General features: G+C 42.7%; 2 protein-coding genes across 4 annotated transcripts; one reads left to right on the forward strand and one right to left on the reverse strand.

Moving 5' to 3' along the window:
• Positions 1-1,596: 1,596 nt before the first annotated feature.
• EIF2AK3 (eukaryotic translation initiation factor 2 alpha kinase 3) lies at positions 1,597-70,395 on the forward strand. Of its 3 annotated transcripts, XM_028122368.2 has the most exons (18): positions 1,597-2,165; positions 14,543-14,672; positions 35,851-36,045; positions 39,588-39,718; positions 41,324-41,558; positions 42,964-43,126; positions 44,113-44,253; positions 45,029-45,151; positions 47,145-47,365; positions 47,709-47,821; positions 51,424-51,546; positions 53,765-53,914; positions 54,943-55,720; positions 59,585-59,752; positions 64,282-64,383; positions 67,440-67,502; positions 67,595-67,664; positions 69,194-69,278. In XM_028122368.2, the coding sequence occupies exons 1-17, from the start codon at positions 1,855-1,857 to the stop codon at positions 67,613-67,615; spliced, it is 3,168 nt and encodes a 1,055-aa protein (XP_027978169.1). In that variant the 5' UTR covers positions 1,597-1,854; the 3' UTR covers positions 67,616-67,664; positions 69,194-69,278. The 3 variants fall into 3 exon arrangements, with proteins under 3 accessions (XP_027978169.1, XP_027978167.1, XP_027978170.1); XM_028122366.2 differs by lacking the exon at positions 67,595-67,664 and having other exon boundaries at positions 1,598-2,165; positions 69,194-70,395; XM_028122369.2 differs by lacking the exons at positions 1,597-2,165; positions 67,595-67,664 and adding an exon at positions 2,373-2,430 and having other exon boundaries at positions 69,194-70,395.
• A 20,941-nt stretch (positions 70,396-91,336) lies between these two features.
• SPMIP9 (sperm microtubule inner protein 9) lies at positions 91,337-94,729 on the reverse strand. Its single transcript, XM_028122348.1, has 3 exons — positions 94,703-94,729; positions 93,868-93,960; positions 91,337-91,765 (listed from the first exon to the last, which is right to left on the reverse strand). The coding sequence occupies exons 1-3, from the start codon at positions 94,727-94,729 to the stop codon at positions 91,337-91,339; spliced, it is 549 nt and encodes a 182-aa protein (XP_027978149.1).
• Positions 94,730-144,179: the final 49,450 nt, after the last annotated feature.

Genomic DNA, 144,179 nt, shown 5'->3' on the forward strand with positions numbered 1-144,179 from the left:
GGAGGAGTTTAGGAAGTGATCTGTGGGAGATGTTTCAATTTTAAAAAGGGGGTCAGGAGAGGCTTCACTGGGAAGGTAACAGAGCCTTGAAAGAAGTGAAGATATCTGGATGTTAGGGGCTGAATTGTGTACCCTCCCCCATTTCCAAATTCCTATGAAGTCCTTACCCCCTGAGTACCTCTGAATGTAACTGTATTTGGAGATAAGGCCTTTAAGGTGATTCAGTTAAAATGATGCCCAATGAGGGTTATGACCTGGCCTATGGGGCAGGAAAACCAGTGAAAAGTATTTTGGCAGGGAAGACTGAGTTACTGGGTTAAATATAGCTGATAAGATGAAGACACAATTGTCTTTTTAGCAACAGTGGCCTCAGTGAGAGCAGTTTTGGTGGAACAGTGAGCTTGAAAGCCCGACTGTAGTGTGTTTGAGAGGGAGAGAAGAGGAATTGAAGACAAGGAGTTTAGAACACTGGAGAGTTTTGCTGTACTGAAGAGCAGGAAAATGTGGTCAGCAGGTGGAGGAAGAAGTGGGGCTTTTTGTTTGTTTTGCTTTTGGAGGGAAATTAGAAAAAAATCTTCAGTTTTGATGAGGCAATAGCCTCCCAGCTAGCTTCCTCATCTCTGGTGTTATTCTTTTGAATACACTGCCGATGGACGCATTTTACCATTTCATTCATCTGCTCAAAAATTTTCAGGGTCTCTTTAACTGTTGTATGAAAAGTTCATTTAGTTGAACATTCAAATTTTCTGCAGTTTGGCCTTTTGCAGTTTTATCTTTTTTTCATCATAGCCCTATAGTGAGGTACAAAGCATGCCAGACCACGGTCGGAAGGCTTGGATAATGTCAGGGAGCCGTAAGGGCTAGGTGTGTGACTTTAGATGACTTTAGACAAGTGAGGGCAATGCACTGGGCCTGGGCTCCTTCTCCTTTATAACGAGGAAGGGGGCGTGTCAGGTAGACTGGATCCTCTGGAGGTCACCGGCATCTCTAGCGGCTGTAATTTCAGCACCAGCGTGGCCACAAGCAGGATACTCTCCTGAGCCCGCCCTGTCCCTTCCACTTCGGGGGACCACACCTCCTGTACCGTCACTTATTTTTCCTGCTTCGCTTTTGCCTTTCCAAAGACAGCAGGCTTTAGAAGAACCACAGTGGCAGCTCCTTTAAGGTCGGCCGCCTCCCCGCCACCAGGGACTCGCCTCGCACTCTTGCTTTCACTTGGGACCTTCCACTTCCACAGTCAGAATCGGCCACGTATTAAGTGCCGCTTCCAACCAATCAAGAAGAAGTTACCTCAGACCTTTGGAGGGGCATCCACTTCTACCAATGATCTTCCAACTCTTCTCTAGCGCCTCATTTTTTTTTTTGAGGGGCGAGGGCAATCGCAGCGATGGCCAATCTGCTCCGGGAAAATGTATTCCGGTACTGCGGCGCCTACCAATCAGGTGAGAGGATTGCGGGGAGAAGCGATTTTCATTGGTAACCGCGTCCGGAAGAGGGCCGGGCCTCGGGAGAGGGCACTATGATTTGATTGGCAGGCGTGATGTTGACATCCGAAAGCCCACCTTCTCCAAGAGGACCAGCCTGGGTCTCCTGAGTGACGGTGGCGCAGCCAATCAGGGGGGAGACGCGCGGAAAGTTTGTTCAATGGGCGATGACTGAGGGAGGCTGTCACTGAGGTGGCGGTGGCGGAGGCCGGGCTAAGACGTGGCCGGTGGTGCTCCGCTCGGCTGTCCAGACCGTCGGGGCGGCGGCTGGGTGCCTAGCGCGTCCTCGTCCTGGTCGGGCGCTTCCAGCAGCGGGAGAGGCAGGCGTCGGCGTCTACACCTCCATGCCCGCACGCGGGGCAGGACGCTGATGGAGCGCGCCACCCGCCCGGGGCGGCTCGCACGGGCGCTGCTGCTGCTGCTGCTGCTGCTGCTGGGACTGGCTCCGGGCACGGTGGCCGCGGGGCGCGCCCCGGACCTCCCCGCGCCGAAGGCGGAGGCGGCGTTCGGCCTGGGCGCAGCGGCCGCTCCCACTTCTGCAGCGCGGGTGCCGGCGGCAGGGGCCGTGGTTACGGCCGAAGTGACGGTGGAGGACGCCGAAGCTGTGCCGGCGGCCGCTACGGAGCAGGAGCCGCGGGACCCGGAACCCGACGACGAGGCCGAACTACGGCCGCGCGGCAGGTGAGGGGCGCAGGCTGAGCGCCGGGGCGGGCGACCCCGGAGGCCACTTGTTTACGGCACGTGTGCCGCGGACGATCGGGGGTCCGGGGTTCCCCCTCGGCTGTGGTCTCTCTCAGAGGATGGACAACTGGTGACCCGGGAGCGAGCGCGGGGCCGTGCTCCCCTCCCCCGGGCCAGCGACGGGCCTTTTCTCCGGTCCTTGCTCGCAGGCAAAAGCAGCATCTTCGAAGGTGTCGGGGGGATGCTCAGAGAATGGAGCGCAAAGGTGGGAAAGAAACGTCACTTTCCCTCTTTTTTTGTTTTCGAACTTTATTCGCGCTGCAAGGACTCCCTCCCCTTTTTCTTCCATGAGTCATCCCGTATCCCTGCTGGGTTGACAGCTGTTTGGGAAAAGAACTTTACAATGACATTTCTACATTTCCCTTTCAACACAACCCTGCAGTGGCCCCTGCACCAGAGGTGAGGTCAATATTTCTCGAACTGAGATCTGCAGAACATCTGCATCAGAATCACCTGGGGATGCTGGTTAACTGTACAGTTTTTAGGCCCTACCCCAGTTGTACTGAATCAGACTTTCTTGGGGCAAGAACCTGGAATCTGCAAGTTTAACAAGCACTCCAGGCAGGTCTTGAACACACTAAAGTTTAAGAGCTGTGGGTAGGTCTTGCATTTTGGCAGTTCTTTGATATTTAGAGGGCTTAAGATAGGTAAACATTTAAAATAGGGTTGTCTTGGTTGATTTGCTTAGCCTCCTTAAAAATGTTACTGCAAGGTACAGGTTTTTAAACACTTTTCAAAACCCGGACACAAATGTAAGGTATTTTAGTGGTAAAGTATTTTGCAGGCAGCTGATCTCAGCACAACTGGGGAGAAAGTAATGTCCTGAGCATTAGGCAAATTAAACCAGAGAGGGCTAGAATCTGGATTAGAAAGTATTGTAAGTTTATAATGTAGCAATTACTAGATCCTAACTAGTTAGATTTAATTTTCAGTTAAATATCAGAACCTTGATCTATATACTTGCAGACTACTAAAACTGGATAAGTACTAAAATTTTCTAGGCACTGTATGAATGTTTATATATAGATTTTTTTCCCTTTAGCACATGTTTGACAATATTTTCATAGATTTTGCTGATGGATTAATTTTCCTGGAAGAGTGTTTTTGCTTATCTTAAGTTTCTGAAGCACCTGCTCAAAGTGTTACTTGAAGTAAAGTGAGATGTTTCATTTTTCTTAGAGTACAGATCCACCACCGCAGGTATTTATTGGCACTTACAACCCACAGGATGCCCTGGGGTTAACAAAGGTTAGGCAGCTAGTCCCTGTCTTCCAGGAGGAGGGTGTTGCCTAGCAGTGAGGATTGAATGAAGAGACCCATAATGACATTACAGAGAAGCAGTGCACATGAAGTGCCCTGACTGTCCCAAGGTTTTTATGGTGTTCAGTGGTTGGGGGTATGGGGGTGAAGTCGGTAAAAAGATAAGAGAAGGCTGTGGCCGAATGAGTTGGTTTGTGAAATGTGAGTAGGATCATGATGAGCAGACACTGGACTGGAGAAAACAGCAAGAGGCACAGAAGCTGGAAAGTATGTTTAGGGAACATTTTTGTTTGTATACCTGTGTGTGTGTGTCTGTCTGTCTGTGTGTATGAGGGAGATGCAGACATGCACATGTGTGCTGGGCAGGGAGTTGTGGAAGATGAGGCTAGAACGATAGGTTGGGACCAGATTGTATATGTTGAGTCTAACACTAGTACCATCGTCATCATCTGGGACATGTTAGAAATCAGAATCTGGCACCACCCAGATCCACTGAAGGAGTATATGCATTTTTTTTTAAAGACTTTATTTATTTATTTGACAGAGAGCAAGAGCAGGAACACAAGCAGGGGGGAGTGTGAGAGGGAGAAGCAGGCTTCCCGTGGAGCAGGGCGCCCGATGTGGGGCTTGATCCCAGGACCCTGGGATCATGACCTGAGCCAAAGGCAGACGCTTAACGACTGAGCCACCCAGGCGCCCCAGAGTATATGCATTTTGACAGGATTACCAGATGATTCCTGTGCATGTGACAGTTTGAGAGTTATTGTTTGAGAAGTGTTGTATAGGGTATCTTGAATGCCAGGTCTGATTACAGTTTGTTGTTAAGTGGGTATAGAACAGAGGGAAGAGATTTGAGAGCTTTGAGGCAGAATCTTGGTTCCTGGCAAATGAACTGATTCCTCCTCCTCTGGTACCCCTGTCCACAGATTGAGATGGGATGGTCAGAAGATGGAAACACACATGGGAAAGTGGGGAAATTGAGGAGAGCAGGGAAGAAAAGGTAAAGGGCTTGTTGTTGGACATGGTGACTTGGAGGTGCAGCCAGGCCATCCAGAGGGAGAGATTTCGGAGGCAGGTAGAAATGATTGTAGTTGGAGTGAGTTCAGGATAAAGAGGTGAAGGTGTGAGAAAGAGGAGGCTCAGAAGAAGACCTCAACAAATGCCTTATATTTTAGAGAAGATGAGCCAGCATAGGAGACAGAAATCCAGCTGTCTGGGATGGAGGTGTAGGGTGAGGGCTGAGAACAATGAGGAGGGATTTGTTGGTGAGCACACGTAAAGAATTTAAGTCAAGCAGCAGAGAGTGCTCAGATTGCAAGATGGTAAGGATTCATCCTTTTAAAGCCCCACTCCCTCCTTCCGGCACTGTTTGGCCTGACTGACACCTGACAGCAGGCAAGTTTATACATTCAGAGGAAGGAGCCTGTATAAACAGGTTGAAAAATAAAGGAATAGAGGAGGGAGTGGAGGTAGTTGGAGAGGATCTCCTTGGCAAACAGAAGGACCACTTCCTTCTCAGAAACAAGGAGAGTGAAAATAGAAGAGTTGGGCCTGGCAGAGAGTAAGTGATCTTTGGCTAACAGAATTCTCTAGGAAGAGATAGACCCGTGTTTAGGGGTGTGCCTGGTAGCTTGAGATAGTGTGGAAAGTTTGAGAAGCCTTGGATAAGTAAATTGATTGAGTCAACAGAAGATCAATATGCAAAGTTTATAAAACTTCTTCCTAAGTGCTCTTTAAAAAAGTGAAAAACCAGAGAATATCAGTGTTCCATAATAACAGACCAATATCCTGTTTGTTTAAAGGAGATTAGGGGAACAGATTTGAATTAACCAAGCGTTTATCACAAACAGCTATGAAGAGCTATGGTACTTGCACAACTGTGTTAAAAAAGAGGGAGATGGGAAATTAAGGTCGCTATTTTTGCATGTTGTCTTTTGATGCCCAGGAAGCAATATGAGACTCTGGTTCATTTTTCTTCCCTTGATGGAGTTTTCATTGGTTTTATCCTAACTGCTTACTCTACATCTCAAAAACACGTGAATGAGTGAATAAACGTTTTTTCTTTAAAAAGTAGCTGAAATAAACTTGTTTTTCTGATAGCAGCCTTGTTAGTGCTTCTGTTAAACATTACATTTAGTTGAAATTTAAATGGGATGCTCGCTAAGGAAAGCTGGGAAGAGAGTTGCAATCTCGCCTCACTGCTAGATTTTGTGCACATTGGCATAGTTATGAGTTTCCAGTTTCCTGACTCCCAACGCAAACGGGCAAATTGCTAAGTGTTACTTGGGATTTTGGGGATGGGATGGGCATCTTCATAGTGACAGCCTCTAATGACCTCAAGAGTTGTAAAGAACTAATTTTATCTTAACTGTCACACTAATTTGTAGCATATTTCTGCCTTCCTCCCCTGCCTCTGATTCCCCGCTAACAACAGTATTACTAAATTTGATGTTAATCTGTGGTGCTTCTTTAATTTGTCATCTGTAAACTGAATTCTTTGTATTTAATGAGATAACATGAAAATATTTTGGAAATGTGAGATGATTTCATTTTTTATTTCTCTCTCCTGTCTATCCTTTCACAGACTGATTGGATGTGGATCGTGGTACAGAATCTGGTCATCCTCAGATTTTCAGATTCATAATTAAGCTTTTTTTTTCCCGTTAATATACCTATTGAATAATAGAATCTCCACATACAGTGTTGAAAGGGAACTCAGTCATCTGGTCCCAACACTGCTCACTTTTCTGACACCAGACTTTTAAAGTTAACTAGAAATCATATTTAAAGAAGAATTTATGCATAACTTTCAAGGCAAGTTGTAAGCCAAAATAAACATACTTTAAGCAAGTAATGAATTATCCTTCCTGTCTACGATTGTCTTTTTTAGTTTAATTGACACCTGGGCTCTAGATATGATATGTGAGAGAATTGAGGAAACTGTTCTTTATTTGAACTCCGAAGCCTTTACACACCTAGGCATTTTGCAGAAAGGGACTGGGTCTTCATCAGCTGCTGTGAGCTGTAGCTCCAACATGCCTCCTCATTTCCTAAATACTGCCTGAGAACTCCATCTGATTTTTTCCTCTGTTTGTAAGAGAAGTTCCTGAACATTTTTACTACAAAATATTTTAAAATACAAAGAGGAGAATTTGTAAGTTACAGAACTAAATGTGAGGGGGGAAATTAATTTTATTTTTTATTTTTTCACCCTGTTCTGTTTGTAAATGACCATTTTGATTAAAAATGTTTCCTAGAACAAAGTAGAAAAAGTGTGTCCAAAAATGTTTTAATCTGATAAAGGATATATGTCACTTATGTCTATAACATTGAAAACGTAAATGGTATTTCTTTAAGGTGTAGCTGATATGTCAAAGTTATAAAATATAATTGGTAATTTTTGACATGTTTGTTTTGATTTGGGGCAGGGCTAGTCTTGTGATGTGTTTAAATAAAGGAAGTTTGATTTGAAGATTTACTTAGTAGGTGAGGACTAAGAAGTATAGTCCAATTAGTACTAGTTTGTTTTTTAACAAGAACATATGCTTTCTTGAATAAGAGCATGTGTTTGAGGATTCTTGGCTACATCAAAAAGCAGATTTAAGGGGCGCCTGGGTGGCTCAGTCATTAGGCGTCTGCCTTCAGCTCAGGTCATGATCCCAGGGTTCTGGGATCGAGCCCCGCATCCGGGCTCCCTGCTCGGCAGGAAGCCTGCTTCTCCCTCTCCCACTCCCCCCTGCTTGTGTTCCCTCTCTCGCTGTGTCTCTCTCTGTCAAATAAATAAATAAATAATCTTAAAAAAAAAAAAAGGCGGATTTAACCAAATCACATTTTTAATTTTGTAGTTTTTTCCTCTCCCCCCTTCCCCCAAAGAAAGAAAATGTGCAATTTAAAAATAAGCAGTTGTTAATGTAGAAACTATTTACTCAATACAGTGTTCCCTGTCACCTGCTTCTCTTTCACATCGGAAATTTCTACAAGTAGTAAGCCTCCTTTAGAATTATTGTATGAAAAAAGACTACATACTGCATTACTCCATTCATATAAAGGTCTAGAAAGTGAAAGCTAATCAAGCCACAGAAGGTCATGGAGTAACTTAAATTCACACTGCCAAGTAAAAAAAGCCAGTCTACAGAATGTATGATGCCAACTCTATGACAAACACAAAAAAGGCAAAACTGTAGAGAGAACAGTAAAAAGATCAGTAGTTGCCAAACACTGGGGAGAGGAAGGGAGGGATGAATAGGTAGAGAACAGAGGATTCTTAGGGCAGTGAAACCATTCTGTATGATACTGTAATGGTAGATGACGTTACACATTTGTCAAAACCAAGAGAACTACACAACACAAAGAATGAACCCTAATGTAAACTAGGGTTTTAGTTAATAATAATGTTATCAATATCAGTTCATCAGTTGTAACAAATGTGCTACACTAATGTAAAATGTTAATAATAGGGGAGAATGGGGGTGTGGAGTAGAAGAGGTAGATGGAAACTGAATTTTCTGCACAATTTTTGTGTATAAAACTGCTCTAAAAATAAAGTTTATTAATTTACTTAAAAAGAGAAAAAGTTCAAGCGAATCTATAGTGACAGAAAGCATAGCAGTGGTTGCTAGGGGCAGGAGGGCCAGGGTAGGTAGGAGTGATTACAAAGGGGTATAGGGAAATTTTTGTGGTGATGGGTATACTGATTGTGGTGATGGTTTCATTGGCATACATATATATGTCAAAACGTATCAAATTGTGCACTCTAAATATGTGCAGTTTATTAAATATCAATTAGATATCAATAAAACTCTTGTAAAATAAAAAAAAGAATTATTGTATGAAAGAATTCAGCATCTACTTCTCAGACTCTGATAAACTTAATTGTAAATAGGCAGGTATTCTGGGTGACTTAAGTGAGAGCAAACAGTTTTTTAAAATAGGATCTTCATTGGCATAAGGTTATTTCTGCTCAGTTGAGGGCAAATCAGAGCAGTAACAGGATAAATGGCATCTTGATGAGATTTCTGGAATGAATAAAAGCTGCATATTGTAGTAATATAGTAGTTGCTACTTAATGAAAACGTACCGTTAACAGAATGATTGAGTTTAAAAACCTAAATTCATGCTTCTGTCCAAAACCTCTTACTTAGTGCATGACTGAGGCAAGTCACATATTTTCACATCTTTCTCAGCTTCTGTCTTGTTTTTGTTTTATATGTACCATAGTGTCTGCCCTACTAAGGTGTTTCATTCAACAAACATTTATTGCATTTCACGAGTAGATAAATGGGCAGCTGAGCTAGCCCTTGAGCCCCAAGTCTGACAGGGAGATCATTGTGTTAAAGAATTAACTACACTAGAATGGATAGTGAGTGACATAGGAGTAGTTTGAGAGTAAAGACAATGGAAGTATCAAGTGAGTGAGTCCTTGAATGTCAAGTGTCAAGGCGGGTCTAGGCTGCAGAGCCCAGAGCAGTGATTCCCAAGCCAGGGCTCCTGGACATCTATGGATCTGCAAAGGTAAAAATGGGGATCCATGAGATTGTCAGTATTTTTAAAGAACTGAATGGAATTGGATATCCAGTGAGGAGAAGGCTAATTAAACAGTCAAGTTTCCTGACTTTGAACTAGAATTGTATCAAACTTAATATAGTAATCTTAGCTATGTCTTTTCAGAAATCTTCAGTATTTTGATTGGTATGAAATATTTCCTCTAAAAATGGGGGAGTTCATTAGAAATAATGTTTATGGGGCAAATGAAATAATTTAAGATGTGAGATAAAGAATAAATTAAATGGAACTTTGTTGAAAAGTTAAGAAACGTGTGTGTGTGTATGTGTGTTTGTGTGGCAGTGGGGTGGGGGATTATGCCTGATTATGAAAGGCTCTGTGTGCTATACGAAGCAGTGTAGCCTTTATTCTGTGAGCACAGGAAGCTTCAGAAGTTTATCACATCTCTATTATAGAAACAAAACTGTTGGAACTGCAGAGGGGACAGAGACCTGAGGCAGGAAAATATGTCAGAAAGGCTTTTGAAGGTGTTCTGATGAGAAGTGAGAATTGGTTCTAGGACAAGGGCAGTGGTAATGAAGAAGAAGGAAAAGATTCAAATCTTCGGAAATAGAATCAGTAGTAGCTGACTGTTGTCTAAATGTAGAGCGTGAAGGAGAAGATAGACTTGTCTGATGCAAATGTTAAGTGACAGGGTAGATGGAAAAGGATGTGGGAGAGGAGATTTATCTTAACACACTGTGGGGGTAACAAGTGTGCCCTGCTGAAAATGTAGAACTAGAGCGAGACGAGAGACAGTGGACTGTAAACACCGATTAGGTTTGGGAGCTGTCATGTTACAGGTAAAGTCAAAGCTGTGGGCATTGGCTGAAGCCAGAACTCCATGGCCTGCTTCCTGGAGATTGAGAGCACGAGGAATTATGGGGTGAAGGGAAATGGCCCTGTAGAGGCTGGGGAAAGGAGAAGGTCCAGAATAAGGAGCCGGCCACTTTTTCAGCGCTGCTGCAGGACAGACTTGATGACAATAGATCTGGCAGGAGGAGATTGTTGAAAACCTTCTTGAGAATAGCTTCGAAGAATTGGGTCATGGGTAAGAGAACAGCGCTTGCTGTTGAATCATCCAAACAAATGCCTTTGTAAACTAGAGCAAGGTGTAAGTGAGAGATAGAAGTTTCCAAAGAATTTATTGGCCGAGTTGGCCAATAGGCCTTCTTCGTCCAGGTAATGGATTATTTTTTTACTCTAAGGAAACAGCCCTTTGAACTAAGTCAGTATTTCCCAAGCTGGTCTTATTGCAAGACTCAACTGGGGTATTGTCAAGCTCTAGCTCCCAAGCCCCGTCTGGGGATGGGACCCATGAATGTTTACTGGCTTTTAACAAGCACCCCAGATCATTTTTATGATCAGACAAGTTTGAGTTATGCTGACCCAGGGAAGTAGTCATGTCTTACCTGTGAGAAAGCAAGTGGAATGAAGCTGTGAGCAGAACAAGTGCAGAGTCATGGGGATGTGAACATAGATCTGACTTCAGAGCTCCAGTTCTTAAAAAGAAAAAAAAAATGCTCCAGTTCTTTCCACTGGAAATGCTGCCTCTGCAGTCCCTTCAATTCTTGAATAAGTAAAGGGCTTTTCATCTTGTTCATAGAAACCTGAAAATAGAGCGAATGGATTGTGGGGAGATAAAATGGCCTTATATTCTCCCTATTTGGGGAGGGGGGATTCATTTTTCATCTCTGATTGGTGTTTGTTCTAAACACTTATTGCTGTCCTCTGTTTATCCCTGCATTTAGCATTATCTATCTGCTTGATGCTTTTCTCAATCAATAGTATGTCCATGAGCATCTCTCTCTTAGAATGTGATTAGACATAATAGTCTAAATTGTAGCATCTCTTTTATGCCCTGTAGTGCTGCTCAATTTCAGCCACAGCAGAAGGGGTACTTCCTTTCAGAAACATGCTTGGGAAGGAGCCCACAGTGAATATTATGGCTAGCTTGTAGCAGATGAGAAAGTGAAGGGTTGTTTTGTTTTGTTTTGTTTTGTTTTTTTAAATGCCTGACAGAGTTGTAGGGGATTTACTGTTATTCCCATTAAGAGGGTTAAAATAATTAAGGGTACCCCATTCAAATCTAAGAACCAGATTACATTAAGTATCAAAAGCAGTTAAGAGAATAATATACTTAATTGTCCCTGCCCACATCTTTGTATTTCTTTTAATTATTACTCAAATTTACACTTACTCGCTAGATATCGTACAAAATCTGAAACTATCGTGTTTAAAAAAATGGAATCCTTGACTCAGTTAAATGCACCCTATATGATAAATTGTCAGTGAAAGAATAGTTAAACATTAAACTCCAAGTGACTTATTAAAATGTGTTTTTATATACACATAAGACACATATGCATGTTTTATTGTTGGGTTTTTCTTTGTTTTGAAGATGAGACCTAGAGTTTTACCATTCTCTGCATACCTCTAGCCCAAATACCTACATACTCAAAAAATTACAGGTTGTTTTTTTTTATAAGTGGAACATCTAGGGTGAAAAACAACGTTCATTCTGAATTAAAAACAGAAAATAGTATCTCAAGTGTTGCAGGGGTCTACTTGATTTTTCATGGGTTAACACTGCTTGCTTATACTAAGTTTTGTTCCAATTAGAGTAATTTTCATTTAGCCATTTATTTGTGGTTAATGATTACCGAACAGAATAATTAGACATTTCTATAATGGTACTAGGAAAGAGTTAACTTGGCTCTGAACCTTCAATCATTAACTTAATTAGATTCTGTTGCTTTTATTTGTAAATTGGCACATTTAAGGTATGAATTTTTTATACCTTCATTATAAAATAACTTTCTTCCTCACAGTATCTGTCTTCTCCCCTAATTCCTGATACATCTCTTTAGAAAGCAGGGTAATGTGTGGGGAGGGGAATTGAGTTGTGCCTTTCCTTTTGGTTAGTTATCTAAAATTACTAGAGTTTGTTATGTGTCAAAAATCTTTATTTTCACAAATTAGACTAAGAGTTACCATTTGAAAAATTCAAAATCAGAATTAGTGTATAGTTCGGGAACTAAATTAACAATTGTATTTATTCACTTGATAAATTTATTCATTTGATAAACAATTAAGTTCTTTGAAAGGTTTCAAATGAATTTATTGAACTGCTTTGTCTTGGTCAACTTACAGCTTCACTTTGAAGTGTACTTCAAAGTGAAATTGCCTTGTACTTCAAATGAAATTGAAAGATAAAAGTTGTATTTTATAATCTCAAAGTGGAACATAAATATGTGTACTTGGAATTTGCATGGTCTTTGAAGCAGACAAATATACCTAACAAATTCACAGAACAACTGTATAACACATTCTTTCATTTAAGAAATATTTATTGAGGGCCTGTTACATATTTGGGAGGATATGTTCCAGGCAGAAGGAACAGTAGTTGCAAAAGCCCTGAGGGAAAATCATGATGTGTTTGAGGAATTGGAGAAATCATTCTACCATATAAGTCTAGTAGGCAGTTAGGTATATAAGTCCAGGGTTCAGGGAGAGATACAAATTTGAGAGTTGCCAGCATATAGATGGTATTTTAAGCTATGAGACTGGATGAGACCATCAAAAAAAAGTATATGTAGATAGAGAACACTTTGAGAGATAGAAGAGATGAGGAAGAACCAGAAAATGAAACTGAGAAACAGTAGCCTACAACTAAGGAAAAAAAAAATCAGGATAGTACAGTGTCCTGGAAGCCACATGAAGAGTGTGTCTCATGAAGGGCAGGAGATGTCACTGGTCAGGTGCTGCTAGAAGATCAAGTGAACTGGGACCTGACCATAGGATATTTCAATATGAAGGTCATCGATGACCCCAACAAGAACCTTTCAAGTGAAGTGGCAGAGGCAACATCTTGATTAGAAATAGTTCAAGACAGAAGAAGGGGAAAGGATTTGGAGACAGAATGTATAAGAACTCTTTCAAGGAGTTTTGTTCCAGAGGCAGGCACAGAGTGGATTGGAAGCTTAGAGAGGGGAGAATGGCTCATTTTGTGTCACTGGTTTGGTTTTTAGGTTGGGGGAAATAATAGGTGTGAACGGTGAGAGGAATGCTCTGGTAGAGGGGGAATAATTGATGTGAGAGCAAGAGGAGAAATGTGAGGACTGGCAGAGAGGGATCTGTTGTCTAAGCAGAAGTGTTGGTAGTGCATGGGACCATGAACAATTCACCTGCAGTAATAGGAAGGAAGGTAGAATTCACAGGTCCAGGTGGTGATAAAGAGAGACGTGGTGGTGGGATTTCTTTTGATTATCCCCAAGATGAATGAGCTTGGAGGAGCTTGTGCTGGAAGTTGAGGAGAAAGAAGAAATAACATAGTTTAACCTAGACCAGTGAGTGAGTAGATAGACCAGGGAAGTATGCCGTGATGGTGGAGCATCATTAATAGCCCTTTTCACATTGGTGGTCATGATTAAAGTGAGTCCAGTCAGCATGATTATGTTTTTCTTTGGCCACATTCAACGGCACAGAAGTGAGAGTGAGAAAATGCAGAGCATTGGATTTAACCAGGGTTGGAGTTCTGCTAGGCACGTGTGATGTGTGAGGGGCCAGGAAGTACTCCAAATGAAGGATTATGGGATTTAAACTCAGTAAGAAAAAAGTGAGGGCCTAATGTTGGTGAAGCTTAGGGTAAAAGTGACAGGACCAATGGCTTGTATGCGCAGGTGGGGTCATAGATTAGTGGGAGTGAGGGAAGGAGAGGAAATGAGCCGGAAAGGGGTTGGTGGCAGGGGCTCGAATGCTTGAAATTTCAGTGGGGCGGGGGAGTTGTGGTGATTGGTAATGCCAAGGGCTAGGATCTCACCATGGCAGTGGATGAGGCAGGGTAAACAGATAATGAACACCCAGAGAATGTGTTAATAGTGACAGTTAAACCAGGAGCTGAAATCCTCAAGCAGTGAGGCTAGTGACCCCAGGGTCAGTAGACAATTACTAGGAGGGGTAGTGGGCGGAGCAATCTGATCCTGAGGATTTTTAAAGAGGAGAGAAAGAAAGTAGTCGGGAAACGGCAATGAGGTGCAAGGAGCACCCCCACCCTGTTACGGGGCCCAGTGGTTAAGGGTTTTGGAGCAAAGAATTCTCTTTGCTTCAGAAGAGATGGTCTCAGGAAGAGCCAGGCTTCTACTCAAGCAAGAAGGCAAGTAGACATTCAGGGAAAACTGTTCCAGGGTTAGGGCTTTCAGGGATTTGGGAAGGGAAGAAGGGGACAGCACTGGGAATGTTGAATTCCACGTGGGGATTACAGTGTGAGAATGGGGGGTGACCTAGGAGTCTGGGCCTTTTCGTAAGTGATGTAAACAGATAAAAGGCAAATTGCAATGGTCTTGGTGGGCTTTAGACAGAGATAGCAAGACTGCAAGTCTTGTGAGGAGGTTGGCCCCCCTCCCCCAGCAGACAGAGGTCTGGGGATGGCCTGATTTTCCTTCCATTGTATGCAGTAAGTGCCCGATATCGTAAATACTTCTTTAACTTTGTCTTATTAATTTTTAAATTTATAGATCATTAGTGATTATCAGCACTTTAGATGGGCGAATTGCTGCCTTGGATCCTGAGAATCATGGTAAAAAACAGTGGGATTTGGACGTGGGATCCGGTTCCTTGGTTTCATCCAGCCTCAGCAAACCAGAGGTAAGAATTTTCTATTAAATGTTGATTAGAAACAGCTATAATGAGCAATTGCTGATACTAGTAGTATGTGTTTGCTTATAGTGCTGGGGCTCAGGGCCCAATGGCCTGGGTGTGAGGCCTGTCTGCCTTTTTTTTTTTAATGTTTTATTTATTTATTCATGAGAGTCAGAGAGAGAGAGGCAGAGGCAGAGGGAGAAGCAGGCTCCCCACCTAGCAGGGAGCCCGATGCGGGACTCGATCCCAGAACCCTGGGATCATGACCTGAGCCGAAGGCAGATGCTTCACCATCTGAGCCACCCAGGCGCCCGGCCTGTCTGCCTTTTACGAACTATGTCCCCTTCCAGCAACTGCTTAACTTTTCTGTTCCTCAGTTCCCCTCCTTTAAAACAAGTGGCTAATGACACCTACTTCTTAGGATTGTTTTGAACATTAAATGAGTTCATCATATACATGAGTAACTGAGAATACTATCTGCTGTATCAATGCAATATAGCTCATTATCTGAGCTATAATATGATCATCATTTCTTCTCCCTTATTATTATCACAAGGTGCCTAGGAATAAAAAAACAAACATAAGTAACTTAATAGTTTGAAATATATACTGCAAAATCCCATAAATTATTCCCTGCATTTTCCCTCAAGCATACATCCTAATTGTAAGCATGAAATTTTCTTAGAGTGTAATTTTAGACAAATTTGATAATTTGCAAAAACAAAAAGAGAGATGGTACTTCTAAAAACTCCTGTGACACATGACTCCAAGACTTGGGCAGCAACTTAGCTCCTCAGAGCTTTAGTGTCCTCATCAATAAGTAAGGACACTGCCTACTTTGCTGAGGTTGGGGGCAGGTTAAATGAGAGAAGTTCATTTTTCTCGCCTTTTGTCTTGACCCTGATGGATGAAGTTTCTGTCCTATTCTAGAGCTTTATTCTCTAGTTTAAGTCATTTAAAGTAAGGCCCTCTTTTGAGTTTGACTGCTGACATGGAAGCTGTCACCTCTGTTTTCCAGAATACCCTCAGCCTTCTATCTAACCAGTCTGTTCCTCTGGGACAATCCCTCCGGGTGCTCTTTTTTTTTTTTTTTTTTTGCTCATCATCAATTGTTCCCTTTCAGAAAGCTTTCTAGGGGCGCCTGGGTGGCTCAATCAGTCAAGTGTCCCAACTCTTGATCTCAGCTCAGATCTTAATCGCAGGATCATGAGTTCAAGCCCCATGCTAGGTGTAGAGCCTACTTAAAAACAAAATAAAACAAAAAGCTTTCCAACTGGTATCAAATTTGAAAAAGACAAAACCTAACATGAGGGGCTTAAGAATGACCTGATTTGTGGTGATGGAATTTTCTGATGGGGATAATGCAACCAGCACCCTATCTGCTCTTCTATAAACCCAGCCTGGATGCTTTCCTGAAGCACCCAGGCCGGTGCTTAGGGAAACAGCACTGTCCAGTCTCCACATTTGTGTGGGCTAAGCCCTGACTAAGCTTTCACAGTGCATACTATTTATCAAAGGGTACAGTTTGCTGATATATCTGTCAAGAATTCTGAACTTCTGTTGTTTTGGAATTATTAATATAAATAGCAATTTTATTGTAAATTACATTAATAAATTTGAATCAGGTATAATATTCAAATGAATTACTACTCAAGCTAAACATTCATTGATTTGTGTTCTGCTGAGATTATGCTTGGGTATGCATGTTTTGCTTTATTTTTTTAAACTAGACATAAAAAGATGATCAGCAAAATCAGAAGATTGTGAGCTGTTTACATCTGAGGTAATAATATGTTGTGTCGTGGTGGTACAAAGCCTGTGTGTTTGCAAACTAAAATAGACACATGAACAAAAGATAAATTGCATGTTATGACAAAGTAGATGCAAATAGTTGTAATATCCCGAGTGCTATTGAGTGTGTTTAAATTATGTTAGCTGTTTTTTTTTTTTTTTAAAGATTTTACTTATTTATTTGAGGGAGAGAGCACATGAGAGGGGGGAGGGTCAGAGAGAGAAGCAGACTCCCCGCCGAGCAGGGAGCCCGATGCGGGACTCGATCCAGGGACTCCAGGATCATGACCTGAGCCGAAGGCAGTCGCTTAACCAACTGAGCCACCCAGGTGCCCTGTTAGCCGTTTTTTTAAGTACAGTTCAACTTTCTCATTGTCCCTAGTCCATACCATTTTCTGTGGTTTATTAGGGCTCTCTTGTTTTAAGTGCCCTCCTTCCCACCCACTGCAAACTCTAGATCCTTTGGATAGAATACTTGTGAAATGTTGAATCTCAAGGATATTCGCAAAGTTTCATTGTGTCACCCTTACACAATAAATGACAAGCTCACTGGCCACCTTCCATTGCAGGAGAAGAATCTGAGGCCTCTTTGCATTATCTAGATTTTCATTTTCTATTTTATGGGAAAAAATAGAAAATGTAAAGATATTGACCATCTGAGATAACATGACAGATTTCCTAGACTTTACTGCTGCCCCAGGTTCTTGAGACCATTTCTTGAAACAACACTGTTTCCGGGGTTGTAATACACACCTTATGTACTTTACACACAGTGTAAGCCTCATAAAGATCTTCCTGAGGTTGATGTGTTGGTGTCATTTTATAGAAGAGAAAACTGAAGCTCTGAGAAGTTATCTGCTTGAAATTATAGACCAGCTAGATGATAAAGCTGGGATTGAACCCAGGCTTGTCTGACTGTACTCCATTCTGCCTGCTCTGGGGCCAACTTCCCATCGTGGGTACACCTCCCCATTACAAACTCAGACTGCTCATCTACTATAGCAGGTCTCAAACTGTATTGTCCCATGACCCTTTATATTCTTAAAAATTGTGGAGAGTTCCAAAGAACTTTTTCCATGGGTTGTGTCTATCTAGACTTAAACCCTGTTAGAAATTAAAAAGGAAATGTTAAAGACTTGTTATTAAATCATTTAAAAAATGAACCCATTGATGATAGCATAAAAACATATTTTTATGAAGAATATTTTCTAGTTTAAAAATATTTTAGTGAACAGAGTGGTGGCATTGTTTTGTATTTTTATAAATCTCTTTAATTTATGGTTTAATAGAAGAAAACAGTTTTCATATCTGCTTCTGCATTCGATGAGTTGCATTGTTGTTTTGGTTGAGCTATATGAAGAAGAAAATCCAGACACATACATATATGTAGTTAGAAAAGGGAGATGTATTTTAGAAGCCTTTTCAGATGATTGGGTCATTCTTTTTTGATACTATACCAAAACAAGTGGAAGTTTCTTAAAGGTTAGTTGCACTGTAGAATCTGAAACTATATCAGTGAACATTTTGTACTCTGTTACGTCAACATCCATATGTCTGTCTTGCCTTTTACTAATGCATGATGTTCTCATATCATTTGACAAATGTTGATTCAATGAGTTATACAGATCTTCCAGATGTTGACCTGTTTCTTGATAGAATATTTTAAACAAATTTGCTATTATCGCCACTGATCTCATCAGAAAAGTCTTTTAAGTATTGGGAAACTGTTGAGCTCACATTGGTAGAGAGAGATTTTGCAAAATCTGATTTTCACTTGAAAACTTGAATTTCACCACAAATATGATTAGTTGTTTTCTTTGAGGTGAGAGGTTCACTTTGTGTATTTTTGAGAAAATGTCTGACAGATACCCAAGTCTCATAAGCATCTTTTTCTCCTCAGTTTTTTAAGTAGAAACAGAGCTCTATGAACAGACAGTTCACAACTCAATCACAAGTGCTTTTCTTCAAGCTGTGTTTCATTCAGTATGTGGCAGAGGTGCTGGTACATACTTCCTCCACAGTTATGCTAGAAGAATAAAAAGATGTGTACTCAGGTCCCAAAAAGAATGAAATTAATGCTTTCTATTGCTTCGTCAGAACATTCTTGAGTGGAACTTTTCCCTTTTCCTCTTATTCTTTTCTTTTTTTCTTTTTCTTCTTGCTGCAAGTGTGTGCCAGTGAAGAATACAATGACTGCTAGTTTGGTGCTTGATTCTCTTAATTTTTGTGCTAAGGCACTAGCAGTTTTAGTCACCATTGCTTTTTCTTTTCTTTTCTTTTCTTTTTTTTTTAAGTAGAGTGTGGAGCCCAGTTCCCGGGCTTGAACTCAAGACCTGAGATCAAGAACTGAACTGAAGTCAGGAGTCAGATGCTTAACCACCTGAGCCACCCAGGTGCCCCTAGTCACCATTGCTTTTATACCCTCTGCAAATATCACCACAGTAAGAAAGCAAATAACACCTTAGTAGCAAAACTTTTTGACTCTCTGCACCTCTGAAAGCATCTACAGACCACAGTTTGAGAATTGCTGAGCTAGTATGTGATAGAAAGATAAGAATATTTGTAAGATAAAAAGGAATGTATTGTGAACTTGAGTCATCTGTTCCTCCGCAAGGTGTGCATTGCTCAACATCTATAAATTGTGTTCAGAAGTTGGACAAAATGCCACAGAAAGGACACGTGGGTGGCTCAGTTGGTTGAGTGTCTGCCTTTGGCTCAGGTCATGATCCCAGGGTGCTAGGATCGAGCCCTGCATTGGGGTCCCTGCTCAGCAGGGAGTCTGCTTCTCTCTCTCCCTCTGTGCCTCCTCCCTGCTCATTCTCTCTCTCTCAAATAAATAAATAAAATCTTAAAAAAAAAACCACAGAAAGAGGATCAAAAACTGCTATTTGAAATGCCCTGAATATGATGCATAGACTTATAATACCTTTTTAAATGCATCTGATACAGTATTTTATGAAGGTACCTAACTTTTTGTGAGAAATAGTTAATTTTCTCTGCCTGAAGCCCAGCGTTTGGTACGGAGTAAAGCCGAAGCCACCCAGTGACGGTAGGTAGATCCATGGGTCTCTGTGGGGATCCTGTATTAGAACGTTGCTTTCTCCACACTTTCATCAGGAGTGGTATGAGGATGAAACAGATAAAACCTAGAAGGCTAGGGAAGATGTATTTCCTGTGGAGCAATTAGTAAAGCTACTTATTAATCTAATGAAGAGGGTTTGATAGACTGTAATAATTTTTTTAAACCTTTATTTATTAAGTAATCTCTACCCCCCAAGGGGGCTTGAACTCATGACCTGGATATCGAGAGTTGCGTACTCTACCGACTGATCCAGCCAGGCACCCTGACTGTATAAAATTTTTTAAGTTACTGGAACGCCTGGGTGGCTCAGTCGACCAGGCGTCTGCCTTTGGCTCAGGTCATGATCTCTGGGTCCTGGGATCCAGTCCCGGGTTCAGCAGGGAGCCTGCTTCTCCCTCTCCCTCTCCCCCACCCCTGCTTGTGCTCTCTTGCTATCTCTCTCTTTCTCTCTCAAATAAATAAAATCTTAAAAAAAAATTTTAAGTTATTAATGGTAGAGCAATTGGTGACGAATCACATGTACTTTTGCTGGAATAATAAAGTAAAGCCACACAGGAACTTCTTACAATGTGTGGGATTGTGGAGGAGGGGCTGGGATTCAGGGACTTGAGTTCTAGTCAGGATTCTTCTATTAACTGACTAGATGGCCTGGCTAAATTCTTCAGTTCAGTAGAGCTTTAATTTCCTTCTCTGTAAAATTATGGGATTGCACTAAATCTTAAAGATTGTTGTAACTTCAGGAATCAGGTACCGTCAGACACATGAAAAACATAAATGAATTATCTAGAGGGAGTTTGCAATTCCCCCCCATTTTTTAAAATTACATTTAAAGATTCTTTAAAAAATAAAGCACAAATTCATTAGAAATTACTATTAGGTGCATATGTTATTGCCTCCTGGCCTGCTCTGATATTGTCCTTAACCTTCTCTGACCAAAAGGCATATAAAATAGTATATTATGTTGCTTTAGTGGTGTCTTGATTATGTCAATGAAAAAATAAACTCCTAGAGGATAAGAGAGATTAATGGTTCCATTAAACAAGCGTTTTGCATTACATTTACACTGGTATGCTGTAGGAAGGTTGAGGTGTCTTGGGACACAGATCTGATTTGCCACTCTTTCCTCTTGACTAGGTAGTTACAAACTTCCTCAAAAGAATAGTGATAAACCAAGCTAAAACCGTGTGTGTGTGTGTGTGTGTGTGTGTGTGTAAGTTCACCCCATTAGCTGTTACAGATGTGCCCTAGGTTCTAAGCCTAATACTTACATAGTAGTAGTTAAGAATTTTGTTTTTAATTTTCAAAAAGACCACCTGAGGTGAAATCTGATTTGCTTTCCTCTGGTAATTTATATGCAGATTAAATCTTGGAAAAGCGCTGAGGAGATTTGGCTGTGATTCTTCATTGGTTGTCTTATTCTTTTTTTAAAGATTTTACTTATTTATTTGAGAGAGAGAGCTAGAGTGCACGCACCAACAGGAGGAGGGGCAGAGGGAAAAGCAGACTCCCCACTGAGCAAGGAGCCTGACTTTGGGCTCACGAGGACCCCAGAATCATGACCTGAGCCAAAGGCAGACGTTTAACCGAATGAGCCACCCAGGCATCTCTCATTAGTTGTCTTAAAATTTTGTTTTGTAACATATTAGCATTGTTTTTCTTTGGGGTCTCTGGGTGACATTTGGATCCCTTCAAATCTAAGTAGAAATAATATCCTTGAACTATCTACCTTTTTGTGTTTTGGAGCACATTTATAAACACAGAGACCTTCCTTATCTTTATTTAGAATGCATGTTATAATTGTATACATATAACTAGTTTGTCCTTAGATAATACCTGTACCTTTTCTTTATTTAGAGATACCATATCTGTTTTTTGTTTCAGTTTTCTGTTAAAATGCCTTTTTCTCCCCCCTCTTAAAAAGAACAAACAACTCTATTGTAAGACTATAGTTAGAGTTTGGGGTTTTGTTTTATTTTCGGCATGTTTCTCCCCAAGGGACACCGCCTTTCTGTTTCAGACAGGTGCAGAAACAGACAACTATGATGCTAGAGCTTTCCAGCCTCCTCCTCACCCCTCATCAGACTCCATTCATTAAGAAGGGCCTTCATAGGTGGGGGGATCCTTTGAAAAGGGTATACTCTTAATGGTTAACATGATTTGTTCACAAAGAGTTCATCAGTAGACCCTCAGAGTTGTGCTTTTATTAAGAGAAGATCCATAATCTCTCTTAAAGATTCTGTAATTTACACTGAAAGATGTCTGGTCATTTTGCATTTTTTCATTTGTACATAAACCAGCACATTTTGAGCCTGGATCTGTCATTGAATATTGCGATTTATTTGGAAAAGTCACTGTCATTTGAGTCACGTAGCAAGGCAATATGTAAATAATTGCTTAGGTTAATTGCTTTTCTTTTAATTATAAGAAATGAAACAGTGCTTTGATTTAATTTTGTTTTATTAATCCCTTAGCATGGCTGAAAGCGTTGCTGTGAACTAAAACGGTTTACTCTAGCATTCATGTTGCCAAGTGAGAAATTGATTTGACCTTATTTTTTAGGAAATTGACTTTGCATGCATATTATCTACTTCATGAATGTATAATGATCTAAATGAAGGGAGAAATAGTTACTAAAATCTATGTTTTCATCATGAATGTGAAAAGTGCGCTTAAAAGTTAGTCTGATAGTTTTCCTTGAGGTATTTTGTTCTATAGGTTGATTATAGGTTGAGGAAAGAAAGAATGAAATAGTTATTATCTCCTTAGCATCTCACTGCTCTCGGGTGTTAATTCACAATCTTTGATGACAATAAATAACCAAATTGCTTCAGGATTTGTTTTTTCTTCAGCATTTCCTTTATAAAAAATTAGAAACTAAAAAAAGTCTACATTTCCTGTTAAGCAGGTCACATGGGATGCCTTCTCTAATACCCAGATCTACTGAAAGATCTCATAATCCCTCATGTTAGATCATCTAAGGAGTTGTTAACCAGGCCCCCTTCCTTAGTCTGTGAGGTATGATTCCCAGGAACACTTTATTTTCAGCAAAAAGCTTTCTTTATTCTCCCCATCATGGTAATTTCAAGGTTTTCAGGGAAATAAAAAAAGTTTTTCCTTAGCACAGTGCTGGAACATTTTTTTTCTCTTAACATCACAAATAGTCAATTCTGGCATCTTATCATCTAGTCACTGGTTTTTGTTTAAGTTACCATTTTATGTCCCATACACAGTGTATCATTTTTAAAGAAATAAAATATACAAAACTATGCCTGTTAACTTTAGTATTGTTCATCTTTGTGATCAATAAAGTATAGAACTTCTATATGATAAAGGAGAATTTTAGGGTTGGTAGAGATTTCTGGTAAATCAAGACTGGTAACAGTTTGATGTATTTAATTCTTACACTGAATTCATCTTTATTTGGCTTTGAGGCTTTGTTTTTAAATGGGTGTTATAAATCCAGGTTGGGAAAGAAATAATTGATATGGCATAGTTCAGCTTTCTGCTTTCTCCTTGAATTTACTTTTGGAGAAGCTATTTAAATTCTAAAAGCTTTTTTGCAATTTTTGAAATTTGGTGTTCATGAACCATAGTTACTTTCTGAAGTTACCTTATAGAGATTAAAGGAAGGTTCATAATGAATTTATAACTACTCAGATGAAGAGTTTATATTTTTCTTTTAAACATTTTTCTTTAATAAGCATATATATTCATACACACATGAATTACATTAGAGGTTCAAAGTAGCATTACATATACATAACAACGTTTGTTTGATTAGTACTTTAGAGTGTGTAAAGTGATACCAAACCCATTCTTATTTAATCCTTACATAACCTTGTAAAATATTCTTTTTAAATGTTTTAATGTTTTTTGTTTGTTTTAGAGAGAGAGTGCACATGAATGGGGGGGTGGGGATCCTAAGCAAGTTCCACTCCCAGCATGGAGCCCAACTCAAGGCTTGATCCAAGACTCTGAAATCCTGACCTGAGCCGAAATCAAGTCAGACACTTAACCTACTGAGCCACCCAGGTGCCCCGTAAACTAAATATTCTTATTAGCCCCTGTTTTTCAGATGACAAAATTGGGGCTCAAAATGTGTCAGAGATCTGTCTGATGTAATAAAGCCAAGACTCAACCCTAGATCTTTGGACTTAGCCCTTGCCCTCTTTCTGATGCTTCATGCTTTTTTTGTTGTTGTTTTGTTTTTGCATAGTCTTAAAAAACTCCCATCATCTAAATATTTATTCATTACAAGGGAAAAATAGTTATTGTACAGTGGGGAAACTTGGCAGACCCCAGACATCTCCTTAACCAAGTGATCAAGGTTAACATTAACAAAAATAAGACTTATCAGATATAATGCACTGAGAAGAGCACAACATCATTCCTGTGGTTTTCTTGCCAAAAATGTATAACCTCAATCTAATCACGAAAAACCACTGGGCAAAATCACATTTAGGGACATTCTACAAAATACCTGACTAGTGCTCTTCAAAAGCCTTAAGGTCTAAGGCTTTGAACAACAAAGCAAGACTGAGGAACTGTCACAGATTGAAGGAAACAGAAAAATTGGATAATACAATATGTAACCCTAGACTGGATCCTGGACCAGAAAAAGGACATTAATGAGAATACTTGTGAAATTTGAATACAGTCTATAATTTAGTTAATGGCATTCTTCCAATTTCTAAATTTCAAGATGGTAACATTAGGGGAAGCTAGATGAAAGGTTTATAGAAACTATTTGCACTATTTTTGCAACTTTTCGGTCAGCCTAAAATTATTTCGAATTACAATTTTAAAAAAATCCATACATTGGGGGAAAATTCCCAAGAGTTCCTTTTCCAACAGTCTTTTGTAAAGAAAGAATCTGAAATACAAAAGATGTGCATCATAGTGTTATTCATAATTTTAAAATTTAGAAACAACCTTTATGTTCCTAAAAAGGATGCTGGTTAATAAATTATGATCTCTGGGCTCTTGGATTTAAACCGAACCTGTGCACTGTTGACACCCCAAATATACGTCTGTGCTAGTAGAGCTGAAGGCTGGCTTCACATCTATACAAAGAGGAAGGTCTAAAAGTCACATCAAATTAGTATCTGCCACCTCAACCTCAGTCTTCCCTGTGGCTTAGCTGAAACCTACAAGTCATCCTTGAGTTCCTTTCATATCCTTGTCTTCCAGGCTGCTCCATTAACAAGTCCCTTTGGATCCATTTACTCTCTCCAGCACCATTGCTCCTCGTGATGCAAGCCCCTACCACCTCCCTTGGACCACTGCACAGGCCTCCCGATTGCTCCCCTGTTTCCTCTGTTGTCTGCGGTCATCACTGTCCATGCTGCCATCTGAGTGATGTTAAAAGAATACATCAACCTGTTCCTCCTCTGCCTAAAGCCCTCCAATGGTTCCCTATTACATGTAAAATAAGGTTCAACTTGCTTACCATTCCCTGCTGGATCCTACAAGAGCTAGCCAGGCTTTGAGCTCTGGGCCTGTCCCTCATCCTCTCTCCTCCTCTCTCCTGTGTTCTGGCCAGAGTGGCTTCACTTCAGTATCTTAAACAACAGTGCTTCATGCTTTTTGAAATACGTCAGTACTTACCCATGTATTTGTGTTTTCTATAATAATAATTATAATTCTTAATGTGCTTTATCCAGAATAATTGCTGAAAGACATGTATAGAGCAGACTTAGCTTGCTGCTCAGCATATTGTGAGCATTTAATGCCTCTTAAACATCCCTAGTGGGAGAGTCAGAGGTATCTGAACTTAACACATCCCAAACGGAACTCCTCTTTAGTGGGGTGGGAGTCTGGCAGGACTGTGCACTGGGGTACAGCAGTGCCCAAGACACATGAGATCCTTGCCCTGGTGGAACTCATGTGGCATCATGTGGAGCCAGCTGGGGACACAGATAGAGAATAATTACAGTGTAAATAATGTAGTTGAGCTGTGGAAACGGCCACATGGAAGGGTTGAACTAAGAGATTTAGCAAGGAGGTCTGACCTACCTAGATAGGAGGCCAGAGAAGCCTTCTCAGAAGAGACGATGTTTACAACTGAGATCCCATGAGGAGAAGGAGCTGCCCAGGCAAGAGATGGGCAGAGTGGCAGGGAAAGGCTGCTGTGGGAGAGGCGATGGTCTTGTGGAGGCCTTGCAGTGGGAACTATCAGAGGATGGCACTAAGAGTGAGGGCTGGGAGATGGCAAGAGAGACGAGCCTACGGAGGGAGGCTGGGGCCAGCTGATACAGGGCCTAGTAAGCTGTGTTGAGCATTTTGGATTTTATCCTGAGCCATTGGAAACCAATGAAGGATTTTTAAGTGGGAGAGATTCCTCCACAGTCAAAATGGAAAGGATTTCTTGACATTCTTTTTTGCTTTGAGACTTTCCATGAGACTCTGATAAAGCAAATGGTTGTCTCAGTGAGGCATTTGTATTACAAGCCAGTTATCGCTAACTGTGGAAGTATTTATATATATAAACACCAACTAGCAGTTGGGGAAACCCGGAAGAAAATAGAAAAATTCCTAAAATTCTACTAAAAACAATCTGTTGAAGCACTTTTTTCTCTGACTTATCAACTCTCCTGGAATTTTTAAATGTTAGAGTTCTAGAAGTTTGGGTGTAGGTCGCCTTCTCACCCTATTCTCTTTCAAGGGGATTGTGTCTCTGTTCCTATGACAGCAGCAATTCTAATTTTTCTCTTCAGCCCAGACCTCTCCTCTGAGCAGCAGACCTGTACAGGCAAATGCCTCCTTAACATCTCTGCCTGGAGAGCTCCCAGTCCCTCGGAACTCATCATATGTAAACACACTCCTGTTCTTCCTTTCTGTACCTGTTCCTAAGTCACTCCTAAATCCTCCTTTGGTCTTAATTTAATTCCAGAGAATGTCAAAATCCCTTTCTGTTTTGACTGTGGAGGAGTTGGGGCAATAGGTATAGGAGTGGAGAAAAGCAGGAGGCCTATGGATCCCCAGAGTGGTAGAAACATCAGTAGTCTGGGAACCAAAAGACACACCTTTTAAAATAGCTGTGGAAGGACACCTGGGTGGCTCAGTCAGTTAGGTGTCTGACTTTGGCTCAGGTCCTGATCTCACGGTCCTGGGATTGAGCCCCATGTTGGGCTCCAGACTCAGCGGGGAGTCTGCTTCTCCCTCTCCCTCTGCCCCTTCTCTCCACTTGTGCTAGCTCTCTTTCCGTCTCTCTCAAATAAATAAATAAAATCTTTAAAAAAAAATAGCCATGGAGACTCAATTTGAGGATCAAGTACAGTAAGTTAATGTGGGGAGTTTTGTAAAACGCTGTAATGTTAGTTTTTGTCCAAGGTCACATAGCAAGTGGCATGCAGAGTCAGGGACCCAGGAATGAGACAGGATGAGGTGCGCTCATCTCCCTGTGCACACGGCTCCATTTCATACATTGGATGCCTGCTGTGTCCCCATGTTAGCAAAACAGCTAGCATGGCCAGGAAAGTAATTGTTCAGGGAAAAGGGGATTTCCACATAATAAAAAAGCCAACACTTCCAACGGAATGTTTTTCTTGTATTTTACATCTTCCCAGGCTTCGTGAATTTTATCTTTTTATTCCTTGAGGTCATCGTTGGAAGCATCAACTATTGTGTTATTCTAGAAATGCTTGGAGTTCTTGAGGTGAGACAGAGATTGTGTGCCCCTTTAGTGAATATTCTAGAATAGCTTTTTCTGTCCTTTCCTTTACAGTCTGTGTTCATTTTTCCTTATCTGTACTCTTGACAAGTCTGAGTCTTACCACACGCTTTTTATAACTCCCTTCCCTGCCCTCCTTTTAACTTTATTGCTTCTTAGCTTGTACTTGGGACTTGGCTTTTGTAGCTCTCAGGGCCAGCGTGTTCTTTTTCCCTCTTTCTTGGTTAGGGAAAACACTGGATGCAACTCTTTGGATTTGAAAGGGTTTAATGTCTTAAGTCACTACTTGAGAAAATAACAGTGTATGCAGATCTAGCTTCCAAAGCTACAGGAGGGAAAGTTCTTGTTTATAGAAAAACTCTCACTAATAAATGCAGGAAGAATATAGAATTAGAGTCATTGTTTTATTCCCTTTATTGAAATAATAGGTCATCAGTTGTGAAAAATTGATGGAACACTTTAAAATGGAAAGATCAGGCTGACTCCCCCAAATCTACTAATTAATAGTAACAAATATGACATAACACAGGGGTTGGCAAACTTTTTCTGTAAAGGGCTAGACAGTAAATATCTTGGGCTTTGTGGGCCAGATGGTCTATGTAGTTGTGGGGAAAAGCAGTCATAGACAATACATAAATAAGTGGGTGTGACTGTGGCCCTAGAAGGCTTTACGTGTAAAAACAGGCAATGGGTACAGGTCTGCGATTCAATAGTCTCGAAAAAAAAAAAAAAACAGGCAGTGGGTCAGGTTTGGCTTGTAAACTGTAGCTTACTGGCCTTCAATGTAAAAGGACATATGTAGCGCCACCTATGAAGTAGTCTTATAAGAAAACCAAACCTGCATCAGATCAAAGCTCCAGGTTTAATCACACACTTTTCAGAAAACACAGGGGATAAAGGAACAAGTTAAATGACATGCAAAGCCAGACTGTGGGACATTCTATAGGATAAATAATAATCTGGTTTCTCAAGCAAATCAGGCCATGAAAAAGGGGCTCCTATGGGGGAAAAAAGAATCAAATGTAATATGTGGAGTTTGAATTCCTTGTTGGAACAAACCAATTGTATATCTTTGAGACAATCAGGGAAGTTTATTTTATTTTTTTTTAAAGATTTTATTTATTTATTTAATTGACAGAGAGAGAGAGAGAGAGAGAGACAGCGTGAGAGGGAACACAAGCAGGGGGAGTGGGAGAGGGAGAAGCAGGCTTCCGGCCGAGCAGGGAGCCTGATGCGGGGCTCCATCCCAGGACCCTGGGATCATGACCTGAGCTGAAGGCAGTCGCTTAACCAACTGAGCCACCCAGGCGCCCCAGGGAGGTTTAAATATTAGATGATTTTAAGGAATTACTCTCAATTCTGTTAGATGATATTAGCATGGTAGTTACTTTTCAGCAACGAATACTGAAGTATTTATAGGTGAAATGGCATGGTGTCTGGGATTTACTTTAAAACATTCTAGTAAACAAATATATGTCGTGGGTGGATGGAGGACAGATGAAACAATTGGCAAAATTTAATAATTGTTGAAACTGAATGATAGATTCATGAGGTTTTCTTAGTCTCTTTATACATTATATGTTTCAAAATGTTCAGAATAAGTTAAAATAAAGTTGAATATACCCCAAAAAGTGTAAGTGTCAATGGTGGGGGTGGGGGTACATAGAAAAAAAAGGAAGAACCAAATTTAAAAAATGTATTTTATACAGTTAGAAGAATTTTTGTTTTTATTGCTGGTTATATTCATTTTAGTAGTAGCACATCCTTCATTTTCTCAGTTGAAGTTCCTTCTGTCACTTGGCAATAGAATTCTTATTTTCACATTCTAATTTCAAATAGCCCTCCCTGATTACATGTGCCACTGGTATTCATTATGCCATTTAGGTTTCGTTCAGAAATAGAAATTGAATTATTTTACCAGACTGCTTTGTGATTGCATGGATAAAGATCTTGATTGGCTCTTTGGCCCTGAGTTTGCCAACCAATGTGAAAACCTTTTATTTTAAAATTATGAACAGGAAAAAACAAATGGAGGAGAAAAAAACGCATAAAATAACAACAATTTATATTTTTAAAAAAATGACTGATAGAGGAAGCAAGTCACGCAGTCTGAGAGTCAGAGCAGCAAATCAGAACAAACAGCTGCTCACAGAGACGAATCAGTGGAATGTGGAAGTGCATCGCATCACCGTAACCTACATTTTTTCTACCAAGAGATTTGCAGCTGACTCCCTGAGTGACTCATTCCTGTGCTGGGAGGGTGAGGTAATGCTCTGGTGAGGGCTGATGTCATCTCACTACCTGAACTGCATGCATATAGCATTTCTTGTGGTTCTCAAGGAAAAGCACCATCTGCTTTCACATACACTGCCTGAAAGACTTCACAAAGATTGGTGCAAGGTTAGCAGTCGTGGGGATGACTCATAAGCAGCCAATTAGCGAAGAGCAGCTATTTCAAAGTGAGCTTTTAAAATGAGAATGTAGAAATACAACATGATGATTAAGTATTGAATCATAATGCTTTTTTGTTGTTTTGGGTTTTGCACTTTTCTCACTGAGTTCATGCTGTTGAAGATTTCATTTTTAAAACAAGGCAGCTTTTCTCAATATGGTCCATCATGTCAAATCTTCTTGGTTGTTTAAACCACATATATGTATGTATGTACGTGTATAATTTTTTTTTTTTTAGTATTTGTGCTGCTGAAGCGAGCACTAAAGCTTATTTTTATTGTAGAAAAGTTTGTTTTCTTTTACATTTGGAGGCAGATAGATTAATCTTAAAGCAGAGATGAATTTTAGTCCATATTAGTTTGACAGTATTTTGTTTTTTAGTTTTGGGGGGTTTTTGCAGCACTTAGGAGTCATTGTGTTTCTTAAGGATCTGTTACTACTTTAGGAGAAAAGAGGTGGTTAATGGAAGAGGAAACAAGTCAAAATAAATGTTATCTGTTTACTACAGACCTTCTGACCCCTCTTCCTCTTTCTTTTAGTGAGGCACACCTGCTTTCCTTGTTTGTACTTAACTAGTACTACTGTTGATATGACCAGACGGCTGAAATACGTGTTTTTTTAACTCTATCATAATTTGAATTTACAGTTTTAGTGAATAAAATAAAGAATACCTAACATAATATGAAAGGTAGAAAGCAGTAAATACTTGATTTTCTAACTGATATGTAACTCAATATGGGAGATCATATTGGCTACATACTGTTTTCGTAGGGTATGTTTACCAATGACCTAACTCTGTTCTTAATGACAGCTTCAAGTTGGACATTCTACAAAAGATAAAAAGAAAAGTTTTAATTTAAAAAAATAAAATAAGAAAGCAAAGAATAAGATAGTGATGTGAAAACTCTAAGGTAAATAAGAGGCGGTATACTGATGCCATTTGAGAGTTTATTAAAAACCCCCAAATGTTTTTTCAATAAAGAATAATAGTGATCTTTAAATAGCCAGAATTAGAAAAAGTCAATTATCATATGGTTTCACTTATCTGTGGAACATAAGGAACAGCATGGAGGACCACAGGGGAAGGGAGGGGAAAATGAAGGGGGGGACATCGGAGGGGGAGATGAACCATGAGAGACTATGGACTCCGGGAAACAGAGGGTTTTAGAGGGGAGGGGGGTGAGGGGATGGGTTAGCCTGGTGATGGGTATTAAGGAGGGCACGTACTGCATGGAACACTGGGTGTTAATACACAAACAATGAATCATGGAACACTATATCAAAAACTAATGATGTACTGTGTGGTGACTAACATAATAAACAAATAAATAAATAAATTCCCAGAATTATGACAAACTTTTGTTTTAGTGCTATGGCCTTCTGAGTTTAATTACAGAGCTCCTGTAAGGCCTTTTTCTTTTCTTTTCAACCTCTTACTTGGAAATAATTTCAAACTACAAAAAGTTGCACAAATAAAATGATACACCCCCCCAAAAAAAGACCAATCTTTATATACCAAGATTAACCTACCCCAAACCTTGTTTGCTTTATCATTTGAGTTGTCTCTCTTCCTTTTTCTTTCCCCCAACCTCTCCTACACATTTTTTTTTTCCTAAAACACTTGGAGATAAATCAGCTATCCATCCATCATGGCCCTGTACTCCAGATGCTTCAGTGTGTATTCCTAATAGAGATAGTCTCTTACATAATCACTACATAGTTATCAACTTTATAAATTTATATTGATACTTTAATCTGCCATCCATATTACAGTTTTATCAGTTGATCTCGTACAGGCATATCTCATTTTACTATGTTTTGCAGATACTGCATTTTTTTAGAAATTGAGGGTTTGTGGCAACCCTGCATCGAGCAAGTCTGTTGGCACCATTTTTCCAACAGCATTTGCTCATTTCACGTCTCTGTCTCACCACTGGTAATTCTCACAATATTTCATACTTTTTCATTGTATTTGTTAAGGTGATCTGTGATCACTGATTGTGACTAGCTGAAAGTTCAGATGATGGTTAGCATTTTTTTAGCAATAAAATATTTTTTAATTCAGGTATGTACATTATTTTGTAGACAGAATGCTACAAATACAAATAGAATGTAGACAAGTGCTAGTGCACATTTGACAGACTACAATATAGCATAAACGTAACTTTTACAGGCACTGAGAAACCAAAAATTCATTTGCCTTGTTTTATTGAGGTGGTCTGGAACCAAACCCACAATATCCACAAAGGATGCCGTGATATCTTTTATAGTGTCCTTTACCTCCAGTACACCCTCTGGTTTAGGGTCAGGTAGTACATTTATTTGTCTTGTTAGACTCTTTTAATCTAGATTTTCCCACAGACTATGTCTTTTATGATATCAACATTCTGAAGAATATGGTCTCTGCCCTTTTATTTAATGATATAGAAATTTCTTCATTTCAGGGAACCTGGGTGACTCAGTGGGATAAGTGTCCAACTCTTACTTTCAGCTCAGGTCGTGATATCAGGGTCGTGAGTTTGAGTCCTGCAACAAGCTCAGTGCTGGGTGTGGAGTCTGCTTAAGATTCTCTCTCTCCCTCTCCCTCTGCCCATTCCCCTCCCCACCCCCCACGTGTGCGCACACATTCCCGTGTGCACCTGCTCTCTCTCAAAAAAAAGAAAAAGAAAAAGAAAAAAGAAGTTTCACTGTGCGCTTGTCTAGTGTTTCCTGGTGATTAGATCTAGGTTGTTCATTCTTGGCTTAGAATCCTGCACAGGCGAAGTGCCCTCTCTCAGGGTGTCACATCTGTCCGTCACTGGTGATGTTAATTTTGATCATCCTGTCAAGGTATTATCTAAATTCTCCACTATGTAATTACTGGGTTTTTTTGTTTGTTTCTGTTTTTAGTTTCTTGTAACTAATCAGCAGTCCATGGGTAGACCCTTTAAGACCGTGCAAATACCCTATTCCTTGTCAAAATTTCCACCTTCCTCGATTTAACACCATTGCTGATTTTTGCTTGATATAGTCTTTACTATGATGGTTGCAAAATTTTAATTTTTCCAACCTCACCCCTCCCTTCGTATTTACTAGTAGACACTTGGCATTTTATTGCAATAAGAGCCTTCCCTTCTCCCCCATGTATTATTTATCTATATATTATCAGTATGGACTCATGAATTATTTTTTCCCCCTTCAGTACTTAATTATTTTGGTACTTAAGTTGTTCCAGATTTGCTCAGTGGTGTACTTCTATCTTTTCTGTGCACATCCTTACTGTCTAGAATAATAAGATGTTAAAGTCTCATCCTGTCCCTCCCCTGCTCCAGCTCTGGAATTAGACATTTCTCTGAGAAGCCTTGATTCCTTCAGTGGGCAGTAGAATTGGAAAACAAAAGCTGGGCACTAGGTTTGGGTGCATTGCTTTTACAGCCACTGTATAAACATTGTAGAAACAGAAGTGTAGAAACATTAGTGTATGTGGTAAATATTTCTTACAGGTACAGTAAACAGTTTTTGAGAATGTAATGCTATCTCAGTTTATAGTTACAGCAAAAGGTAAAGTACAGTGTTGAGAAACGGGAAGATCTTTGTCAGCAATCTTACACTGCTAAAATTTTCTTGGACTTCAAAGCAAAAGCATAAGTGAGGCCAACTTGAAGGCCAGATGGGATTTCAGTGGGCAGTGTTGGTACTGGAGGATGTTTCAGGGAGAAGAAGTGACATTGACAATGACATCACTGAACAATAATAGTAACGCATAAGTGGTGATGCCCGATTTCTACCCAAAAGTGGAAGACAAAGAAGAAAAGGTTGTTTGAGGTCATGTTTAGAGGACTTTGAATGTCAGATTTAGGATTTGGGGTCTTTAATAAGAAGATAATCGAGAACTGTTGAAGATTTTTGAATAATGTCATAACAAGCTTAACTCTGACTCAGAGATTAATCTAGAAGATACGTAGAGTTTAGATTGAGGAAATTGCCAGTTTAGAACTATAAAGAGGCTGTTATAATAGTTCAGGCAGGAGATATAGGGATTTGAACTAGAACATGAAAGAAGTGGATGAGAAGAATGGTTTTCTACCAGCCCTTGAGAATTCCAAGGTATGGGGCCAAGCTAGAGGGAAGGGAGGATTGTGTGAGCACTTGTAGTGACTATATGGGCGTTTTCAGGTAAATATCCCTTTAAAGATAGGATTCTACTTGAGGAACAAAGACGTACATAGAGAAATTTTGCTATAAAAAAAGTTAAGATCGGGGCGCGTGGGTGGCTCAGTCATTGAGCATCTGCCTTTGGTTCAGGTCATGATCCCAAGGTCCTGGGATCGAGCCCCACATCGGGCTCCCTGCTCCATGGGAAGCCAGCTTCTCCCTCTCCCGCTCCCCCTGCTTGTGTTCCCCCTCTCGCTGTGTCTCTCTCTGTCAAATAAATAAATAAAATCTTTAAAAAAAAAAAGTTAAGATCATTTGTTTGGACTTTTTTTTTTTAAGATTTATTTATTTATTTTGATAGGGGTGGGAAGGGGGCAGAGGGTGAGGGAGAGAATCTCAAGCAGACTCCCTGCTGAGCCCGGAGCCAGAGCCAGACATGGGGCTCAATCTCACAACTCTGAGATCATGACCTGAGCCAAAATCAAGAGTCAGACGTTTGACTGAGCCACCCAGGCACCCCTTTTTTTGTTGTTTATTAGACTCATACTTCTTTATATTACCTTTTTCCAAAGTTTTGAGCCTGGTCAGGAAAATAGTTGTGTCATTAGCTGAAGTAAGTCGAGATGTATATATTTTTAAATACCAAAAGGTCAATGTCACAAAGCTATGCACTAATAACTCTTCCTCAAGAAACAAGATGTTCGTGGCCAAAAACTTTAGAGTTACCCTGAACTCTTTTCTTTTGCTTATACTATACAGGGAGTCCTCCATGAAATCCTGTTGGCTTTGCCTTCCTGTTATATCCCAAATCTGATTGCCTACAACACTTCCAGTGCTGTCAACCTAATTGGAGCCATCATCATCTCTTGCATGGAGAATGCCTCCACCCTTGCCTCTTATAGCTTGTTCGTGTTCCTTGTGCTTCCTCCAACGTGAAGGGCATTCTTGCACCTTAAGGTCTTTGCAAAGGCTGTTCCCCAGATATCAGCATGGTTAACTCCCCCAAGTTCAGGTTTTGCTCAGATGTTACTTTCTCAGTAGGGCCTACCCTGAGCTCCCTGTTGGCAGTCCCCTCCCCTCCCATACACACGTTTTCTCGTCCCACTTTATCGTGTTCCTTTTTTCCCTGTGGTAATTTATCACTTCACATACTCTGTGATTATTCATTATGTTGTTTGTCTCCCGACACCAGAGTTTGAACTCCACAGGGCAGTTATTTTGGTTTGGTTTGGTTTGGTTTTGCTCTGCTCTCTGGTCTCTCCCAAGCAGCATACTCATGCCCACACGCAGTAGGCCCTCAATACACATTGATAAAAGAAGGAAGGACAACTTTGAGCCTAAAATCAGTAAACTTTGTTCCCAGGCTTGTGGCGCATAGCAGATTTGAGAAAGTAAGTAAAGGATGGGATACCGCTTGAATCAACCTGTCTTCCATGGATCTGAGCCTGTGACAGTAATTGCCCTGGATAAAATAGGTCTGGGAGATACTGCGTATACTATCCCTTTACTAGAAAATCATATTGCACATTAGCATTTTTTTTAATAGAGCACGGGGGAGGTTGGGAGGGGAGGGGCAGAAGGAGAGGGAGGGAGAGAATCTTCAGCGGAATCCATGCCCAGAGCAGAGCCTAATGTGAGGCTTCATCTTGTGAGATGACCTGAGATTATGATCATGAGATCATGACCTGAGCTGAAATCAAGAGTCAGACACTTAACCAACTGAGCCACCCACGTGCCCCTGTACATTAGCATAGTAACTGCTATAAGAACTCCTGTAATAACCTCTTCTTGAACTCACTTGATCACAAAACTTTCTTTTGGCAGCTCACTTATCATTATGGGACACCCATAGCAAACAGTGTTTCAGAAAAACCATACTAGAATATTATATGTAGGCCCCAGGAGAGACTGTCAGTTGTTTTAAATTGTTTTTTGGTTGATGAACTGCACCATTTCACATCCTGTTCAGAAGGAGGCTGGAGAATGTCAGGCTCAAGACTCCAGCTCTTAGATACTAAAGTGATTCTCCCTTTAAAAGTTAGCTTTTGTTTTAGGTATTTGGGAATAAGATGATCATCCCTTCTCTGGATGGAGACCTCTTCCAGTGGGACCGGGACCGTGAGAGCATGGAAACAGTTCCTTTTACAGTTGAATCACTTCTTGAATCTTCTTATAAATTTGGAGATGATGTTGTTTTGGTTGGAGGAAAGTCTCTCACGACATATGGACTCAGTGCATACAGTGGAAAGGTGAGTGAAAATGTTGAATTATTTGGGGAGAAGTCAGAATAAATAGGGATGGAAGAAATAATTTATTAAGTTATACTATTACTGGTTGAGGTTTATTATTATTTGTCCCTCAAGGATATCATTTGTTTTAATAAAAGAATTATGAAGTAGAAAGGGCAAAATATTATTAAGAAAACTAAATGTATCCAAGACAACAGAAGGAACAGCAGAGCCAGGAATAGCAGGAGGAAGAGAATTAATAAATAAGGTCTAGTGTGTGTCAGTTGCATTTTACATACATTATTTTGAAATTGTCACAGTATTCCTAAAGATCACACATTTTTGTTTCCATTCGGACAGATGAGGACTCCTCCAAATATTAATAATAATCCCGATAAGAATACTTGCTACTAATTTATTTATCTAGTTTGATCCTGTAATCCAAGAGGAAAGTTGTACTCATTTTACAGATGAGAAAACTGAGACTCTAAAAAAGTTCAGAAACGTCTGAGGTTAGATTTGACTTAGGTCTGTCTGATGGTAAAGTTATACTATTAAGACCTAGATTTTCTGTAATGTTAGTTTTTAGGATATAACTGTAATGTGCTCCTAAGATTGGGTCTTATACTATAAATCTCTTATTAGGAATAATTAATTAAAAACATCCTTTGTAGAAAGGTAAAAATCTTTTATTTTATCCATTCATCTGGTGATGGACATAGTGGCTCTTTCCATAGTTTGGCTATTGTGGACATTGCTGCTATAAACGTTGGGGTGCACATACCCCTTTGGATCACTACATTTGTATCTTTGGGGTAAATACCCAGTAGTGCAATACCCAGTAATTGCTGGGTTGGTATGGTAGCTCTATTTTCAACTTTTTGAGGAACCTTCATACTGTTTTCCAGAGTGGTTGCACCAGCTGCATTCCCACCAACAGTGTAGGAAGGTTCCCCTTTCTCTGCATCCTCGCCAACATCTGTCATTTCCTGACTTGTTAATTTTAGCCATTCTGACGGGTGTGAGGTGGTATCTCTTTGAGGTTTTGATTTGGATTTCCCTGCCAAGCAATGTCGAGCACTTTTTTGTGTGTCTGTTGGCCATTTGGATGTCTTCTTTGGAAAAATGTTTGTTCATGTCTTCTGCCCATCTCTTGATTGGATTATTTGTTCTTTGGGTGTTGAGTTTGATAAGTTCTTTATAGCCATCAAAAAAACCGAATCTTGTCATTTGCAACTAGAGGGTATTATGCTAAGTGAAATGAGGAAAACATGTATCATATGATCTCACTGATATGAGGAATTCTTTTTTTTTTAAAGATTTTATTTACTTATTTGACAGAGAGAGAGCGACAGCAGGAACACAAGTGGGGGGAGTGGGAGAGGGAGAAGCAGGCTTCCTGCCGAGCAGGGAGCCCAATGCAGGTCTCAATCCCAGGACCCTGGGACCATGACCTGAGCTGAAGGCAGATGCTTAATGACTGAGCCACCCAGATGCCCCTGATATGAGGAATTCTTTTTTTTTTTTAAAGATTTTATTTATTTATTTGACAGAGAGACAGAGTGAGAGAGGGAACACAAGCAGAGGGTGTGGGAGAGAGAGAAGCAGGCTTCCCGCTGAGCAGGGAGCCCGATGCGGGGCTTGATCCCAGGACCCTGGGATCATGACCTGAGCCGAAGGCAGACACTTCGTGACTGAGCCCCCCAGGTGCCCCGATATGAGGAATTCTTAATCTCAGGAAACAAACTGAGGGTTGCTGGAGTGGTGGGGGGTGGGAGGGATGGGGTGGCTGGGTGATGGACGTTGGGGAGAGTATGTGCTATGGTGAGCGCTGTGAATTGTGTAAGACTGTTGAATCACAGACCTGTACCTCTAAAACAAATAATACATTATATGTTAAAAAAAAAAAAAGAAGATAGTAGGAAGGGAAAAATGAAGGGGGGGAAATCAGAGAGGGAGACGAACCATGAGAGACTATGGACTCTGAGAAACAAACTGAGGATTCTAGAGGGGAGGCGGGTGGGGGGATGGGTTAGCCTGGTGATGGGTATTAAAGAGGGCAATAAAATAAAATAAAATTTTTTTAAAAATCTTTTATTTTAATCCCTTAACCTTTATATGTGAATATTTTATATAGAGAGTTAAGAATAAAACAAGGAAGAGTAGAAAAATGATCTTTTGACTCTTGGGTTTTTCAAACGTTAATGATTCCTTATCTGAATGTTAGGCCAGTAGCCCCCTCTTGCTCTTGCGGGTGCTTCTCTGCCTTCCCCACTGCCCGCATCCACATTGTACTGAGGAGGCAGGGAGATCCTCCGTTGCCTTCAGTATTCTCATCTGTAAAACAGTGAGATTGAACCCAATCGTCCGGTTCTCTGATTTGATGTGCTGCTACAAAATTCTGGTATTCTAGCAGGTGCGCTACTCTCTGTGAGGATTTTAGTTCAGACCATGCTAAGAGTCCTCCTTTTTCTTTCTAATGAAGATTTGAAGGAGGCACTTTTTTTTAAATTTTATTTTATTATGTTATGTTAGTCACCATACATTACATCATTAGTTTTTGATGTAGTGTTCCATGATTCATTGTTTGGGTATAACACCCAGTGCTCCATTCAGTATGTGCCCTCCTTAATACCCATCACCGGGCTAACCCATCCCCCCAACCCCCTCCCCTCTAGAATCCTCAGTTTGTTTCTCAGAGTCCATAGTCTCTCATGGTTTGTCTCCCCCTCTGATTTCCCCCCCTTCATTTTTCCTTCCTACTATCTTCCTTTTTTTTTTTTAACATATAATGTATTATTTGTTTCAGAGGTACAGGTCTGTGATTCATCAGTCTTACACAATTCACAGCGCTCACCATGGCACATACCCTCCCCAGTGTCTATCACCCAGCCACCCCATCCCTCCCACCCCCCCCACCACTCCAGCAACCCTCAGTTTGTTTCCTGAGATTAAGAATTCCTCATATCAGTGAGATCATATGATACATGTCTTTCTCTGGTTGACTTATTTCGCTCAGCATGATACCCTCTAGTGCCATCCATGTTGCTGCAAGTGGCAAGATTTCATTTTTGATGGCTGCATAATATTCCATTGTATATATATACCACATCTTCTTTATCCATTCATCTGTTGATGGACATCTTGGCTCTTTGAAGGAGGCACTTTTAAATACTATAGCTATTAGGAAAAGTTTAAGTCTTTAAAAACCTAATACTTCCATCAAATGGAAACTCTGAGGCTAATTTTTTTTTAATTCACCTGGAATTTTATTAATGATATTATTGCTAGGAGATCACAACTGGTTATCTGTTTCTTTTCATGTATTCCATGGAAACCCCCCAAATAAAACTAAAATTTTCTAAATCCTTAAATTCATTCCCTGAACGAAATACTTATTGTTTTCTTTATGGTTCTAAGTAACTCATTTTAGGAGTTGATAGTTTAACCGATGCTTCTTAATACTTAGAAATCTCAATTTTGTATAAATTATATTGATTCTTTTAATGTCTCTGATCTCCTATAACTTGTATTCTTCACAAAATTTCTGTCTGTCTTTTCAGGTGAGGTACATCTGTTCAGCTTTGGGTTGTCGCCAATGGGATAATGATGATATGGAACAAGAAGACATCCTGCTTTTGCAACGCTCCCAGAAAACAGTTAGGGCTGTCGGACCTCGCAGTGGCAATGAGAAGTATGTATTCAGAGAATGCTGCTGTTGATAATTACAAGTTCAGCAAAACCCAAATTTATCAGATTTTTCTTTATGGAGATTTCCTGAACTATTTTCTTGTCCTAAAAACATACAACTCTTTTAAGAGAAACTTAGGCCCTAAATTAAAAATGGTCTCATGATTATCAAAAAAGTCCAAATTGAAAACTCCCACCATAAGCTCTGGAGTTGGTAACCGGGAGAAGGCCCATACAGTGACTATAGCAAACCTCACTGATCGAATTTCTTTGAATGCAGAGCACTCTTAAGACAAAGTTAATGTGCTTTAATTCAACTTGCATCTCTGACTCTGTAGTTCTCTCTAGTAAGTAATTTCACAGTGTGTTTGACAACCCCAATTTTAAAATATGTTTAAATTAGTCTATTTTCTTAAAGTGTTAAAGTATAATTTATTTGGTCAAACGCCTTGTTTCCCTTTTCAAATAAAGAATTATGTAATTTTAACATTTAAATATGTGATTAAAAAGTAAGATGATTAGATGACATGTGCTGATCCTAAATCACATGCTTGATTTTTTTTTAAAACCTTTCTTAAATTTTAACTTGTCTGTAGTAAAAATCATTGGAGATCTCATCTTTATCTTTTAAAAATGAACCAGACTTTCAGATTTTGTCTAATCTGATGCAATATCATTCAGTTTCCTTCCTGTTTTCTCAAACTCAGTTAAGAAAATATTTCTGTGTTCACCGAACTATGAATAGGGCTTTGCATCTGCTGGCAACCTGACCTTCTTTATCCTGATGGGATTTTGTCTCAAGTATTTGAGTGCCTGCTGGGTGTCCAGCCACCAATAGGAACAGATGTCCAACTTAATAGAATTTTGAGTTACCAGAATAGGAAGAGTCTGGGGTCTAAGATCCATGTTCCTTAAGTATATTTTTTTAATAGACATCAGAATTATTAAGCCATTTTATATCTAAGTAACAAGTCATTATACTGTCAATAGCTAAGTGATTTTTCTATGTATTGATTATAGAGGAAACATTATTATTGCCACTTTATGGGTGAGGACACTGAAACTCAGGAAAGGTTCAATGACTTGCCAGATCTCAGGAGAGATCTCAGATTGGAACTGAGGTGGTATGACCTTCAGCCTTGGTACCCTGGGTCACATTGCCTTTCAGGGCTATGTTTTCATATAAATATAAAATTGATGCATTCAACTTGCTGTGTACCATTGATTTACTGGGATGTATTAATTTCTCTGCACTTGAATGAAATGTGCCCAGACTTTAATAAAGCAGACTGCTGCATTTTAAGGTAACTTTGATGTGTCTGGAGAAAATCGTTCTGATTTGGAAATGTGAACATTTGTTAATTTTTGAGGGAAAATCTGTCCCATAGCCATTGTTGTTTTACAACGTAGAACCATTGTTTCTAAAGGCCCAGAACAAAGTGATGCCCTCTTGTGGCATAAACCAGCAGAGCACTTCCAGAAAATTATGTTGAGTTCTTTTTCTCATCACAAAATTTTAGTGTTTGCTTCTTGAATCTAGAATCGTTCTTTATTATTTGGTCCCTTTACTTAAGTGTAAATTTCTAAAACAAACCTTTGTAAATTTAAGGTGGAATTTCAGTGTTGGCCACTTTGAACTTCGGTATATTCCAGACATGGAAACTAGAGCCGGATTTATTGAAAGCACCTTAAAGCCCAGTGGGAGCAAAGAAGGGTCTAAAATTATTTCAGATGTGGAAGAACAGGAAGCCACCATGATGGACACAGTGATAAAGGTCTCAGTTGCTGACTGGAAGGTTATGGCGTTTAGCAAGAAGGGAGGACATCTGGAATGGGAATACCAGGTACCTGAAACCACTGAGCATTTATAAATACATTTTTTCCTTTCCTAGTTTGACCAGACTTATTGGGTTGAGGGAAATAACTGTCATTTTGGATTCTCAGCCTGTTCTCTATGCTTTAAGATATGTGTAGCTCCACACCTGCTAGAGTGGCTCTTCTGAAAAAGACCACAGAAAACAAGTGCTGGTGAGGATGTTTGTTATCTTTGTGCCCTGCTGGTGGGGATGTGAAGTGGTGCAGCCACTGTGGAAAACAGTATGGAGGTGCTTTCAAAAATTAAAAAGAGAACTACCCTATGATCCAGCCATCCTGTTTCTGGGAAGATAGTCAAAGGAAGTGAAATCAGTATCTCAAGGAGATATCTGCACTGCCATGTTCAGTGCATCATTATTCACAGTAGTCAAGATATAGAAGGAGCCTAAGTGTCCATCAGTAAATGAATGGATAAAGAAAATGGGGTGTGTATATGTACACAGTGGAATATTATCCAGCCTTAATGAGGGAAATGCTGTCATTTGCTAAAACATGGATGAACCTAGAGGACATTATGCTAAATGAAATAAACCAGGCACAGAAAGAAAAAGTGTATGGTCTTACTTACATGTGGAATTTTAAAAAAGTTGAACTCACAGAACAGAGAGTGGAATGGTTGTTGCCAGGGGCTGGGGGATAGGAGAAATGGAGAAATGTTGGTCAAAGGGTACAAGATTTCAGTTATGCAGGGTGAATAAGTTCTGGAGATGTAATATACAGTGTGGTGACTATAGTTAAGAATACTATATTGTATACTTGAAATTTGATGAGAGTAGATCTCAATGCAGGGCTTGAACTCACAACCCTGAGATCAAGACCTAAGCTGAGATCAAGAGTCAGATGGATGCTTAACCAACTGAGCCACCTAGGTGCCCCAAGGGTAGATCTTTAAAAAAATTTTTTTTTCTTGTCTGTTGAGGTATAATTGGTAAACAAAAACTATATATATTTGAGGTGTACAGCATGATAATTGATATGCATACACATTGTGAAAGGAGGGTAGATCTTTTTTTTTAAGATTTTATTTATTTAGTCGACAGAGAGAGAGCAAGGGAGCACAAGCAGGGGGAGGGCTCCTACTGAGCAGGGAGCTTGATGCGGGGCTCGATCCCAGCACCCTAGGATCATGACCCGAGCCAAAGGCAGACGCCTAACTGACTGAGCCACCCAGGTGCTTGATTGTGCTAATCATTTCATAATGTATATATGTGTCAAAATATGGCATTGTATACTGTAAATATATACATTTTTATTTGTCAATTATACTTGTAACGCTGGAAAAATTTTTTTGTGATTTTTAAATGTCATTTTAGGAGTTGATTTACATAAATACTGCTTGAAATTATGTAAAATTTCTTTTCTATTTTTGTTTAGTTTTGTACCCCCATTGCATCTGCTTGGTTGGTTAAGGATGGAAAAGTCATTCCCATCAGTCTTTTCGATGATACAAGTTATGCATCTAACAATGAAGTGTTAGAAGATGAAGAAGACATTGTAGAAGCTGCTCGAGGAGCCACAGAAAACAGCGTTTACCTGGGTGAGTAGTTGTCTCATATCTAGCGATAGGACATATTGACATTTAAGTTTTATTCCTACGTTGTTCCTTTCTACCTCCGGTATGCCTATAGCAGTTTTAATTCCTCAAAACATTCCCTGGCTTAGATTGCCCTTAAGATTTATACTTTGGTTTCCATTCCTGCTGTTTTTTTCCATTTATCCAGTTCTGAAACTTTCAATTACTACGGCATATTCTTTTCCTCTGAGACCCTATTAGAAAGGCTTAGAAATGTTGCCATCATACAGCATTCTGTAAATTATCCTCAGATTCTAAAACTTTCTACATTTGTATTTGCATCTATGTCAATTTGCCCGCCTCTTAAAGTTATGTTTATTTTTTTCTATGTATCTTTACAACTTATCTGAAAAATAGTAACCAAATTCTTGTGTGCTTCTGGGCAATTGGAGGCCTTTACAAAATAAAATTTGCAGACTTTTGAGTCTCATTATTTGCACTAGTGTTGGTGGTCAAATACTCAAAATTCTTTAAGCTCTATCAATGTGCCACCCACCCCTCAATCTCAATGAAATGCAAGAATTTGGAAGAATAACATGTCACACATGTATTATGATAGTATTTAACTGGCGTGTTAGCAGTATCTGTGGAATTACAGGCGTTTTGTTTTCCTTAAAAAGGAAGTTACTTCATCTAAACTGTCAGTTTTATAAGTGTGCAGTGATTTCTTTTCTTTGAACTTTCCTACTGGAAGTGTTCCAGTAATTACTGACAATTATTGTTCAGTGAGAAGCAGCATAACTCATGTATAACTTTCCTTTCCATTTCTTGTGAAATAACCTTTAGGTTGCATTCAAGCACTTCAGGCTTGATTCTTCTTTGGAAAGAGTTACATAGCACGTGAAGAAATAACAAATTAATCTAATTGTATTAAATCAAAATGAACCTTTTTGAAAAAAATCATTGGTACTTGATTCTAAACCTAATTGACAGTGTCCTCCTTGACTCAGGAATGTACAGAGGTCAGCTGTATCTGCAGTCATCAGTCAGAATTTCAGAAAAGTTTCCTACAAGTCCCAAGGCCTTGGAATCTGTCAATAATGAGTATGCAATTATGCCTTTGCCAACAATCAAATGGAAACCCTTAATTCGTAAGTGAATCATGAACTTTTGTAATATTATTGAGGTGTAATATTATTGAGGAAAAATATAATTATCTTTTACAGCATGATTTCATTGAAACAGCAGCTGCTCCTAAAGAAATCAGTGTTAATAAAATATTTCTCTAGACAGCACAGATACACTCTTTACCATTCACTGACTGTACCTAAGTATCATTTAACTCTTAACATATTAAGAATATTTATGAAACAGGGGCACCTGTGTGGCTCAATTGATTGAAAGGCCAACTCTTGATTTCGGCTTGGGTCATGATCTCAGGGTCGTGGGATCAAGCCCCACCTTGGGCTCTTTGCTGGACATGGAGCCTGCCTGAGATTCTCTCTCTCCCTCTCCCTCTGCCCATCCCCCTGTGCTTGCTCATGTGCTCTCTCTCTCTCTCTCTCTCCCTTTATTATTCTCTAATAAAAAACATTTTTTAAGAATATTTATGAAACATCTGGTTATTACATCATATTCTTTGAGACATTTAAATGAGTTGAATTCAAGTAGTAGGCCACCTACTTCCTTCAGTTATCTTTCCATGGCTTGTATGTGTTTTTTATCACATATGTCACATCCTATTTTAATTACTTGTTTAAACGACTCATCTTCTTTACAAGACTGCTTTTCAAGGGGGAAGAACCGTAAGCCATTTACTTAACATATTTAAACAGAACTGTGGTTGAATATCTATTTTTTGAATTAATGAGGTACATGCATTGTCACTGAAGTCTCAACAGTTAAGATTTTACCATTTGCTTTTAGATTCTCCTTCCAGAACTCCTGTCTTGGTAGGGTCTGATGAATTTGACAAATGTCTTAGTAACGATAAATTTTCTCATGAAGAGTACAGTAATGGCGCCCTTTCCATCTTGCAATACCCATATGGTAAGTGTGATGAAGCTTGTATTGAAAATGCTGTTTTATTTTTCCTTTTAGTTTATTTATTAATTTGAAATTAATTAGTAGAATTCAAATGAAAGGTAGTTTTTGGAAGGTAGAAAATATCTTCGGAGGAATAGTATGAATGGTGGCCAAAGGTGCAAGTTCCAAAGTTAGATTGCCAGAGTTCAAATCTCAGTTTTGCCACATACTAGGTTGGGCACACCTAATTTCACTGCGTCTTGGTTCCTTCATCTGTAAAGCAAGGATGGTAATCCTGATATTTATTTATTGGGTTGTTATGAGGTCTAAATGAGATAATGCACATACAGTGTTAACTAGCACTGTGTCTGGCAAATAGTAAGTGTTCAGTAAGCATTAATTCTTGTAATTAGCTTTCATTTAGTTATCAGCCTATTTAATATAATCTGTATAATATCAGCCTATATAATGAAGAAAATAGGTTATGAAAATGCTATAGAATGAGGGGATTTTAATTTTGTCCTCCAACAAGGGAAATTAGTGCAAAAGTCAAGAGTAGGTAAAATTTGACAGGAAATACATTCCTGGGTATGTATGTATTTATTTATTTATTTTTAAAGATTTTATTTATTTACTTGAGAGAGAGAGAGCACATGAGAGAGGGGAGGGTCAGAGGGAGAAACAGACTCCCCGCCAAGCAGGGAGCCCAATGCGGGACTCGATCCTGGGACTCCAGGATCATGACCTGAGCTGAAGGCAGTCGCCTAACCAACTGAGCCACCCAGGCGCCCCATTCCTGGGTATTTAAAGTTAGGATGTATTCAGATATGAAAGGACTTTGAATAGTTAGATATAAAAAAAATTGTCAAATCTGCATTAGACAAAAACAGACTCCTCACCATTCACCCTAGATGCTAGCACTGGGAAGTTATTGTAAAATTTAAATTGAAAAAAACAGAGGGCTCTGACCTAGAAGCAACAGTCTTTATCTGATTCCAATCAAAATACAAGGTAAGAGAGAATTGTATAGTCGGTCCACATGGTACAAAATAGAAGCCAAACAGGCAGGCTGCTTTCAGGACAACCTCATTTTGACAGCTTGAAATGAACCAAGGAGACTGTTGGAGATGTTTTCTTCTGAGTTTGCCAAGAATAATTTATGGTAAAATTTGTATTTTATTTATGCCAAATGAGAGTAAAGCTTAAAAACCTTGAAGGAAGATTGAGTACTGTCTAATTCTTTCTTGCATTTAAAGAATTGGATTATTAAAGAGGTAATAAGGGGTGCCTGGGTGGCTTAGTCATTAAGCGTCTGCCTTCGGCTCAGGTCATGATCCCAGGGTCCTGGGATCGAGCCCCACATCGGGCTCCCTGCTCCACGGGAAGCCTGCTTCTCCCTCTCCCACTCTCGCTGCTTGTGTTCCTGCTCTCGCTGTGTCTCTTTCTGTCAAATAAATAAATAAAATCTTTAAAAAAAATAAAGAGGTAATAAATAGGGTGGCCCTATTTATTACCTTAAAACCTTAAAAACCTTAAAACCTTAAAAAAACCTTAAGGTTTTTTTCTAGTCTTATTATTCAGTAAAAAGAAAATCTGTGATGCTTATGGAATAAAGGAAAATATGTTTGTGTAGGAAAAAAGAAAAAAATAGGATAATGAGGCTATTGAAAAGTGTTAAAGAAGGGGCGCCTGGGTGGCTCAGTCGTTAAGCGTCTGCATTTGGCTCAGGTCATGACCCCAGGGTCCTGGGATCGAGCCCCACATCGGGCTCCCTGCTCTGCAGGAGGCCTGCTTCTCCCTCTCCCACTCCCCCTGCTTGTGTTCCCTCTCTCGCTGTGTCTCTCTGTCAAATAAATAAATAAAATCTTAAAAAAAAAAGAAAAGTGTTAGAGATGAAACTTTAATAAAAGGAATTAGTAATAGAAGTGATAGGAAAATAGATAATTTTTAACAATTAAAAGTGGACCTGTATTGGTTTATCTTTAAAAAAAAAATCTTTTAATGTCTGTTTTTGAAGATAATGGTTATTATCTACCTTACTACAAGAGGGAGAGGAGCAAACGGAGCACACAGATCTCAGTCCGATTTCTCGAGAACCCAAGTTACAACAAGAACATTCGCAAAAAGGATCCTGTTCTCCTCTTACACTGGTGGAAAGAAATAGTTGGAACTATTCTGTTTTGTATCATAGCAACAACTTTTATTGTGCGTAGACTTTTCCATCCCCATCCTCACAGAGTAAGACATTTTTTAGAATCTAATGTATTTCAGAGTGTTGGGAGAAAGTGTGTATGTGGTGGGGGCTGAGGGGACATTTACTTAAGTTTCACCATGAAGTCATTGTCGCCCATCCTCTCATCTCTCCTGACTTACCAGCCCTTCACTCCTCAACTTGTTCCCATCTGGCCTTCACCCATCCCATCTCACTTCCCATGGACAAGGGAAATGCTGTATTCTGTGTTCTTAGAATACTTTTCTTTTTATCCATATTACTTACTTTTTAAATGTTATTTTATAGCTTAAGATTGTTGGCTAACTTCAATTCAGCTTTGACAGTGATTTTTTTCCCCCACCTTATCAGCAAAGGAAGGAATCTGAAACTCAGTGTCAAACTGAAAGTAAATATGACTCTGTCAGTGGAGAAGCTAAGGACAGTAGCTGGAATGACATTAAAAATTCTGGATATGTATCACGGTAAGAGTCTTTTCATATATAAAGTATATATGTGTGTGCTGCAGCTTCTGGTGGCAACTGTTTGAATCAAGGAAGAAATGACCTCTAAACTAAGATCTTGTTTAACTTTTTCTTTAATGTGTCAATATCCAGGGAAATAAAATATAGACTTAACCCTCAAGTAACTTAAATTTATTCAAAGTGGTATGTGCCCTAAGAAGGATAAAAATAGTGTTACAGAAGTTCAAAATTAAGTTCTTATTCAGGGGCGCCTGGGTGGCTCAGTCAATCCCAGTGTCCTGGGATCGAGTCCGCATCGGGCTTCCTGCTCAGCAGGAAGCCTGCTTCTCCCTCTTCCACTTCCTTTACCTGTGTTCCCTCTCTCCCTGTGTCTCTCTCTGTCAAAAAAATAAAATCTTTAAAAAAAAAGTTCTTATTCAGACAACTTTGTTATCGAGGGTCTGCTGTGTACTGGGCTTGGCATTACCAGTACCGAATTATTATTGTGTTGTTAGAGTATGATATTAATCTCTATATGTTAACTTAATCTTCAATTATTTATTTCGTCTTTATTCTGTCTGGAACAAGAAGTAGAAAAATGAGGGGAAATATACCAGTAGGTAATTTTAAAAGTAGAAGAGGGAAGTGAGTCACCTAAAAAGTAGGCAATTCAAATAATTTGAAGGTAAAATAAAAGTAGAGAATCTGTTAACATCTGTCAGGCATACAGGTTTTTATGCTCTGTGGTACAGGAAGTGGTGCTGTGGTTCATTTTTCATATTACATGATTTATTGCTACATTTTCCATTTGTTTTGATATCATAGTTAACACTTGTTGATATGGGAACAAGGAAGAGATACAGAACCTTACTGCTTAATATCTAGGGTAATGGTTTTATGACAGAAAAGATTGAAAATTACTGTGAAAATGTGTGATATATGGATAATGTGTAGACCTAATTTATCTAAGCTGCATTCATACTGTATTATCACAGATTGAGAATTGACTGTAATCAGTTTGTTTTAGCTACAAGTTTCCCAAAGCAGAATTTACTAGGTGACTAAGAAATGGCAAAGGCTTTAGTACCCTTCTGATAAAGATGCTGACTAATATGCGAGCTGGCAGAGAGAGGGAGAGAACTAGAGACCTGACAAATCTCAGGAGGTAATCCACCACCGAAGCCATTCATGGTTCATTCAACATTTACTCTGAACAACCGAGCACAGGACAGTATTTCTGGCTTTGGGAGAAATAAAAAGACTGGGCCTATCCTGGAGGGGCTTAACGTCTATGAGGGAAGATAATACTGGGCAAAACAAACAGCTAAGGAAAAAGCCATGAACTATAAGTGACTCAGTCACTGGTTGTGATTATTCAAGAGGGCATCATAAATGAGGTCACATTTTCATTGAACCTTAAATTGTGAGTAAGAAAGAGTTAGGTAAAGACAGGGAAGAGTAGGGTGGAATGAATAAACATACATCTCTAAGGCTGTTGTGAAGAGAACTGGAATAAAATACTCTGAAACTGAATTAGATTTAATTTTCCTTTCACTTTATTCAGTATGGCGAGTACAGCTGATTGTTTTTCAAATCTGGGAGGCTCAATAATAATACCTAATGCTTACTGAATGCCTACTATATTGTAGGCATTGTGAAGAACCTGAGCCCTGGGTTCAGTCATGCATTCAAGTCTCAACTTTGTCATTTGTCATTTGGGACCTTAGGCAAGATGATACTTAAATTTTACAGAGTCTATAATCATATATATGTTATCCCTCTTTTCAGACGACATATTCATTTTCTTTAATACAGGACAATAAGGCAATTGACCCTGCAGGAATAGGATGTGAATTTCATGAGCTTTGTAGTTGGGGAGATGGATCTGTACCAAAGCGCCTTGACTGGCTATTCTTAGGGCTACAGATTATTGTTCTTCATTCTCTGTGAAGGTAATTGGCCCATGGAGGATTGGGATCGATTGCCTCTCCTCAACTCCAATGCTGCTCTAACCAGCTAAGCCAACTACTAAATTAATATGAGTGTGCAAATCATAAAGTAATAAACTTAGCCTTATGAGAGACAGTAAAGATAATCGAATTCAACTCTCCCCCATATGGCTGAAAGAACAACTTCCATAGCATGCATGCATTCATTTATTTTTTCATATATTATTTGACGGAGATTTGTTAGACCTTCTATTTGCCAGGTAAGCGCAAGCTCTGGAGATACAAAAAGAAGCAAAAATGCTTTCCTGCATTCAAGGCCCCCACAATGTAGTGGCAGTAGGGAGAGTGAGCTGCATACAGATACCTGCAAAATATTGAGATTATGTTTAAATAGTTTAAAAAGCTATGTGCAAAGTGCTATGAGAACTTAAGACAGGGGTCTAGGAAGGCTCCACAGTGGTAGCGAGATGAGCAGAATGAAGGGAAAACAGAGTTTCATTAAGTACAAAGAATTAGGCCATCTCAGTAGAGCAAATAGCAGAAGCAAAAGCCCCAAAGTTGCGAGAGAGCCTGGTGCAAGTCAGCTGAAATCTAGAGTGCAGAGCAAAGAAGTCAGGTGCATAAGGGAGATGAGGCTACAATGTGCAGGTCAGCCTATAAGTCACAGATGCGGGGTTAGCTTCTGTCTGAATTTCTCTGGTGATGAGCATACTGACTCATGAGGCAACCCAGCCAATTTCACACAACTTTGGCTCCTAGAAAGATTTCTGGCTAAAAAAAAATAAATAATAGGATTGATTACATTTTTTTCCATAAAATTTATAGGCACTGATGTAAGATTAAGTTATGTTTTTTTTTCTTTTCTTTTTTTAAGATTTATTTATTTGAGAAAGAGAAAGAGTGCACGTGGCAGGGGGCGGGGGGAATGGGCAGAGGGAGAAGGAGAGAGAGAATCCTCAAGCAGACTCTCCACTGAATGCGGAGCCTGACTTGGGCTTGATCCCAGGACCCTGAGATCAGGACCTGAGCCAAAGCCAAGAGCAGGATGCTTAACTGCCTGAGCCACCCAGATGCCCCTAAGCTATGTTTTTCTGAGTGCAGAATGCCATAGGAAGCAAAAGTTTAGAGAACGAAGGATAGAATATTTTGGTAGGTGATGGAAAGTTTTGGACGGGTTAGATCAGTAGTAAAGTTACTGTAAGAACAAGTGATTAAGAAGCGATTCCCAGGGCACCTGGGTGGCTCAGATGGTTAAGCGTCTGCCTTCGGCTCAGGTCATGATCCCAAGATCCTGGGATCGAGTCCCGCATCGGGCTCCCTGCTTCTTGGGAGCCTACTTCTCCCTCTGCTTCTCTCTCTCTCTCTCTCCCTCTCTCTCTCTCTCTCCCTCTGTCTCTCATGAATAAATAAATAAAATCTTTTTTTTAAAAAAAAGGAAGCAATTCCCAATTGAACAGAAACTTTTTTATTTTTTATAAATTTCCTAGGAAAAAATTAGAATGGGCTTGCTTCATTTATATAAACAGAAGAACAAAGAATGCTAGTAGTCAAATTTAAACTATAATCTCTATTAATAAAGTTCTCCGAGACTTACTGAGTTTATGTACTTTTTATACATCATAAAGTAAGATTGAACTATTGCCTTATTAAATTTCCTTTTTTTTTTTTTTTAAGCTATCTAACAGATTTTGAACCAGTTCAGTGCATGGGTCGTGGTGGGTTTGGAGTCGTCTTTGAAGCCAGAAACAAAGTAGATGACTGCAATTATGCTATCAAGAGAATTCGCCTCCCCAACAGGTAAGGGAGGGCATTGTTAGTGGGCTTGCAACTAGCGCCATATTGCTCACCTCATAGGCAATATGTCCTTTTTGGTATACTCCATCCTATAGGAAAGTTTCTGACTTTCTGAATCTTAGCTTCCAAGTGCCACCAGATAACCAGCTGTCAAAAAGGGGTGATCTATTTAGATTGTTTTGCCTCAACTTAAAAAAATCTGCCCCTGTTTTTGATTCTTAAACACTCAGGACTTTTCCACAGTGGATATCACCCTTTAAAAATAATCTATGTATTGTGGAAAACAGGGAAAAGTAGTAAAACAAAAATCATCTGTTGTCTTCTCTTCCCAGTAATGCTCACTATTACCATTTTTGGGTATTTCCTTTGACTTTTTTTCTGATCATAAATGTACCTAGTTAGTATCATAGTTAGCAATACAGACAGTTTAATCTGTTGCTTCCTTTATTGTATCCTTGGCATTTTCCATGTTATTAAGAGTATAAATGCCAAAATAAACAAAGTATTTTATGGCTGGATATTAGTCCAGTTGATACATGTGAAATATTTTGTTTAACTGTTTCTTATTGTTAAACATTTGGGTTTCATATTTGTTGCAGTTAAAAACAACTTTGCAGTGTCCATCTTTCATATAAATTTTTGACCACATCTGTTTCCATAGGATAGATTCCTAGAAGTAGCATTTCTAACTCAGAACAGTGTCATGCTTAAGATGATGGGCTTTGAGTAATGCCTTCTTTTCCATCTATTTTATTTTTTTTAATATTTTATTTATTTACTTGTCAGAGAGAGAGAAGCACATGCAGGGGGAGTGGCAGGCAGAAGGAGAAGCAGGCTCCCCACTGAGCAAGGAGCCCGATGTGGGACTCAATCCCAGGACCCTGGGATCATGACTCAAGCTCCTATTGATTCTTTTATTTTTAAGATTTTTTATTTATTTATTTGAGAAAGAGTGAGAGAGAGAGAGAGAGAGAGAGAGCGCAGGAGCAGGGGGAGGGGCAGAGGGAGAGAGAGAGAAGCAGACTTCTCACTAAACAGGGAGCCCAATGCGGGACTCGATCTCAGGACCCTGATCGTGACCTGAGCCGAAGGTAGACACTTGACTGACTGAGCCACCGAGGCGCCTGTAAGCTCCTATTGAGTCTTGATTAAATGTGTACTAATTGCTCTGTTGTCCTTGTAACTGGTAGTTAAACATTCTGTCCAACAGTTAGGGACACAAGATTGGGATGGATTTGTGTACTAATTCTTTTCCTTGGGACTAATTCTTTTCCTTGGTATATAATATTTGAGTAGTTTAAATATATGTGCAAGGCACCACATAGGTTATAAAATTAAGCAAAGCTTCTGCTCCCAAGAACCAGTAACTCTTTGAGGCTTTTGCGTATATACTCAGATAACTACAATGGAAGGAAGGTTGTGACCTGGTGGCTTAGATTTAAATAGCTTTTCATGAAAAAGTGCAGATGTAACTGAAATCAAGGAAGGCAAGCTTTTTGGAGGTGGTGACATTTGTGCTGGGTATTCAAGAGAGTAGCCTGTCACTCAGTAGACATATGTGTAGGGGAGGGATGGCCAGCTACACAAAATGGCCTGACAAAGGCTCAAGGAAAAGCACTTGGAGGTGGTATAGAGAATAGTTAGTGGGATCCCTAGAAATGTGAGATTAGATCCACCAGAAAAGCTGCCAAAGCAGAAAATCAAATCCAGATGCTTTTCTAATTAAACTTCATTGCCTGTGACAGTTGGTATTTGAGGCTTGCTTTAACCAAACCAACATGCTAATACAGGTTTTTTGGATGGTAATATGTGCCAATTACATATGTACCAGTAGGGTCGTTCTCCATCCTTCTGAGCTGCCATCCTGAGCTGTTTTCCGAATACTTCACTTACACCTATTCATCCTCCTATTGATTTAACATTAAGCAGTCTTTATAACTTTAACGATCTGTAGTCATTCATTTTTAGACGTCTAAGAAAGCTTTGTTTGAATGAGGCAATGTGTTCATAGCACTTATATTTAGAAGGAAGAAAAACCCTAAATGTATTTTTTAAACTACAAAACCTACTGTGTGGCTTTTTAGAATTGTGCCCCTAGGGCTAACTCATCTGTTTCTAATTTAGGATTCGAGAGAGAATTTTATTTTATTTCTTACTGGAGATATGATTACTTTTTCAGGTAAAAGCAACTTTCAGTGTTGTCTTTTTCTCTGTATTTTAGGGAGTTGGCTCGGGAAAAGGTAATGAGAGAAGTTAAAGCCTTAGCCAAGCTTGACCATCCAGGGATTGTTAGATATTTCAATGCTTGGTTGGAAGCACCACCAGAGAAGTGGCAAGAAAAAATGGATGAAATTTGGCTGAAAGATGAAAGGTAACTTGGTTAGACATAGACTTAAAATCTAGTACTTTTAGGCTGTTTTTTTGTTTATGTGAATAAAATATCATTTCTATAACTAGAGATGAGTTTTGCTTGTTTGTTTTAGGAAAAAAATGCTGTTCTCTGTCATCATGTTTTGGAATGTTCTCTAGCCACTTATTGAAAAGTTTATTTAAAAAAAGAAAGAAAAGTTTATTTTTTAGAATATGAATTTTAAAAATTATTTGTAGATAGGGCTGTATGAATTGTAAATTGCTAAGGGATTCACAGTGGCTTTTCTTTTTAAGAGGTTTTATCTGCGTTCATCACTTTTTTATTTTAGATTTTCAGTTTCTTGGTAGTTAACAGTTTACAATTCCTTTAAAACTATTAAACTAGTTTAAAGCTATTTGCAGTTAAAAATACTTAAGCTTGGGCAACCTGAAGATAATTCCCATATTAAGTATGCTCTGCTATAGGAAGGAAGGCTCTTTTAAAAATGCGTAAATGAGAACAAAGAGGAAGCAGGCTGCATATAGACCATTTACCAGTAAAATTCCTACCTAAAAGTACCAAACACAGCCCTAGATCCACGTGAAGTAACCTGTTAAGATGACACTTATAGACACAGTCGATAGCCAAACCACAGAAGGACCAAGTGAGGTGGCCCCACCGTGCAGGGCCCTGTGAGCTGTTGCCCTATTTCGGACAAGGGCTTACGAACCATGGCCACTCAGCAGCCTTGTCCGTGGCGGTCCCTCAGTGCTTTGTGTTTTGCATAAAGGCCCTGGCTGCTCTGGCATGACAATTGCAGGTCACTGTTTCAAGTCTAAAATTAAGCTTTCCAGTTGAAATTTTTTAGAAGAAATGGATGGAATATAACGTTCTTTGTCTCAAATAGCATGTTTTTGTTTCATCTGTGTGTCGTTTGTCATTCGGTACTGGCTTTTTTATAGATGAAGCTTTTAAAATAAAGACTGTACTTCAGATCATTTAATCAGCACGTATTCCCTCTCTTCCCTTTGTGTCTCTCCCACTTTTAGCACAGACTGGCCACTCAGCTCTCCTAGTCCAATGGATGCACCGTCGGTTAAAATACGCAGAATGGATCCTTTCTCTACAAAGGAACATATTGAAATCATAGCTCCTTCTTCACAAAGGAGGTCTTTTTCAGTAGGGATTTCCTGTGGCCAGACGAGTTCATCTGAGAGTCAGTTCTCTCCGCTGGAATTTTCAGGAATGGACCATGGAGATACCAGTGAGTCCATGGATGCAGCATGCAACCTCCAAGACAGTTGTCTTACGGAATGCGATGTGGAAGATGGTACTATGGATGGCAATGATAAGGCGAACTCCTTTGAACTTTGTCCTTCTGGAACTTCTCTTTATGAAAGGTCAAGGGAGAAAACATCCTCTTCTATAGTATTTGAAGATTCTGGCTGTGATAACACGTCCAGTAAAGAAGAGCTCAAAACGAAGCGACTGCATATTGGCAACCATTGTGCTAAGAAACTAACTGCTTTCAAGCATTCCAGTAACAAATCTTCTTCTAAACCTACTTTCTCTGTTTCTCCTCCAAGACCGACCACTTTAAGTTTAGATCTCACTAAAAACACTGCAGAAAAACTCCAGCCCAGTTCCCCAAAGGTATATCTTTACATTCAGATGCAGCTCTGCAGAAAGGAAAACCTCAAAGACTGGATGAACAGCCGATGCACCATAGAGGAGAGAGAGAGAAGCGTGTGTCTGCACATCTTCCTGCAGATTGCAGAGGCCGTAGAGTTTCTGCACAGTAAAGGGCTCATGCACAGGGACCTCAAGGTCTGTATTTGTGGAACCTCACCCAAGGGTTTCGGTCTGACCTGCTGTGATTGACAGCAGTACTTTCGATATTTGTCAGATTTTAACTGAAGTGCCCTGAAGAGCAAAGGAGAGGAAAGGTATCAGTCAGAGAGGGGAGCAGAGGCTTGGGGAAGTAGCCCGAGGAACCTGCTACAGAAAGAAGTCTCGTGGTTTGAAAACTTCAGGCAGAGCAAGTCTTCACTTCTGTGATGTGTTTATGTTCATTTTACCATAAAAAGTATTCCCGGTCCTCTGGCTAAAAAAGACAAATCCACCATGAGCAGATATACCCTGTTTTTCCTATGGCTTTGGGTAACCCTGACATAAGTTGAGTCTCAAGGGCTCCAAGTAGCATGGTGAAAGGGACCCAAGTGGAAGGAGACACATAGTTTCCTTCATTAGCCAGCTCTGAATTGATTCCTGAACGATTTAGGCTCTGGGGAAGGGCGTGAGAAGCTGGATGGAGAAAGAAAGCAAATAGTTAGCCAGGTTATTGTTTGCAGCTTTAAAGCCTTTGATTCTGTTTTCAGTATATACAATATTGAATACTGTGACAATGTGATATGCTAAATTATATAAGATTCTTACTAAAATACTCAATATATCCTACGTATGTGTTTCTGAAATAAGTATATGGAACTCTTACTTGACTAATTTCTGCTGTATTTCATATGCTCATAGTGATCATCAGTAAATGTATAGTGAATATATCAGTACTTTTCTGACGGAAGCGGCTTAAATTACTGATTTGAAGTATTTTCAGTTTTGTTTCGTGTAGCCAAAACCTTTTGCTTCAGGCACCAAAGTAACTACTTGGACAAGTTATTTTCTTCTCATATCAGCAGTACTTGTTTTAGTCCTTGAATATATTGTAAGAGTTTGGAATAAGGGGGACAAGAATTAGAATTAGTTCCTATTTTCCAAAGTAATTGTCACTTTGGATATAATCCAAAGTTATATATACTTTGTATATAATTTGTATATATTTGAATATACTTTGTATATAATCACTGTGCTTCAGTGATTTTGATGTGGGCCCGAACTGACTATCAGGAATTATTCTGCACCGAAGGAAAAGTTCAGAGATGATTTCTTTTGGTTGGAAAGGAGAAGACAACTAACTTCCAGGAAGCCAGATACTAACTTGAGAGGATGCTGGCTATTTGAATATAGTAAACATTTATCATTTGGTGAGAAACAACTGATATACACATTCTTTTTGTACTTAGCCCTTACTATACACACAAAATGCCAAGTTGAAAGGCAGTGTAATTATGTTTTCATTAATAATGACTATCCCCTGATTCTATAATGTTAGTGAGATATTAGTGAATATTTGCTAGATGCTACAGTATTGTCTAAGGATTTTTTTTATGTATTTGTCTATGTACCAAAAAAATTCCAGGAATAAAATTAATTTCCCCTAAGTTTTTTAGAAATCAAAAAGTTTGATTCCTTTATAAGGATATATTGTTCTTAAAGATTTCTAGGATGGGGCGCCTGGGTGGCTTAGTTGGTTAAGCCACTGCTTTCGGCTCAGGTCATGATCCTGGAGTCCCTGGATTGAGTCCCACATCAGGCTCCCTGCTCGGCAGGGAGTCCGCTTCTCCCTCTGACCCTCCCCCCATCTCATGTGCTTTCTCTCTCTCTCATTCTCTCTCTCTCAAATAAATAAATAAAAATCTTAAAAAAAAAAAAAGATTTCTAGGATGCCAGAAAAATTACCTCCAAGATTTTTATTCCCAGTTTAAACAGCTCTGCATTCTGTTCATTCTGATCCAAGTCTCTGAGCTCCATATTAAACCTTCTGCCCCCCTCCCACTTTTATTCCTTGCTCAATTTTTGTCATTGGCACTTTCCAGCCCCTGATTCTCCAGACTTCCTTCCAGTCTCTTCTCTTCCCCCTAGCTGGGCTTCACACTGGGCTTTTTGCAGTTCCTTAAATACATCGGGTCCTCACAGAGCCTGTTATTTCTCATTTAAATTCTCATCACACTTGTATTATTTATCCTATGGTTTCCCTGTCTGTTTTGTTCACCTGTTATTTCCTTAGCACAATGCCTGACACATTCTATATGCTCCTGTCATTTTATTTTGAATAGTCTTTTGTTTGCAGCCCAAAGGAAATTTATTGGCCCATGTAACTGAAGTGTCCAAGGTTCAGGGAAAGCTTTATCTAGGATCAAGTGATGTAGCCGGAATCTGCCTCCTGCGCCATCACCATTTCTTGTTTCCATTTTCAGGCATGCTCTCCCTCACTGTCCCAGGATAGCTGACAGCAATTCTCAGGGCTACATGTTATAAGTCTTTAGAGGTGGTTGGATAGATAGGCATGGGGAGAAAAGAGCATGGGAGAAAACCATCTCTTTCTCCCAATATTGATAAGGAGTCCCGGGTTTCCTTCTGATTGCTAAGCCAAGGACACCTATCCGTCCCTAAATCAGTCTCCTGGCCAGGGGATGGAATTGTACTGATAGACTTCTACAACCTCTGGATGTAACCTCAGGACAACATCCACCTGAACCATGGGGTTGCTGCACAGTTGGGGAAAAGGGAGTCCCCAAAGTCAAGTCAAGGTATTTCTGATGGAAGCACAGGGGGTAAAGGCTGGAGAACCCCCCTGCCCCCCAAAAAGTCTATTATGGTGTTTAGTAAATAACAGCTGACACCAGAAGTTAGGGGAGAGGAGGAGATGTGAAATTTAAGGCATCGCAGTCTGTGTTGTCTCTCACAACACAGATAAGGTCATCTGTGGGAGAGCAGGAGGTTATTACTATAGACTTTAGTATATGCAATAACTTAATTGCTTCGAAGTCAACATTGTAGAATAGTATTTTGGAGTTCGGGAATAAAATGCTTTATGTCTGGCAGTATTTGAAACCTGATGAAATTCAGTTTCATGAGCTAAATGGCTTCCTTTTTCCTTATTTTAAGGGCTCCGAATAGTGGTTATGTTAGCCACAGTTAGAGTAGGTGCTGAAGGAAAGATGATATATTTCACACAGGCAAGTTTGAGGAGCCCATGAGAAATCTGGTTGGATGTGTCCTATAAACAGTTACGTATGAGAGTTTAGAACTGGGGACAGAGGTCTAGGAGTACATGGGAGCATCCGAGTATTAGAAGAGCAGCACAAGGTTGTAGTGAAGAGCTCTTATTCTCCTTGGTAGCCTACTTCCCCCTCTGAGACACAAACGAAAGACGGGTCTATTTCATTCATTCATCAGAGAGAAGCGATGAGCTACCCTAGGGCAAGGACTGTACTGAATGCTGCTCCTGTGGCCGTGAACCAGAAGTGTTCTTCTTATGGAGCCAGACCGTTGGGTTTGAATCCAGCTCTATCACTTGCTAGGTGGATACCCTTGGGCACTTAACTTCTCTGGGCCTCAGTTTTCCCAACTGTAAAATGAGGGTCTAAGAGAACTAATAGGGTTGTAAGTATTACATGAGTTAATAGTAGTAAACCGCTTAGAACAACTCCTGGCGCATTGCCAGTGCTCTATATTCATTTCCTGTCATTACTCCTATTATTATCATGGCTTCAGTCATAAACATAAAAAGCTTGCCAAAGGAGAGTATATAGAATACTGAGATTGAGGACTGGGCCCTCGAGAATGTGATTCTCTAAGAGTTTAAATAGATGTTCAATAAATGCTCACTCCCTTTGCTACCCTTCCCTTTTCCTTACTCTAACAGTACTTGCTTAGCTTTGAAGGATTCCTTTTATTTTCTTATTAGTCTGTTTAATGCTTGAGAATATCTAGTTCCTTGTACTTCTCTTCCAGAGGAGAGAAAGTCTCCTCCATGCACACCTATCATGCTTTTGTCTGTCTTATTTTTTGCAGCCTTCCAACATATTCTTTACAGTGGATGATGTGGTCAAGGTTGGAGACTTTGGATTGGTGACTGAAATGGACCAGGATGAGGAAGAGCAGATGGTTCTGACCCCAATGCCAGCATATGCCAGACACACAGGACAAGTGGGGACCAAGCTATATATGAGCCCAGAGCAGGCAAGTTTTTTTCTTTTCCTTCTGAATTAACAATGGATTTTTAGTTAGCATGGCTGCAAGCTAGATATGCCCCATGAATCTCCATCCACATTCTTCTTAGAATAAGATAAAATCTGAAAATTACGAAAACTGGCACCCAGGCAACACAGTCAGGGTACAATTTCTACAGCCTGAATTGGGGATGGATTAAGAAAAACATAGTGCATAAAACATGCACTCACCCCTGAGCCAGAACCTGACAGCAACCAGAAATTTAGAAGAAAATTTTGGATGCCTCTTTCCCAAATTTAACTCCAGTCCTTCTTTTGTACACTCTGTAAAAACTTGTTTCAGAGCCAGCTAGAGCCAGATGTCCTGTACTGAGCTGCTCGTTCCAGTAATTCACAAGCAACTTCTAGGATGTACCATGGCAGGAAAGAGAGGTAGATGGGCTGGAATATGTTGCCTTGTGGGGATGCTCGGTCTCCAAAGGAAACCACTGTGAACAGGACAGCCTGGAAGAGTGGTTGGAATAGGGCATCCTGGGAGCATCAGAGAAGCATGCCCAGCCCAGCTAATGATACTCACAAGCTTGTATATGCTTCTACATCAGTGGTTCTCAAAGTTTTTGGTCTCAATACCTGTTTATACTTGTAAACATGATTGAGAACCCAAGAGTTTTTCTTATGGGATTTTATCTATCAATATTTGCTGTATTAGAGGATAAACTTGAGAAATTTATAAAAATTTTATTTATTTATTTTAAAGATCTTATTTATTGACAGAGAGCGAGAGAGGGAACACAGCAGGGGGGAGTGGGGGAGGGAGAAGCAGGCTTCCCACGGAGCAGGGAGCCCGATCCGGGGCTCAATCCCAGGACCTTGAGATCATGACCTGATCCCAGGACCCTGAAATCATGACGTGAACTGAGGCAGACACTTAACGACTGAGCCACCCAGGCATCCCAAAATTTTATTTATTAAAAATAGCAATATTAAGCCTATCACATCTTAAAGGTATTTTTATGAAAAATAAATATTCTGCAAAATAAAAACAAATCAGCGAGATGAGTGACATTTGTTTACATTTTTGCAAATCTCTTTAATATTTTATTTTAAAGAGCTAGATTCTCTGGGGGCCTGGTTGGCTCAGTCAGGTAAGCATCGACTCTGAGCTCAGGTCTTGATCTCAGGGTCATGAGTTCAGGCCCCACATTGGGCTCCACGCTGGGCATGGAGCCTACTTAAAACAACAACAAAAAGAGCTAGATTCTCATATCTGCCTTTGCATTTAATCTGTTGTTCTGTTATTTTGGCTAAAGTAAATGAAGAAATTCTGACCTTGCACAGATAGTTGGAAAGGGAAGAATATTAAATAGTATCCTCAGGTAATTGTGGGTATTCGTCTTTGTTAGTGCATCAAAACTCAGTAAGTGATAGTTTCTTAAAAGTTATTTGCCCTGGAGCGCCTGGATGGCTCAGTCGTTAAGGGGCTGCCTTGGGCTCAGGTCATGATCCCAGGGTCCTGGCATCGAGCCCCCCCCCCCCCCCCCCCCGTGGCCAGCTCCCTGCCCCACAGGAAGCCTGCTTCTCCCTCTCCCACTCCACCTGCTTGTGTTCCCTCTCTCACTGTCTCTCTCTCTCTGTCAAATAAATAAAATCTTTTAAAAAGGGGGGGAAGCTAAATGAAATATATATTGGCCCTTAGATATAGTTGGCATTTGAACATTTATTGATGAACTAATTAAAATGAGATACACTTTGATTTCAAATTTCTAAGACCACAAGGAAACATGAGTGTATTTGAAAACAGACATTGTAAATGTCTTTCTGTGAACACAATGCAGTAAAAAAAGATGATAGTGATTTGATTTTGGGTTTTTGTTTGTTTTGCTTGTGTTTTGGATAGCTGGAAATTTAAAACACCCTCCCTAAATAATGCAAAGCATTAAGAAAACAAAGAAATGAAAAATAGGGAAATTCATAGGAAGTTATCAGACTTCTATTTTATTTGAAAGCCCTTCATTATATGAGCACATTACTGTGTAAATGATTCAACATTCTGCCTCGAAGGCCAAGGAGCTACACATTGAACACGAATAAGAACTGATACCAGAACTGGTAACAGTGGAACAATAAAGTCACAACATGATGGTAGATTTTTAGAGTTTTAAATAAAAAAGATATCCTCTCTAGCAAATCTACTTAAAGGGAAAAACCACAAATAACTTTAGAAATTAGCAACTAGGATACATGTAGCAGAGATTTTAATTTATAAGAGACTATTATTATACATAGTTGATCATTCACAAGCAAAGGTATCCAAACTGGCTTAAGGAGGAAAAGAAATCCATTGGCCTGAGTAATTCAATCATTCTAGTCAAACGATGTGGCCAGCACTTGGTGAAAGGGGAAATTAAAACTGTATGAAATATGAAAATACTGTAAATACATGCTTATATCCATAGGAAAAAAGGTCAGAAGGAAGAGCCAGAAAATGTCAGCAGCCACTGCTTCTGTGTGGAGGGCTTTGAAAGATATTTTGGACGTTTTTGTATTTTCCAATTTTTCTACATAGGCATGTATCAGAATTAATACTAAAAAAAATAAAATAAAAAAATAAAAAATAATACTAAAATGCTTTTAGCATTTTTTTTTTCAGAATTATTCAAGAGGCTGGGAGTATACCTTCACACTTTTAAGTATTATGAAAACAAAATGGGAATGACTAAATAAAAGGACTCCTATCTGGGTGCTTAGGAGAGAAGGTGGGGAGCCCCTCCCCCCAACCCCCACACCCACACCCCGCCCCCAAACACCCTTTGAAATAGAGGACTCTCCCTCCACTCCCAGTCCGGATCGATCCCATTATACTGTTTATTTTTTTTCACAGCATTTTTAACTCTCTGAAATTGTTTTTTCCTCCCCTCTAAAATATAAGCTATCAGGAGAGACCTAGCTTTTCTCTTGTTTTACTTTATCCCCAACACCTGCAATGGTGCTAGAATTAAAGCAGGTGTGCAGAAACGTTTGGTGGATGAGTGAATGTGAATGTCACTGAAAACATAAACACTAGGTGGTCTTGGCCACCCCACACATTGCTGTGTTCACTGTATCACAGCTTGCGGCTGACGTGTGTGCACGCACGTGTGTTTGTTGGAGGAAAGGGTTGCTATCTGAAAAAGGGAGAGATCTGTGATAAGTGATAACTATGTTTGTTCATAAGTGATGCTATGTTGTTGTTGAAGATACTGGAAATCAAGGATAGCTGGAAAATTTGCCCTTGACAGCGCACAGTAGTGAAAATGTAGTTAAAAATGGACAGCCATAATTCTCTTAATAATTTTCTTGTTATTCTTCTGTATTTTTCTACATTCTTATATATATGTATATATATATAAGAATATAGAAATTGTCACTTTATAAAATGTCCCCTTAAAAGTCTCTCAGAATACTTTGTATGAATTGTCTTACCGGAGCTTCAGAAGCTGTACTAAGACATTGTTTTAAAATACATTTTGGGACACCTGGGTGGCTCAGTTGGTTAAGCGTCTGCCTTCCGCTGCCTTCCACTCAGGTCATGATCCCGGAGTCCTGGGATCTAGCCCCACATAGGGCTCCCTGCTCTGCGGGAAACCTGCTTCTCCCTCTCCCACTCCCCCTGCTTGTGTTCCTTCTCTCGCTGTGTTTCTCTCTGTCAAATAAATAAATAAAATCTTAAAGAAAAAAAAAAAAAGAAATGCCTCTATGGAGCGGTTTCAAAGTGATGCCCTTCTCTAACATTTGCCAAATATGTGCCTAGGGTAATTTTCACAAATAAAAGGGTTCTGCTAAGTCCCAGGAGGTCACTTTTAATTTGAATGAGGCTTTGTTTAATAGAGTAGTTGGGCTGCAATTCATCTGTTCATTTGAACAAATAAGTTTTTATTGAGTGCCTTCTCTGTACTTAGCCCAGTGCCGGATGATGGGAACACCAAAGAGGCAGTTCCTTCCCTCCAGGACTTTATAATCTAGTGGTGAACAATAAGAAATAGACACATGTAAAATACAACTAAGAATGCAAAGTAGTCCATAATTAAGTGCGTTAATGAGGGCTAACCACAGTTGATTAGTGGTTTGGAGTAATGAAGATTTTCTCATAAAAATGGGTGAGGTCTAAGATGATTAGAAATGAGAGATCTGCTTTAGATAGTGTTGGCTTTGAAAATCTTCACCTCGGGGGTAGTTGAGCTGCTTTGACTGGCTCCCACAAACTTTTTTAGCATTGCAAGGCTCCAGGTTTCTGCGGGGCCTTTTTTACTGATGCATATCTCTGAGCAGTACCTGGGCTTTCCTTCTGTAATGCTGAGTAGTTTAATTACTCTTGCTGTAGTGAGTTAAAGAAAAGAAGCTGCAGAGATCATTAACTCTTTGCTAATGTTTTTACTCGGACAGTTACCTCTAAACCAGGAAGTGACTAGGTTAATTTTGGGATTCACTAATGCCGGGTTACCAGTTTTATGATCTCTGTTCATTTTTTTCTAAGATTTCTTCTTTATATCGGTATTTCAGATTCATGGAAACAACTACTCTCATAAAGTGGACATCTTTTCTCTAGGCCTCATTCTGTTTGAATTGCTGTACCCATTCGGCACTCAGATGGAGAGAGTCAGGGTAAGTTCCCCCCTACTCGAAAAAGGTGGAAAAAGAAAATACTTTTAAATTTACATAAGAAAGCATTTTAAAAGAAGAATAAGTTACCCTTAATGCCAGCAGAGCAGTTCACTGCAAGTAGAAAAGTTCACATGAGCATTACAGGGAGGATTTGTAGACTATTTGCTTCCATCTCAAGCTCAGTCTTCAAAAATTTCTTGTTTGTTCCTTGTTGTTGTGTCAATTCATCATAACAATATCCTGCACTCAGTAAATTTGTAATACGTGCAAAGCGAGGGGGACGTCAGGGTAATGGGGATGGAGAGGGAGTGACACGGTTGGATAGTTGGTCAGAAAAGAATTTTCTAGAGGGCAAGTGACCATACACTCATACACTTAAAAGCTGGCAAGTAAGCATAATTAGTGTTTTTTTTTCCTCTCAAAATAAACTGTGACCATGGTTTTTAAAGAAGACTACTGAAAGGCTTTTAAAAGGAGGCCAGTCACATTTTTCCCCATTGTTCATAGGTGGTCACCCTCAACATTTCTAACCATTGTCCCAGGTACATACCTCCATATTTCCAAAGTTTATGCCCTTATCATACCATTTCTATATCAATTTTACTTCTTATCTGTTGACTCCTGTCCATAGTAGAAGAGGATGTAGTTCTCACATAGAACCAAAAGGCTCAGCTGTTCTAACCAAAAGGACGTACCAAGTACTCTGTACAATAAATGGGAAAAAAGGAAGAAAATTAAAAAACCTGAATGACTAAATAGCAGAACATTCTAAAAGCTTCTAGAAGGATATGAAACAGGTCCAATATATGTAAAGAATCAGAATCATATGGCATCAAAATTTATATAGTTACAAGAATATCAAAGACCCCTATCGAGAAAGTAAAAACACAACCTACAGAATGGGAGAAAATATTTGTGAACCATATATCTGATAAAGCTCTAGTAATCCAGAACATACAAAGAACTATTATGACTCAACGAAAAGACAAACAACCCAATTAAAAAATGAGCAAAGGACTTGAATAGACATTTCTCCAAAGAAGATACACAAATGGCCAGTAAGCACAACATCATTATTCATTAGGGAAATACACATCAAAACCACAATGAGATACGACTTCATAGCGTTTAGGACAGCCGTAATAAACAAAAGAAAACAGAAAATAACAAGTGTTGGCAAGGATGTAGAAAATTGGAAGCCCAGTACATTGCTGGTAGGAATGTACAATGGTGCAGCCGCTGTGGAAACAGCTCGACTGTTACTCAGAAAACCAAACATAGAGGGGCGCCTGGGTGGCTCAGTCGGTTAAGCATCTGCCTTTGGCTCAAGTCATGGTCCGAGGGTCCTGCGATCCAGCCTCTCATGGGGGGGGCTCCCTGCTTAGCAGGAAGTCTGTTCCCTCTCCCTCTGCCCCTCCCGCACTCAGGCTGCTGAAATGCTGGTGCCTCATTCTTTGACATGAGATCTTTGGAACTGTTTTATTTCCCTTTTTGGAAGCTCCTAGGGCTCTCCCTTTATCAGTGCTGTTAGGACATTTAGTCCTTTCATTGATCCTCCTCTCCCCCCATTTTTTGTACTTAAACTGGTAGGTCCCTTCAGTTAGGAGATGTGACTCTCAGTTCTAGCAAATTTCTTGTGTTAATTTTTGATAAATTCTTCTCCACTTTTTGTTTTCTTTTTCTGAACCTCCTGACTTAATCCTATAAATGCCTAACCTGTTTTTTCTCCTACTTCCCATCGGTTTGTCTCTTTGTGTATTGTTTTTTGCAAGATTTCCTTAATTTGTTATTCCAATTTCCTAATTTTGTATTTTGACAATCCAGTTTTTAATGTCCAAGATTGTTCCTTTTTATAACATTTCATTCTTGGGGCGCCTGGGTGGCTCAGTTGGTTAAGCGACTGCCTTCGGCTCAGGTCATGATCCTGGAGCCCCGGGATCGAGTCCCACATCGGGCTCCCTGCTCGGCAGGGAGTCTACTTCTCCCTCTGACCCTCTTCCCTCTCGTGCTCTCTATCTCTCATTCTCTCTCTCTCAAATAAATAAATAAATAAAATCTTTAAAAAATATATATATAACATTTCATTCTTTTTAGGATTCAGTATTTTATCTCTGAGAATCTCAGTTATGTGTATTTATTTGCCTTAAGTATTGTCTCTTTCTTCTGGAACATAAAGAGAGTGATAATAGGGCGCCTGGGTGGCTCAGATGGTTAAGCGTCTGCCTTCGGCTCAGGTCATGATCCCAGGGTCCTGGGATCGAGTCCCGCATCAGGGTCCCTGCTCCTTGGGAGTCTGCTTCTCCCTCTTCTCTCTCTCTCTCTCTCTCTCTCTCGAACCCCCTCTGTCGCTCATGAATAAATAAAATCTTTAAAAAATAAAATAAAAAAAAGAGTGATAATATGTATGAAAATTCCCTAATGAACTTTCAAAAGCTTAGTTATAATACTCAGTAATTAGCACAATTGACTTGAGTGGTTTTTTTGGTTTTGGTTTTGTTGGTTTTTTTTTTTTTCACTCAAAAAAGAAGAAAAAGAAGAAGAGGGGTACCTGGCTGGTTCAGTCAGAAGAGCATGTGACTCTTGATCTTGGGATCATGAGTTTGAGCCCCAGGTTGGGCACAGAGATTATGAAAAAAAGAGAGAGAAAGGAAGAAAGAATATACTCTTTCATATCAAATACAAAGAGGCTAGATCCTAATAGAAAAAGTTACCCACTTAAGGGCACAAATGTATACTCATGAATGAGTTATTTTTTACACAAATCAATCCATTCTCAGTTAAAATCCAGGTGTCAGTATAATGTGTACAATAAAAGCATAATTATATCTGAATTGTTTTCTAGATTTTGATAATTTGATGGCACGTAGATCTGTGCTCATGAAGCACTTCAGTGTAGATTATCAGGTCAGGAAAAGCTGTTGATAAGTTTTCCATCTGTTTAATATTCAACCTTTCTTCTTCGTCACTTCATTAGAGTATCAAAAAAAATACATTTAAATAAATGGATCCATATATCAAAACATTTAAAAGCAAGTAACACTTTTCTTTCTTTTTAGATCTTAACTGACGTAAGAAATCTCAAATTTCCACCACTATTTACTCAGAAATATCCTCGTGAGGTTTGTATAATTCTAATCTTTTGTTTTCTTGAGAATCAAATTTAGAACTTAAAGGGCCTTCACAGTTAATTCACCAATTTCCCATTTTACAGATGAGGAAGCCAGAGGTGTAGAGAGGAAAGGAACCTGATCCCAAGAGCACACAACTTGTTAAAATCACAGGTGGAAGGGAACTCGGCCCGGGGTCCTTGGTGGGGTCTTTGGCCGGGTGTTCTGTGGTCCCCACTGGGTGACTTCCTGTTGTACGCGCTAGCATCCTTCTCCTTCAGAAAGGCTGAACTCCTGGCACACTCGGGGCAATAGAGCTACTGCTGTGACTGCCACTAATTTCTTTATTTTAGTGAATTTGGGAGGGATCTTAAAAACTGGCTTCTTTCTTTAAAAAGGAGGGGGTGTCACTGATTTCCATTGATTGGAGTTAAAGCACTCAGAGTGAGTGACACAGTAAAATTGCTCAGAAGAGTAGGAAGGAAAAACTAAGCTGGTCCTGATGGTAAAAATTGTGTGTAATGAGCCTTGGAAGTTTGTTTTTGTTACTTTTGTCATTTTTATTCCATAATATGTTTGGTCCACAAACACATCATTTTAAAATTTACACATGGATACATCTTGAATTTTCTTAAATAATTAAATTGAAGTAAGTTAGACTGTCTTTTAATTATCAAATAGGGAAAAATCTAAATTTACCTGTCAGTAATATAAGTTATAATGAAGGACTGCATTAAAAAATGAACTTTATAGGCTGGCTCAGTCGATAGAGCATGCGACTCTCGATCTCAGGGTTGTGAATTCAAGCCCCACGTTGGGTGTGGAGCCTACTTAAAATAAAAGAAAATATATTTTTTTAAAGTATAATATAGAGATACAGTAAGCTAAAATGAAATATGTTTGGGGCGCCTGGGTGGCTCAGTCGTTAACCATCTGCCTTTGGCTCAGGTCATGATCTCAGGGTCCTGGGATCGAGCCCCGCATCAGGTTCCCTGCTCGGCGGAAGGCCTGCTTCTCCCTTTCCCATTCCCCCTGCTTGTGTTCCCTCTCTCGCTGTGTCTCTCTCTGTCAAATAAATAAATAAAATCTTAAAAAATAAAATAAAATAAAATGAAATATGTTTTACTAAAAATTACTTTGTTATATATTTTGTAAAACTGATGAATCAGTTTCCAGGGTGTCTTATAAGAATATATGTTACATTAAGAAGGGCTCAAAAAAAAAAAAATCAAGAAAAGGGGTTAGGTACTGATCTCTGGCATGATTATTTTTAATTGAAATTTTTATTGAGATAATTGTACATTCACATGCAATTATAAAATGGAATCATTTTTAAAGTCAGATTATGTCTGTGTTTCAAGGATGTGACTTTAAGACCCGTTATTATATGTTAGAAAACAACCAGTTACCACAAAATGGTCTATGTTTATTTGGAGCAGGGGTTGGCAAACTATGTCCCATAGGCCAAATGCAGCCTGCTGTCTAATTTTGTAATAAAGTTTTATCGGGACACAGCCATACCCATTTATTTACTTACTGTCTATGGCTGCTTTTGTACTTCAATGGCAAAGTTGAGAAGTTGCATCAGAAACTGGCCCGCAAACTTAATATATTTACAGAAAAACTTTTCTGACTCCTGATTTAGTGGACTGTTTCATGGTCTAAACCTGGCCCTTCATTTCAAAATGATTATTATATTTCAGTATGTGATGGTTCAAGACATGCTCTCTCCATCCGCCATGGAACGGCCTGAAGCTACCACCATCATTGAAAATGCTGTATTTGAAGACTTGGAGCTTCCAGGAAAAACAGTACTCAGACAGAGGTCTCGCTCCCTGAGTTCATCGGGAACAAAACATTCAAGACATTCCAGCAACTCCCGGAGCCCTTTGCCAAGCAATTAGCCTTCACTTACATTTGCACCCCTAGCAGGTGACACAGAATAGCCTTTTAGGAATGTGGCTCTCCAAAATTGTGAACTTGAAAATTTTGTTCTTTGCTCAATTTTATTTGGGACTACTTTTTGTAAGTCATATTTAAACTGGATTTGGGGGCATAACCTAATTTGAGCCAACTCTGTACTGCTAAACTCCAGGAGAGGGCTATCCGTAAATCACGTGTGGTCCTTTTTCTTCAGTGGTCTCTTGAAACTGGCTGGCCAAGCTTGATAGCCCTCACCTTTGCCTGGGGAGGTAGAAACAATCCCTAAAATATAAAGAGAGAATTAAAAGGGAAATATTTTTATAGTAAAGAAGAGAGTTCCTACAATGTGGTAACTATATTCTAGAAATATGCTTTCTAGAGACAAGATGATGATTTTGAAACTAATTTCCAAAAAAAGCTGACTCCATTTTTGTCCTGGTGTGTAAATGCAGAAAGAATCCATACCGTTTTGGAAGATGAGTAGCACAAATTGTATAATGGTTTATGTCCATAGCTAGTTTTATAGTGATATTTGTAGCATTAAATAGCTTTATTCCTTAGATGGTTCTAGGGAGAGTTTAAGAGCTTTTTTGTACTTTTACCTCCAATAAAGGGAAAATGAAGCTTTTTGTGTAAATTGGCCAAAAGTTCTGGTTTGGGGAAGTAAAAAGCTGTAGTAAGACATGAATCATATATTACAACTAACTTCTTCAATTATGGACTTTTTAAACCTAATGAAATCTTAAATGTTTTATGTGTAATCCTGTAGGTTGGTACTTCCCCAAAACTGATTCTAGATAACAGTTTCATCATCTAACTTGCTAACATGTTTTTATTTTTCACTGTAAATATGTTTATTTTTTATTTATAAAAATTCTGAACTCAATCCATTTGGGTTGGTGGTGTACAGAACGCACTTAAGTGTGTTAAGTATTGTGACTTCTTTCAAGTCTAAATGATTTAATAAAACTTCAAGAAATTATTTATAGTTGACTCTTATTTTGGGGAATTAGCCCCAAATGGTAGTTTTTCAAATTTATAAAATGGGATCACGGGTCTAGGAAGGGTCATAACCCTACTTTCAAGAAAACTTTTGCTAACCTATTCCAAGCAGGTGTGTCTTCTCTATTCTTTCCCAAAGACGTGACAAAACCCAAGTCTTTTTCAGAAGTCACCGGACTCATAACCAGGAGACGTTCGCCCGATGCCTACTCCGTGCCAGGGACTGGGGACAGAAGGAGGACCCCGCCCTGAAAGGAGACCTTGCAGAGCCCAGGGCTGGGGCAGTGCCGGCTGTGCTGGTCACAGTGTGTCTGGCACATACCCTGTGGAGGCGCGATTCGGACCTGCTGGGCGGACGAGGCACTCACCAACCCGACACAACCTGTCGGGGTGGAAAATGCGTGATTACTTACATTTTACACACAAGTAATGTATGCCCCCGAAGTTATGAGCAGTGCGTAAGCTGGAAAAGCACGTCACAGGTATTTGTGCTCTCTACCGCACAGTGCAGTTCGGACGTGGTCTTCCTTCCGGGGTTCTGCTTGGCTCGTGGCCAGCCCATCTCCCCCTCTCTTCTTCATCTCTTGGTCGGCCTCGTGGACCCCTTACCCCTTTCCTCGTCACCCTGGGAAGGGGTCCTATTGATCTCTTCCCAGCACGCCACTCAGGCCCAGCTGCAGACCCTTTCCCTCACAACGCCGAGAGCTGGCCATGGCAGGCGTCATTATTGCCCTTCTCTTTCTGGTGAAACTCGACTCCCAGAAAGGATGCTACGATGTGCCCAGGACCACAAAGCCAGAGCAGAACCAGGACCCAAATGCAGGTATTTCAGTTTCCAGTCAGGGTTTTGCCTACTCCCTTGTACCAAGCTGTCTAAGGATTTGCACATTTCTTTTATGACAGAATTAGACCTTTTTTTTTTTAAGATTTATTTTATTTTAGAGAGAATGTGGGGGGGGCAGAGGGAGAAGGAGAGAGAGAATCTCAAGCAGACTCCCCACTGAGCCTGGACCCCAATGCGGGACTCGATCCCACAACTCCTGAGATCACCACCTGAGCTGAAACCAAGAGTCAGCCACTTAACCTTAACCTGGGGCGACTGAGCCACCCAGGCACCCCAGGCCTTCTTTCATTTGAATTCTACGTGTGCCTTTGCTGGCTAGCAGCAGGAAAGCAGGCATGGGAAGTGTAGGGGCTGGGCCAGCGGGACCTAGCAAGTCCTCAGCATAGCCAGGACAGAGTCTGCTGCATCCTCACCCAGAACCCTTTCTCCTGACGCCACACCCTACCTCTCCCTTCAAGGTGTTGCTTTTCCGGCACTTTTCTGAGTCCCCTGCCCCCACACTTGCCTCTCCCTCCAGCACTTAGCATTGTCAGGCTGCAGATGGGCCAGTCCTCTGGTGCAGATCAGCCTTCTTAATAGCCAAGGCCCCAGAGGGTAGGGGCGCACCTTCTCGTCATCCCAACAGCATCTAGCCTAAAGCTTGGTGCTTGGTGACAAGGCTGTGGAGTTGAATTCGGAGAACGTATGCTGTGGCTGGCCCAGCTGCAGCCCTCAGGAGGTGGCCAAATCAGAAGGGAAAGAAATGTCCCCATGACTGCAATAATTATTTAGCAAAAATGGGGAAAAGATGCTTGAACAATCCTAATGCGAAAACTGAAAGTGTCACATCCTAGAAGGTTCCTGAAGGAAGGGGGCCTTATGCTTCCATTTAAATGAGAGGAGCAACAGGCTGGAACACTTGGCACCATGGGGCCCCCTTTAGCTCCTTCCTCAGCTGTCCCTGGAGGGCGAGGCATCCACCACCTCCAACCGGGCCTGCAGGGGACGGATTGCCGTGGGAGAGCCACGCACACCTACTGACACGGTGCCAGGAGGAAGCACGCGCACATCTTCCAGATTCCGGGCTCCGCCAGTACTGAAGGGAGTGCCGGTTCCCGAGGTCAGGAGGACAGTGAGAACCTCGAAAACCAGCTACCTACTCTGCCCCCTGCCTCCCAGTAGTAGACTGAAAAGCAGACATTTATGATGTTGGGGGTGGTTTTCTTTTTCCCATATTGTTTCTCACAGATAACTTTTCTCTGGATGCATTTGCGCCCAAAGCAATTCTATTTCTACAAGAAAGTGGGAGACGAACAAGTTTCCAACCTAACCACGGGCCGTAGTGACTCGGTCCTACTCCTGGAGAAGTCAAGGGCTAAGCAGAAACGCTGGATGTTTTCTGGTCCACCTCTGGGGACATTTGCTCTTTCCATAACTAGATTTAGGAGGCCCTGCTTCAGGAGACTTCCCTCTCCGGATTCTACCCATGCAACTGCAGTAGCTGCCACCAGGGGGCTCGTTCTCACCTCCCCCACCCCCCACCCCCCACCCCCGGCAAGAAATAGTTGAGGTCTGGGATAAAAAACAAAACAAAACACATTCTTTCACCTGTAAAGGTATTCCCCTCCTCCAAACAGACAACACGTATGAGAACAACAAAGCATGTATCCACATGTGACTGACAACAACATACCAGATATGATAAAATTCAACCACACTACGTCTCATAATGCTTTTGTCATAGGTTGCTTATAAATTCAAGTGGACAGTGACTTAAAACAATAAACACGGGCAGTACGTGCCTGACTGCTCCCAACAGTCTTGGCATCCCTGAGCCCTCCCTTGAGCACCCCCTCTTCTGAGCAGCCGAGTGGCTTCCTGCTCTGGTCCTCTGCACGCTGGGGCGCACTAAAAAGATGGGAAGGCAGCAGGAACAGCCCAGGGGAAGGCTTGTGGGCAAGGGGAGGAATGAGGAAGAGAGCTCTCAGTAGTGGGAGTGGAGGGAATAGATGAATTTGAGGATCATTTTTGAGGCAGAAAGCCCAGGACCCTAGAATTAACTGAACATAGGTGAAGGAGAAGCTGGCTCCCCGATTTCGGATGCCAGAACTTGGATAGAATCCAGAAGAACGAGGGTGTGATTTGGGGACAGAGGTGCCCTTTGAAAAATAACGAGTTTCCCAGGACTCTGTGGTAGAAAGTTGGGGCTTTATCCTGGAGGAAATGGGAAGCCATTGAAAGTGGCTGAGCTGAAAAAGGACATCAGGCTATTCGAAGATCACCCATATCACTGCGGCAAGTGAGGAAGAGGGTTGACTGGAGGGGGAATTAGCTGGAGACAGAGCATCAGGCAGGAGGCCTCTATCCAGCAAGAGTAAGAGGCCCCGGGGCCAGGTCAGTGGGAGCTGAAAGACGCCATTACTGCGGTGCTGGCGCAACAGCCCAGAGGAGGACCCTCTGCCACTGCGCTGTGATGTTGCGTCCTGAAGGATTTCTCCAAAGGGGGTGCTTCAGTGCATGGCTCCCTATCTGCTTCTGTCTGAAATAACACGAGCTTTTAAGGAGCACCCAGAGAACATTGTCAGGGTGACGGCAACTTTGGGATCAGTTCCTGTCCTGCTAGCACCAACAGTGTGGGTGGAAAGAGGAGAAAACACGGTGTCGTTTGCTGGCACAGAGCTCGGGGGCCTCCAGGAGGACCCTGGGAAAATGTTCACTCTCCAGAAAGGTCACACACCTGCCCCAGAGGCAGGGGGAGGGTCTGATACTGAGAAGTAATGCAGGGGAAGGATGTTCTGTCTCCATTTGAAGAAACACTCAGGGTCATGGCTACGTAAGTAAGGATACAGTCATACTATGGCTATTATGCAGACAAGTCAGCAGCATAAGTGGAATTATAAACTGTCTTTTAAGCAGATAAATGACAAATCTGCAAGTGGCAGAGGGGTGTGAACAGTACAACTGCTACCAAATGCAACAACCTCTATATCTGTCTAAATGAAGTACTTCTGAAGGCATAAAGTGTAGAAGTATCCACACCCTACCCAATGCCACACTGGTTCACTTCAGGAGACTGGAGTTGGGGGAGGGGGAGGGCGGAGATTATTCACTTCAATTAACTTCATTCCAGTATTGTTTGACTTCTTCCATCGGATGCACTCCTTTCGGGATTAGTAATATTAAATTAACAAGACAAGAAAAAGGAAGCCAATAAACAGCATTTACAGTATGTTCATTGATCTCATCTTTGTATCCCGCTCTATAGTCTAGAAGAATTTAACATGGTCTCGTTTAATTCTACTAGGACCTCCGCAACTCAGATCTTTTCATTGCTGTTTTGCATGTGAGGAAGGAACGCAATTATCAAAATAACACCGCAGGGAGCTTGTAATAATGCCCTCATCATCCCACCACCTTCTTAGCATAACAATTCCACCTCGCTGACTTCCCTTCAATCCAGAAGGCATTTGGAGGAGTGACAGGTGACAAGACCTCACCCGGCTTTGGCATCACTGTTGGCCACATTACTATTTACTTGTTTACAATTTTCCTTGCTCTCTCAGTTTCCTCAACTGCAAATAACAGGTGGTGAAGATTCAGGTAAAAGATACAATGTTTAGCACAGAACCTGGTAAGTAGGGGCGCCTGGGTGGCTCATTCGTTAAGCATCTGCCTTCAGCTGGGGTAGTGATCCCGGGTCCTGGACCTCACATCGGGCTCCCTGCTCCGCGGGAAGCCTGCTTCTCCCTCTCCCCCTCCCCCTGCTTGTGTTCCCTCTCTCGCTAACTCTCTCTCTCTCCCTGTCAAATAAATAAATAAAATCTAAAAAAACAAACAAACAAACCAAACCAAAAAACAACCTGGTAAGAAGTAAGCACTCAGTAAATAGGTAAATGAAATCATGACCTCAGTTTCCTGAACTGCAAAATGGGCATATTTGGGCAAGACTTATTGCGAGGACCAAATGACACAAGTATGGGTTAGAGTCACACAAATACGTGCATATATGCAATTCTATGATGATAAGCCCCGAGAGAAACATACAGAAAGAACCGCTGGCTATTACTGTTGGGTACTCAAGGAGCAGAAAGGAAGGAAACAGGAGGTGAAGAAGGAAAGATAAACCATTGCACAGTAATGTAGATACTGAATATGCATGTGACAAGGACTAGAGAGGCTGGCATTTGATCACGTGGGGATAACGTGTGATGCACATGTGAAAGTGGGGTTATTATTAAAGCAACCAAGGAGCGTCCTTTGTTATCCTGAGGAGTTTGGGGCTGCCTGTGGGGCCTGGCGAGGGGCTAGTGTTTGCTAATTCCTGCTTTCTTCCAGGACTTTGACCCCAAGCTGCCGGTCAACAGGGCAGCCTGCGAGTCTACCCTCGATTGCCTCCGCGGGGAACCGGGCGCAGTGTGGCCAGAGGGTTTGGAGATCAAAGCTATGTGGATGCGCCCGGCATTCTCTGGGCTGGGGCCGGCGTCTGGCTCGCGCGCAGCCGGGAGCGGCGCCTGGAAAGGTCGGGGCGGAACCGGCCCGGGGAGGAGGAGGAGGAGGAGGTGCTCACACTGGCCACGTGGGGGCGACGAGACACCGAGGGAAGGCTGGGGCTCCTCGTTCCCCCCCCGCGAGGGCTCCGGGTTTGGGGTCCCTTCGTGGGGCCGCTGCGGGAGCCCGGGCTGGGCACGAGCGCGGTGGGGAGGGGAGGCGTGCGGTGGGGGAGAGGCTGCGCGGGAGCCGGAGGTGGTGGCGGGAGCCGCGGGTCCTCCGACGGTCGGTGACGGCTGCCCGCCGCCCCCAAGCTGAGCGGCTGCGCCCGGGGCTCTGGGCCGCCTGCTGCATAGCCAGTCCTGTAGCCCGCACTGCACGTTCATGAAATCGCACGTAAGCCTCACAACGACCTTGGGAGATGTGACCGCCCCCATTTTATTTATTTATTCATTCATTTTAAGATTTTATTTTTATTTATTTGACAGAGGGAGACACAGCGAGAGAGGGAACACAAGCAGAGGGAGTGGGAGAGGGAGAAGCAAGCTTCCCGCTGAGCAGGGAGCCCGACGTGGGGCTCGATCCCAGAGCCCTGGGACCATGACCTGAGCGGAAGGCAGACGCTTAACGACTGAGCCACTCAGGCGCCCCCCGCCCCCATTTTATAGAGGAGGAAACTGTGGGTTACTAAGTGTAAAGATTTACCCCCGATGGTATAATCAGGCAAATCAGAGGTGAGTCGTAAATATGTTTACATGAATGAATGAATGAAAAGAACTCAACCTCCCTACTCATCAGCGAAATACCAATGAAAGCCACAACGGATCCCGTTTCTCCAATACTAGATGGCAAAAAGATTTACCTGGGATGCATTTCAATGACTTTTTCGGTCGGTGTCTGTCTTAATCTGAAAGCTAATTCTTCTTCATGCAGCAATTTTACTTCTGGGGTCTGTTCTACAGAAATAATCATACCGATGTATTAACCTTAGTGGGAAAGGCAAGTAAAGGGATTATTTCTTTAAAAGTGATTTACTGCTTGTTGCCCTGCTGCTGTAGAAGGCTGGGGTCCGATGGGCACTTGCTAATTCTGAGAATCAGCCCCCTCCCCCCACAACCTTTTCTCCAGAATCCCTGCCCTCAGGCATCTTCCTAGGGGGAAGCTTCCAAGTGTATTATTCACCTGCAGCAATCTCCAGCAGCGCTTACTAAACTCTAATGGTTACCTTAGAACCTTCATTAAAAAAAAAACCCCAGGTGATTCTAAAGCACCTCTTCTCGATCTTGACAGAAGTTTTAAAAAGCTGGGTCCTCTAAAGAAATGCCATTAGTCAGGCTACACTCCAGCCCTATAACTCATAACCACTGGGTGTGGGGCCCACGTATTGGGAGCTGTTAAAGCTCTCAGGTGATTCCCAGGTGCAGTTAAGGCTGAGAAGAGCAGGCTTTGTGTGGGGCCTTGTGTGGCTGCTGGACTGGAAACATCAGCAGAAATGTAGAATCTCAGGTTCTACCCCAGATTTGCTGGGCCAGAATCCACATTTCAACAGGAGCCCCCAAGTGATCCATATGCACACTAATACTTGCGGTGAAGTGTGTGTGAGGTTTAGCTATACTTCAACCTTCCTCCTGTAGCCTAGCCCAAGCCAGATTGCTGAAAGAACATGCTGGAACTCTGGGTGGCACCAACAAGACAAAAGGCAGCAGGGCCATGAGTCATTCTGCTAGTATCTCCGGGGCAATTCCTGAGGGGAAGGGGCTGTTCTAGAGGGACCTATAATCCTCGTCCAGATCCCTAAAATCTGGACCAGCACAGGTTGGGGGAGAACCAGCCTAGAAACAGTACAAGGGCATTCAGTCAGAACTCTAGGACAATTAAAGCTTAAAGTCAATCGACAACGTGCAGCATCTAGTAAAACTTCAGGCTCAAGTAGGTTGCATTCATCTATATATCACCTTTCCCTGCACCTCAGTTGCCCACCCCACCTCCGATTTTCACACTGATGGAACAAAATATTTTACAGCACAAATCTGGCCATGCGATTTATTCCCTGCTTACTCTCCTCTGAAGGTTCCTGGTCATCCTTGGTTTAAAAGTCCAATTCATGAGCTTGGCGTACAAGGCCCTCCACCAGCTGACCAGCCAAGCCTTAACTCTGAATAACCACCCTGTGCTCACCCTGCCCGGAAATAATGACTGGACCCCTGGCCTTCCCTCAAGCTGCCTAGTTCTCAGCTTCTCTGCTTACCACCTCTTCTCTCCTCCCTCTGTGCACAGGAACCCTCCCCTCCTCCAAAGCCCCTGCTTCCTAGATTAGATCTCAGCATTACAGCTTCTGACTCTCCTCCTGATCAGCCCTCAGCCCAATGAAGGGCGGAACAAGATGACATTAGGAAGAGGAGTGTCATCTGACTTCAGATTTGAAGAACTGTCCAGCAAGAGCAATGTGACTGTCCCCTGGGCACAGGTTTTTAAGAGCCAAAACCCATCTGAGCTAGGACTAGTTAGGATACAGGTTTAAGTGTGTGTAACACCAACCCAAATCAACGGTGCCGTAAACCATTGGTTCTCAACCATGGCTGGGAACTTTTAAAAAATATCTAATGCTCAAGCTATACCTCAGACTGCTTAAATCAGAAATGGAGGAGGAGGGGACAGGCAATAAATATTTTTTTAAAAAGATTTTATTTATTTGAGAGAAGGAGACACAGCGAGAGAGGGAACACAAGCAGGGGGAGTGGGAGCGGGAGAAGCAGGCTTCCCGCGGAGCAGGGAGCCCGATGCGGGGCTTGATCCCAGGACCCTGAGATCATGACCCGAGCTGAAGGCAGACGCTTAACGACTGAGCCACCCAGGCGCCCCAGTGAATACATTTTTAAAGCTCCTCCAGGTGAGTCTAATGTTCAGTCAGGGTTGAGAACCACTGGTGGTTTTTCTCTCATGAGACATTCCAGAGCTGATATGACTGCTGTGTACCACTCAGGCATCCAGCCTCCTTTTCTCTTGTCTTCCCACCCACAGGGCTCACCTGGCTCACAATCTGCCTAAGCTACAGGTTGGAGGAGGGGAAAATGCACACATCACTTCTGCTTCTGATCCCTTGGCTGAAACTTAGATGGCCTCATTTTTATGCAAGGGAAGCTGGGAAATGTAGTTTTTAGCCTAGGTGGCCCTGGCCCACTAAAAAGCTTAGGGGTTTTCTCTCTCTCTCTCTCTCTCTCTCTAATTTAAATAGAGGTTCTCTTAATACAGAAGAGAAAATGGCTATTGGGGGAAATCAGTAAAGCTCAGCCCGAGGAAGAATTTCCTAAAGAACAGGACTGCCACCTAAAGTAATCATACCGGGAAAGAAATGTTTCTTTAAGGTGATCAGATATTCCCTTAGTCTGTCCTTGTCAATCGGTACAGCCAGTCACACTGGCCTTCTTCCTGTCCCGTGAGTGCACCCAGCCATCTTCATCAGATGGCCTCGTGTTTGCCGCGAGTCTCTCAGCCCGCAGAGCTTCTCCTGTCTAGTGGGTTGCAGGGAGGTCTGCTCGGACCACTATGCCAGACGTGCTGTGCTCTTCCACTCTGTCCGAATCCTTTTCTTTTCTCATTTCATCATGTTTATAACCTTAAGAGCTAGAATGCTGGCTTAGCCACTCATTAGCGTGTGACTTTTCTATGCCTCTGTTTTCTCATCTATAAAATGGGGATAGGAATAGTGCCGGCCCTCCTAGGGCTGTTAAGGGCTTTAGTTATCTTCTGTAAAATGGTTAATGCAAGCTGTTATATTGTTTTGTCAACGGTCTCTTCTTACTGATAACAAGCCCCCAGAGCAGGATTTGACACTTGTAAGGCCCTCAGTGTCTCCGGGGAACTGTACCCTGTGGTGAGCACAGTGCCCACCGCATTCTCCTGCCCGTGTTTCAGAATGGCCTCGGGAGCTATTATCCACGTCACCAGACGGGACCCTGAGATGCGACTCCGCACATCAGCTCTGCGTCTTCACAGCCCCCAGGTGATTCCAACGCAGCCCAACCGTGGACTTGGGCTGTAGGAACCACCAGGCTAAATCACCTGAAAGTCCCCTCCAGCTCTACATGATGTGACCCCACTGTAGAAGTTCTTATTTTAAAGTGAATTCTTAACACAGTACATGTTCGTGGGCAAAATTTCAAACAGTGCAGGGGCGCTTGGGTGGCTCAGTCGTTTAGTGTCTGCCTTCGGCTCGGGTCATGATCCCAGGGTCCTGGGATCGAGCCCCGCGTCGGGCTCCCTCCTCGGCGGGAGGCCTGCTTCTCCCTCTCCCACTCCCCCTGCTTGTGTTCCCTCTCTCGCTGTGTCTCTCTCTGTCAAATAAATAAATAAAACCTTTAAAAAAAAATTTTCAAACAGTGCAAAAGGATAGGAAGTAAAATATGTCTCCACTTTTGAACCCTGGTCCACCCTTCCAGGGTCACCCCTGTTTTCTTGTGTATGTTCCTAGAAGTCTCTCAGACTTGCACAGGCATGTATGTAGGTATCCCCTTTCGTCACAAATGGGAGATCACATACCCTTGCTTTCCTTGTTTACTGGTCCAGCACGATCCTGCCGCATCTACATATACCTGCTTGTGTTCCATTAATGCTGCACAGTGGGGCTCATTGATGGACATGTGGATTTCTTCCAGGGTTTTATTATAAATGTTATAAAGAATAATGTGAATATACCTGTACATAGTCACTGAATATCTGTGTGACTTTATGCATTGGGACATTCCAAGGAGTAGAATTACTGGGTGGAAGCGTAAGTACATTTTTGCCAACCAGAAAGGCTGTGCTAATTTGAAGTCCTAAAACAAGGGATGATGGTTGGCTTCTCTGCCCTTCCAACAATATAGTATAAACTTTTTAACTTCTCCTAATCTAATAGGTATAAAATGACATCTCGGTTTATTTCATTTGGTTTATTTGATTATGAAGCACAGCATTTTCCCCATCTTTAGAAGCCACGTGTATTTCTTTTTCTGTGAACTTATCATGTCCTTGCCCGTTTTTCTGCTCCCCTCCCACCACCGCCCTTTACCACAAAGCTTTTCAACAGTTCTCTATAGTCAGTGCTTTCATTTCTTCTGTCTCATTCTCTCTTGCCAGCCTTCTTCCCCCACCCAAGGCTCCTTGCCAGGTCATCAATACCCTCGCTGCATCCAGCAGGAATCCTCAGGGCTCTTGCCTCTTGACCCTACAGCAGCAGCTGACCCCACTGATCCTGTGATGACTCCTCCACCCTAATACCCCTCCTCACCTGGTTTCCACCTGATTTTCCTCCCACCTCACAGCTCCTCCCCATCTCCCTGACTTCTCAACCTTGACCGGCCCCAGACCTCAGTCCTTGGACCACTTCTACACCTTGGCAATGGCGTCGGGTCTCCTGGTTTTCAATACCACCCATAGGCTCTTAACTGCCCAGTTTCTATCTCCAGCTGGTCCTGACCTCTCCTGTGTAGCCAGCTGCCTCCGCAAATCTGCACTTGGATGTCCTAGAGGCATTTCTAACTTAATGCTGCCGTATCCAAACGGATCTTCCCCCAAAACCCATTTCAACTATCATCATCTCCCCATTCAAAGAAAAGCAGCTCACCTTTCCACTTTGCACCAGCCCAAAACACGGAGTCATCTTGACGCCTCTCTTTCTCTCATGTGCCCCCCAGCCGATCTGTTAATAAATTCCATTGTCTGTCCCTTCAAAGGCATCCCAAAGCCAACCACTTACTATCTCCCCGGCAGATGCTCTGGCCCCAGTGACCAGCACCTCCTGCCTGGATTACCCTAATCCACTTCTCCACCTCTGCCTGTGTCCCTCTCAGTCTTTTCGTAATCCAGTGGCCAAAGTCCTTCTTTAAACCTAAAAATTGGGGGGCGCCTGGGTGGTTCAGTCAGTTAAGCATCTGCCTTCGGCTCAGGTTGTGATCCCAGGGTCCTGGGATCGAGCCCCATGTGGGAAAGCGGGAGTCTGCTTCTCCCTCTCTCTCTGAACACCCCCACGCATTCTCTCTCTCACTCACTCACACCCTTTCAAATGAATAAATGAAAACCTAGAAAAAAAAAACAACCCTAAAAATTGGGTTATGTCGTCCCTTTGCTCATTCCCTTCCAGTGGTCCCATCTCCTATAAAGAAGACTAAGAGCCTTTGCACCTGCTCACCTGTCTGTAGACAATTGTGCAGCACCCTGTGACTTCCCTGACCTCATTCTGTTGCACTCACGGCCTCCCAGGCCTGACCCTTTGGGGTCTCTCCTGGTCATTTGGCCCCACTCATCACCGTGAGAAGATCTCTCTCCCCCTCGGGGCTTTGCTCAAATATCACCTTCACAGTGAGCCCTGCTCCGGAGAACCACTTAACCTATGCCCCTCGGCACAGCTGTCTCGCCCTGCAGGCCCGCCCTCCTTTTCTCCATATCACTCATTACTTTCCAGCATATTATACACTTCCCTGGTTTAGTTTATTGTCACTTCCCCCAACTGGTATTGATTCTCCTCATCTTAATATTATGCTTATTCATTTATTTCTTTTTTTGCTACATTCCCAGCACTTAGAATGGTGTCAGGCACATATGTGTTAAACAAATATTTGCCAAAAGAGCAAATGATTAAATTAAAAAGTAAATTTTTTTCCCACCTGCATTGTTGGTCTTTTTCTTCTCGGCAGATAAGGGACTTGGATGCTTTTGTCATTTGTATTGCAAATATGTTCGCAGTTTGTTCTTTGCCTTTCGATTTTGTGTATGGTAATTTTTCCATGCAGAAATTTTGATTATTATGTAGGCAATGCACTAGTTGTTTTTTTTTAATTTATAGTTCCCAGGTTTTAGGTCATGCTTAGAGAAGCTCCCTTTCATATGTATATGTATTATGATAAAATATACACATAACATAAAGTTTACTATTTCACCCATTTTTTAAAGATTTTATTTATTTATTTGACAGAGAGAGAGAGCGTGGCAGGCAGATGGAGAGGGAGAAGCAGGCTCCCCTCTGAGCAGGAACCTGGTGTGGGGCTCGATCCCAGGACCCTGGGATCATGATCTGAGCTGAAGGCAGATGTTTAACTGACTGAGCCACACAGGCGCCCCTATTCCACCCATTCTTAAGTGTATAGTTCAGTAGCAGTAAGTACATTCACTTTGTGCCTCCCATCCCCTCTCCAACCGTGGGCAACCACCCCTCTACTCTCTCTCCGTGGGTTTGAATACTTTAGGTACTTCACGTAAGTGGAATATATATATTTTTTCAATGTTTGGAAATTAATGAACACATTCTGGCATGGTACTTGGCCCAAACATTCTTGAGATACTTCAACGTGCGCACCTACTCTGATCTACCCCCAGCCCACATGTCCACCCCTCCCACACCCACTCCCAGTTAAGTTTACTGCCAGCAGCGATTTACTGGTGTCTGCCCGGAGACTTCCAAGAATTTCGCAGCCTCTTCTGCCACTTCTCAAAGTGTGATCCACAGAGCACCAGCGACCCAACCTCCACATGAACTGGATAAAAATACAGATTTTTGGAGTTGGCTCCACACCTAGTGACCATCCATCCAGACTTGGTGGAGCTAAGAAATCAGCATTTTACCAAGGTGCTCAGATGCAAGGCACTCTTTCAGAGCTAGGGATCAATGGTGAACGGGTGCTTGATCTAGAAAAGGCACATGGCAGTACAAGCCTGGGGTCTGCATCCCCACTCAGCCTTAGCTACTTGTCCCCTCTGTGAAATGGGGGTAAGATTTCCTGTGTCAGGAGATGAAATGAGATTGAAGGGAGATACCATCTATGGCTGTGTTTTGTAAACTCTGAAGAATATACACATGTAAGGGCTGCTAGCATTATCTTGGAGCCTCCCAATCCTGTTTCTGCAGCCTCAGAATCAGGGCTCCTCCCCAGGCCAAGGAATGACAAAAACATCCCTTCAGGTTGACTTCACGCTGGGGTGGGGCACAGTGCTGGGCCGGGGCAAATCTACAAGCAAGTGCCACAGAACAGGTGTCAACTCCTTGTCTTTTATGTTAATAATTGAAAGGTGCACTTTATCAACCTTAAAAAAAATTTTTCTTAAGTTCACTTGTGCACATTCTTGTTTGTACCTTGTGAGATGAGCATAATTACCCTCTTTGTACAGATGATAAAACTGAAGGTTTTTATGGAAGTGAGATTTCATGGAAGGAAGAAGCCTAGCTCCAAATCCTGTGACATTTGGCCGAATCGCCTGAGCCCTCAGTTTCCTCAGCTATAAAATGGGTTTGCAGCTGTATTAACTCCACGTTTATGGTAAGTTTTCAATAAGATAAGGTCTGTGCTGAGCCCAACACGGACTGGCATGCCCAGTGGCACCAGGGGTCCACTCCACGGCACTTGCTCCAAAGTCTGTGCTCTCTCCCTCATGTTGAGGTGTTTCAGGGGGCCTTAAAAAAATGCAAGAGGAGTGAAGATAGATGGGGTGGCTGCTGGCATGCAGCCATATTCTGCCCCAGGAGTAAACTGGACAAGAAGCTAGGAATCTTCTTCTGAGAATATTACAATGTTCACTGACCAAAACAGGCTTCTCCTGAATTTACTGATTAAACACAGTTATACTGGGGCACCTGGGTGGCTCAGTCTGTTAAGCATCTGCCTTCAGCTCAGGTTATGATCCCAGTGTCCTGGGATCGAGTCTGGCATCGGGCTCCCTGCAGGGAGCCTGCTTCTCCCTCTGCCCCTCCCCTCTGCTCCTGCTCTCTCTGCCTCTCTCTCAAATAAATAAATAAAATCCTTTAAAAATATATTTAAAAAAATAAATAAATAAATACAGTTATTGCATTAGGCCAGAGTTGGGACTAGGAATGTGCAGGGGGTGGCCCAAACCCAATTTGGAGTTCCCACAGACGGGCAGTCTTCCCAAAGACGACTCCATCTGGTTAAGAGTAGAATTCAGTTGGCAAAGCTGTGGGCCATCCTCAGGAATGTCACTCAGGTAACCTGACATCACCGGGTACTGAGAGCTTCCCCAGGTGGACACACAACCCTGCAGGGCGGGTACTGAGAGCTTCCCCAGGTGGACACACAACCCTGCAGGGAGCCCGAAGCTGCCGGTGTAAGAACTAGGAGAGCTGCCATAGAAAATGCCTGGAGGTCAGGCCTGGGGCCGCCTCATTGCTGTGCTTCCCCTTAGAAAGCCCTTCCTCCTGCTTACCCCCTTCATTCCTTCAACATTTATTGAGCCTCTACTGTGCGCCAGGTTCCAGGAGCAACAAAGAGAAATAAAAGACTCTCTGACACAAATTCAACCGTAACAATTTTAAAGACAATAACAATTAAAATGAAAAAGTTCTAGCAAGTATTGAGCTTCTCTGCCAGGACCGAGGTGTTGGGTCCGGTAATCCTTACAGCACCCCTCAGAGAGATGTAGGAATGACAGGACTTGGGAACTCGCAGGAATGGCAAACTTAGGGACAGGGGATGGTCCAGACAGGCTTTTCCAAGAAGACAGTAATTCAGCTGGGGTAAAGCAGAAGAAAGGGTTTTCTAGCGGACAGAAAGAAACAGCAAGTGCACAGGCCCGGAGGTGGGCAACGGGGAAGGCGTGGGGAGCCGTGCTCACGTGGAGGGCCAGAGAGCCAGGTTATGCAGGAGATGAGGAATATCACACTGCGTTCTGATCCCTGGGGCGGGGATATGGGGAGGACCTGCAGGGGGCGCTCCTGGATGCCGACAGAGCAAGGCGGCTGCGGCGGGGCCTGATGGAGGGCCACCTCGGAGAGAGATCTCTGAGGCGGGCTTTCTGGACTTCAGTGGCTCTTGCCCAGACCCAGCTCAGGGTCACCTTGAGGCCTCTCTGTGGGACTGGGTGGCCAGCGTCTCAAGTGCAGCGTGTTGGGGTCTCCACTCATCCTCGTGGCTGGAGCCAGTCCCTGCCTGTGCTCAGCTCCAAGAGGCCCAGGCCCCAGCTAGCCTTCCTGCTGTGTCCCTTGGCTCCCATGGAGCCGTCCAGACTTGGCTCTGTGACCCATTTCAGATCTTAAGCACGACCAGTCGCAGCCATTGTGAGTCTGTGATGGGGGCTATGACTTCCTGAACACCTCGGATTCAGAATCCAGAGGGAGCTCTGAATCTGCCCATCTTCTTGGTTGGGCCATTGTTCCTCCCAAAGGGGTGGTTAACGCAGGAAACTTGGACATTAGGGAGCAAGACAGCTATCACATTAAAGGGCTTTCCATCATTTATGTAGAATAAAAACGGCATGCAACATTCTAAAAATGACTGAACCATTGGGGTTAGCATCAGATAAATCTGGGATTCCCATTCTGGCTTTGCCACGTGTGGCTTCGGGCGGGCACTTAACTTCCCCGACCCTCTGTTTCTTCATCGGTGTGTGAGGACAAAATAATGCATGTGATGTGTGCAGCACAGAGCCTGGCATAGGATGAGTGCTCTATAAAGGGTGGCTATTGTTAGGAATGTTTTCACCTCAACTAAATCATTTTGTGGAAGTAACTATGTGTTAAATCTGTCAGCTGAGGGGGCCCTGGGTGGCTCAGTCCTTAGGCATCTGCCTTCCACTCGGGTCATGATCCCAGGGTCCTGGGATCGAGCCCCGCGTCGGGCTCCCTGCTCGGCGGGAAAGCCTGCTTCTTCCCTCTTCCACTCCCCCTGCTTGTGTTCCCTCACTCGCTGTGTCTCTCTCTGTCAAATAAATGAATAAATAAATAAATAAATAAAATCTTTAAAAAAACAAAACTGTCAGCTGATCCACATGACCCAGCACTGGAAAAAATGTTATTTAAAAGTAGTGAACTTTCGGGTGCCTGGGTGGCTCAGTTGGTTGAGCGACTGCATTCGGCTCGGGTCATGGTCCTGGAGTCCTGGGATCGAGTCCCGCGTCGGGCTCCCTGCTCGGTGGAGAGCCTGCTTCTCCCTCTGCCTCTGCCTGCCTCTCTGCCTACTTGTGCTCTCTCTATCTCTGTCAAATAAATAAATAAAATCTTTTAAAAGAAATAAAAATAAATAAATAAATAAATAAAAGTAGTGAACTTTTGCTTATAGACACTTTTACACACATCGTAGAAGGTGTTATAAATAAAACAGATTCACTAAGAATTTTAACAGGTAAGGGAGAAGGGTAAGAAAGCATTTGACAAGCGATGAAGAGATAAGGATCATTTGTGAAATTATTTAACTTCACCAGGGACCAGAGACTATACTATCCAAATAACGGACTTTCTCTTTCTCTTTCTCTCTCCTCCCTCCCTCCTTCCTTCCTTCTTCCCTCCCTCCCTTTCCTTCCTTCCTTTCTCCCTTCCTTCCTTCCTCCCTCCCTCCTCCCTCCCTCCTTCTTTTCCTCCTTCCCTCCCTCCGTTTCCTTCCTTACTTCCTCCCTCCCTTCCTTCCTCCCTCCCTCCCTCCTTCTTTTCCTCCTTCCTTCCTCCTTCCCTCCCTCCCTTTCCTCCCTCCCTTTCCTCCCTTCCTTCCTCCCTTCCTCCTTCCCTCCCTCTTTTCCTCCTTCCCTCCCTCCCTTTCCTTCCTTCCTTCCTTCCTTCCTCCTTCCCTCCCTCTCTCCCTCCCTTCCTTCCTCCCTCCCTCCCTCCTTCTTTTCCTCCTTCCTTCCTCCTTCCCTCCCTTCCTCCTCCCTTCCTTCCTTCCTTCCTTCCTTCCCTCCTTCCTTCCTTCTCTTTCTTTCTTACTGCGAGTAGGAAGGATGACAAAGGTAGTGTGAATTAGACATGCTTATAAATGGCTAGCAGTAATCTAAAGGGGTGCAGCTTTCTTTTTTCCTCCCTTCCTTTCTTCCTTTCCCTCCCTCTCTTCCACCTTTCCTTTCTGTTTTAATGTCTATGATGGGAAATTTCAAACACACACAAAAGTGGAGAGAGTAGGATAATGGACTTCCATGCACCCATCACCAGCTACAGCTTTTATTTTGTCACTGATCTTGTTTTACTTATTCCCTTGTTCTAATAACACTGTTTTGCTGCATCATTTTATTTAGTTAGTTAGTTATTAAAGATTTTATTTATTCATTTGGCAGAGAGAGAGAGAGCGCAGAAGCAGGGGGAGCAGCAGAGGGAGAGGGAGAAGCAGGCTCCCTGCTGAGCAGGGAACCCTATGCAGGACTCGATCCCAGGACCCCGGGATCATGACCTGAGCCACAGGCAGATGCTTAACCGACTGAGCCACCCAGGACCCTTTGCTACAGCATTTTAAAGTAAATTTCAGACATCATCTCTCCTGTAAGTATTTCAAAATGAAGTCTCTCTAACATAACCAAAATCCCATCATCACACCTAAGAAATGATTCCTTAATATTAAAGGTAATGCCTGTTTAGAAAGCGGGTTGGTGATACTCATTGAGAATATATCCATACACCTTGACACATAACTTTGCTTCTTTTTCTCCCTATTATAGAAAAAAAGTTTATTCTGTAGCCTAATTTGCAAGAGAAAAATACATAATTGGAAACAACTTGAATGTCTAACAATAGTAATTATGGTAGGTTCATGCAAGGATATTTATAAAGTTTGAGGTGAGTGGCAATGCTTATACTTAATGCCACAAAGATGGAGCAGGATTTGAAATTACATATTGAGTATGAGATCTGTAAAAATGCCTATAAAAGTTCTCCCTGAACACTGACTGTATCTCAGATGCTGTGGGAAGAGTGTTTACTCAAAAGGTAGGAGCGTTATTAGTGCTTCTACTAATGAGGACATTGCTGTTCAGAGACATGGAATAACTTTCTAGAGTACCCCTCAGCTGCTAAGATGTAAACTGAGGCATGGGTGGAACCCCAGATTTGTCTGGCTCAACAGCCCAAGGATCTAACCATTGTCTGGCAGCCTGGGCATCAAAGTGTTAACAGGAGCTGTCTCTTGACTGAGCAGTGGGATTGAGGTGATTTCTTTTCCTTCTTCACACCTTCTTCACTTTGCAACATTTTCTACTGAAGGTATTCATTTTATGTTAGAACAAAATATGTTCAGATTACATATTTTAAATTGTATATTTAAAAGACAGAACATGTTTGGAACATGTCCTAGATAAAGGGCTAACATGGACATGTGAAAAAAACCTCCTATAAACCGGTAAGAAGAAAGATAATTCAGGGCAAAAGATGTGACTCAGGGGCGCCTGGGTGGCTCAGTCGTTGAGCGTCTGCCTTCAGCTCGGGTCGTGATCCCAGGGTCCTGGGATCGAGTCCCGGTTGGGCTCCCTGCTCCGCGGGAGGCCTGCTTTTCCCTCTCCCACTCCTCCTGCTTGTGTTCCCTCTCCCGCTGTGTCTCTCTCTGTCAAACAAATAAATAAAATCTTTTTTTTTTAAGATTTTATTTATTTATTTGAGAGAGAGAGAATGAGAGATCGGGAGCACGAGAGGGAAGAGGGTCAGAGGGAGAAGCAGACTCCCCGCTGAGCAGGGAGCCCAATGTGAGACTCGATCCCGGGACTCCAGGATCATGACCTGAGCCGAAGGCAGTCGCTTAACCAACTGAGCCACCCAGGCACCCCAAATAAATAAAATCTTAAAAAAAAAAGGTGCAACTCAGAAACCCAATGGCTAATGAGATAAAATAGATCCTGTATCTCACTAGTGGCCAAGTAATTGCAAATTAAAGCCGAGATGAGATACCATATTCCATTCATGAAATTGGCAAAAATCAAAAAAAGATTGATTATATCTCTGCACTGGTGAGGAGATGGGAAGGAGGAAGGGGGCTGTTCGGGTGGGATCTATTAGCACCAAGCATTCACCCTACTTGACCCAGCACAAACCCAGCACTCGTAAGACTCTGTCTTACAGAAATAAAAGCATCATTTGTAAGGATATATGCTCATGAATTGTTATTGCTGCATAATTTGTAGGAAGGAAACTGGAAAAGCATGACTGCCCCCCAATAAGGAAATAGTTGAATAAATCAAGATCTATCAATTCAATGGAATACCAGGCAGCCATTAAAAATAATTAGACCTGTAAGTAATGACTTGCCAAGAGAAAAGGAAGACGCTGAGTACTGTGTAGAGAGCCTAATTACTCAGGTACAGTCTCCTTTCCAGCAGCACCACACACTTGGAAGCTTATTGGAAATGCAGAATCTTGCCCCCAGCCTAGACTAACCAACTCAGAATCTGCATTTTAACAAGATCCCCTAGGGAAGCACTGGTGTATAGGATGATTTCAATGGGAAAGCCTTCTCATGTACTGTGGCAAAAATAGATAGTCAACCATCCAAATAATCCTCTCTTTCTATTCTTCTAACTTCTCATTTTTTGCTGGGCACAGGGCCACCCACGACTAAGGTGAATTTCCCAGCCTTCCTTGTAGTTTGTTGGGACCATGTGCTGAGCTCTGGCCAAGAGGACGGAACTGGAAGCGAAGAAGAATCTATCTGTCTTGTGCCCCTAAAAGGGACTACACCTGTATCCCTCTGGGCGTTTCTTGCTTTCTGCTCCCAGGAAAATGTCAATAACTGAATGAGTCGTCACTCACTGTCTTAGCTTGGATTAGCATAACAAAATACCACAGGCCGGCGGGCTTCAACAACAGAAATTTATTTTCTCACAATTGTGGAGGTTGGAAGTCCACGATCAAGGTCTGGCAGGGTTTGGTCTCTGGTGAGGCTTCTCTTCCCGGCTTGCAGATGGCTGCCTTCCAGGCTGTGTCCTCACGTGGCTGTTCCTGTGTGTGTGTGTGTGTGTGTGTGTGTGTACATGCTGAGAGAGAGGGAGAGAAAGAACTCTCTTTCTCTTCCTCTATTTAGAAGACCATCAATCCTATCAGAACAGGGTCCCACCCTTATGACCTCATTGGACCCTAATTACCTCCTAAAGTCCCTGTCTCCAAATACAGTCACACTGGGGGTCAGGGCTTCAAGCTATGAATCTGGGGGGTGAGGGGGCCACAGTTTAGTCTATGGCAGCCACCTTGAACACAGAGATGGGAACCACAGCAGAGGCGCCCCACCGGACTCGGCCGCCTACCTCCGAAATGTTAGACTGGGAGAAACTAGGATGTTCAAGCCACTGCACCTCGGTTCCTAGTTCGGCAGCTCTACCTGTTTCCTAACCCACTCATACGCGGATATGGTTACAGAGGCTCCACTGAGCAAGAAGGAAAGTATAAAATGATGCCCTGGAAATGGGCTACGGGGTGGGCGTGGTGAGCAAACTAAGTGTCCTGAGGGAAGGTTACCCAACAGCATTTTACAGTCACCCTCAACGTTCAGACAACTATGGGAAACGAGATTTGTCCCATTTTGTAAGTAAATGCCTAAAACCAGAATCTTTCCAGCAGGACTCTTCGTTGTCATGCGACGTCACACACATTCCAGCCTCCACACACACCAGTTTTGCTCCCTCCCTTCCCCCCCCCCCCCCCCCCCGCGCCCTCCCCTCTTCCCCCCTGCCGTCCCTGCCCCTCCCCTCCGCAGGTGGTGCGTGGGTGCAGATGCTGTCCCGGGACAGGCCAGGGAACAAGGGAGAACAAACACCCTCAGTGCTGCTGGAACGGCTTCCCAGGGTTTTATTTTCAGTCCTCCTGTCGGTTCTCCAAGTGCCAAGGTCAGACTTCCTTGGGAGACGGAGGATGTCCGCAGCGCCCCTGAAGGCGCTCTCACCCTTCCTACTGGTAAAATGGCATCATGGGCCCCCATCGTTTCAAGATGGGGAACTTGACTTCATGGTGATACGGACAGAGGCAGCCAGGCAGTAGAAAGTAGCTCTTGCCCTCCTCGGGCACAGGCTGGACCTCGGGCTCCAGGAGGCACGGAAAGCCGGCGCTCTGGCGGACCTGGTTGGGGGGACCCTGGGCCGGGTACAGGGCGTGGGAAACGGGGTACACGGAAGGGCATATACTGGTGAACCTGCACTCCTCCTCCGCTGCGGCCACACGGTCCTGATCCTGCGGGGGAAAGAAGCCAGGCTGTCCCAGGTCTTTGGCGGTCATGTGGGGTTTTCTGAAGGCGGGGTATCCATCCTCTAGCCTGGGCTTGGAGCTGGGGACGACCCTATAAAATTCTTTGTCCTGGAGTTGGGCATCCAGCTTCGCTTGCTGTGGAAATAAGTCACACAGGAATGGACGGCTGAGACAGGTGAAAGGTGAAGCAAGCAAGCTTCCTTGGCCTCATCCAAGACAGAGCACACTTCTCTTTAGTTAAAAAACATTTAAATTGGTTTTTGAATGGTGATATATACGACCCAGGGAAATACTGAAATAGTAGAAAAGGGTTTCTAGTGAAAAGTCAGTGTCTTTCCCACCCCTCCTCCTCCCTTGGAGCCCATCTCCAGAGGCAACCACCGAGGTAAGTGGTTTTTCTATCTCTCTAGATATAGCTTATGTTTGCATAAACATATAATGAATTTTACACCGCCTGGCTTGTACGCAACTGATGCACATTGTAATCCCACTCTGCATTTTGCTTCCGTTAAATACTATATCCCAGAAATTGTTCCATCTTTGTTTGCACGGATTTTCTTATTTTTAGTGGATCTACCTGGAGATAGAAAAGGATTTCTTGAACAAGATTTAAAAAGGACAAATGATAAAGGGAAAGACTGTACATCCAACTATATTAAAGTAAAAATTTCTTTTCACTGAAAGGGAGTGAAAAGATAGACCACAGCCTGTGAAGAGTGTTGCCATTTCTATAACTGACAAATGAAACATGTCTAGAGTATTTACAAAACTCCTACAAATCAAGAAGAAAAAGACAAGCATCCCAATAAAAACATGGGCAAGGGGCACCTGGGTGGCTCAGTCATTGAGCGTCTGCCTTCGGCTCAGGTCGTGACCCCAGGGTTCTGGGATCGAGCCCTGCATCGGGCTCCCTGCTCCACGGGAAGCCTGCTTCTCCCTCTCCCACTCCCCCTGCTTGTGTTCTGTCTCTTGCTGTCTCTCTCTCTCTCTGTGTCAAATAAATTAATAAAATCTTAAAAAATAAAATTAAAAAAATAAAAAATAAAAACACGGGCAAAAGACATGACAGCCATCTCGCAGAATAATAAATATCCATAAACATATGAAAAGATGCTGAATCTCATTAATAAGCAGTGAAATGAAAATTACGAACACAAGAAGATATTCTTTCAAACCCACCAAATTAGCCAAAATTGGAAAGTCTTTAATACCAAGTTGATGGCAAGGTTGGAGAGCCACAGAACGGATTGTCCCCTGCTCCAGTGATGCAGCCACTTTGGCCAATAGCAATGTTCCCTGGGACAAGCAATTCCCCGCCTGGGCCGGGGACTCCTGCGCCTTAGGCTGTGTAATCCGCACTGCAGCATAGGACAATAGGAGTAGCAGACAAGTAAAAACCCAGATGTCCAACAGCAGAGGGGACAAATATATGGTGGCGTATTCATGCAATGTAATACAACACAGCAGAAAATGAATAATATATCATAAGTAACGTAATGTTTGGCACGAAGTAAAAGTCACAGAGTACAAATATCCGATGTATAACCGAGCTCAAAAAGGCAAACCTCAACAGTTTGTTCACAGGGATATATATAGAGGAAAACTATTTTTTTTAAAGACCCCCAAGGGAATGATTAACCCAAAATTCAGAAGAGTGGCTCCTCTGGAGGTGGGAGGAGGGGTGGGAGCAGGGAGGGGTCCCCTGGGGGCTCTAGGGTACTTCTAATGTGCTATGTTTTCACTCAGCCGGCTGGTAACGAGTACACTGGTGTTTGTTTTGTCAATGTTATTTATTTATTTTTTTTTTTAAGATTTTTTTTTATTTATTTATTGAGAGAGAGAGAGAATGGTAGAGAGAGAGCATGAGAGGGAAGAAGGTCAGAGGGAGAAGCAGACTCCCCGCTGAGCAGGGAGCCCGATGCGGGACTCGATCCTGGGACTCCAGGATCATGACCTGAGCCGAAGGCAGTCGCTCAACCAACTGAGCCACCCAGGCGCCCCTGTCAATGTTATTTAAACTGTGAGTGTATATCGTTTACACTCTCATGTGCATGACTTAGGGCTGATGTACGTTTTAAAATGTACACGCAAAGCACACACATAAAAGACTTCTTTAGCTCTCCCAGTATCAGATACTGTTCTAAATAAGTGCCCCCAATATCCACACAAAATAAAGATGAAGTAAAGATGATTTCAGTGGGCCACTGAACAGAAGACAAGACCGAATAACTTCTTACCTCTTGTGGTGTGACTCTGGAGTATTTGTGCTTCCCATAGTGTTGATAGGCAACCATGTAGGAGCTTTTGTATATGTCTAAATCCACAGGGGCCTGAAGGGCAAGGGAGATTACAAACAAGAGCCCTCGTCTTGACATTCTTCCACCTAAAGGCATTCGACGGCTTCTCATGGCCCATAGGACCAAGACCAACTTTTGGGCCTGGCACTCAGAGCCCCCATGATCTGGCTTCTACTGACCTTTGCCATCTGGCCCCGCTTGACTCCCCTCCATGCCTTCTGCACTCCAGCCTCACTACACTCCACTTTTCGCAGATGCACATGCTCTTATCTCCTGCTGGAAATGCTCGTGGTACTCCTCACGGACTGACAAACTCCTACATATCCTCCAAAACCCAGATTAAATTTCTCCCCCCAAACATCTATCCCACCCTTCTATTCACCTCCCCCAAATTAAACTCTTTCTCCTCTGTTTTCACAGCACATTTTGCGTCCCTCATTACAGCACTTAGCATGGTAATTGTAATTGATTTAATGAAGTATACTAGATTAGGACCTAATCTTTGGCATCTCTGCAGGCTCGAAGCCCAGCACAGGGCCTGACACACCGCGGGTGCCTATTAAATGCATGCTGAATAAATAAGTGAGCCCCCAGAAAACCATAAATCATTACTTTCCTCTGCCTATTACACACACACACACACACACACACACACACACACGTACACACATCATTCCAGAATGACAACCAGAGGGAGCCCAAGGTGCCTAGGCCTGTCTGCTAAAGCTGCTCAACCTTGAGGTGGTCACAGGCGACAGAAACCCACAACACTCACCTGTCTGGGGTACACCACACCTGCCATAGCAGACAACCTACACACAGACAAGTTGGTTATAGCCCTGCTTCCGCCCCAGGCCGGGGGAAACACCCGTTGTCCCCAAAGCCGTGTGCCAAGCCAGCAAGTCCTCTTAGACTTCCCCTGCACGTTACTCAATCATCCAGGGGTTGATGGCAGCAGCAAGGATCAATGGGCAGGTGGACAGGGGTCCTGGGACGAAGGGGCAGGAGCAGGTCCCAGAAGGAATCAGAGTTGATGAGAACATCAGATTCACCTCTCAAGCGGGGCAGGTAGTGTGCTGGTAAATCTTTAATAACCACCTTTTTCTGGCAAATAAATAAGCAGTGGTTGGGAGCATTTACCAGTTTCTATGGTGTAAATGCTCACACCACGGCCCATTTCAGGCTATCGACATAATGTCACTAATGTGGAGTTGCAAAGATGTACACGGAATGGGCTCCCAGAGCCAGGATGAGCTGACTCCAACACTCGGGTCCCACTGAACCAGGGCTCTGAGCTGCCCTGAAGAAGGAGGCTGCAGGCCTAGGACTTAGGGACGCCCTGATCCAGAAGCACCAACCATGTTTTCTAGTGGGGTTGGGGGTATCCAGGGTGAAGAAAGCTGTGAGGCTCTGCTTTCCCAGCTGAACAATAGCAGCAGATACGTCCAATCCTGCCCCTCACTCCCCAGCCCTGAAGTCCTAGTGGGGAGCCTCACAGCTGGGCGCTGGGGAGCAATCTGAGCTCCCAGTTCGTGACTGGTTCTCCACTCCATTCCCGCGGAACACCGGCCTGAGCCTCACTACAGTCGGTGCACTGTGGCTGAGCACAGCAGTTGCCAGACCTCAAATAGTCCTATGTCCCCTCGGTTTTGTGCGTGTACAGCTCCCCTCCTGGGGCCGGGGGCCAGCCTCAGTGCAAACAGTCCCTACCCCTCCTTCTGCCAAGAGGATGACGATGCTCCTGCCCTTCCCGCTCCAGGTGCCCCGCTGCGTGAAGAGTCCCACCACTTTGTCGCACTGCCGCACCTGTCCTTGAGATACGTAATGCAGGCTGCTTTGGTCACAGTCCCTGGTCATTGTGATGGTGACTGGCTCACCTCTCGTGTGGCAGTGCCCAGGTCCCTGGCCCACCACCCTCTCACGCAAGCCGCTGGCTTCCAGGACGCCTGAGCCAACAGGAACCCCGGCAGCGGCATTGGAAGGTGCGGGGAGGCGGGGGCTTGCCAATACTCTACGGAATTGGACATTTCCAGGAGAGGGCGGTAAACAGAACCCCACATGGATTTTGACATCAGACCGCAGGCTACTCGATCCACTGCACACCGGAGCCCCTCCAGGCTTCTGTTGCCTGAAAGGCTGGCTTGTCCTTCCTCTGTCTGTCAGAATTTCGCCCTCTGTCACACCCTTGAGGACATTTCAAAAATGAAAAATAAAATAAGTGCTGACGAGGATACGGAGAAACCGGAGTCCTCATGTGCTACTGGTGGGAATGCAAATTGGTGCGGCCGCTCTGGAAGACAGTACGGTGGTTCCTCAAAAAATTACACATCGCCACAGAATTGCCGTACGATCCTGCAATTCCTCCTTTGAGTGTGTGCCCCAGAGTCCCGAAAGCAGGGACTCGAACACAAACTTGTACGACCATGTTCATAGCAGTATTCACAGTGGCCAAGGGATGGAAACAACCCCAATATCCGTCAACAGGTGAGTGAATACACAAAATGTGATGTATACGTATGATGGAATACGATTCTGTCTTGTAAAAAGTTTAAAAAATTTCTAATTCCAGTATGGTTAACGTACTGTGTTATATTAGCTTCAGGTGGACAATATAGTGATTCAACGATTCTGTACATTTCTCAGTGCTCATCACTTAGGTGATGCAGGTGCCCTCCTTAATCCCCAACACCTACTTCCCCCATCCCCCACCTGCCTCCCCTCTGGTAACCAGCAGTTTGTTCTCTCTTGTTAAGAGTCTGTTTTTTGGGTTTGTCTTTTCTTTTTTCTTTGTTCAAATATTATTCAGTTTTATTTTTATTTTTTTTTAAAGATTTTATTTATTTATTTGAGAGAGAGAATGAGATAGAGAGAGAGAGCATGAGAGGGGGGAGGGTCTGAGGGAGAAGCAGGCTCCTCGCCGAGCAGGGAGCCCGATGTGGGACTTGATCCCGGGACTCCAGGATCATGACCTGAGCCGAAGGCAGTCGCCCAAGCAACTGAGCCACCCAGGCACCCCAAATATTATTCAGTTTTAAAAAGAAATTGTAGCTCATGCTACAACATGAATGAATCTTGAAAACATGCAAAGTGAAATAAGCAAGACCATAAAGGACAAAGATTGTATGATTCCATTTACATGAGGTACCTAGGCTCATCAAGTTCATAGAGACAGAAAGTAGAGTCATGGTTGCCAGGGGACTGGTAGGAAAAGGGACAGCAAATTAAAGAAGATGAAAACTTTCTGGAAAAGGATAGGGGTGATGATGATTGCACAACATTGCAAACATATTTAAACCACTAAATTGTATACTTTGAATGGTTAAAATGGTAAAATTTTGTTATATATATTTACCACAGTAAAAATTATTCACTTTCTTTAAGGGCCACCTCTTCCAAGAAGCTCTTCTTGGTCTCTCACTAGATGCCACCACAGATTCCTTTCATTTATCCAACCAATATTTATTGAGCACTGTTTCGTGTTGAGTGCTGTTCTAAACTGTGCAGATTCAACAAGTGAACAAAATAGATGGGAATCCCCCTGATGCACAGAGTTTACATTCTGATGAGAGCAAAACACAGAGTAAACAAAGTAATAATTGCTCAACTGCTCCATTAGATCCAGCAAATAAACAAAGTGAAGTCTGAGAGAATGACTGAGTGACTCTTCAGGGGGGTCTGAGAAGGCCTCTGGAAAAGGATGGCATTAGACTGGAGATCTGAAGTGTAAGAACCAGTCATGGAAAGATCTGGAAGATAGGGGCTTCTCAGCACAGGTCAGCAAGTGCAAAGCCCGTAAGACAGGAACAAGGGAGAATGAGGGGGGCCCAGGAAAGGAGTGGGTGAGGGCAAGAAACCAAGAGCAAGGGTGTTGGGAATCTCTGACTTTCACCTTTCTGTAATGGCATGCCAGTTTCCCTTTGGAGAACTATTTCTCTCCCCTACAGGGATCATGTGATTTGTGTGGTACTGACCCTACTCCAGCTCTAAATGAGTGTGTCGAATGGACTACAATAGTCCGTCCCCCAGGCCACCGTGATTGATGCAAGGAGAGGCTCATGACCAGAGGTGGGCTGATAGGCGTCACCCTCAGCTCCTGGCAGAGTCTCTGTCTTTCTGTGATAGTAGGCATTAAGAACTGTGGGAGCCTGGAGCTGTCTGAAGCCATTTTTGCCACCAAGTGGAGAGAGCCTGGCCATGAATAAAATCAGTAGAGAAAAGAAAACCCAAAAGATGAAGACAGAGAGTGACTGCATCATGAGGACACTAACTAAGCTCCTGGATACAACCATGCCTGAAGCTTAACTACATCCGGACTTTGCCATTTATGTGAGCTGATATATTCCTTTTCCTGCTGAAGCCAGTTTTAGTTGAGTTTATGTAACTTACAGCTGAAGCAGTTCCAACAAATTCAAGGTTGGAGAACTAAAGCAGTTAGTTACTTCTAACAAACTGTGGTATCCTTCAGGTAAAGAACTTGGTCTTGGTCACTTTTTTATCCCTCAGTGCGTGGTCACTTACATGCAGGGATTTAAGAAGTTCTTGTGAATATAATAATCCTGAAGGAAATGGCAAAGAATGGGGTGAAGAACAGAGTGGCCGCGGAGATGAAAGTGGAGGGAAAGCTGGGCTATAACAAGTGATTTTTGTGCCTCAAGGATATATTTTCAGGGAAATATTATCAAGTAGCTTCTGGAGTCCTGACTTTAAATCCTGATACTTGCTATCTTCATGCCCCTGGGTAAATCATGTAAGTTCAAGAGAAGTCAATGTGATCATCTGTAAAATGGGTATTTAATATCCACCCGAAATGAATGTAGAAAGTCAAATGGATGTGTCTGTGATGGTCGTTGGTGTTCTTCAGGCCAGAGTTCACCCACATTTTCTGAGTTTACACTCTCTGCCAGACATGGTACAGGGCCTGTAATCAGTAGGGAGGAAAACCAGCAGTGGCCTCTCTGTCTTCGTGAAGTTACAGGGTGATGACGGATAAATATCTTATACAAGTGAGTCTTTAATTACAGCTGTGACAATGCCATGGAAGAGAAATGGGGTGCAGGGACCTGATCCGGTCTTGGAGGAAAGGAAGACTTGCGTCAAGTAGTGACATTATACCTCAGTCCTAGGGAGGCAGGAGCATGCTCTGGCCTGTGTGACTGCTGTAGGGCTAAAGGGAGCCCGGTCTTGTGTGGAAGACAGAGGCTGTTCTGCTAGTGCAGAATAAGAGGGACACGTGTGGCTCCAGGTGAGGCTGGGGGTAGGGGTGGTTCATCCAGTGGGGTACAGGAGGATCAGTGGGTTTCATCCTGAAAATAATGGGAAGTACTGGGGAGTTTAAGCAGAAGGATGAAGCAACATATCAAAAAGATCACTGGTGGACAATGGCCTGGGAGGAGGATGAGACAAGATCCCGGCAATCGGCCACTGGCTGATGGTGGTGGCTGGGACAGGCTGGAGGAGATGGCAGCGATGTGGAGATGTGGACGGATTCAAGAGGCATTTTGGAAGTACACTCTATAGAATTTAATCATTATCAGGAATCGGCAGGGGCAAGACGAGAGGCAGAGGCAAGACAGAGAGAGGTATCAAAGATGATTCCCTGATTTTTAGGATGAGCCACTGGGGGTTGGTCGCCCTTTGGCGAGGTAGGAAATGCAGGTGGAGGAGCCGGCTTGGGGAGTAAGACCACCATATGGCATCTGTGTGGCCCGTGTGGCTTCCGGGTGGAGAAGCAAGTACACACCTGGGTAGGAGAATCTATGGCCCCGGGAAGAAAGCCCTGGAAACTCTGGAATTGCTGGTGATATAGGCGGTATTTGAAGCTAACAGAGAGGGTTTGCGGTATTTGAGGAGCACAGCCTCCCTCCCACATGGCCCCACAGTGCGAGGCTGCCCTGAAGAACTTTCTGCTGGCTCCCTAAAAGGGTGCTCAAGGGCAACAGGAAGGGAAATCAGGCCACAGGAGGGAAAGGGTGAAGGGGTCCACGTACTCGGTCTTCTTTCTGGTTTCTGGTATTTGTCGATTTCGCCACGGTCAGGTTTCTGCAGAACCTCTGGGCTTCAGAGTGGATGCAGCAGCGTCCTTGCCACAACCTGCAGGAGCCCGGCAGGGCCTCAGCTGGGCCACCTGTGGCCACACGTCGTGGGCAGGTCCACTCCGAGAGCCTCAGTGCCCTCGTTTCTTCATTGAGAACTGAAACGCCGAGACTTCCTCCATCCGCACTATAGCACAGTCAGGAACTTTTTTTTTTTTTTTTTGAGAGACAGAATGAGATAGAGAGAGAGCATGAGAGGGGGGAGGGTCAGAGGGAGAAGCAGACTCCCTGCTGAGCAGGGAGCCCGATGTGGGACTCGATCCCGGGACTCCAGGATCATGACCTGAGCCGAAGGCAGTCGCCTAACCAGCTGAGCCACCCAGGCGCCCACAGTCAGGAACTTTTGTAAGCTCAGCCTGAAGCATGGCAAAACCACTATGTACCAACGTTTAAATTTTCCTGGTGATCCGTGTTCTTTTTCTGAAGCAGCACAGCTAAGTTTCTCATGGTCCTTGCTGTCGCCTTTAGCAGCACGCAAGGGGGATCTTTTCAACCTTTTGTCAGGGATGGAAAATAAACCAGAAAGCAAATCCTGTTTGGTTTTTGTGTGTGTGTGTTTTTAAGCCTACATACAAGTGTTGGGTTCAAATTGCGTAGGGTAAGACAAACGAAATTGCACAATAGAAACTGTTAGGAGTGTGGTTTTTTTTTTTTTAAGATTATTTATTTATTTATTCATGAAAGACAGAGAGAGAGAGAGAGAGAGAGAGAGGCAGAGAGAGAGAGAGGCAGAGGGAGAAGCAGGCTCCCAAGAAGCAGGGAGCCCGATGCGGGACTCGATCCCAGGACCCTGGGATCATGACCTGAGCCGAAGGCAGACGCTTAATCATCTGAGCCACCCAGGCGCCCTAGGAGTGTGTTTCTAAAAGCATGGTTAGGGTGAAGTCAATGTTTAAAAGCACACACAAAAATACATTGCGTGGAGAGCAGTCCATACAAAGCACAGGGCACACCAACGGCTCTCACCGAGATCCCCCTCCCCTTCCTCCGGTGAGAAGATTCACCTCTCTACCTTCACTTCCCTATGGACAAAATACATATGGACAGGGTTGGATGACAAAACTAAAGGAGCAAAGTATGTACAATGCCTTGGCATCGAGTCTGGTATGCTGTAGGAGCTTAATTATTGTAACATTCATTCCTCTGTGAGAGAATCGGCTTGGCTCTTTCTGGAGGGAAAGCTGGGCCCCAAGTTTCTGTCTATGCAAATTCAGCGTGTTAACATTGTTAAATCACAGGAGGAAATTCTTTTCCCAAACCAGAAGCCTTCGAGTTCCTCCAGGCTTATATTAAAGGGATTACAATCCATTTCCTTCCTAATACGGCTAATGCGCTATGGGAAGCCCTCAGGCCAGGGATTAAAGCATTTACGCCTTTAATTAGGAGCAAACCTTCCCTTAGAGCCTGAAACACAAACAGCAAGTCGACACTACAAAGGCCTCCTCCCAGAGCAATGGGGATACTGATCCCTCTCCGGGAGCCAGGAGCCTCCAAAAGGCTTAGCAAACGTCGCCTTTCCCAAACAGGGTGCCTTAGTTGGAAGGGCCGTCCGCAGAAATGGACACCCCTTCACGTGGAGAACAAACAAACAAACAAAAACAGATCCGTGGAGTTAATCAGAATCAGCCCCTGCCTTACAGCTCAGGGCCGCAGGAGGGCCCAGCGGAAGGACCTCATCTTGGAGAGGGGGCCGGACACTAGATTGTCCCGCAGGTTCACTCTTCTAGATTTCCCCTGGGGACTCACACAACCGGGTCATTAGCTTTCAAGTGGACAACTCTGAAAATTAAGACCTGTTTGTGCTTCAGAGGGGTCTGTCCTCACACAGATGCCTTTGTCGGCCCCAAACACGGGGTCTGTCAACATTTTCCATTCTAGATTCATAGCCATAGCTGGGTCACCTCGTGCAGCCCAGGGACCACCTGCCTCAGAGTCCCCTGGATACATAGTAAAACCTAGATTGCTGCTGCAACCTTCCGTGTCGGAAACTCTGGGAGAAGGAGCCAAGCCTAGACTCTCCCTTCACCGGAAATTCTCATGATTCTTAAACTCACCTACAAGGACACTATGACCGGGCCACCCCTAGCTCTTTACAGAGGAGGGAGGTGAGGACCAGAGTCTTCCACGGACTTGTACCAGTGCAGAGAGCCAATCAGGCCCCGGCCTGGAGCGCACATGGGTGGTAGATGTGCACAGTATGCAAGAACCGATACCGAAAAAGCCTGTGAAATTGTTAACCTGGGATATGAACGTAGGGTCTTCTGCTTCATTTGTTCAACATGCAACTGTTGGCGGCCTTAGGTGAGCAAGGCGTGCATCTGTTGCTGTGTGTGTCCCTGGGTGTAGAAGTAGGAAGGGGGCATTGTCAGGGTGAAAATAAAAGATGGAAAACACAAAGTTCCTGCCATCTTGAACTTGACAAACTGGTGAGGGGGAGAAGGGAGGAAGTGCCCAAAGAGAGAGCAAGTACAGGTAGGGGGTCCAGAAGTGAGGGCCACCTGGTGTAAGAGGGGACTAGACATGTGGCAGAGATGATGCGACAAAATCAAGTCTTAAATGAAGAACCCCCTTTTGTCCAAATCTGGCCCATCTCTGAAGGTTCAGGCAACCCTCGACATCTGGTGGGAACCACTTCCTGCCCACTCATGCTCACCCACATCCCTTCTCTCTGAACATTTAAAACACTCCGGCAGAGATTTGTCACTTAACTGATGCCATTTCCGTGTCTTTATTTAGGTATGCATTTTTTGCTTCCCCAAAAGACTTGAACTGTCTTTGGCCTCTCCTGAGCCTGCCAGACGGGGCCGATAAACGCTAGACCCTCCAATAGTGTTCTTTGGTTGTTCAGGGGCTTTTGAAAGGTCAGGTGCGGGCTGCACACCGAACACTTTCCATGCAGGGCTAAGGAGTGTGGACTTTCAGAGGGGAGGCCGGGTATAGACAGCAAAGCGTTTGAGAGTCAGATGATTTTGCATTTGAACCCAGCTCTGCCACTTACAAACCAGGTGTCCTTGCACAAGTTCCTTATATTATCTTCTCAGTTTCCTTCTCAAGTGGTAAAATGGGGATTAAAAACACCTACTTGGCAGGAGAATGGACTACAATACTGTAAATGCCCTGCTCAGCACAGCGCCTGGCCCCGGGCATGCGCTCAATAAACAAGAGTGTGGAGCATGTCGCTCAACAGGACATGATGAAAGGGACTTCTTAAAGAAGACCAGTGTGGGGGAAGGGCACAACACAGACAGGGAGGAAGAGGGCACGGGAGAAATGACAGCAGTGGGAGGCTCCTACCACCGGCCGGGCACTTGAGAATTGACCGCACGTTTGGGGATAGTGTTAACAACAGAGCACATCCTCTGTGTAGGGCTCTGTCCCGACAGCTCCACCATAACCCTACCATATAGACCTTCCTTACTCTCCTCATTTGGTAAATGAGGCACAGAAAGGGTTAGTGACTTGCTTAGGGTTCCACACAGGTATTAAGTGACAGAGGCAGGATTTTCGCTCCAGCTGCCTGAGGCCAGAGTTCATGTTTTCAATCACTGGGCCGTATGGCTTCTGCACCCCTGGAGAGAAATAGGAGGGGGTTCTAAAGAGGGCAAGCTATATGCAGGAATTTGGGGGCTGGTCTTTATTTCAAACAATGTCCTGAATTCCCTAAGACATGGTGAAAAGCGGATCTAGAGGCTGGCACCCATACTGAGGACATGGTGTTCTCCGGTTGAACATAAACAATTTCACAGAATACCCATGTTGGACAAGACCACTGTGATCACGATGGATCATGACGAAAGCAAGACAACTGGATAATTATGTTTGAACACACACAGACCAGGAGCATTGTCCTAGACCCAAAAATGACCAAACACTGCCCTATCCCGGCTAATGAGCCTCCACTGCTTCTGAAGCCTGAACTTATTCCTCCTGCATGATAGACAGGAATTCTTAAGATACCCCATTACAGAATCACCTGCTCCCTGAAAATGTCCAAACCACAGCAAAGTCCCGCTTCCTTGAACCCACCCTCAAATCACCAAATACAAACCCAAATCCTATAATAAATAATTTTTGAAAGCATATGGGAAAGATGGCGGCATAGCAGGAGGACCCAGGCTGGTCTTGTCCCTTGAACACAACTAGATAACATCAAATCGTTCCAAATACCCTAGAAATAAAGACTTTTTGACACCTTATTCTTCTAACAGCTTCCCGTCATGTGTCTCCTCCCTCTTTGCAACTGGACAGAACCCCAACTTGTTCAAGTCCCTGCAGATTCCTGACGGTCTTTGGATGGAAGTCATTGACATCTCTCTGGAAATCCCAATGTTTCAGCATGCAAGCCGTTTCCCAGTCAGAAGCCGAATCTTTGTCAGGCTCTGGAAAGGGTCACTGTCCTCATCTTTGGCTGCTTCGTTTTTGTGTTTCTCTAATCTCTCCCATAGAAAGGGGGATGAATTCTCAACTGAAGTGAGGATGAGAATCTTAACAACACCAAAGAATTGTTAAGAAGAGTCAATGCTAAGACATTAGGCCACATCTAGCCTGGTGACTGGTGGAGAGAACTCAATTCTTAATTTGTTTTACTGTATTGTTATTTCAGTCATGCTCAAAAACATTTTTTTAAAAATCCATCCAGATTATCAGCTTCTATCTATTTTATTACAATAAGGCTCAAAATATGTCATATAGGTGAGGGATGAGGTGCTCAGTGGCCTCATATCATACATTTTCTCAATAAATGAAGCTTACTATTTTTAAAATGACATATTTCAAAAAAATTAGCTTGTTTAATAATTTTAAAATTTTTCACATGTTTAGTAGAAGATCAGGTATTTCTCAGAATGAAAACACACAAATGACCATAAACACATCATTGGAATCAAATCAAAAGGAACGCAAACAAACATAGGAAATTTCCATCTATCAGAGCGCCAAAAAACGTTTTAAATATAATTTCCAGTCCTGGTGTGAGGAAAACAGGCACCTCCTCATTCACTATTGTTATGAGTATAAGCTGCCATAATCTTTTCGAAGGCAATTGGAGGTACCTGCCAAAAATTTAAATGGCTGTACCTTTTGACCTTTGGCAATTATGCTTTTAGATGTTGCCCTTACATCAATGATTGTGCCCTTGCATCACGTGTGCAAAGATAGGCACGACATGTTCACTGTGGCATTGTTTGAAATAACAAATACCTGCAACAAGCTAAGTCTGTATCAGCAGGAGCTGATTAAATACATATGGGTCCACCCACACTATGAAATACTAGTACGTCTTTAAAGAAAAGTAGATAGATCTTCAGATGAGCTGAAATGGAAGGATGTCCATGTTCATGAGAAGGAGAAACCATTTCTGTGAAGATACAAAAGAATGATTTGTTACCCTTGCAGATAGCTGGATAAAATGTTTTTGCCCAAAGGCCTGGAAATGGAATGGAAGTTTATAACCTCCAGGGTCTCTTTCCCATCATAAATCTAAGATGCATTCTATGGGTACTCAGTAACTATTGGTTATTGTGATCGTTGATGATGATATGAAGATGAAGATGGTAATGGTGAAGATTCTCTGCCCAAAAGAATTAGAAGAATATTGTCCCTTAGAGACCTCACTCTGCCAGCAGTTACAGCAACATATTAGCAGCCCTTATTTTGTCTCCTAGGACCTCTGTCAACTTTCCTAAGTTCTTTCAAATGGCTTTTGGGCCGTGAGTCTGGGGTCAGTGGTGGGTCGGGCCATTTAGATGTTGAAAGGGCAAGGTGACCAGTAAGTCACACCTCTGTCCCTCCCTGCCTGACCTGGCACTGGCAGCGTAATCTGCAAGGGGATCTCCCTTCATGCCATCACATTGGAATGAAGTGCCGAGAGGAGCATCTTTCCTAGGAATCGTGCTGACAGATTGGCCAGTCAATCTGAGGTCAGCCCCTTCACACCTCATGACGCAACCTGGCACTGGGAGGTTGAGAAAGACTTGTCTGGTTACAAATACTTTCTAGATAAGTTAGCGGATCTTAAAGTGTGGTCCTTGGACCTCCTGATGTGATTGCTAAGAATAAGACCTTACTGCCTATCTTCCAAATCGGAATTTGATGAAGGACTGGAGTCAGGCATGGGAATCAGCATGTGAAACTCACTCTCGGGGAATGCTTTTGTGCCCTGAACTTTGGGGACAACTGAGGAAGACCTTAGTGACATTTTGCCCATAGGCAAGTATTTCGGGATCCCATTATGACCGATTATATCTTTGTGTGAAGCATTTTTGCAAGTAGTCAAATGACCCTATATCTATTCCGTTCCTCTGGTGTAGAGAATAATTAAAAATAAATGAACCTTGATTTCAGTGGGCACCTCTGTTATATTCCAGCAATATGAGACATAACGCCAAAAACAACAACATTAGGACAAGAAATAAGAAGACTTCAAGGCATATTGTGTAGATACATGCCATTTACTCATTCACTTAATTAGCAAACATTAAACAGCTCAGAGCAATATACACAAATTTGTAACAAAAAAAATAAAAAGTTTTAAAACTTGGTGAAAAAAAAGAACCAGTCTTCAGTTTCCAGAAATTTTCTATTTGTATTCATTTGTAACATATATTACACACAGGTAGAATTTTGTTTTTCCCTACTCTTTCTACCAAAACCTTGAATGTGACCATTTCACTGGTTAAAACTGATTAACCACCTATGTGTAACAATACCCGGAACCATCACTGTTTCCTCCCTCCCTCTCTTCATTCTTTCCTTTCTACAAATATTTATTGAGCACCTGATATATGCCTGGCATTGGGCATGTATTAGTGAACAAAGGACATGCCCGACCCTTTCTACTTTCTGGGATGGGTTTTATAGATATAACTAATCACATAAGTAGAACTAGAGAAATGATTAGAAGTAGCACACGAACACACTTGCTTCATAGTAGGCCCTAGGGATGGTTGTGGTTTGGGGAAGCAGCATGACTCCCTGCATGGAATGAAGATTTAGGTTCAACTCAGCTGCCCCACCATTTCTGTGTGTGATTCCCAGGCAGGCTATTTAGCTCTGTATCCTCCTACAGAAAATACAGATAAGAATGTCTGCCTTAACTGGTGCGTGCACTCTGGAAAGCAGTATGGAGGTTCCTCAAAAAGTTAAAAATAGAGCTACCCTAAACCCAGCAATTGTACTACTAGGTATTTATCCAAAGGATAAAAACAGCGATTCAAAGGGGTACGTGCACCCCAATGTTTATAGCAGCAATGTCCACAACAGCCAAACTATGGAAAGAGCCCAGATGTTCATTGACAGATGAATGGATGAAGAATATGTGGTATATATACACAATGGAATATTATGCAGCCATCAAAAAGAATGAAATCTTGCCGTTTGCAATGACGTGGATAGAACTAGAGGGTATTATGCTAAGTAAAATAAGTCAGTCAGAGAAAGACAAATACCATATGATTTCCCTCATATGTGGAATTTAAGAAATAAAACAGATGAACATAGGGGAAGGGAAGGAAAAATAAAATAAGACAAAAACAGAGAGGGAGACCAGCCATAAGAGACTCTTAACTCTAGGAAACAAACAGGTCGCTGGAAGGGAGGTGGGTGGGGGGATGGGGTAACTGGGGGATGGGCATTAAGGAGGGCACTTGATGTGATGAGCACTGGGTGTTATATACAACTGATGAATCACTAAATTCTACCTCTGAAACTAATAATACACTACATGTTAATTAAATTGAATTTTAATTTAAAAATTAAAAAAAAATGCCTGCCTTATAGAGTAGTTGAATGCATTAGAAAAAATATATATATTATAATATATAGCACCTGGTACACAGTAAAAGTACAATCACTGATAGCCAACCCCCCAAAAGAAAACGTCCAACCCTATATTTTTTTTAAAAAACTACATATTTTTGAGGGAAGCAAGATGGTAGAAGAGTAGGAGACCTCGTTTCATCTGGTCCCTTGAATTTAGCTAGATAATTATCAAATCATTCTGAACACCTCCTATGAATTCAACCCGAGATGTAAGAAAAGAATTGCTGGAATTCTGCAAATAGAAAAGTGACCACTTTCTGCAAGGTAGAAGGTGAGGAGTGAATCCGAGGGGGTATATGGGAAGATGACCAGAAAAGCAGGGGAGGGAGCCTCTGTAAGCCGGCTACCAGAAAGTGATATATCCCAGAGTGCAAAATTGAAACTTTTAGAAGTCCGCTCCAGTGAGAGATATTCCTGCCTGAAAGGTGCTCAGGTGGCAAAGCAGGGCAGAATCCTAAGTGGGACAGTGTGGCCTCAGGATTCCTGGGGTCACAGAAAGAACTGGGGGTGCCTGAGCCAGCAGAGTTCCCAGGCATCGGAGCGGCAAAACTGGCTACAGTTAGTGAGCCCCAGAGTGGGCTTTCAGCTTGGTTTGCCCTAAATTGTGAACCACAGCATAATCAGGTGACCCCTCTCCGTGCGGGTGTCCTGCAAAGGGCAGAAACACAGTGACCCTCCGTCTTCCCCTGGGAGGATTGGCATGGGTGAGCATCACAGAAGTCTGCAGAGTTTGGCACACACAAAAGTGAAGACTGTCCTTCTCTGAGGGTTTACTGAAGAGAGGGGGCTGTGATCTTTCAGCTCTGGGGTTGGAGATCAGGGTGTGGCCATTTTTATTTTCACCCACTAAAGTGGTGTGGAAAGCCTTCAGGGAACAAAAGCCACACAGAGCAACCAGAAACAGCTTACACTGAGCCGGCCTCCTGGCAAAAGGGGCGGTACAACTCCGCCCAGGCAAAGACACCTGAGAATCAACACAGCAGGCCCCTTCCCCAGGCCAGTTGGAACAACAGGCAAACACCAAGTTTACAGAGCACACACGACTGCAAAACTCCAGCACTAGGGGAAAATAGTATATAGAAATCAAGGTTTTTTTCTCACGATTCTTTTATCTTTCAGTTTAAAATTTTCCTTTTCTTTTTTTTCTTTATTCCTTTTCAACTGGTTTCTTATTTTATCAACTCTTTGTTTTTAAGCCTTTTTTTAACTTTCATTTTTACATTTACATTTTATAGATATATTGTATTCTTCATTTTTGGTTTCCTTTCACTGTAATCAATTTTATTTTTGTATATATATAAGTTTTGCTTTCTTTACAATTTTGGGATTTAGTGTCTTCTAATAAACAGACCAAAATACACCCAGGACCAAGTGGGTCACCCTGTTTATAACCTGGGAGGTTATAGTCTCTCTTTTTTCCTTTTTTCTTTTCTTTTTTGGTTTCTGACCTCTTTGGATTTGTCTAGTATATATTTTGCTTGGGATGTGGTTGATGTTTTTGATTTTGTTCTCTCATTAATCCATTCTTCTCTGGGCAAAATGACTAGAAGGAGGAATTCACAACAAAGGGAAGAACCAGAGGTAATACTCTCTGCCACAGATCTAATCAATTTGGATATAAGTAAAATGTCAGAGCTGGAATTCAGGATAACAATTACAAAGTTACTGTCCAGGCTTGAAAAAAGCATAAAAGACACTAGAGAATCTCTTAATGCAGAAATGAAATCTAATCAGACCGGAATTAAAAATGCCTTAACTGGGGGCACCTGGGTGGCTCAGTCATTGAGCGTCTGCCTTCGGCTCAGGTCGTGATCCCAGGGTCCTGGGATCAAGCCCCATGTTGGGCTCCCCGCTTCACAGGAAGCCTGCTTTTCCCTCTCCCTCTCCCCCTGCTTGTGTTCCCTCTCTCGTTGTCTCTTTCTCTGTCAAATAAATAAATAAATAAATAATCTTAAAAAAAAATGCCTTAACTGTGATGCAGTCTAAATTGGATGCTCTAACAGGTAGGGTAAGTGAGGAAGAAGAGAGAGTCAGTGACATAGAAGACAAGATGTTGGAAAGGAAGGAAGCTGAGGAAAAGAGAGAAAAACAACTAATGGACCATGAAGGGAGGCTTTGAGAAATCAGTGATACCATAAAGCGAATCAGTATTAGAATAATTGGGGTCCCAGAGGAAGAAGAAAGAGAGAGGGACAGAAGGTATATTTGAGCAAATCATAACTGAGAACTGCCCTAATCTGGGGAAGGAAACAGGTATTCAAGTGAAGGAGATAGAGACAACCCCCCAAAATCAATAAAAATAGGTCAACACCCCAATATATAATAGTGAAATTTCCAAATTTCAGAGATAAAGAGAAAATCCTGAAAGCAGCTCAAGGCAAAAGCTTCTTAACCTACAATGGTAGAAACATTAGACTGGCAGCAGACCTATCCACAGAGACCTGGCAGGCCAGAAAGGACTGGCATGATATATTCAGGGTACTAAATGAGAAAAACATGCAGCCAAGAATACTTTATCCATCAAGGCTGTCATTCAGGATGGAAGGAGAGATAAAGAGCTTCCAGGACAAACAGAAAGTAAAAGAATTTCTTATCACTAAACCAGTCCTGCAAGAAATATTAAAGGGGATCCTGTAAGTGAAGAGAGGCCCAAAAGTAACATAGACCAGAAAGAAACAGAGACAATCTACAGAAACAAGGACTTTACGGGTAATTCAATGGCACTAAATTCATATCTTTCAATAGTTGACAAGCTAACCTTACATCTGAAGGAGCTGGAGAAAGAACAGCAAATAAAGCCTAAACCAAGCAGGAGAAGAGAAAAACGATTAGAGCAGAAACCAATGAAACAGAAACCAAACAGAAGAACAGGTCAATGAAATTAGAAGCTGGTTCTTTGAAAGAATTAGTAAGATTCATCAGCCCCTAGCCAGATTTATCTAAATAAATAAATAAATAAATAAATAAATAAATAAATGAGAAAGAACCCAAATTAATAAAATCATGAATGAAAGAGGAGAGATCATGACCAACACCAAGGAAATATAAACAATTTTAAGAACATATTATAAGCAACTATATTCCAACAAATTAGGCAATCTGGAAGAAATGGTTGCCTTCCTGGAAACTTATAAAATACCAAAACTGAAACAGGAAGAAATAGAAAACCTGAGCAGACCCATAACCAGCAAGGAAATTGAAGTAGTAATCAAAAACCTTCCAACAAACAAGAGTCCAGGGTGGCATGGCTTTCCAGGGGAATTCTACCAAACATTTAAGAAACTAATACCTATTCTTCTGAAGCTGTTTCAAAAAATAGAAAGGGAAGGAAAACTCCCAAACTCGTTCTATGAGGCCAGCATTACCTTGATCCCAAAACCAGACAAAGAACCCACCAAAAAGGAGAGTTACAGACCAATATGCCTGATGAACATGGATGCCAAAATTCTCACTAAGATACTAGCCAATAGGATCCAACAGTACATTCAAAGGATTATCCACTACGACCAAGTGGGATTTATTCCTGGGATACAAGGGTGGTTCAACGTTCACAAATCAATCAATGTGATACATCACATCAATAAAAGAAAGGACAAGAACCATATGATCCTCTCAATTGATGCAGAAACAGCATTTGACAAAATTCAGCATCCTTTCTTGATTAAAACTCTCCACAGTGTAGGGATAGAGGGACCGTACATCAGTATCTCTAAAGCTATGACACCCCGACATATTATAGTGAAGCTTGTAAATTTCAGAGATAAAAAGAAAATCCTGAAAGCAGGATGTGATGAGCCCTGGGTGTTATACACAACTGATGAATTACTGAACTCTACATCTGAGGCTAACGATGGACTATATGTTGGCTAATTGAATTAAAAAAAAAAAAAACCTATGTATTTTGCTTTTGTTTCTCTTGCCAGAAGAGACATATCTAGAAAAATGTTTCTATGGCAATATCAAAGAAATTCCTGCCTATGTTCTTTTCTAGGACTTTTATGGTTTCATGACTCACATTTAGGTCTTTCATTCATTTTGAGTTTATTTTTGTGTTTGGTGTAAGAAAGTGGTCTAGTCTCATTCTTTTGCATGTTGCTGTCCAGTTTTCCCAGCACCATTTTTTGAAGAGACTTTTCCCATTGCATATTCTTGCCTCCTTTGTAGAAGACTGATTGACCATGTAGTCTGGGTTTATTTCTGGGTTATTTATTCTGTCACATTGATCTATATGTCTATTTTTGTGCCAGTACCAGCTTTATAGAATATCTTGAAATCCGGGATTGTGGTACCTACAGCTTTGTTCTTTTTCAAGATCGCTTTGGCTATTCGGGGCCTTCTGTGGTTCCATTTGAATGTTAAGATTATTTGTTCTGGTTCTGTAAAAAATGCTGTTGGTATTTTGATAGAGATTGCATTAAAACTGTAGATTGCTTTGGGTAGTATGGACATTTTAACAACTTTGGTTTTTCCAATCCATTAGCATAGAATATCTATCCATTTGTTTGTGTCATCTACAATTTTTTTCACCAAGGATATCTGCAAGTGATATATCTGATACAGGATTAATATCCAAAATATATAAAGACAAATAATCTGATTAAAAATGGACAGAGGACCTCAATAGCCATTTTCCCAAAGAAGACATGCAGATGGCCAACAGACACATGAAAAAATGTTCAGCATCACTAATCATCAGGGAGATGCAAAGTAAAACCACAATGAGATATCACTTTACACCTGTCAGAATGGCTAAAATCAAAATCATGATAAAGAAAAAGTGTTGGCAAGGATGTGGAGAAAAAGGAACTCTCCTGCACTGTTGGTAGGAATGCAAACTGGTGCAGCCACTGTGGAAAAGTGTGTAGGTCCCTCAAAAAATTAAAAATAAAATCACCATATGATCTTAGTAATTTCACTACCGAGTATTTACCCAAAGAAAATGAAAACACTAATTCAAAAAAGTATATGCTGGGGCGCCTGGTTGGCTCAGTCGTTAGGTGTCTGCCTTCGGCTCAGGTCATGATCCCAGGATCCTGGGATTGAGCCCCGCATAGGGCTCCCTGCTCCGCGGGAAGCCTGCTTCTCCCTCTCCCACTCCCCCTGCTCGTGTTCCCTCTCTAGCTGTGTCTCTCTCTGTCAAATAAATAAAATAAAATCTTTAAAAAAAAAAGTATATGCTCCCCAAGGTTTATTGCAGTATTATTTACAATAGCCAAGATAGGACCAAGTGTCCACCCATAGATGAGTGGATAAAGAAGAGATGGTATATATGTATAATGGAATATTATGCAGTCACAAAAGGAATGAAATCTTGCCATTCGCAACAACATGCATGGATCTAGAGGGTATGATGCTAAGTGAAAGCAGTCAGTCAGAGAAAGACAAATACCATATGATTTCACTTGTGTGGAATTTAAAAAATGAAACAAATGAACAAAGACAAAAGAGAGACAAAAAACCAGACTCTTAAATATACAGAACAAACAGGGGGTTGCCAGAGAGGGGGGTGGGTGGGGGATGGGTGCAATAGTTAAAGGGGATGAAGAGTACACTGATCTCGATGAGCACTGAGAAATGTATAGAATTGTTGAATCATTATATTGTGCACCCGAAACTAACATAACACTGTATGTTAATTATACTGAATAATAATAATAAAAACCCTACATATACAATTCATTGAAATTCTTGTTAAATTTATCAGGTCAAAAATTGAGCTTCACTCCCCCAAAACCTTCACTTTCTCGTCTTTGTGAAGGTCACACTTCAGCCAAGCCAGACAATCAACAGCCACCCAGTTAATCACCAAGTCCTCAAATTTTTCTCCGTACCCTTTTTCCAGCCACCATCATTTTTTATAGAGATGGACCCCTGCCTGAGAAGGGTTTCGAATTAGCTTTTCTGCGTTTGCTCAATTCTCTAACTCTGCAAACAGGATTATCTTTTTAAAGACTTTGTCCCAAGTATTCATGCCCTGGGGTTAGAACTCCCTGTGTTCCCTACTACCCTTAGGATAAAGCTGAACTTCTTCACTTGGTCCACAGGGTCCTTCTAGGTGTAGCCTCTGCCCACCTCTCTGTCACCCCTCCCTGCCTCCCACCTCCAACATCGCACTGAAGCCGGTCCCTCAGGCATGGCAAGCCATCTCTGGGCTCCAGGCCTCTGTACGCTCTCCCTCCTCCTCTTAACCCAGCTAGCAAACTCCTCTCCAGCTTGTCACTTCCTTCAGGAAGCCCTCCGTGACCCCCACTAGAGCATGGTAGGTGCCTCCACTGTGCTCCTAACACACCTGAACTTCCTCTGTCGTGATGTTTACCACACATCATGCCACTGGTGATTTATTAGCACACAGCCTCCAACTCCAGCCCTGATACTCAGCTGTGAAGCCCTAAATAACCCTACTCACCGGCACGGGGCCTGAGTTTCCTCAACCGTCACAGATAATAATAGGACCTACCTTCCGGGGTTGTGGTGAGGATCAAATGAGATTGTGCACGTAACGTGTTCAGCATAGGGACCCAGCATATAATGAATATTCAGCAAAAGCGGGCTATCTTGATAGTTGCCGTAACCACTAAAGGTAGGGGCCACTAGGGTTGCCTCCCCATTACCCCTTCTGTCCTCCTGCCACTGCGTAACAGTTATGCAGTTTGGACAGACTAACCTCCACCCCCAGCTCCGCAGATGTGATCTGATACTTCTAAGCACAGTTCGCGAACCTCAGCGAGCATCAGGATTACCCAGAGGGCTTGTGATGTGCAGTGTGCTGGACCACACCCCCACAGTTCTTAATTCAGATTCTGATCCCAAGGGTTTGTATTTTGGGGCAAATCCTCATGCTGCTGGCCCAAAGACCACACTTGGAGAAGCAGTGGTCTAAGCCAATCAGAGTATCTTATTTCCCTTGCCTTACAACTGATCAGGGTCGGGCGCCTGGGTGGCTCAGTTGGTTAAGCGACTGCCTTCGGCTCAGGTCATGATCCTGGAGTCCCGGGATCGAGTCCCGCATCGGGATCCCTGCTCAGCAGGGAGTCTGCTTCTCCCTCTGACCCTCCCCCCTCTCATATGCTCTCTCTCTCATTCTCTCTCTTTCAAATAAATAAATAAATCTTAAAAAAAAAAAAAAAGAGGTGGGGGAGAGGCAGGAAAGGGAGAGAGAATCCCAAGCAGGCTCCTCGCCCAGTACAGAGCCCAACATGGGGCTAGATCTCACAACCCCAAGATCGTGACCTGAGCCGAAATCCGGAGTCGGATGCTTTGCCGACTGAGCCACCCAGGCGCCCCAAGATGGTGCTCTTTTGAACAGCAGAGAAGTCAACCCCTGGTTGGAAGTAATACACAGAAGCGGAAGGCCCTAGGAGAATCATAGAGAAATAAAGTAGAGGCCTGGCTGAATGATGCCTGGAAGCCTCAGATCCCTGGACTTTCTAGTTCCCGGAGTTAGTCTCTTTTATTGCTTCAATCAATGTATGTTGAGTTTTCTGTTATTTGCAACCAAAATCTCACCTGAGACATTATCAGCTCTGTGATGGTGAGAACAGCATTTGTCTCTGCAACAGTCCATGCTGCGCCCAAGCCTGCCTCTAAGTAGGTGCTCAGTAAATACGTGTCCGTCATTCTCTTCTCACAGCAGGACCCAGCGATAACCTTAACCGTGTGGTGAGGGAGCAGTCCCATGGCTGGCCTGGGCCCACCTCTGCCAGGTGTCCCATGCCACCTCCCCTGGGCTGAACCATATCTGGCTTCTTTCAGGCCCTGATCACCCCCACCTTAGGCCATTGCCTCACAAACACTGAGTCCATTTTTAGTAATGAGTCACCTGATTTCCACAGAGAATTTTACTTTTCTCCAATAAGCTTTGCAGAATGAAGCTGCCCGCTTCACTTATTAATGGGTGGATGCATGACATGTACTGTCATCCTCTGTCCCTCCCCTGGCCACCCTCTCTCCCAGAGCTCTCTGCCAAATTTATTCCTCTGGCCATAACCGGCTTTCCACATATGGTGGTGGTTGCCTGAGCAGTTAAAACTCTCTTCAGTGGGCAGTCCCCTGTCTTATAGTTTCCTTAAGCCCACCAGAACAAAATGCCACAAACTTGTTGGCTTAACACAGCAGAAATGTACTCACTCACAGTTCCAGAGGCTAGAAGTCCAAAAGCAAGATGTCTGCAGGGCCACGCTCCCTCTTCTGAAGGCTCGAGGGACAAACCCTTCCTTTACTCTTCCACCTTCTGGTGTCCCTGGATGTTCCTTGTGCCAGCGTAAGTCCCACCTCTGGCTGCCTAGTGTTCACACCTGGCTGTCTTCTCTGTGTGGGGTGCATCCCTTGTCAGGACTCCCATTGGAGGCCAAGTACATTACTAATTATGGTCTTTCAGAGACCAATCAACTCCTTGATTCAGTTCATTCCCTTGTGAGTGTTTGTTACACTGTGGCCACTCTTCTAGCAGGGCGACAAACGTTAGACAAGTAAACAAGGAAAAAAATGTTACCAGGTATAATTAGTGCAAAGGAAGAAATAAGCGAGAAAATGTGGGGATGGCAGCGTTTATATAGGATAGTGCTCACACACACCGCCTGTGTGAGGCGGTGACACTTAGGAGGACAAGGAAGGTAGGGGAGGTCACCTGGGGAGGGGGGGGGGCAGCACAAAGAAACAAGCTGGATGGGTTTTAGGAGGGACCGAAGGCCAGCGTGTGTGAGGGGCAGGGGCAGGGTAGCAAGAGAAGGCAGAGACGAGGCAGCAGGCCCGCTGGGCAGGGAGTGGGGAGTTTGGCCCCAGTGCAATGGGAAGGCCCCATTTGAACATGGAAGTCACAGGTTTTGTTTTTAAAAAACTCACTCTACATCTGTATCACCGAATACTACTCAGCGATGGAAAGGAGCCAGCTACCTACACACAGCAACACGAATGGATCTCCAGGGCATTATGCGAGTGAAAAAGAAACACCAGTCTCAAAGGTGACATACTGCATGATTCCATGCATACAACATTCTCAAAATGACAAAATTCTAGAGATGGAGAAGAGAGTCGTGGTTGCCACGGCTTAGGCACTAGGTGAAGGGGAGAAGCCTGGGCACAACTTTAGGAGGAAGCATGGGGAAGATGTCCTGTGGTGACGGGTCAGTTCTGTATCTTGACTGTGGTGTGGTTACATGAATCTACACTCGTGATACAGTTACATGGACAGAGACCCACCCGCCCACTCACACACACATACTCCACACACAGATGAGAGCAAGAGTGGTAAAATCCAGGGGCGCCTGGGGGGCTCAGTCAGTTAAAGCATCTGCCTTTGGCTCAGGTCATGATCCCAGCATCCTGGAATCGAGCCCCACATGGGGCTCCCTGCTCAGCAGGGAGCCTGCTTCTCCCTCTGCCTGCCGCTCCCCCTGCTTGTGTTCCCTCTCTCTCTGTCAAGTAAATAAATAAATAAAATCTTAAAAAAAAAAAAAAAGACTGGTAAAATCCAAATAAGCTCCGTGGATTATACCCATATCACCTTCCTGGTGTTAATGGTACAATGTAGTTACTGAAGATGTTAACACTGGCGACAACTGGGCGCACATGAGACCTCTCTACTATGTTTACAACTTCCTGTAAATCTATAATCATTTCAAATAGAAGGTATTTTTATAAGTTCACTGCCTGTATGGGGAGGATGAGTGGATGAGAAGAGACCAGCTATCCATGCAAGACTTGGCGGAGTTGGACAGTGTGGGAGCAGTGGAGGTGCTGAGGCCTGGAGTGAGGAGGGAACTTTCTGGGCTACTCATGGGATGGATGGAGGTGTAGAAGGAAAGAGAGTCAAGAATAATGCTTAGGTCTTAGATCTTCAGCGGTGCTGCCGAGGATTACTGAAATGGAAGCGAGTAGAGGGAGGCCTAGGCTTGTGTGAGTCACATCTTCCTATTTTGGTCATTGTAAAAAAGTCCACATAAAGAAAAATGCTTAAGAGATATACATACCGTCTAATGAATTATTTGAACACATTGTATGGATATAACTTCTACCCAGGTCAAGAAATAGAACCTGCAAATCACCCAGTCTTCCAAGGTTCTTCCTGATCATAAATATCCCTCCCCACTGAGGTAACTGATACCTTGATTTGATTTGATACCTTAATTTTAGCATATTGCCACCTTGGCTTTCTTTCTAGTTTATTTCCCAAGCATGCACTGGCCACGGTCAGTCTAACATGGCATGACGCGCCCAAGTGAACGTTCGAATTCAAAGATTTCTAAAATTCCTTCTAACACCTTAGGCAGCTTTTGAATACAGCCAGTTCCTCACATCCTTTAAAGCCAATCCCTCCCTGAGGCTAGAAGGAGAGATGTCCACGACACCATTATGTACACTTCAATATTACAAGTATTTGAAGAAGGGCGCCTCGGTGGCTCAGTCGTTAAGCGTCTGCCTTCGGCTCAGGTCATGATCCCAGGGTCCTGGGATCGAGCCCCACATCGGGCTCTCTGCTCAGCGGGAAGCCTGTTTCTCCCTCTCCCACTCCCCCTGCTTGTGTTCCTGCTCTCGCTGTCTCTCTCTGTCAAATAAATAAATAAAATCTTTAAAACCAAAAAAACCCCACAAGTATTTGAAGAAGACTTTACCACCTTCTTGCTGCACCAATGTCCTTCCTGCCTTGCTATTCCCTTTGCTTCCTTTGACCCCCTGTGAAGTCTGAAATATCCTAAGTTTATTTCCATACGTATTTCCAGAAAAATAACTTGAACATGATTCAAGCCATCAGTGGGTGTGCAGAACATCTCTCTCAACAGAAGTATATGTTCTTCTAGCTCTTAAGACGGGGAGATGTGAACAGCTAAAATGGAATGCTGTTTCAACCCTGGCCTCGATCTCATTAAAATGACAAGGCCCACCCATGTGGCCAAAGGAAGGGCTCCAAGGAAGGAAGACATTTACGCTGATATTGCCTCTAATAGCCAGAGAGCTAGGATCACTGGGCTGGGGAGTGTCACAAAGGCCATGCCCCCTACTGTTAACTGAGCCGACACTGATTGGGCCAAAAAGGCAAAGCAGAGCCTCTGTGGCTGCAGAACAGGGTGGGGAGTCATCCTGCAATTATGAGGCAACTTCTTTAAAACTTCCTTCAGACCCTGCCTTAGGCAAACCATACCTTGAAGAGAGGCCCGCCCCTAAAGGCTGCAGGTGATCCTTTTTCTCTGAGTGCTCTGACCCGTCTCCAGCCACCCCCGCCCCCCACCACTGCTTAAAGTATTGCTTTCTTCCGGGTTCCTCCAACACGCAAAGATCTTATGCACAGATTTTTATGTGCCCGCGTATAGAAGATACTAGACAAACCCAAGACATCATTGTTTTGTGTCCATTTGGTACATTTTGTGGGATCTGAGTGATCTAGGGACAGCTTTCCTGGTCAAGGGATTTGCTCCCCCTTCTCCTTTCCCACCACCTTGAGCATGGAGGGACTTGGAAGCTCAAGGCCAGTGGCAGGCACAGAGGACTCCTGATCTAACAAAGACCTGCCCGAGAGGGCAGTGGGGAGGGTGGGGATCCTTGGAGATGGATCTGCCTTCCTCCTTCCCTAGCCACTTGACCTTGGGCAACTTTTTCAAGCACTTAATGCTCAGATTCCTCATCTGTAAAATAGGGATATTACTAGCACCTACCTCAGAGATACTTTACAAGAGCTAATTCAGATTTTAAAATTCAGCATCGGGCAAGACATGCAGTAAGCACCTTTTACCTCACACAACTTAATATTCACTATGTAGTAGGTGCCAGATGCTGTGCAAAACACCCTGTCAGGCTTACCTCCTTTTACCCTCATGACAGCACTAAGGGGGAGAGCTCCCATTATCACGCCCATTCTACAGATGAGGACATTGAGGCCCAAAGAGTTAAGAAAGTTGCCCTAAGTTACAAAGGTAATGAAGTGCCACACTGAATGTCAAACTCAGTTGACTTCCCTCCGCTTGGTGACATCCAACACCACTGTGGAATTCAGTTCCGTTACGGGGTTCTGCTAGCTGGCGTCGATAAGCAGCTCTGTGCTGGTTGGTCGGGAGCCGGTGTAATGCAGCCGTGAGGCACATTTCCAAGACTGCTGATGTGGGTACACATTCAGGCAGGGACATTTATATTTTACATACCACTTAGTGAATTTTATTTGTTCAACCTAAAACAACTAATAAGGCCCAGCTTCACAGACCCAGATGCTCACGGGGGATATTAATAGGAAAATGCCCCGTTGTTTCTCTGGGAGATGTCCTGCATGAGGTTTTTCCTGTCTGATGCTTTACAGGACCACAGCAGACATCGTGAGTATTTTCTCTGAGCCAGAAACTGTTCTAAGAATCCATATGCATGCCTATTTAATCCTCACAGTACTCTCCCAGGAAAAGCAGCAACCCTTATCCTAGCAAGGTCAAGTCACTGTCCAGAATCACAACGGTAACAGAGGCAGGATTTCATCTCGGCTCTTAGGTCTTGATCACTTTACCATATCACTGCCCAAGAAAAGCGTGTTTGTTCTGCATATAGCATCTTATGGATCATCAGCAGTAATAAAAACCATTATTACATTATTTTTGTTCTTTTTCTCTTTTTCACTTACAGCATTATATCCAATGGGTGGGTCAAATCTGATATGAAATCACAACTCTTATGGTCCCCAAATTCCCTTGACTTGCATTTAAAATTAAGGTGTTTGTTGATGAACCGTAATCCAAGGACGATTTACAGTCAGTTTTAACCTTTCCCATAAATAGGTAACAAAACTCGCTTGAAATGTTTTTAAGATTTCAATATTGAGGGGCGCCTGGCTGGCTCAGTTGGTAGAGCGTGTGACTCTTGATCTCAGGGTTGTTAAGTTCAAGCCCCATGTTGGGTGTAGAGATTACTTAAAAAAAATTTTTTTTAATCTTCTAAAAAAATAGGGGCGCCTGGGCGGCTCAGTCGTTAAGCATCTGCCTTTGGCTCCGGCCATGATCCCAGGGTCCTGGGATCGAGCCCCGCATCGAGCCCCACATCGGGCTCCCTGCTCCGCGGGAAATCTGCTTGTCCCTCTCCCACTCCCCCTGCTTGTGTTCCTGCTCTCCCTCTCTCTCTCTCTGTCAAATAAATAAAATCTTTATACTCTTTAAAAAAATAAAAAATAAAATAAAGTTTCAATATTTAAAACAACCGTTACTGCCTACCCTCCACATTTCTTTATTATTATTATTTTTTAATAATCAGATGAAAGCCATGGACACTTTCTTCAGAAACGTGGATATTTACATGCAAGAACTCATACCTGCACCTTTAAGGAGTTTCCAAAGCCCTGGAGGCCCATCCACTGACTCCAGTGATAAGTTGCTTTTTGTATTTACAAATGGAGAATCATTTGGAAAGCACATGTTCTTCCTCTGACTTGCATTTTATAACTATTGGCCTCTCTCTGCTCTCTCCGTCTCTCCCTCTCTAGACACACATATCACGGTATATTGTCTCGTGAGCTGGCACCATCAATTTTTTTCTTTTTTTTAATCACAGTTTTTTCTTCTTTATATTCTACGTTTCAAACAAATGTTATAACAAACCCTTCAATCTCACAAAACATAAACAAAATTGTAGCTACGTCATTTGGCTGAACCGATGCTGCAGCTGATGTGAAGATCTTTAATTTTCAATCTGAACTTGCCTTTGACCTGCTTTGCAGATTTCCTGCAGCACACTTTCAGTATTGCTACAGTTCCAGAGCTATAAAAACCAGATCCATTAGAGGGGACAGTTGGGATGGGTTATACACCTATTTTTCTAAGAGAAGTACAAACTGTTGACAATGCAGTCATTTCTTCTGTTACTATTTGCAGGGGACTTTGGATTTAAAAGTGCTTCATACACACTTCACTTCCAGCATAATATCTCCTTGGTGGGTCAAAATTTGATGTGATGGCATAACTTTTGTGATTCCCAAATTTACTGGACTTGCATTTTAAAATTAGGGTACTAATTGGTGAACCATAATATGGTATAATATGGCACAACTTTAATATGCCATTGTTATAATCTTTACCCAAGTTCACTTAGAAAGTGATCATGTGCTTCCTACTCCATGTGTCTTATCACTAATCCTCATAACAATCCCGGAATATATCAGAACACCAATTTTACAGATAAGGAAACTGAAACCCAAGATCACACAGCTGGAAAGTAACCTGTCCGCTCTTTTTCAGCTGTCACATTGGCTTTTTAGCCTCAATTTGGACTTGGACCCATGTTTATAAAGTACCGTCCCTGCCCTTGCAAGCGGAAATGTTCACTTTATCCTTAAACAGGGCTGCCTATACTGAAACACCTCGTGTTCCTAAAACTTGAAGCTGACAGAGGGAAAGGGGATGCTCAAGCAGAACTAGCAGAGAATATTCTAGTTTCATATTAGAGTAAGTAGGGAATTTGACAATTTAATTGTAGACATTTTTTTAAGCCTAAACATTCAGTTAGCCTCAGATTCTATTTTTTTCTCAGTAAATTTTTTAATTCAAGTATAATTAACATAGCATTATATTTAGTTTCAGGTGCACAATATAATGATTCAACAATTCTATACGTTTCTCAATGCTCATCAAGATCAGTGTACTCTTGGGGTGCCTGGGTGGCTCAGTCGTTAAGCATCTGCCTTCGGCTCAGGCCATGATCCCGGGGTCCTGGGATCGAGCCCGGGATCGAGCCCCGCATCGTGCCCCGCATCGGGCTCCCTACCCCGCGGGGAGCCTGTTTTTCCCTCTCCAACTCCCCCTGCTTCTGTTCCCTCTCTCGCTGTGTCTCTCTCTGTCAAATAAATAAATAAAATCTAAAAAAAAAAAATCAGTGTACTCTTCATCCCCTTTACTTATTTCAACCATTCCCCACCCTTCCCTCTGGCGACCACCAGTGTGTTCTATATATTTGAGAGTCTGGTTTTTTGTTTGTCTTTTTTTCTTTGTTCATTTGTTTTGTTTTTTAAATTCCACACATGAGTGAAATCATATGGTATTTGTCTTTCTCTGACTGACTTCTTTCACTTAGCATCATACCCTCTAGATCCATCCATGTTGTTGAAAATGGCAAGATTTCATTGTTTTTATGATTGCATAATATTCCATTGTATATATACCATCTCTTCTTTATCCACTCATCTATGGATGGACACTTGGTCCTATCTTGGCTATTGTAAATAATACTGCAATAAACCTTGGGGAGCATATATGCCTTTTTGAATTAGTGTTTTCATTTTCTTTGGGTAAATATCCAGTAGTGGAATGACTGGATCATATGGTAACTTTATTTTTAATTTTTTGAGCAATCTCCATACTGTTTTCCACAGTGGCTGCACCAATTTACATTCCTACCAACAGTGCAGGAGGGTCCCTTTTTCTCCACATCCTTGCCAACACTTTTTCTTTATTGTTTTTCTTTTTTAATTTTAGCCATTCTGATATCTCATTGTGGTTTTAATTTGCATCTCCCTGATGATGAGTGATGTTGAGCATTTTTTCATGTATCTGTTGGCCATCTGCACGTCTTCTCTAGAAAAATGTCTATTCAGGTCCTCTAGCTCAGGTCACGATCCCAGGGTCCTGGAATTGAGCCCCATGTCAGGCTCTCTGCTCAGCGGGGAACCTGCTTCTCCCTCTCCCTCTGCTTGCTGCTCCCCCTGCTTGGTTCTCTCTCTCTGTCCAATAAATAAATAAAATCTTCCTTTTTAAGTGTAATGCCTACATTTCATATGCTTAAAAATATTTTGTTGGTTCCAAAATGAGTCATTAATTCAATGGTTCCAAAATGTATAATTAAGTCCACGATTTTCTATTATTGGCCCTCTTTTTTACTGTTAGGTAACATAAACCTCTCCCGGAAAATAAATGCCGTGGTACTAACCAACCACCTGCCTACCTTGATGGACAAGCAAAGCAAGACCTGGCCTTTTGCATCAAGAGATAATTAAACAACTGGATGGTTTCAGTTTGTGTCAAGAGTCACCGACTCCCTTTGATCTGTACTTCAGCTAAGGTGCATCAAGCATCTTAAGGGTCATGGGAGAAGAGGGGTAGGGCAAGAGAGAAATTTCAGTCCACCTTGAAGTGTGAAGTGTTTGCTTTTCCCCAGACATCCCGTCTCACTTCCTCTCTCCTGAAAATCTACCCTCTGTGTTCCTTAATGAGCCTGCCCTGGAATTGTCAGCTGCTCTTCCCAAGACTTTAAGAGGCTCAAGATGAAGTCAGTGCTTTCTGAAATATCATGAGATCTGTGCGCTCTGAAGCATGCTGTGGGGTTTTTTGGAGGCTTCTCTGAATTTTTTTAAATGTGGCTCAATTTTTTGGTACCAAAATCTAAATGCAATGTCTCCGTACTATTGAAAATAATCATCATAATATTAATTAAAAGGAACGGCATTTTGTTTAACCCTTCAATTACAGCCCGCCCCTTTGTCCCTTATTCCAAGAATATTACCACAAATTGAAGATCCTACAGATAAGCACAGTTATGCAAAAGAGGGCTTTTTCTCTGACTTGGGAAGCTGAGGGAAAGGCTCCTGAAGATCTCCAATGATTTTTCTCGTCTTAAAGCTTCTTATCTTTTTTTGTTGTTTCCCTCCTATGACTTCATACCATTCATTGGCAATGCAGTAAAATCTGAAATTCTCTCTTTGTGCATCTTTATGCCACCCCCCAACTGCAAGGCCCGAAGGCCCCATTAATTTCAAAGTGATTAGCCGGGCGGAGATAAACCACTGTGGAACCAGAGCTACTATGCTAGGAATCTTTTCCCCAATTTGCCTAAGCCCCAAAGTACTTTTATCCTGATCTTATACATCAGACATCCTGGAAATGAGCAGAGGGGTCGCTAGTATCCTTCAGAAGTAGGTGCCTGTAGACAAAGACACTGGCTCTCTAGAATGCAAGGCTTCTGTTTCTTATCTTGGGCAATCATAAAATAAAATATTTGCCATTGTGATTTGAAGGTGACACTGATTAGCTACTCACTGCAGACGTAGCTGACTAAGACGTGGCAATATTGCTCTTTGATTTGTAGACACGGGCTTTTTTGGGAACCTGATAGTGTGATTGGTACGTTCTCCTGCCCGGCCAACAGTGCAAGCCCTTTACTCAAAGAGACGAGGCATTTCTTTTTTTTTTCAAGAGTAGAAAGGACAGTTTGAATCCTGGCTTCAACCTTTTCTGGGCTGTGGGCTCGCAGGCGTTCCTGGACCTCTCTGGACTTCAGCCGTCATTAATAAATACAAGCGATATTATTTGTGTCCAGGGTAGCTGGGGGGAGAAGTAAAGTTGATGACTTATCATGGGGCTGCGTTGTCTCCACACTGTTCCCTCTTCACGTGAAGCAACAGAGTTCCTCTGAAGGCAGTTTGCTCCCCGCTAAGACATCTTTCTGCCCCTCACTTTATCCAGAAGGAAGTTTACCTGAAGGGGCAATTCGGTCCTGTTGTTACAGCATGTAATCCTGTTAGATCTTTGAGCATTAACCACATACTAGGTTGTTGTTTTTTTTTTTTTTAGTTGAAAATATTCATTTGTCTTCCAGATTTGGTCATTGTCCCTGTTCTCACTCAAATCCTCTGTCAACTAGTGGCTTTAACTAATGGACACTTCTGAATTCCAGCGCTCATGAGCTTTGACTCAGCACACCTTCTTGTTTTTTACACCCAGACAGCTGGAGAATTTGCTAATTTTTAACTTACCTTGCTCCTAACACCATGCAGACCACAGAAGAGGGGCTCAATGTTGGCTAAGGAAATAACAGCCTAAATTCATTTTTGTCTTAAGCCTTCGGATATCAAAATGTTTCTATTGGCCTATCCCGAAGTTGGGTGACATCAGGCTAAGGGTGTTTCTCTCATTTAAAAAGTAATTCTCAGAAATTCCAGGGGCTCCCCTGACACTTTTGACAGAAGCTTATTTTCTTATTTAAGAAAGATGTCAAAACTGTGTGTAAAAAAAAAAAGTCTGAAAGGAAATCAGGAAAACGTTAACAACAGATGTATCAGATTGGTGGAACTATGTATTATTTCTTTTCTTTCAACATTTGAGTATTTCCTAAGTTTTCTATACTGTACTTGTGTTAGTTTATGATACTTCATTATATCAACTTTATTTTGAAAGAAAAAATTCAGGGTCGCCTGGCCGGCTCAGTTGGTAGAGCACGCAAATCTTGATCACAGGGTCGTGAGTTTGAGGTCCATGTTTGGCGTGGAGTCTACTTAAAATCATCATCATCATCATCATCATCATCATCAGAAGCAATTCACTGATCATCTGAACCAATGTTTAAAACACGCAAGCAGTATTTAAAACATGCAATATTTAAAATACACATCCATTCTGCTAGTTTTCTCTTCCATAATCTTTCTTATTTTATATTTTCATGAGAAGTATCCTAACATCAGGCATAGATTCAAACAACCACCACAAGAAGTCCTTTACTATTGAATATTGAGCAGCTATATTATTTGTAAGACATATGAGTTACATGAGGATGAAAAAGAACTCAGGCGTCGTTTTAGATGGCACCCGGGGCAATGCCACAGAGAGGCACAGACTTTAGGGATGGCAGTTTAGAAACTCTTGATATCCCTATTTCTCTTCCTGCGTTTGCTCCTGCCTAGATCATATCCGATAGTGCATAAACACATGCAGAAAGCAATACTTGGAAAAGATCTCTGCACTGGGATCATTCGGGTAGAATACAGAGCCATCACAGGCTGCAGAAACACAGCCAGGGAAAGAACAAAGTTGAGAGAGGTAAGGGAAGCATTTGCCAATTTCACTGTTGCCTATTCCACCTGGCGTTTTGCCTGTGTCTCCTTTTCCATCACGGCGAGTTGTCAAGGTGTTTGTGGACAAACAGAGCCCCTTCTCTGGGTGATCTATCTTCTTGCACTGCTCGGTTTGTGCACGGATCACTGCCCATCATTGGTGAGATGGCCTAGCAACCTCGACGAGCATTAAAACAACAGCAACAAAACTCAACTGCAAATTTAATTGCTATACAATGCCAGAGATTGTGTCTGTGTCTCTGTACCGTTCCCCTAAGGCCCAGGGTGAGTTGATGCGGTCCCACCGTCAACCTGAAAGATCCTGGCTTCTTATGATTTTCAGACTTCTGACATCTAAGGGCCTTCTTGGTCTGGTCCCAACCCAGCCTCCCACCTTTGCAACCTCATCTGCCGCTTCCATCCATCCCCACAAAAATCCCCGTCCAAAATGCCCCTTCTTCCTTTAGAGGGCACCCAGCTCCTGTGCCACCTTCCCTAGAAGCATCCTCTGGGTGCCCCAGATTTTCACAGCAAGGTCCGCTCACGTGCCTGACTCCTGTGCCAAATCGGCAGAGACTAGGTTAGAGACCTCCTGGTATGGGAGAGGCTAAGTGATTCTTTGCTGCTAGAATGTTAAATTAAAGCGTAGTGAATTTATTTACATACATGTTTACCAGCACAAGGAAAAGAATTCTACTCTTTAGTGCTCTGCATTCGGTGGTACTCTCCCCTCATACCTGTTGCTCCTCAGCACCTGCTCTGACCCAGCCCAGCACCCAGGGAACCAGTGCTTTCTTTCCCTAATTTATGGGCCTCATTTGACATCTGGTTTCCAAAGTGGATTTGTTGTAATGTCATGGGCCCAGCAGACCAAGAGGCTGAAAATCAATTTACCAAAGGACCAATCTGCATAATCAGCTCTAGCTTGACAGTAAGTCTAAGAGGCAGAATTAGAGGAAAGGACTTATTTGGTCTGGACCTGAAGAATGGGCAAGATTCAGGTGAGCCATGATAGGAGAGGTGGGAAGGAACACTCCAGAGGGGAAAACCAGCACGAGCAAAAAAATCTCCAACACCAGCAGCAGCAGCAGCAGCAACAGCAACAGAAGATTTCAAAATAGATGACTGGCAAATCCAGGACACTCTTCCATGATATATATATATATATATATATATATATATGCATGCTCTTATTGTTGCAATTAAATAAATCATCAAAACCTTTTGTCTTCATATAACTCAGATTTCATTTGAGTAGCTCCCTTCTTCTCTTTCATTTCTGGGTAACACAGGTTCTGCTAAAGGATGGAGATCTAGCGCTGAGGAATTAATTTGCCTCCCTAAAGGGCTCAACTTATGTCAATGGAAATTGGCTTGAGTTAAAAGGAAATTGGCTCATGCTGTCCCACAGCTGGGAATGGGAAGGCAAACCCCAACATAATCAATCATTCACTATTTTTGATACCCCCCCCAAAAGAAAAATGGTACATCCAGTGAGTCTGGCTGCATTCCATACAGTCTTCCTCCAGCTGTGATCTGAGCTGCCTGCATTGGTGGTGTTACTGCGGTGATGGCAGAGAGAGAGGGGGGCAGTTTGAGTCATGAAGCACAGGCTCCAGGACCAGACCCAGACCCAAATCAGACTCTTTGGGAATGGGGCCCAGGAACCTAAATTTAAAAACCTGGTGGTTGGGGCACCTGGGTGGCTCAGTCTGTTAAGCGACTGCCTTCAGCTTGGGTCATGATCCCAGGGTCCTGGGATCGAGCCCCACGTTGGGTTCCTTGCTCAACAGGGAGTCTGCTTCTCGCTCCCTCTCTCTCTCTCTCTCAAATAAATAAATAAAATCTTAAAAAAAAAAAAACGCTGGTGGTTTTTGCATTGATTTAAGTTTAAGAACAAATGCAAGGAAATAAATACACCAAGAATGAAACATGGCTCTTGAAAACATTTTATTTATTTATTTTTTAAAATTTATTTTTAAAAGATTTTATTTGTTTGTTTTTGACAGAGAGAGACACAGCGAGAGAGGGAACACAAGCAGGGGGAGTGGGAGAGGGAGAACAGGTTTCCCGTGGAACAGGGAGCCCGATGTGGGGCTTGATCCCAGGACCCTGGGATCATGACCTGAGCCAAAGGCAGACGCTTAACGACTGAGCCACCCAGGTGCCCCTTTATTTATTTTTTTTATACCACTTAAGGCCAGCCCTTCTGCTCAATATATGGTATATTGGTATTCCTTCTTTCAGGCAAAAGAGCTACTTTAAATGTCTGACATGTAAATACAGGAAAACCCCTACACATCACAATTAAAAGTCAGAGACTACCAGACTCAATAAAAGGCAACTTTTATTTATAGATGTTACCTATAAGAAACCAACTTTAAATATAAATATACAACAAATTAAAAGTATGCAAAAATATACACCACGCTAACACTAAAAAGAAAAAGTTGAGGGGTGCCTGGGTGGCTCAGTTGGTTAAGCATCTGACTCTTCATTTTTGGCTCAGGTCATGATCTCAGGGTTCATGAGATCAAGCCCCACATTGGGCTCTGCACTCAGTGCAGAGTCTGCTTGAGATTCTCTGCCTCTCCCTCTCCCTCTGCCCCTCCCCCTGCTCTCTCTCTCTAAAATAAATCAATTTAAAAAAATAAAAATAAAAAGTATGGTTATAGGGGTGCCTGCGTGGCTCAGTCGTTAAGCATCTGCCTTCAGCTCAGGTCATTATCCCAGGGCCCTGGGATCGAGCCCCGCATCAGGCTCCCTGCTCGGCAGGAAGCCTGCTTCTCCCCCTCCAACTCCCCCTGCTTGTGTTCCCTCTCTCGCTGTGTCTCTCTCTGTCAAACAAATAAAATCTTTAAAAAAAAAAAAGGATTTTAAACTAAATGAAAATGAAAAGGTCACATCAGAATTTGTGTGATGCAGATAAAGCTTAGAGAGAAATTTATAACATTAAATACTTATATTAGAAATGAAGAAAGGTCTTAAGGTTGTCGGGCTTAGCAAATAAAAATACAGGATAAAGACTAGACTTTGATGGATCACTTCTATCGTTTGTTACTAAAAATACAGGACATCCAGCTGACTTAGAATTTCAGATAAACCCTAAAATTTTATTTAGTATAGACATGCCCCATGAAATGTTTGAGATATGCTTATACTAAAAAAAAATTATTTATCTGAAATTAAAATTTAACCCAGCATCCTGTATGCCATCAAGCAACCTATCTGAATCAAAGATCTTGGCTTCTACCTTAAGAAACTAGAAGATGGTGAAAAGCAAGAAATCAGTAAGGGTTTAAGACACTCGGAGTAGATGTTGGAGAAGAGAGGATTGAACGAACATCAGGTGTGAGAAACCGAAGGAAAGTACAGACTCGAGAGAATAAAGCCAGGTGCTACCCCATGTGACTCTTCATTTGGCTTCATCAACACTGCAGGGGGGGAGGGCAGAAGTCTGGTCAGCAGTAACGGTGGGGTGGGGGGGGACTCAGGACACACCCGGCGAGAGGAGCTTGGTGAAGGGTTCACCGTGTACTGAGTGAAACACATTACCATCCATTGGGTGGCAATGGAAAGAACACGGAACCAGTCGTGGACCAGCCAGGAATCAGCTGTGTGACTGATGATGCCACACGAGCCCCAGCTGTCACATCTGTCGTGAAGGTTTGAAATGCCGGATCTCAAGCCTCTTTTTCCTCTAACGACCTCTTGGTTACAGAATTTATACCTTAAAATGAGTCCTGCTGGAGTAACTGCTTACAAAGTCTTTACAGTTTATGACGCACTTTTAGCACCAGCCTCATTCACCCCTTGAGACCGTGAGAAGTGTATGTTGTTATTTCCCTTGTATACATGAGGGAACTGCACTCAGAGAGGTTAAACAGTCTTGTGTAAAGCCCCACCAAGTCCAATGCCCTTTTGGCCACCCCGCAGAGAGCAGCCATGACCTATGGCCAAGAAGGCTTTGGGTCCAGGGCGGACAGGAAAGCTCTCTCCTGGAGTGGCGCTCCGGGTGTGTAAACAGCTCTTCATCTGCATCTCAGCTATCCTTCTGGAAGCCTGACTTCCAGCTCCCTGGTTTGGAAATACTTGTGAAAGTGGGTGTGGTAGGCTGGATAATGCCCTTTCAAAGATGCCTGGTGTTCTAATCCCCGGGATTTGGGAATATGCTACTTTACATGGTAAAGGAGGCTTTGCAGGTGTGATTAAATTAAGGATCTTGAGATGGGAGATTATCCTGGATTATTTGGGCAGGCCCAAAGGAATCACAAGGGGGATGGGTAGAGGGTCAGAGTCAGAAAAAGCAGCGAGGACAGAGCAGAGGTTGGAGTGATGTGTTTGGAACGTGGAGGGAAGGGACCGCAAGCCTAGGAAAGCAGGTGACTACTAGAAGCTGGGGGAGGCAAGGAAACGGATTCTCCCCCTGAAAACTCTGGAAGAAACACAGCCCTGGTGACACCTTGATTTCAGATTTCTGACTCCCTGCACTGTAAAAGAATAAATTTGTATTGCTCTAAATCACTAAGTTTGTATTAACTTACTACAGCAGGAATAGGAAAGTAATATAGTAGGGAAGGAGAACATTGGTATTTTGGATATAGATATATTCACAAAATTTAAAGTCGAAGACTCTTTAATCATTTTCGTACATTTAAAACAAAGCTAACCGTGAACACACGTACACAAACACAAATCTCTGTCCACCACTTAATCAATACAGTCCATCTATCCTATGACAAAAGGTCCTAATTTTGCTATGGTTAGCAGATACCATTTAACACAAAGAAATTGTTACACTTTTCACTCTAGGACCCCGAATAAATTGGAAACAAAGAAACTTGAACCCTTTTGTACCCAGAACTGTGCTCAAACAAACAAGTGTTGGGGCTAACTTCTATTAATGCAAACTCATTCTAGAGCTCAAATAGAAAAAATAAGTGGTTTAAAATTCATTTGGAGGTTTTGATCATTATGTCTGTGATTCTCTGCCCCAGGTTCAAATTTGTCACCTTTACCTCCATCCTCCGTAAATACATGTCAGTTTCTCAGGTGCAGAGTTTTGATTCAGAAGAACCACTCTCAGTTCTCTGAAAAGAAGCATTGTAATATCGTAGGAGTTTACAAAAAGGCACGTGGGAATGAAGCTTTTTATTTTGGAAATTCGTCAAACATTTGTTTTAACCCAGCTCGGACTTCGAGAGTGATCCGTTCCGTTGCCCTAAGCCTGAGTTTAGTGATCATTCCAATATGTGTTAACAGACAGTGACATCATCTGGAAGTAAGAAATGGCTCTCAGGTTACCATATAAATTGACTTAAGCTTTGGAAGGGATTATAGGGCAGACCTTGGCTAAGTGTGGAGATGCCATTACAGCTAAATCAAAGGTAACTGTGAGGTCTGGCAGGCACCTGTCAACAGGTGAGGGAAGGAGGAGCCCATGAAGGAGACTTGAGTCAGGATTACATTCTCCAAGCTTTATTTTTATTTCAGGTTAAAGGGTCAGACAGAAAAGCCATTCGCAGTGATCTTTATTTATGGTTCTCAGAGGCCCCGTTGGTGAAGTGTCCAGAAGAAGAAGGATGGCTCAGGTGGGACCCCAGTTTCCCAGCCTGGCTGATGACAGACTGAGGGCCTCGTGCTTTGTGAAAGCCCAGCTTTTTATGAATGTGCGTTCGTGTTTGCAGGCACAACATGGGAGCCCATCCTGTCTGTTGCCTCCAGTGCAGAGAGAGGTGTGGGTTTCCCTCCCTCCTCCCTCCTCGGCCACCTGAAAAGACTAGTTTCTACCACCTGTCTTTGGCCTTTGAAGGACGAGTAAGGAGATACAAGCATTCTTGGCTGGCCAGCTTGGGTGGAGGAGATTCCCACACATTTCTCGAATGTTCACACATCTTGGGGCAAGACTAAGTCTCCACTCTTTGGAGAGGTACGGTGCTTCGGGAAGATGAGAGAGCAGCAGAGAAGCAAGGAGACCCCTGCTCACAGCCCCATCCTGTTCCTCGGGGCCACCTCTACTTCCTTCTTGTTGCTTAACATTCAACTTGGGTCTCTTTCCCTCTCCAGTCTGACTTCGTGTGTTCCTCTGCTGTTTCACCTCCAGCTGACACGGGGGTGGGAGACAGAGAATGGCTAGGCTGGCGGGGGAGAGAGTGGAGCTGGAAGTCTATTTTGCCAGCCGAAAGGCCGCAGGACCCAGGATCGACCTCATCCTCTGGGAGCTGGCCCCCTCCGCTGTGGAGCAGGACTGATACTGCCAGCCTCCGGTGCGGTGTGGTTGAAAATACTTGTTCTCCACCTCATAGCCTGGCTGTCTCATTCTCATCCTTGAGAGAGGCCTGCCCTTGCTCACTTATCCAAAGTAGCCCCAATTCACCTCCCTCTTCCCCCAGCCGAAGTGAAGGGACCTCATCTGTCTCGTTCCATGAACGTGGCCCATAGAAGCAGCTTGATAAATACTTGCTGACTGATGCAGACTCGGCCAGCCTGCGGGGATGAGTCATCCCAGACATTCCGTGGGGCACAGCAGCACAGCCCTGTAATCTTGCCATGCCACGGATTTTACTATGAAACAAGAAGTTGCCTTCATTTTCAGTTAATGACACCAAAAGGGTAGAGTTGAGAAAGGGTGATCAGTTCTTACTGGAATAGACCAAGTTTGGCAAAAATAGGAGGAACAAAAATACAAGGAACCATGTCTCAAGCATCCCCCTGCTTTTCTCAAGAGATCAAGAGCTCCCCGGGGGCAGCCGATAGCTTTTTCATCTCGCTATTCCTGCCTCTGGCACAGTACCTGCATCCAGCTGGTGGCCCACAGAATAATGGGTGGATAAGTGAATCAAATGTCTTTGTAAGTGCAGATAAAAGAAACATTGTCCTCTTTGTTGCCTCCACTGCAGGGAGAGCTGCGTGCCTTCCCTACCACCTCATTTCTCAGCCATTTGAAAAGACTCCTTCCCACCACTCATCATTGGCCTTTAAGGACAGGTGAGTAGGTACGAGCCTCCCTGACTGGTCAGCTTGGGCCAGGGAGGTTCTCACATGCTACCAGGCAGCTGAACTCTAATAAGGGATTAACTGATAACTGATGTGTTAGTTAATAGTAAAGTGTAGCCATCCCACGAGACACTTCCATTTAGTCTGATGATTCTTGAAGAGATTTTAGCATGAAGAACAACAAAGTTATAATAGTCAAATGAGTAGATCAAATGAGTATAATAATCAAATGATCAAACTGGAACAGTGAATAGCCCTGAGAATCCAGCGGAAAGCATTTTCATTTCCCCCAAAGAAACTCCATATCCATTAGCAGTCACCCCTCCCCTACAAATGGAATCCTACGATATGTGGTCTATTGTAACTGGCTCCTGGGCATCATGCTTGCAAGGCTCATCCATGTAGCATGTAACTCTTCCATTTGTTTTTACTGTCGAACAAGGTTCCCTTGTATCGATCGCCATACCACTTTGATTTATCCATTCATCAGTGAATGGGTCCTTGGCTTGTTTCTCCTTTTTTGGTTATCCCTCTGAATTTTGAAGACACTTCTACGGATCTCCCCCTCTTGACCAGTTATTACTGCAGTCTGATGCAGTCCTTGTGTGTGACTTCCAACTTTTACTCTATCATCTTTCAGAACATTCTTTCTATTCTTAATGCTAACGTTCTGTGATGGAATGCCCTGGTGGGCCATTTATTGTCCAATGTCCTGGCTGCTCAAGGGATCCTTGTCATTTCGATCCCTGAGGCTTCAAAACTGGGACATTTTCTTGTATTATTTCTTTATACCTTCCTTCCATTTTCTTGACAATTTTTGGAATTCACACTATGGACATTCGACCTTCTTACTATTCTAATTTTCTTATTCTCTCCTATTTTTCATTTTGTATTTTTGTTCTAGTTTCTGGGAAATTCTTTCCATTTCATTTTCTAACCTTTCTGTTAAACTGGTGTGTATGTGTGCGTGTGCGTGTGCGTGTGTATTTTCAGATTAAAATGGTCATCAATCATCAACGGTTGTCTGGAAGTGCAAATGGGGTAGCAAAATTTTCCTCTTCTGTAAAAACCCATATAAATATTTGCAGCAGCAACAAGGACAGCAGTGGATACTGTTGTTGGTATTATGATGATGCTAACCAGTGGACTCAAGCTTTCCCAAACAGAGCTTTGTGTTTTTTGTTCTTTTTTTTTTCTTTCAAGATTTTATTTATTTATTTGACAGAGAGAGACACAGCAAGAGAGGGAACACAAGCAGGGGCAGTGGGAGAGGGAGAAGCAGGCTTCCCGCGGAGCAGGGAGCCTGATGCGGAACTCGATCCCAGGACCCTGGGATCATGACCTGGGCCCGAAGGCAGACGCTTAACGACTGAGCCACGCAGGCGCCCCTCCCAAACAGAGCTTTCTGATAACAGAGGATGGGTTTCATCCCCAGAGTCCCCGTAAACCTCTATACAGAGATTCTGCATCTGTGCTTTTTGGAAATTAATGAAACTACTCCCACTTTGTGAAGCCGGAGCCGCCTGCACTGCTCTGATAGAATCAGGCCATGTTTTAGCTTGTACTGCATGGAGGTGGCTTTGACCACTGATATGCAGATATTACTGTCATTTCAAGGGAATCCATGACACCCTTTCACACAAACTCCCACAGGAAGAAAAAAGAAGCAAATAAACTATGTTTTAGTATTCTCCGTTGCTCACTCTTGAGATGTGATTAGTCCAGAATTGCCAGTTACATTTTTCCGTGTTTCGGATTTGCCTTTAGGACTGTGAGCTTTATTTACTTTTTTCATTATTGTTTTTATTAACACAAAGTGTAATATATTAAAGCATTTTCATAATAAAAGACATACCCTACATCAAGCCCAAGTCTGCTCCCAGTCTACTAACACAGCCCATAAAAATACTAAACTCAAACACTGGCCACATGTCATGCTCAGAGAGAAAGTATTCCTATGTTCCCTATAAGAGATTTCTCACCCTCATTTCCACCCCCCAACTGGCACTTTTTTAAGTAGGCTCCACACCCAACACAGGGCTCAAACTCATGACCCCGAGATCAAGACCTGAGCTGAGATGAAGAGTCGGACGCTTAACGGACTGAGCCACCCTGGTGCCCCAACCCATCATCATTTTTAAGAGATGAACCTTTCTACTGAAGGATGACTGATCCCACAACTGTTTCTTCATTACTTTTGAGTTTTCTTTTGCATTTTCCTGCAGAGGTGGGCTCTTGGAGAACATCATACCTTAGCTAGTCTAACACTATTAATTTACTTGTTTGCTTTTTTTTTTTTCCTTTTGTGATCTAGAGATGGTGCTTCACTAAGTTGGTTGTTTCTTCAGAAATCTCTGGGGAAATGCTGTTCCCCGTATAGAGCAAGCCGGCTTGCTTCCCTCTCTCTCCCTCCTCTGTGTTGTTAGAGCTGGGCAGGTCTCTTGCTTAGGCTTTGCGTAAATAATGCATTGGTGATTACCTATGATAACTCCTCCCTGAATTTTTCTGTAGTCTGGAGATACTGGGTCAGTTAAAATATACAGTTGAGGGGCGCCTGGGTGGCTCAGTCGTTAGGCGTCTGCCTTCAGCTCAGGTCATGATCCCAGGGTCCTGGGATCGAGCCCTACATCGGGCTCCCTGCTCAGCGGGGCGTTCGCTTCTCCCTCTGCCTGCCAATCCCCCTGCTTGTGCTCGCTCTCTTTCTCTCTCTGTCAAATGAATAAATAAAATCTTTTTTTAAAAAGAGAGGTATACAGTTGACCCTTGAATAATGTGGGCTGCCAACCCCCCTGAACAGTCAAAATCCATGAATAACTTTTGACTCCCCCCAAACATAACTACTAATAGCCTACTGTTAAGTACTAATAGCCTACAGTTGATTAGCCTTACCAGTAACATACACAGTCAATCAACACATATTTTGTATGTTATATGTATTATATACTGTATTCTTACAATAAAGTGAGCTACAGAGAAGAAAATGTTATTACATAAATCATAAGAAAGAATAAATATATTTACTGGGAAAATCCTCATGTAAGTGGACCTGCACAGTTCAAACCCATGTTGTTCAAGGATCAGCTATACCCTCAATATATCTGCTTGGTAAGAGAGAAACACTGGATTGCATGTTATTTTTTCTAGCAATGACTTTTTCTCTTTCCAAGTAGTTGTTTTTTCAATTCAATTAATAATTAGATTTGAATTCTGTAACCCTACTGCATCTAGTTCTTAGCATCTCAGGGCTCCAAACATAAACCATGGCAAAGCCCTGCAGTATTTAGACTTCAATTGTTTCTTCCTATGCATTTTATTTTTTTTTAAGATTTTATTTATTTGAGAGACAGGGAGAGAAAGTGCGTGCATGCAGAGCGGGGAGGGACAGAGGGAGAGAGAGAATCTCAAGCCGACTCCACGCTGAGCGCAGATCCTAACGCAGGGCTCAGTTTCAAGACCCTGAGATCATGACCTGAGCCGAAATCAAGAGTCAGACACTTAACCAACTGAGCCTGAGCCACCCAGATGCCCCTTTCCTGTGTATTTTAAAATTTACTACCTAGGATTAATCTCATTTATGCAGTGGAATATATTACAAAGTGGTGAGTTAACTGAGTACAGCTGATTTATTTTATTGAAAACATGTATTTAGAAATCTGTTTTAAAATGCAAACCTGGAATGATCTAGGCAGAAAAATGGTTTCAATTTTCCCCATTTCATATAAAATCTTACAGCAAAAAGACACAGGATTTATAGGGGAGGATCAAGAGGGTAGAAATGGTTGAGAATATGCAATTTCCCCACACATCTGAACATGCCTATTTCCTACAGAAAGCCCACGATCTGCCACAGCAGGGGCCATCATCCAATAAAGCCATGATGCATATTTTGTAGGTGAAAACAGCTCAGCAGAAGCAAACTGCAACCTTCAGTGCCATCATCAATTACAGACTCCTTCAAAGATAAGCTCGAGATTAGAAATAAAGACACCTTACCTTTCCCAGAAGCAGATTTTTAGGAAGCTAAATGAACAGACTTGCGGAGGTTCGGCGTCATCGGACCCTCTCCCTGATTGATCACAAGGCATGCCAGCCAGCGTTTACTCAGCAAGCGGTTAGCGTGCAAGGCTCCGTGTCGGAGCAAGGGGACACAGCAGCCTCGGCCCTGGCCCTGGTAACGTGATAATCATGGAGGGAAGGGGTCCCACCGGGTGATCGCCCGTGCCTGCTGCCTGGGGCACCACACATGTTGGAACTCCAAAGCTGCCTTTGCCGCATAACACAAGGCCAAGCACCAGGGTTTTTTGCACACAGTGGACAGAATAGAGCTGACCAGTCCGGGGGTCGTCCTGCTTCTTCTCCTTCTCTCTGGAGCAGGGCTGATTCTAATCCTTTACCTGCTACTTACAGAACCAGTTCTGTTTCGAAGTTTAAAGCATTTTTAGGCAGCTTTCAATCTTGGAGCATCCCTGTTGGCAGCTGTGATTTCTTAGGGCTTAGAGAGAAGTCAGTTGTACAGGAGATTCATTTGAATGCCTAGCCCACCAACCCCAAGTGGAGAGGTGGAAATTCCCCAAATTTAAAAACTTAAAATGATGCTTGTGGAACATGGTAGTCTCCATTCTGGCTCTCGGGGCTTCTGAGGGAGTGAATCGACCTATAAAGCGTGGCCAGGTGCAGTTGGAGAAGCCAGCTTCTATTTTCCATATTTCTATTGTCCCTTTCCCTGAGGGCTCAAAGGTGATGATAAATAATCATACCAAGACCAGAGGTCTTCTAACTTCCCAGAAGTCCGAGGCCCACATTTGCATAAACATTTGCATGAACTGCAGACCTCATAGCTCTGAGAGGCTAGGCACACATCATTTTGAAAATCCGACTCTTCCTCTTGCCTGGAACCTTGGTGGTTGGGATGGAGGGCGGCAGAGCCTCCCGGTTCGCATGCATAAAGGAGACTGCATCCCACTTGTAACAGTGGTGAGCCTGGGGCTCCTTTTATTCCTAAAATTCAAAGAGCAAGGCTTTGGAGGCTAGAGGCAGAGCAGCGTGAAGGGAAGCGGGGGCAGGGAGGTGGCTCCGAGGAAGCAGAAGTCAGCTGTGTTAAAGTATGGATTACACACACTGCAGGTGTTTGGAAACAAGCTCCGCAAAGCACTCAACAGTCTGCATTCCTTCCCACAGCTCTCTAAGAAAAGTGTCTCTTCTGGCTTAGGAAGAGCCATAAAAAAATTGCCACTCCAACCCCCTCACCTTAATCCCTCGCTATTTGGGGAACAATAGAGAAAGCGCACCTGACAAAGGTGTTGGGCTCCCGCCAGGTTCTTCCGCGCTTTGTGAAGAGCGTAGTGGGGACTTCATCTCCCCTTCCTTCAAGTCTAGAGGCACAGATCCAGCCAAGCCTCTGATGTTTCTTCTGGAAATGCATAAAGCTGCCCGTGGAAAGACAGCTTTCGTGTGTCAGTCATCGGAGGCTGGTGCTTCTAGCCCTCATCCTCCTGCTTCGCCCCATCACTTTCTTTAAACTTGAAATCACTTCTCTCTTCTTCAGATTTAACTCTCTTGCCACATGAGACTTGAAAACAGAGTGACACCGAGATGCATTTTCACAGGCTTGGGAGGAGGGACACTGCCTATTTTGAAGCAGCTGCAATTCAAATGTTGTGAGACACTCACAGCTCCACAGTGGGTACAAAATCATCCTTGGATGAATCAGGCTGATGTTACCAGTCTTAAATTCAAGTGGCTTTCCTCCAAGTACTCCCCGCAGATAATGTCAACAGTAAAAATGAACTGATTCCAGGCAATACAACCTAGCAGATGTGTTCATATGGGAAAGTTAGAATCACATCTTCGTCTTCTAATAATTTCTGCAGGAGCCAATGAATGGTGCCTTGATTATGTGCTGGAATGGACTGAGCATTGGAGAACAGCTGACCCAGCTGTTCTGGCTTTTCTGTTCCTTCACCTCCTTGAAGCTGAAATCATCTGACAGGAGAAAGCCTAAGTAGCTCACAGGAAGATTGTGGAGTGCTTTCATGTTCCAAATGGAATCAAGTGCAAAAATTCTTCATTGGTCAGGAACAGGGAGATGCAGCTCAAGATGGGAAGATGCTGGGCGTGTCCACCAGCAGTTGCCATGGCTACTCACCCTCCTTCATGATAGTGACAGATGACAGGGACACCAGCAAGAGAAGACCAAGAAACTCCCAGAGTATCTCCCCGGATCTTCTCCAACTCTATACTTTTCTTGGCAGCTGTCATTTCCACGTGCACGGGGACACGAAGCCAAATGAAGAATTAAAAAAAAAACAAAAGCTGACCGAAGGTGCATTTGTGCTACCTCCCTGAGACTCCATCCTAGAAGCGACTCAATATCAACTGCCTTTTCCGTATCCTATCCAAAGTGATTTTTTTTCATTATCTTTGCTTATCGTTGACTTTCCTACAAAAGAGGCAGAAACTCTGAGCAACCTAGGTGACAAAAAAAGAGAGGTAGACGAAGGCAAAGGCAATATAAGTAAGGTAGCACACACCTGTCCAAGATGAAACAGGAGCTCTGCAGTTGAATCTGATGGTCAGTGTGCTGTATACCTTACTGATTAGGACACTTGTCAAATGTCAGTCTTAATGTCCAAAAGTACACCTACAAGAGGAGAGGATGAAATCCCCATTACTTTTGTTTTACCCCCACTCCTGATACAGATTTTCCTTAAGTGTCAGTATTGCTTTCAGATTGAAATGCAAATTGTCTAAATAAGTGTCTGACAGAGGATTGAGCTTCACTCCAGAAAAGCGAATGAAGTTGCGGAACACGTAATTTTATTTCACAGAAAAGGCAGGAAAATTCCAACACATAACGTTTCATTAATTCAACGATCGGCTCATAAGTGTGGGTGCCTCTTCTAAAGGGTCAGAGGCCAAAACCTCGGCACCAGAGTTGAGCAGGTATTTCTAGCCCCCCACCCCTCTGCCCTGTAAAGGCTTTCATTTTCTCAGTCTTCCCTATAGACAGCTTCCGGGACGTCTGTCAGACCGGTCCTGGCTCCGCCTGCCCCTTCCCTGGGGTTCAGCTATTCGGTTCTGACAGGCCACCCCTGACCGGCTAAGGTATCAGCTACCACTGTCTCAGCTTCCTTCCTTCCTTCCAGAGCTCATCTGCCTTCCTCTCAACATCTGCTCATTCCTCCAGCAAACATTTATTGAGCATCTACTCTGTGCCTAGTGCTAGGCTCTGTCCCTGGAGGTGACCCCCTCCCTCCTGCAAGGCCACAGTCCTGGGCCACCGGGGCCACGTCAACCAAACAGTCATGCTAACGCATCCGACTTACCAACTGCGAAAGTGCTATGAATACAAAATAATAGGAGCCGATTATAAAGAAACCCTCATCTATTTGGTGGGGGGGAGAAGGGAAGGAGCTAGGGCCCCTTTTCGGAGGATGGGGCTGTGAGCTGGCATCTGAAGAGCAGGTAGCAATTAACTGACTGAAAGACTGGAAAGTGGTCCAGACCCAGGAAGGAGAATTTGTCAAGACCCTCAGGAGGCAAGGAGTATTATTTCTCTTTTCTTTTCTTAACTTGGAGTTACTTCTTATAATTATCCCCAACAAAAAGAGCTTGGAAAACAAAACAAAACAAAAACTTCATCTATAAGAACTGAAATTCTTTGCTAAGCAAAAGTTATCCAGAAGTAAGTTCTGGAAGGAAGGAATTTCCCATATGAGGCCATAGGGTTTGGGGAGGTGGGCTACGGACAGCCGCTCATACCCCGGCACTGTCTCCTGGCTTTTAGTACAAAAACCATGCCCTTGCCCACCGCACCCCTTGTTTTGGCAGGGCTCAGGCCACCCAGCTCGAGACTACATTTTCCAGCTTCCACGCCAGGTGTGTCCACCTGACTAAGTGCCAATACGATTTAAAGTGGAAATGAAGGCCACTTGTTTTCCAGTGCCTCTCCCTCCCCCCTTCCCAAGTTCTGTTCTAACAGCGAAAGCAGCACCCAGGTCACTGTGAAGCCTGGGAAACCCAGGCTACAGAGCCACGTCCCACATCAGGACTGGTCCATGGCTGAGAAGGCAAATGCCATCTTGTATTGGGGGCTTGAAGTTAGCCTGTCCCCTTACGAACACGTGAGTGGTTCTCTTGCCCAATTATTTTGTCTTTATAATGCCAACAAAAACAAAGGCATAACCAAAGTCATACTTGAACAGATAAACCTGATCATATAAAAATTTTGTTGGTGGGCGCCTGGGTGGCTCAGTTGGTTAAGCGACTGCCTTCGGCTCAGGTCATGATCCTTCAGTTCCTGGATCGAGTCCCGCATCAGGCTCCCTGCTCAGCAGGGAGTCTGCTTCTCCCTCTGACCCTCCCCCGCCACGTGCTTTCTCTCTCTCTCATTCTCTCTCTCAAATAAATAAATAAACTCTTTAAAAAAAATTTTTGTTGATTAGCAAACACCACAAGCCAAATTCAACGCCGAATGACAAAATTGGAAAACAGTATCTGTAACACATGACAGACCAAAGGCTAACATCACATATATTTTAGTAGCTATGTAGCACTTGTCGGGTACTGTGCTGACTGCTTTCTGAGGCTGTCCTGATCAATAGTGACTACAGGGGCGCCTGGGTGGCTCAGCCAGTTAAATGTCTGCCTTTGGCTCGGGTCATGGTTCCGGGGTTCTGGGATCGAGCCCCACATCGGGAGCCTGCTTCTCCCTCTCCGTCTGCCTCTCTCTCTCTCTCTCAAATGAATAAATAAAATCTTAAAAAAAAAATAGTGACTACAAACCTGGGAGGTAGGCGCTATAGCACAGGGATTAATCACGGGCTCCGAATGCCTTGCTGACTGGTTGTGCTGCTTTGGGGAAGTGACCTAAAATAAGGATTAGAGTACCTTCTTCCTAGGATTATCTATGAAAATTAGATGAGACAGCGTTGCTCTGAACAGTCGTCCAGGCTGAGCGAGCACAGGGAAGGGCTGCCTTTGTCTAATTGTCGCAAAGGGGACTTACATGGACTAGGGGCCCTGACATGAGGTAATGCTTAACAAAGTCCCTGACATAGGTGCTCAGTAGTTATCATTCACATTAGCATTACTGCTCTCAATCTCCAGATGAGAAAACCGGCTTGGAGAGGTTGTGATCTGTCTATGACGGGATTAATGCAAGGATTCTAATAGATGACAAAAAGTCAAACAATCCCACAAAATTTGCAAAGTGCATTGTCCACAAAAAAAAGAACACACATGTGAAAAGAGAGACAAATTTGCTCCTAATTAAAGAAGTGAATGTGAAAACAGTAAAGGAGATATTTTTCATCAATGACGTTAGTAAACTTTGGTTTTACTTAATCTTGAATAAGGGTGGGAGGAAAAAGTCTCTTACATGCTGATGAGAGTTAACTAGCATGAGGCTTCTTCTGAACCAGAGTTTCAGAACTAATCATTGGATTCCAAAAAAATGATGCTTTACATACTCAGGGTTTCTGATGTAGGATAACTGCATCAGAATAACTAGCCAGCTGATCGTGGACTGGCACATCTAGCCAGCCACTGGCTCGTCACCCCAGACAGGCTTTCTCTGAGGTTTCCATATTTATTTTAATTTTAGTTACCAACTAATTTATCTTGGCTAGTGGGAGATAAGATGCAAACTTTTGAAATTATTGCCTTTAAGCAACAACAACACAAAAATGTTAATATGGGTGCTTAAAATTATTCTATATAAATCATTCACTCCCCTTGCCGCTTGACAGAGACTACACAACATAATTTAATCTTTTGTTAAAGACTCAGGGTCATATTTTTAAAATTATTTTATTTTATTTTTAATTTTTTAAAAGATTTTATTTATTTATTTGAGGTCATGTGGGCACACAAGTCGGGGGTGGGGGCACGGGGCAGAGGGAGAGAGAAGCATCCGGCTCCCCGCTGAGCGGGGAGTCAGGGTCATTATTATTGAATATCAACGATTCATCTCAGAACTCAACATCAAATTGTTTTATATTATCTACAAACCCATATAAATTAATTATAATTCAATAAATGATGTTGGGACATCCAGGTGGCCTTCTGGAAAAAATCAAGTCAGACCCTCATCTCTTAGTCAGATAATAACACTGGATCAAAGTTTTGAATATAAAAAAATAGAACTGTAAAAATACTAGACGAAACTAGAAAAGTACTAGAAGAAAACAATTATTTTATAATCTCAGAATGGGATTATATGACAGCTATGACACAAAATCTAGAAGCTTTTAAAAAAGATACTAATACGTATTGGTATGAAAATGATAACCACATGATAAAAAAAATCGAAACAAAGTCAAGAGAGAATATGGGGGGGCGGATATTGTAACTCATACTAGAGAAAAAGGGCTCAATCTCCCCATAATGGATGAAGCTCTTAGAAATTGATAAGAAAATTACTAGTATCTTGAAGGATGAGATTGTGACAACTCCCACAGAAGTTACTTCCAGCCTAACTACTTCCCTTTTTTTGTTTTTCCATAGCTGGAGGCACCTTTAGGGCAGAAACCCTTTCTTTTCTCCTTTTCTCTTGTACCGCTGGCCCA

The sequence above is a fragment of the Eumetopias jubatus genome, unplaced genomic scaffold (genome assembly GCF_037043125.1).
Source record: "Eumetopias jubatus isolate StellerSeaLion01/CBP00866 unplaced genomic scaffold, mEumJub1_p1.0 scaffold_9, whole genome shotgun sequence".
In the NCBI taxonomy this organism is placed as follows: Eukaryota; Metazoa; Chordata; class Mammalia; order Carnivora; family Otariidae; genus Eumetopias; species Eumetopias jubatus.

Excerpts from the sequence above, each read along its gene's own strand:
- SPMIP9 (XM_028122348.1), bottom strand. The coding sequence starts at position 94,729 with ATGGCAGGTGTGGTGTACCCCAGACAG. Across the intron at positions 93,961-94,702 it reads GTGTGGTGTACCCCAGACAG|GCCCCTGTGGATTTAGACAT; the intron begins GTGAGTGTTGTG and ends CTTGCCCTTCAG. Across the intron at positions 91,766-93,867 it reads CCAGAGTCACACCACAAGAG|CAAGCGAAGCTGGATGCCCA; the intron begins GTAAGAAGTTAT and ends TTATTTCCACAG.
- EIF2AK3 (XM_028122366.2), top strand. The coding sequence starts at position 1,855 with ATGGAGCGCGCCACCCGCCCGGGGCGGCTCGCACGGGCGCTGCTGCTG. Across the intron at positions 51,547-53,764 it reads AGAATTCGCCTCCCCAACAG|GGAGTTGGCTCGGGAAAAGG; the intron begins GTAAGGGAGGGC and ends TCTGTATTTTAG. Across the intron at positions 59,753-64,281 it reads TATATATGAGCCCAGAGCAG|ATTCATGGAAACAACTACTC; the intron begins GCAAGTTTTTTT and ends TCGGTATTTCAG.